Genomic DNA, 144,179 nt, shown 5'->3' on the forward strand with positions numbered 1-144,179 from the left:
CCATAATTTAAGGCAGGTTCAACAAGACTAACCTTTTCTTTAAAGATAATTTTCATTTTTTTTACATTTTCTTTATCCATGGGACAAAAATATATTTTCAATATTTACAAAACGACACAAATAAACTTACAAAACTCAGAATGTTGTACTGCATAAAGAATCTTTTTTCCTGATAGCTTAAAGGGGATTTTCTTTTTCCCGAACTATAGTCAGCAATATCAAAACAGCAAGATTGCAATAATACAGAAAAAAAATCCAAGTCCAAAAATTAGTTGAAAGTAAAAAAAAAAACAAAACTTTTTTTTTTATTTTTTTACATATTTTACATTGAAATTTGATATGATAAAACGAATGCAAAATAGAGAAACCGCTAAAATGCTTCACTGCAACAACAAATCCTTAACTGAGAAACATTCACAAAAAATTATAAGCCACATGTTCATCATGAAAATCTTACATTTTGTTCTTTCTAATGAAAGAATAATACAAAATCACAAAGCACATAAAAGTTTCAAAAAGCATACCCCTGAACGTGAAAGACCATCTTTTATATTTATCATATTTGATTTTTAGATCTAATTTAATGTATGACTATTTTTACAGTAAGAGCTCCATGTACTGATAAAGAGCTCCAAGTCCCCTCAAAGCTGCCCAGCTTTATGATAAACATCTATCTGCAGACACCACTAGGGGGAGCTCCCTGTATACAGAGATACATGATAAGATCCTGTCTGCAGCCACCACTAGGGGGAGCTCCCTGTATACAGAGATACATGATAAGATCCTGTCTGCAGCCAGCACTAGGGGGAGCTCCCTGTATACAGAGATACATGATAAGATTCTGTCTGCAGCCACCACTAGGGGGAGCTCCCTGTATACAGAGATACGTGATAAGATCCTGTCTGCAGCCAGCACTAGGGGGAGCTCCCTGTATACAGAGATACATGATAAGATCCTGTCTGCAGTCACCACTAGGGGGAGCTCCCTATATACAGAGATACATGATAAGATCCTGTCTGCAGTCACCACTAGGGGGAGCTCCCTGTATACAGATACATGATAAGATCCTGTCTGTAGCCACCACTAGGGGGAGCTCCCTGTATACAGAGATACATGATAAGATTCTGTCTGCAGACACCACTAGGGGGAGCTCCCTGTATGCAGAGATACATGATAAGATCCTGTCTGCAGCCACCACTAGGGGGAGCTCCCTGTATACAGAGATACATGATAAGATTCTGTCTGCAGACACTAGGGGGAGCTCCCAGTATACAGAGATACATGATAAGATCCTGTCTGCAGTCACCACTAGGGGGAGCTCCCTGTATAGAGATACATTATAAGATTCTGTCTGCAGCCACTACTAGGGGGAGCTCCCTGTATACAGAGATACATAAGATTCTGTCTGCAGACACCACTAGGGGGAGCTCCCTGTATACAGAGATACATGATAAGATCCTGTCTGCAGACACCACTAGGGGGAGCTCCCTGTATACAGAGATACATGATAAGATCCTGCCTGCAGCCACCACTAGGGGGAGCTCCCTGTATACAGAGATACATGATAAGATCCTGCCTGCAGACACCACTAGGGGGAGCTCCCTGTATACAGAGATACATGATAAGATCCTGTCTGCAGACACCACTAGGGGGAGCTCCCTGTATACAGAGATACATGATAAGATCCTGCCTGCAGCCACCACTAGGGGGAGCTCCCTGTATACAGAGATACATGATAAGATCCTGTCTGCAGTCACCACTAGGGGGAGCTCCCTGTATACAGAGATACATGATAAGATTCTGTCTGCAGACACCACTAGGAGGAGCTCCCTGTATACAGATACATGATAAGATCCTGTCTGCAGCCACCACTAGGGGGAGCTCCCTGTATACAGAGATACATGACAAGATCCTGTCTGCAGCCACCACTAGGGGGAGCTCCCTGTATACAGAGATACATGATGAGATCCTGTCTGCAGCCACTAGGGGGAGCTCCCTGTATACAGAGATACATGATAAGATCCTGTCTGCAGCCACCACTAGGGGGAGCTCCCTGTATACAGAGATACATGATAAGATCCTGTCTGCAGACACCACTAGGGGGAGCTCCCTGTATACAGAGACACAGGATTAGGTTCACAATTTGTGATAAATATTTTTTATCTGATTTTCATTTTTTTAAATTTTATGTTAGAGGTAATGCTCTTTTACGTGCAGCTAAATAATATTTGCATATAATTCGTATTTCGAGAAAACACAAACAAAAGGAAATTAAATTACAGTTCTCCATCTTGGAAATGATAAAAAAATAAATTGTCAAATTATTTTACATATTGTACAAGAAATACGTTCGACTGAAACTCTGAACACCGATGTACGTGTTACATTCACAAGAATAGAACGTGAAGCTTTACGCTTGCGCATTTTTTAATTCGAGATAAATAAATAATAACGTAAAGATAATTTCTTCTCATTGCATCCCATGATTCATTTCAGTATAAGGCATTTTATCAGATGCTAAACTTTAAATGTAAAAAAATTTTTTTTCAAAAAGTTTAAATAAATAAATGTATTGGCCACTGAGCAAAAACGGAAACAATAAGTAATGGTACATCATATGACAAACTACTAGAAGATGATGATGTTATTATCTGCTGTAAGGAGAAATTAGATGACATCTGAAAATTTGTTCTGCCGCTGGACATATTTTCTAACATGGATCCTCATGTGGCAAGTGTCACAACCGTGGCTAAACTTTTGATACGGAAATGGTCCTTGCTAGAGGGAGCTCCCTGTATACAGAGGTACACGATAAGATCCTTTCTGCGGCCACCACTAGGGGGAGCTCCCTGTATACAGAGATACATGATAAGATTCTGTCTGCAGCCACCACTAGGGGGAGCTCCCTGTATACCGAGATACATAAGATCCTGTCTGCAGCCACCACTAGGGTGAGCTCCCTGTATACAGAGATACATGATAAGATTCTGTCTGCAGCCTCCACTAGGGGGAGCTCCTGTAAAGAGATACATGATAAGATCCTGTCTGCAGCCACCACTAGGGGGAGCTCCCTGTATACAGAGATAAATGATAAGATCCTGTCTGCAGTCACTAGGGGGAGCTCCCTGTATACAAACATACATGATAAGATCATGTCTGCAGCCAACACTAGAAGGAGCTCCCTGTATACAGAGATACATAAGATCCTGTCTGCAGCCACCACTAGGGGGAGCTCCCTGCATACAGAGATACATGATAAGATTCTGTCTGCAGCCACCACTAGGGGGAGCTCCCTGTATACAGAGATACATACGATCCTGTCTGCAGCCACCACTAGGGGGAGCTCCTGTATACAGAGATAGATGATAAGATCCTGTCTGTAGCCACCACTAGGGGGAGCTCCCTGTATACAGAGATACATGATAAGATCCTGTCTGCAGTCACTAGGGGGAGCTCCCTGTATACAGAGATACATGATAAGATCCTGTCTGCAGCCACCACTAGGGGGAGCTCCCTGTATACAGAGATGCATGATAAGATCCTGTCTGCAGCCACCACTAGGGGGAGCTCCCTGTATACAGAGATACATGATAAGATCCTGTCTGCAGCCACCACTAGGGGGAGCTCCCTGTATACAGAGATACATAAGATCCTGTCTGCAGCCACCACTAGGGGGAGCTCCTGTATACAGAGATACATGATAATATTCTGTCTGCAGCCTCCACAAGGGGGAGCTTCTGTATACAGAGATACATGATAAGATCCTGTCTGCAGACACCACTAGGGGGAGCTCCCTGTATACAGAGATACATGATAAGATCCTGTCTGCAGTCACTAGGGGGAGCTCCCTGTATACAAAGATACATGATAAGATCCTGTCTGCAGCCACCACTAGGGGGAGCTCCCTGTATACAGAGATACATAAGATCCTGTCTGCAGCCACTAGGAGGAGCTCTCTGTATACAGAGATACATGATAAGATCCTGTCTGCAGCCACCACTAGGGGAAGCTCCTGTATAAAGAGATACATGATAATATTCTGTCTGCAGCCTCCACTAGGGGGAGCTCCTGTAAACAGAGATACATGATAAGATCCTGTCTGCAGCCACCACTAGGGGGAGCTCCCTGTATACAGAGATACATAAGATCCTGTCTGCAGCCACCACTAGGGGGAGCTCCTGTATACAGAGATACATGATAATATTCTGTCTGCAGCCTCCACTAGGGGGAGCTTCTGTATACAGAGATACATGATAAGATCCTGTCTGTAGCCACCACTAGGGGGAGCTCCCTGTGTAGAGATACATGATAAGATCCTGTCTGCAGTCACTAGGGGGAGCTCCCTGTATACAGAGATACATGATAAGATCCTGTCTGCAGCCACCACTAGGGGGAGCTCTTTGTATACAGAGATACATGATAAGATCCTGTCTGCAGCCACCACTAGGGGGAGCTCCCTGTATACACAGATACATGATAAGAACCTGTCTGCAGTCACCACTAGGAGGAGCTCCTGTATACAGAGATACTTGATAAGATCCTGTCTGCAGCCACTAGGAGGAGCTCTCTGTATACAGAGATACATGATAAGATCCTGTCTGCAGCCACTAGGGGGAGCTCCCTGTATAAAGAGATACATGATAAGATTCTGTCTGCAGCCACCACTAGGGGGAGCTCCCTGTATACAGAGATACATGATAAGATCCTGTCTGCAGCCACCACTAGGGGGAGCTCCCTGTATACAGAGATACATTATAATCTGTCTGCAGCCTCCACTAGGGGGGGGGAGCTCCTGTATACAGAGATACTTGATAAGATCCTGTCTGCAGCCACCACTAGGGGGAGCTCCCTGTGTACAGAGATACATGATAAGATCCTGTCTGCAGCCACCACTAGGGGGAGCTCTCTGTAAACAGAGATACATGATAAGATCCTGTCTGCAGCCACCACTAGGGGGAGCTCCCTGTATACACAGATACATGATAAGAACCTGTCTGCAGTCACCACTAGGGGGAGTTCCTGTATACAGAGATACTTGATAAGATCCTGTCTGCAGCCACCACTAGGAGCTCCCTGTATTCAGAGATACATGATAATCTGTCTGCAGCCTCCACTAGGGGGAGCTCCTGTATACAGAGATACATGATAAGATCCTGTCTGCAGCCACTAGGGGGAGCTCTCTGTATAAAGAGATACATGATAAGATTCTGTCTGCAGCCACCACTAGGGGGAGCTCCCTGTATATAGAGATACATGATAAGATCCTGTCTGCAGCCACCACTAGGGGGAGCTCCCTGTATACAGAGATACATGATAAGATCCTGTCTGCAGTCTCCACTAGGGGGAGCTCCTGTATACAGAGATACATGATAAGATCCTGTCTGCAGTCTCCACTAGGGGGAGCTCCTGTATACAGAGATACATGATAAGATCCTGTCTGCAGCCACCACTAGGGGGAGCTCTCTGTATACAGAGATACATGATAAGATCCTGTCTGCAGTCACTAGGGGGAGCTCCCTGTATACAGAGATACATGATAAGATCCTGTCTGCAGCCACCACTAGGGGGAGCTCTCTGTATACAGAGATACATGATAAGATCCTGTCTGCAGCCACCACTAGGGGGAGCTCCCTGTATACACAGATACATGATAAGAACCTGTCTGCAGTCACCACTAGGGGGAGCTTCTGTATACAGAGATACTTGATAAGATCCTGTCTGCACCCACTAGGAGGAGCTCTCTGTATACAGAGATACATGATAAGATTCTGTCTGCAGCCACCACTAGGAGGAGCTCCCTGTATACAGAGATACATGATAATCTGTCTGCAGCCTCCACTAGGGGGAGCTCCTGTATACAAAGATACATGATAAGATCCTGTCTGCAGCCACTAGGGGGAGCTCCCTGTATAAAGAGATACATGATAAGATTCTGTCTGCAGCCACCACTAGGAGGAGCTCCCTGTATACAGAGATACATGATAATCTGTCTGCAGCCTCCACTAGGGGGAGCTCCTGTATACAAAGATACATGATAAGATCCTGTCTGCAGCCACTAGGGGGAGCTCCCTGTATACAGAGATACATGATAAGATCCTGTCTGCAGCCACCACTAGGGGGAGCTCCCTGTATACAGAGATACATGATAAGATTCTGTCTGCAGCCACCACTAGGAGGAGCTCCCTGTATACAGAGATACATGATAATCTGTCTGCAGCCTCCACTAGGGGGAGCTCCTGTATACAAAGATACATGATAAGATCCTGTCTGCAGCCACTAGGGGGAGCTCCCTGTATACAGAGATACATGATAAGATCCTGTCTGCAGCCACCACTAGGGGGAGCTCTCTGTATACAGAGATACATGATAAGATCCTGTCTGCAGCCACCACTAGGGGGAGCTCCCTGTATACAGAGATACTTGATAAGATCCTGTCTGCAGCCACTAGGGGGAGCTCCCTGTATAAAGAGATACATGATAAGATTCTGTCTGCAGCCACCACTAGGGGGAGCTCCCTGTATACAGAGATACATGATAAGATCCTGTCTGCAGCCACCACTAGGGAGAGCTCCCTGTATACAGAGATACATTATAATCTGTCTGCAGCCTCCACTAGGGGGAGCTCCTGTATACAGAGATACATGATAAGATCCTGTCTGCAGCCACCACTAGGGGGAGCTCCCTGTATACAGAGATACATGATAAGATCCTGTCTGCAGTCTCCACTAGGGGGAGCTCCTGTATACAGAGATACATGATAAGATCCTGTCTGCAGTCTCCACTAGGGGGAGCTCCTGTATACAGAGATACATGATAAGATCCTGTCTGCAGCCACCACTAGGGGGAGCTCTCTGTATACAGAAATACATGATAAGATCCTGTCTGCAGCCACCACTAGGGGGAGCTCCCTGTATACAGAGATACATGATAAGATCCTGTCTGCAGCCACCACTAGGGGGAGCTCCTTGTATACAGAGATACATGATAAGATCCTGTCTGCAGTCACCACTAGGGGGAGCTCCCTGTATAGAGATACATGATAAGATCCTCTCTGCAGCCATAACTAGGGGGAGCTCCCTGCATAGAGATACATAAGGTCCTCTCTGCAGCCACCACTAGGGGGAGCTCCCTGTATACAGAGATACTGTACATGATAAGATCCTGTCTGCAGTCTCCACTAGGGGGAGCTCCCTGTATACAGAGATACATGATAAGATCCTGTCTGCAGCCAACACTAGGGGGAGCTCTCTGTATACAGAGATACATGATAAGATCCTGTCTGCAGCTACCACTAGGGGGAGCTCCCTGTATACAGAGGTACATGATAAGATCTTGTCTGCAGTCACTAGGGGGAGCTCCCTGTATACAGATATACATGATAAGATCTTGTCTGCAGTCACTAGGGGGAGCTCCCTGTATACAGAGATACATGATAAGATCCTGTCTGCAGTCACCACTAGGGGGAGCTCCCTGTATACAGAGATACATGATAAGATCCTGTCTGCAGTCACCACCAGGTTGAGCTCCCTGTATACAGAGATACATGATAAGATCCTGCCTGGAGCCACCACTAGGGGGAGCTCCCTGTATACAGAGATACATGATAAGATCCTGTCTGCAGCCACCACTAGGGGGAGCTCCCTGTCTACAGAGATACTCTACATGTCTGCAGCCACCACTAGGGGGAGCTGTGTGCATATTTAAAAGTCTAATAGATAACTGACAGCATTAGTCACACAGGGATTGTGCACCCATAGAATTTTGTAGCTATACATTTTTCCACCTTCTTGCATAATCTCCCATTTATGTAAATGTATAAACTGTGGAGAAAGTAATCTCTTTTGGTGACACCTTTTCTGTATGGATAATATTAAGAAGCACAACCCAAAAGATAGCACAGATTCCCGCAGTTGGTCCATGGGCTCCTACTTTATTATATGCCCTCTGCACCAGAAGCTCCTGGGTCATGATCTATATAACTACAGTTGTGCTCAAAAGTTTACATACCCCAGCAGAAATTTTGCTTTCTTGGCCTTTTTTCAGAGAATATGAATAACACAAAAACATTTTCTCCACTCATGGTTAGTGGTTGGGTGAAGCCATTTGTTGTCAGACTACTGTGTTTTCTCTTTTTAAATGATAATGGCAACCCAAAACATCCAAATGACCCTGATCAAAAGTTCACAGAGGTCAGGAGACTGAGATGGCCACTCCAGAACCTTCACTTTGTTCTGCTGTAGCCAATGACAGGAAGACTTGGCCTTGTGTTTTGGATTGTTGTCATGTTGGAACGTCCAAGAACGTCCCATGCGCAGCTTCCGGGCTGATGATTACAAATTTGCATCCAGTATTTGCTGATAACGTGCTGCATGCATTTTTCCTTCAACTTTTACCAAGTTTCCTGTGCCAAAACATCAGCGATCCACCTCCGTGCTTTACAGTAGGAATGGTGTTCCTTTCATCATAGGGCTTGTTGACTTCACTTCAAATGTAACGTTTATGGTTGTGGCCAAAAAGTTCAATTTTGGTCTCATCACTCCAAATTTCCTTGTTCCAGAAGTTTTGAGGCTTGTCTCTGTGCCGTTTTGCGTATTGTAGGTGAGATATTTGTGGCATTTGTGCAGTAATGGCTTTTTCTGGCGACTCGACCATGCAGCCCATTTTTGTTCAAGTGCCTCCTTATTGTGCATCTTGAAACAGCCACACCGCTAGTTTTCAGAGTCCAGTATTTCAGCTGATGCTATTTGTGGGTTTTTCTTTGCATCCCGAACAATTTTCCTGGCAGTTGTGGACGACATTTTTGTTGGTCTACCTGACCGTGGTTTAGTTTTTACAGAGCCTCTAATTTTCCATTTGTTAATCACAGTCTGAACGCTGCTGACTGACATTATCAATTCCTTGGACATCTTTTTGTATCCCTTTCCTGTTTTATACAGTTCAACTATCTTTTCCCGTAGATCCGTTGACAATTCTTTTGCTTTCCCCATGACTCACAATCCAGAAACGTCAGTGGCTGGATGAAAGATGCAAGAGTCTGTCTGGATCCCAGAAACTCACTCAGCTTTTATGCACACACTGATTACAAGCAAACAGGTCACAGGGGAGGATGTTACCTTTAAACCCATTTGTGTCAACATCTGTGCATGTTATTAGGCCAATATCATCAGGGTATGGGAACTTTTCATCAGGGTCATTTGGATGTTTTGGGTTGTCATTATGATTTAAAAAGAGAAACCACAGTAGTTTGACAATAAATGGCTTCACCCAAACACTGACCATGAGTGGAGAAAAAGTTTTGGTGTTATCATTCATATTCTCTGAAAAAAGTCTAAGAAAGCAAAAATTCTGCCGGGGTATGTAAACTTTTGAGCACAACTGTATCTGCCATACAGAATAGATTTTATATGCACAAAAAGTGACCCACATAGTATAATAATGTAACTTTATAATATTCCTGTGCTCTTATGCGAGAATCTTTGACCCTAGAATTGTACCAGGACCCAGTTCTGACTGCAATTTTCCCTTATTTTTTCTTCTACAAAGCTCCATGTCCTTTATTTCCATTGACACTGCCAAAAGAGTTACACAATTAAATTGGATCTGATTGTGGCCACCACTAGGGGGCGCTCACTGTAAACAGTTCAATGAGAGCTCTATATATTCATATGCAGTGAGCTCCCCCTAGTGGTGACCTAAGGGAGACAAAATTGATAATGGCTGTGTGAAACATTTTATCCAAAAAGTTTAAATAATAAAATGAAAAATATTATATGCAAATGATAAATTCAGTCACATAAACATATAGGAAATGATTGAGGGGAAAAAAAGCAGGAAAAAAATATCTTTATCAATAGAAAAGTTGATGGATTTTTTGCATTTTAAATACTGAGCTCTAATATCATGAATTATATTCAAGGCGCAGTAATGACGATGATGGAACAAAACACAAAAAAATAAGCACAAAAGTCCCATTAACTCATCAGATGCGCACAGCAGTGAAGATGAAGGCTACATATTTTCCAACAGTCTCGATTTTCATAGAACTGATCTTCAAACCAGACCACAAAAGTAAAAGGATTGATAAAACAAAGTATTTCAGGGTCTTTCCAGACCAGAACACACATGAAGTTGATTTTCTACTATCAATAATGACACTTTTTCACCTACATTTTGTATTTTTTCTGCTACTGTTACCTGGGTGTTGTGCTTACTCTGGGGTCGCCATGGTGCTGCCTTTGTCTAATTAATAGTTCAGTGCACGAACATCATGTGACTCTTAAAGATGTGTTCTTATAGGTGGTCACTGGTCAGATGATAGGAGACCAGAAAATGAACAGAGAATCTGTTGTAGTTGCCGTGACAACTCCAGAGCAAGCACAATCCCAACATCCCGCATCAATAACAGAAGCCTCTCGGGGGCACATCCTGTCTCTAAACGCAAACAACACGGGGAATAACGGTGCACAACAAGTTAGCAGTGACATAGGCTTTGTGTGTAGCATCGTCCCCTTAGGGGTTAATAATCCTCCGTGTGATCTCGTCTCACTGTGTCACCCCCTGCAAAATTCTCAAAGTAGAACGTGTAAACCTTTCACGATTAGCTCACAATGTGCAGTGTCCCTGATCCATGTTAATACTTGATTCTTGTGCTGTGATATCGGTTTCCCCTTTACTGGGACGTTGCACTTACACAGTGATCTTACCTGTGTGCAGTATTTCTGTGGACAATGGACAGTGACATCACTGTGTGCATTATCGTTGTTATGAAGCTTCACTATGTGCATTATGCCACTATTGGGACATCGTTGTGGGCTTTATCCCTGTGCATTATTCCGGTAATATGACATCAGTGTGCATATTGTCCCTTTACAGTGACATCACTGTGTGCACTATGCCTGTGCTATACCATCACTGTGTGCATGTGCACTATTCCTTGCTATACCATCACCGTGTGCACTATGCCTGTGCTATGCCATCACTGTGCGCACTGTTCCAGTGCTATGCCATCACTGTGTGCACTATTCCTGTGCTATACATCACTGTGCGCACTATTCCTGTGCTATGCCATCACTTTGTGCACTATTTCTGTGCTATACCATCACTATGTGCACTATGCCTGTGCTATACCATCACTGTGTGCATTAGTCCTGTGCTATGCTATCACTGTGTGCACTACTCCTGTGCTATGCTATCACTGTGTGCAATATTCCTGTGCTATGTCATCACTGTGTGCACTACTCTTGTGCTATGCTATCACTGTGTGCAATATTCCTGTGCTATGTCATCACTGTGTACACTATCCCAGTACTTTGACATCACTGTATTATTTCTGCACTGTGACATCACTTTATGCTCTATCCTAGTGCTGTGATATCACTGTGTACAGTATCCCGACACTGTGACATCACTGTGTGCATCATTTCTGTATTTAGACATCACTGTGCACATTATTCTTGTGCACCAGTGAGACCAAAATAATCCTAACCCCTTTATGTCTACCTGCTGTTGAAGGAGGTCACGGTGAAAGAAGTTTTGTTTGGGGTTCTTCATGATCTCTGAGACGCTGATGGCAGAGGCAGCTTTGCCTTTATAGCATGGGTGGAATGCCTCAGCGAACAGCATGCAAGAGCATGATCCCTTCAGCCGCTCTGATAAACTGCAGAGGTAGCCGGTAACCAAAGCAACTAGCAACAAATTAAAGGATTAAAAACTCTCTCCAGAAAGTAAATTTCAAAATTGCTTGTTTTCTCCATTTCACAAGTTGAGACGACGCTTTAAGTTTTAGTTATTTTTCATTGAGAATTCTAAATAGTTCTCATTCAGTACAAGACACAATGATGAAAAGTGACGAGACGGTGACATCACACTTGAGCTTCTTTATGAGCCACATAGTGATCCTAGGAACCAACGATCGTGCTGCATCAGATATTCAGGATTAGAAATGAAACTTTACACATAGTGACCCTGGGAACCAACGATCGCGCTGCATCAGATATTCAGGGTTAGAAATGAAACTTTACACATAGTGACCCTGGGAACTAACGATCGCGCTGCATCAGATATTCAGGATTAGAAATGAAACTTTACACATAGTGATCCTAGGAACCAACGATCGCGCTGCATCAGATATTAGAAATGAAACTTTACACATAGTGACCCTAGGAAACAACGATCGCGCTGCATCAGATATTAGAAATGAAACTTTACACATAGTGATCCTAGGAACCAACGATCGCGCTGCATCAGATATTCAGGATTAGAAATGAAACTTTACACATTGTGATCCTAGGAACCAACGATCGTGCTGCATCAGATATTCAGGATTAGAAATGAAACTTTACACATAGTGACCCTAGGAAGCAACGATCGCGCTGCATCAGATATTCAGGATTAGAAATGAAACTTTTCACATAGTGACCCTGGGGATAAACTATTGCGCTGCATCAGATATTCAGGATTAGAAATGAAACTTCTCACATAGTGACCCTGGAAATAAACGATCGCACTGCATCAGATATTCAGGATTAGAAATGAAACTTTACACATTGTGATCCTGGGAATCAACGATCACGCTGCATCAGTTATTAGAAATGAAGCTTTACACATTGTGCAAAAAAAAAGAAAAACAGATCACCCTATGGCTTCCCAGCTGAAGAAAAACTACAACTCCCATCATGCTTTAGTTATAGTTTTGCTACAGGTTGGAAACCAATGACATCTTAAAAAAAAAAACTGAAAAAAGGTTCTGAGTCTACCTATTCCGCTGTTGTGTGGCACTAGAGAGTGTGATATAATCACTCCTTACTGATTTCCAGGGGGCACGCTAATGTATATAGTAAGTTAGCAATTTTTAGAGATTTTGAGGTTCCTCATGGGCGGATCTGGGGCGGAGCTTATCCAATAAATTGTTACCATAAATGGAAATAAAAGAAAAAGCACAACTGAGATTCTAAAAAAAACCACAAAAGATTCTACTTGACTAGAGCAATCATTAAATAAAGTCCACAAACTGAATTAATTAATACTTTGGTTTGAAAGACAAAATCCCATGAAATGACATAAAAAAGTGCGCCCTCTTTGTCGTTAAAAGGATGGTACAAGATTAGTAAAACATGGCTGCTCTCTTCCAAAAAAAAAAAAAGCAACAGCACCGACCTTGTAGTATAGGTTATATCTGGTGGTGGTGAGCTGCAGTACAGCATACAACCTGTGGACAAGGGTGGCACTGTTTTGGGATTTTAAGAAAAGCAGCTGTTTACCGTCCCTTTAATTGTATGAGATTGGGAATGAAAGTACTATGATTTCACTTCTGGATTATGGACCCCAAGCAACATGGAGAATTTGTAGGAAGAGTTCTGTGTACAAGAAAACATCGCTAAGACAATGACACTGCAGCATTTCATGTTTTTGGAGGTTTCTTGCTCTTGTATCAAGTGGCGTTGTCTTCTTCATCCAGCAGATAATTTAGCCTGATGACCGTGCTGATAAAGTCACCTAATTCTACGAAATCTGCCGTTATGATGTTGATCCCGCTTTCTCCCGGCTTCTGCGTCCGCACCCAATGCATCATGGAGGGGAGAGCGCTGCGGAGAAACAAAAACAGGAGCGTCAGCCACAGGACTCCATGACACTGATGATGATAGCACAGACTCTTCCTATCAAGCTCACTGATGGAGCCTCAGTTAACTCATTCTGCAGCCAGCAACAAACAGTGCAATCCTGAGGTTATAGGAGGAAAACCGTGCAAAAATGTTAATGAAACTCAATTGCAAGAATCATTTCTAGCCCTAAATACACGCAGTTAAGTAAAAAAAAAAAAAATGTCCTCAAAAAATGACAAATCAGAAATCTTGCAATTTTCACATTTGTTCGCTGGGTCTATTTTAAAGGTGAACTGTGACATTGCTTATCGTGAATTTGTTACCTTTTATTGTAATCCTGCCTGTGATGATAATGAGGCTGCTGAAAAAAAATAATTTTTTTTTGTGATTGGGTTTAGGAAAAAAAAAATTGCTTACACTATTTATTGCACGCTGAAGAGTTAGCTGAGGATCTGTCAGTGAGCTCGTTCTGAGGGTTTGTTGGGCGAGTTAGCGACTCTTCTGTCACATGACTGCACGTATCGGATGATCAGCCGGATCACAAAACGCAGCATTGAGAGTCCAGGCGTCTCGTGCACACGCGGCTTATTTTTTCCTTGCGGGTTTGGAGCAGTTTCACGCCCGCTCCTCGTCGCTGCTTTCAGCGCTTTTGTCTAAAGTTCAGCAATGGTGAGATATTTGCCCCATGTGCTGCCGACAATAAGGGACGATGTACAAATACCCATAAATGCAGCACGGGGGGGATATAAGACCCAAAAAACAGCGCCATCCACTGGTCACATAACAGTACAGCAAACTGTCTACAGTGGGTACAGAAAGTATTCAGACCCCTTTACATTTTTCACTCTTTCTTTCATTGCTGCCATTTGGTAAATTCAAAAAAGTTCATTTTTTTCACATTAATGTACACTCTGCACCCCATCCTGATAGAAAAAAAAACAGAAATGTAGACTTTTTTTTTGCAAATTTATTAAAAAAGAAAAAAACTGAAATATCACATGGTCATAAGTCTTCAGCCCCAATATGTAAGTCCCATGCTGTCCATTTCCTTGTGATCCTCCTTGAGATGGTTCTCCTCCTTCATTGGAGGCCAGCCGTGTGTAACTAACCCCCGGAGCGTTTTTCGGTTTTCCTTGTTCGTTTTTCGCTCCCCTCCTTCCCAGAGCCATAACTTTTTTATTTTTCCGTTAATATGGTCATGTGAGGGCTTATTTTTTGCGGGACGAGTTGTACTTTTAAACGATACCATTGGTTTTACCATGTCGTGTACTAGAAAACGGGAAAAAAAAATTCCAAGTGTGGTGAAATTGCAATAAAAGTGCAGTCCCACACTTGTTTTTTGTTTGGCTTTTTTGCTAGGTTCACTAAATGCTAAAACTGACCTGTAATTATGATTCTCCATGTCATTGCAAGTTCATAGACACCAAACATGTCTAGGTTATTTTTATCTAAGTGGTGAAAAAAAATTCCAAAATGCAATTTTCCGATATGCGCAGCGTCACCATTTTTCGGGATCTTGGGTTGGGTGAGGGCTTATTTTTTTTGCGTGCCGAGCTGACGGTTTTATTGACACTTTCTTTTGATTGCCCGTTATTGCATTTTAATTCAACGTTGCGGTGACCAAAAAAACTTAATTCTGGCATTTTGAATTTTTTTCTCACTACGCTGTTTAGTGATCAGGTTAATCCCTTTTTTTTTATTGATAGATCGGGCGATTCTGAACGCGGCGATACCAAATATGTGTAGGTTTGATTTTTTTGTAATTGTTTTATTTTGAATGGGGAGAAAGAGGAGTGATTTAAACTTTTATAGTTTTTTATTTTTTTTCATATTTTTTAAAACATTTTTTTTTTACTTTTGCCATGCTTCAATAGCCTCCATGGGAGACTAGAAGCAGGCACAACGCGATCGGCTCTGCTACATAGAAGCGAAGCTCAGATCGCCTCTATGTAGGAGAATTACAGCATTGCTATGATCGCCGACCACAGGGTGGCGCTCACAGCAATCTGGCATCAACAACCATACAGGTCTTCAGGAACACCAGAAGTTTTCCTAGACCTGGCCGTCCAGCCAAACTGAGCAATCATGGGAGAAGAGCCTTGGTGAGAGAGGTAAAGAAGAACCCCAAGATCACTGTGGCTGAGCTCCAGAGATGCAGTAGGGAGATGGGAGAAAGTTCCACAAAGTCAACTATCACTGCAGCGCTCCACCAGTCGGGCCTTTATGGCAGAGTGGCCCGACGGAAGCCTCTCCTCAGTGTAACACATATGAAAGCCCGCATAGAGTTTGCTAAAAACACATGAAGGACTCCCAGACTATGAGAAATAAGATTCTCTGGTCTGATGAGATGAAGATAGACCTTTCTGGTAATAATTCTTAGCGGTATGTGTGGAGAAAACCAGGCACTGCTCATCACCTGCCCAATACAATCCCAACAGTGAAACATGGTGGAGGCAGCATCATGCTATCGGGGTGTTTTCAGCAGCAGGGACAGGACGACTGGTTGTCATCGAAGGAAACATGAATGCGGCCAAGAACAGAGATATCCTGGATGAAAACCTCTTCCAGAGTGCTCTGGACCTCAGACTTGGCCGAAGGTTCACCTTCCAACAAGACAATGACCCTAAGCACACAGCTAAAATAACAAAGGAGTGGCTTCAAAACAACTCTGTGACCATTCTTGACTGGCCCAGCCAGAGCCCTGACCTAAACCCAACTGAGGATCTCTGGAGAGACCTGAAAATGGCGTCCACCAACGTTCACCATCCAACCTGACGGAATTGGAGAGGATCTGCAAGGAAGAATGGCCGAGGATCCCCAAATCCAGGTGTGGAAAACTTGTTGCGTTATTCCCAAGAAGACTCATGGCTGTACTAGCTCAAAAGGTGCTTCTACCCAATACTGAGCAAAGTGGAAGGGGAAGACTTATGACCATGGGATATTTCAGTTTTTCTTTTTTAATAAATTTGCAAAAATTTCTACATTTCTGTTTTTTTCAGTCAAGATGGGGTGCAGAGTGTACATTAATGAGAAAAAAATGAACTTTTTTGAATTTACCAAATGGCTGCAATGAAACAAAGTGAAAAATTTAAAGGGGTCTGAATACTTTCCGTACCCACTGTAAATAACAATACTGCACAGTACCACACAATACCGCTATACCGCCATACAGTGCAGCCATCATCATTTACTGCACAGTACCATACAATGCGTGTATACAGCCATACAGTGCAGCCACCATCATATACTGGACAGTACCACACAATGCCTCTATACAGCCATACAGTGCAGCCACCATCATATACTGCGCAGTACCACACAAGGCTTCTATACCGCCATACAGTGCAGCCACCATCACATACTGCACAGTACCACACAATGCCTCTATACCGCCATACAGTGCAGCCACCATCATATACTGCACAGTACCACACAATGCCTCTATACCGCCATACAGTGCAGACACCATCATATACTGCGCAGTACCACACAATGCTTCTATACAGCCATACAGTGCAGACACCATCATATACTGCGCAGTACCAGACAATGCCTCTATACTGCCATACAGTGCAGCCACCATCATATACTGCACAGTACCACACAATGCCTCTATACCGCCATACAGTGCAGACACCATCATATACTGCGCAGTACCAGACAATGCCTCTATACCGCCATACAGTGCAGCCACCATCATATACTGTACAGTACCACACAATGCCTCTATACCGCCATACAGTGCAGCCATCATCATATACTGCACAGTACCACACAATGCTTCTATACCGCCATACAGTGCAGCCACCATCATATACTGCACAGTACCACACAATGCTTCTATACTGCCATACAGTGCAGCCATCATCATATACTGCACAGTACCACACAATGCTTCTATACTGCCATACAGTGCAGCCATCATCATATACTGCACAGTACCACACAATGCTTCTATACCGCCATACAGTGCAGCCATCATCATATACTGCACAGTACCACACAATGCTTCTATACCGCCATACAGTGCAGCCACCATCATATACTGCACAGTACCACACAATGCTTCTATACTGCCATACAGTGCAGCCATCATCATATACTGCACAGTACCACACAATGCTTCTATACCGCCATACAGTGCAGCCACCATCATATACTGCACAGTACCACACAATGCTTCTATACAGCCATACAGTGCAGCTATCATTATATACTGCGCAGTACCACACAATGCTTCTATACCACCATACAGTGCAGCCACCATCATATACTGCACAGTACCACACAATGCCTCTATACCGCCATACAGTGCAGCCACCATCATATACTGCACAGTACCACACAATGCCTCTATACCGACATACAGTGCAGCCACCATCATATACTGCACAGTACCAAACAAAGCTTCTATAACGCCATACAGTGCAGCATCATCATATACTGCACAGTACCACACAATGCTTCTATACCACCATACAGTGCAGCCACCATCATATACTGCACAGTGCCACACAATGCTTCTATACCGCCATACAGTGCAGCCACCATCATATACTGCACAGTACCACACAATGCTTCTATACAGCCATACAGTGCAGCCACCATCATATACTGCACAGTACCACACAATGCCTCTATACCGCCGTACAGTGCAGCCACCACCATATACTGCACAGTACCACACAATGCTTCTATACCGCCATACAGTGCAGCCACCACATACTGCACAGTACCACACAGTGCCTCTATACCGCCATACAGTGCAGCCACCACATACTGCATAGTACCACACAATGCTTCTATACCGCCATACAGTGCAGCCATCATCATATACTGCACAGTACCACACAAGGCTTCTATACCGCCATACAGTGCAGCCACCACCATATACTGCACAGTACCAGACAATGCTTCTATACTGCCATACAGTGCAGCCACCATCATATACTGCACAGTACCAGACAATGCTTCTATACCGCCATACAGTGCAGCCACCATCATATACTGCACAGTACCACACAATGCTTCTATACAGGTATACAGTGCAGCCACCATCATATACTGCACAGTACTACACAATGCTTCTATACTGCCATACAGTGCAGCCACCAAATACTGCATAGTAGCAGACAATGTTTCTATACCGCCATAGAGTGCAGCCACCATCATATACTGCGCAGTACCACTCAATGCCTATATACCACAATACAGTGCAGCCACCATCATATACTACACAGTACCACACAATGCCTCTATACCGCCATACAATGAAGCCACAATCATGTACTGCACAGTACCACACAATGCTTCTATACAGCCATACAGTGCAGTCCACAATCATATACTGCACAGTACCACAGAATGCATCTATACCGCCATACAGTGCAGCCACCATCATATACTGCACAGTGCCAGACAATTCTTCTATACCGCCATACAGTGCAGCCACCATCATATACTGCGCAGTACCACACAATGCTTCTATACCGCTTCTATAAATATATATATATATATATATATATATATATGTCTCATATATACTGTATATATGTTTTTAAGAATATTTGAGCCGATGGATCCATGATATGTCCATTTTGCAAGCCTGCGAGAAAAAATTGCCGTACGGAAGCCATACGGATGCCATATGGATGACACACGGATAAATTTGTGCGTAAAAATCGCATCCTTGCATTGAATACGGAACAGTGTTTTGGGACAATTACTGCATATTACGGCCGTAAAAAACAGACCGTATTTCCATACGCTGAGTGTGACATCGGCCTAAGAGTTATGGCAGTGTAGTTGTGGGTTAGGCTACTTTCACACATCAGGTTTTCAGTGTCAGGCTAAATCCGGCGAATGTTGGAAAAACTGGATCTGGCGCAGATTTTGAAAAACTGATGCGACGGATCCGTTTTTTGATGGATCCGGCTAGCCTATCTAGATGATTGGATAAAAAAAAAATTTGGAGCATGCTCAGTTTAAAAAACCGGATCAGGCTGCCGGATCCGCCTTTTTTTGGATCCGGCACCTTCCGGCTCCCATAGGCTTTCATTGCAGCAAACAGCCGTAAGCGCCGGATCCGGCGCTTCAGGCTTTTTCGGCTTTTTCGCCGGAGACAAAAAATGTTGCAGTAGACTTTTTTTCAGATGCCGGAATCGGAATTTTAGCCGGATCCGGAAAAAAACGGAAGGAACGCTGGGCCATGCGGCGTGATCAGGCGCTAATACAAGTCAATGGGGAAAAAAAACGATTTCGGTTTTTATCTTCTCCGGTTCCGGTTTTTCTCTAAAGAGCCGGATTTATACTGAAACAAAAAGACGGATGTGTGACAGTAGCCTTAGTGTTAAGGGGGCGCTGTAGAGTAGGAGATTAGATTGTGTTGAGAACTGGTTTCAGTCAGAGTAGTGACAGTTGAGAAAGAGGCGGAGCCAGTGTGGTGGCCGGGAGAGGGCCTTTCTGAGGTAATTTTCAGGTAGTGGGAGGAGCTAGAGCAGAGTGAGAGGAATTGTTCTAGAAGAAGTGGTAGTAGTAGTTGTGTGGTGAGTTACAGTTGAAAGAGACAGAAGAAGCACGGAGGGAAGCAGCTCTGGAGATGTTAGATCTTAAAGCACATGAAAAGCGAGGCAGTCTGGAAGGGTCGGTGGCTTGTCTGTGGGTTACCTCCCGTGACATCCGGGATTTACGGTCCGAACAGGCCCAGGATGGGGAAATTGGACAGGGAGCACCTAGTATCATAAAGCTGGAATTCCCAGGGGACTGCGGGTCTGGGAGCCAGGGTGCTAGAAGATAAGCTGAAGGAAAAGACCAGGGAAAGTGCAGGAGGAGAAGTTGTTATGTCTTTTGAAGATTGTTGGATTAAGTCAGTTATGAAGATGCACGAATTGAGTAAAGTTTTATTGAAAATGAATCGGGACTTTGATAACATTTGTGTGTGTCTGCAACGGATTGGAGCCCTGTATGCTGTGAAGGATTCTGACTCACAGGTGGGTGAACTACTTGACACACACAGCACACCACAAAATGGACATGATATTTCTGTAGCGGAGCAACAGGGTGTGATGAGGAAGCAGCAGCAATCCCTCGGTACGGCTATCACCCTGGCCCCCGTTACACCGCCATACACTGCAGCCACCATTATACTGCACAGTACCAGACAATGCTTCTATACCGCCATACAGTGCAGCCACCATGTCACGGGTTCCTTCTCCGGTATCACACAATCAACAGAGCAAGAGAATAGTGAACAATTCCAAGACCTTTATTTAGGCAAAACACGAAAGGTCCATATATACAATCCATCACACAAAGGATAAAATATTCCAGGACACAAATGCATTTCAGTAACAGGGTAAAAGTCCAACAATCCAGCACAGAGGATAACAGTCCATATTCCCTTCTTTTTCTCTGATATGCTCTTCACATCATGGTTCCACATCAGACTGATCTCTGTGTCTCACCTCCCTGATATTTACAAGTCTCCCCCCTCATTCACAGGTCAGGAGGGGGAAGGTCTCAGGGGCTCATTGTTTCAACAAGCTAGGTCAACGTGTCATTAGCATATTAGCAAACAACATTATTCACTGACCCTGTGGAGAGATAACAATACAGAACTGTGGGGAGAATCACACACCATAATATACTGCATAGTACCACACAATGCTTCTATACCGCCATACAGTGCAGCCACCATCATATACTGCACAGTAGCACACAATGCCTCTATACCGCCATACAGTGCAGCCACCACTATATACTGCACAGTACCAGACAATGCTTCTATACCGCCATACAGTGCAGCCACCACCATATACTGCACAGTACCACACAATGCTTCTATACCGCTATACAGTGCAGCCACCATCATATACTATACAGTACCAGATAATGCTTCTATACCGCCATACAATGCAGCCACCATCATACACTGCAGTGCCACATAATGCTTCTATACCGCCATACAGTGTAGCCACCATCATATACTGCACAGTACCAGACAATGCTTCTAAACCGCCATACAGTGCAGCCACCATATACTGCACAGTACCAGACAATGCTTCTATACTGCCATATAGTGCAGCCACCATATACTGCATAGTGAAAAGCGAATAGCTCAGGCCACAGGACCGTCCTGATCTAAATAACAGTAATGGAGGAGAAGCCGTTGATGATTGTTCTTTTCTCACATGTAATGATTTCATCAGAACGATCAGCAGCAGACACGGAAAGTTCTATAACATTTATCTACATCACCTGCAATCATCATTAATAATGGGAAAACGCCCGGTGGCAAATCCACTCACTGATCACATCCATCCCCCAGACACCAACATTAGTGCAGCATGTTATATATTACAGAGGAAGTTAATTATCTACTGAAGATTCTCCGGAGGAAGCAAAGCAATAAATCATTGAATAAACATATATACAGGAGACACCTCCATTGTATGGACAGGAAACAAGGGGCGCATGCTCCCCCTAGTGGTGGCTGCAGACAGGATCTTATCATGTATCTCTGTATACAGGGAGCTCCCTGTTATGACCCCAATGGCAGAGGGTCTCAGAGGTTATTACCAAGTCTGCACACACAAAAAACCAGCTCATAGGGCAGTGGTAACTAGGCTGACGGTATAACTGATCCTAGCACAACAAATAGCAGTAGCCGGGGAACGTACCTACGTTGGTTCTAGACGTCTCGCGCCAGCCGGAGAACTAACTAACCCTAGAAGGGAAACAATAGACCTTTCTTGCCTCCAGAGAAAATACCCCAAAAGTTGGATACAAGCCCCCAACAAATAATAACGGTGAGGTAAGAAGAAAAGACAAACGTAAGAATGAACTAGGTTTTAGCAAAGAGAGGCCCACTGACTAATAGCAGAATATAGGAAGATGACTTATACGGTCAGCAAAAACCCTATCAAAATTTCCACGCTGAATATTCAAGAACCCCCGAACCGTCTAACGGCACGGGGGGAGAATATCAGCCCCCTAGAGCTTCCAGCAATATCAGGAATCACATTTAGTACAAGCTGGCAAAACTAAGAGCAATGCAAATAACCAAAAAATAAGGAAGCAGGACTTAGCTTATTTTGCAAAGAACCAGGACCAGCAGACAGGAGCAAACAGAAAGGAACTGATTACAACGATGCCAGGCACCAGACTGAGAATCCAGGGAGTTTAAATAGCAACACCCCTGGACTAACGAACCAGGTGGGTACCAAGCTGGGGAAAGAAAATCAAAGTGTCATGTCGCTAGTGACCACAAGAGGGAGCCAAAAAGTTCAATTCACAACAGTACCCCCCCTTAAGGAGGGGTCACCGAACCCTCACCAAGACCACCAGGGCGATCAGGATGAGCAGCGTGAAAGGCACGAACCAAATTGGCCGCATGAACATCAGAGGCGACCACCCAGGAATTATCCTCCTGACCATAGCCCTTCCACTTGACCAGATACTGAAGCCTCCGTCTGGAGAGACGAGAATCCAAGATCTTCTCCACTACGTACTCCAACTCGCCCTCAACCAACACCGGAGCAGGAGGCTCAACAGAAGGAACCACTGGCACAACGTACCGCCGCAACAAAGACCTATGGAACACGTTGTGAATGGCAAACGACACCGGAAGATCCAAGCGAAAGGACACTGGATTAAGGATTTCCAAAATCTTATAAGGACCGATGAAGCGAGGCTTAAATTTAGGAGAGGAGACCTTCATAGGAACAAACCGAGAAGACAGCCACACCAAATCCCCAACGCGAAGTCGGGGACCCACACCGCGGCGGCGGTTGGCAAAACGCTGAGCCGTCTCCTGTGACAACTTTAGGTTGTCCACCACATGATTCCAAATCCGCTGCAACCTATCCACCACAGAATCTACCCCAGGACAGTCAGAGGGCTCAACATGTCCCGAGGAAAAACGAGGATGAAAACCAGAGTTGCAGAAAAATGGCGAAACCAAAGTAGCGGAACTAGCCCGATTATTAAGGGCAAACTCAGCCAATGGCAAGAAGGTCACCCAATCATCCTGATCTGCAGAAACAAAACACCTCAAATAAGCCTCTAGAGTCTGATTTGTTCGCTCAGTTTGGCCATTAGTCTGAGGATGAAAGGCAGATGAAAACGACAAATCAATGCCCATCTTAGCACAAAAGGATCGCCAGAACCTGGAAACAAACTGGGATCCTCTGTCAGACACGATATTCTCAGGAATGCCGTGCAAACGAACCACATTCTGAAAGAATAAAGGAACCAGATCGGAAGAGGAAGGCAGCTTAGGCAAGGACACCAAATGGACCATCTTGGAAAAACGATCACATACCACCCAGATGACAGACATGCCCTGAGACACCGGAAGATCTGAAATGAAATCCATGGAAATGTGTGTCCAAGGCCTCTTCGGGACAGGCAAGGGCAAGAGCAACCCGCTGGCACGAGAACAGCAAGGCTTAGCTCGAGCACAAGTCCCACAGGACTGCACAAACGACCGCACAGCCCGTGACAAGGAAGGCCACCAAAAGGACCTAGCCACCAAATCTCTGGTGCCAAAAATCCCCGGATGCCCTGCCAACACCGAGGAATGAACCTCGGAAATGACTCTGCTGGTCCATTTATCAGGAACAAACAGTCTGTCAGGTGGACAAGAGTCAGGTCTACCAGCCTGAAATCTCTGCAACACACGTCGCAAATCCGGAGAAATGGCCGACAAGATAACTCCCTCTTTAAGAATACCAGCTGGCTCTGAGACTCCAGGAGAGTCAGGCACAAAGCTCCTAGAAAGAGCATCAGCCTTCACATTCTTTGAACCCGGTAGGTACGAGACCACAAAGTCAAAACGGGAGAAAAACAATGACCAACGGGCCTGTCTAGGATTCAGGCGTTTAGCAGACTCGAGATACATCAGATTTTTGTGATCAGTCAAGACCACCACACGATGCTTAGCACCCTCGAGCCAATGACGCCACTCCTCAAATGCCCACTTCATGGCCAACAACTCCCGATTGCCAACATCATAGTTCCGCTCAGCAGGCGAAAACTTCCTAGAAAAAAAAGCACATGGTCTCATTATAGAGCAACCAGGGTCTCTCTGCGACAAAACGGCCCCTGCACCGATCTCAGAAGCATCCACTTCAACCTGAAAGGGAAGTGAGACATCAGGCTGACACAAAACAGGCGCCGAAGTAAACCGGCGCTTCAGCTCTTGGAAAGCTTCCACGGCTGCAGGAGCCCAGTTAGCAACATCAGAACCTTTCTTGGTCATATCCGTCAAAGGTTTAACAACGCTAGAAAAGTTAGCGATAAAACGACGGCAGAAGTTAGCAAAACCCAAGAACTTCTGAAGACTCTTAACTGACGTGGGTTGAGTCCAATCATGAATAGCTCGGACCTTGACTGGGTCCATCTTCACCGCAGAAGGGGAGAAAATAAAACCCAAAAAGGGAACCTTCTGCACTCCAAAGAGACACTTTGAGCCCTTGACAAACAAAGCATTCTCACGCAAAACCTGAAACACCATCCTGACCTGCTTTACATGGGAGTCCCAATCATCAGAATAAACCAGAATATCATCCAGATAAACGATCATAAATTTATCCAGGTACTTCCGGAAAATATCATGCATAAAGGACTGAAACACTGAAGGGGCATTAGAGAGCCCAAAAGGCATCACCAAGTACTCAAAATGACCTTCGGGCGTATTAAATGCAGTTTTCCATTCATCTCCCTGCTTAATGCGTACAAGGTTGTACGCACCACGAAGATCTATCTTGGTGAACCACTTGGCACCCTTAATCCGGGCAAACAAGTCCAACAACAGAGGCAAAGGATACTGAAATTTAACAGTGATTTTATTCAGAAGCCGATAGTCTATACAAGGTCTCAAAGATCCGTCCTTCTTGGCCACAAAAAAGAATCCCGCACCAAGAGGGGAAGAGGATGGACGAATATGCCCCTTCTCCAGAGACTCCTTGATATACGAACGCATTGCGGTATGCTGAGGTACAGACAGATTAAATAATCTTCCCTTAGGAAATTTACTACCCGGAATCAAATCTATAGCGCAGTCACAGTCCCTATGAGGAGGAAGAGCACTGGACCTGGACTCGCTGAATACATCCTGATAATCAGACAAATACTCAGGAACTTCCGAAGGAGTAGAGGAAGCAATAGACACCGGCGGGGAATCGCCATGAATTCCCTGACAGCCCCAACTTGACACAGACATTGCCTTCCAATCCAAAACTGGATTATGGGTCTGTAACCATGGTAGACCCAAAACGACCAAATCATGCATTTTATGCAGAACCAGAAAACGAATCACCTCCCGATGTTCAGGAGTCATGCACATGGTTACCTGTGTCCAAAACTGCGGCTTATTTTCCGCCAATGGCGTAGCATCAATACCTCTAAGAGGGATAGGATTTACCAACGGCTCAAGAACAAAACCACAGCGTTAGGCAAATGAAAAATCCATAAGACTCAGGGCAGCACCTGAATCCACAAACGCCATAACAGGGTAGGAAGACAATGAGCAAATTAAAGTCACAGACAAAATAAATTTAGGTTGCAAATTACCAATGGCGACAGGACTAACCACCTTTGTTAAGCGTTTAGAGCATGCTGATATAACATGTGTAGGATCACCACAGTAAAAACACAACCCATTCTGACGTCTATAATTTTTCCGTTCATTTCTAGCCTGAATTCTACCACATTGCATTAAATCAGGTGTTTGTTCAGACAACACCACCAGAGGATTAGCGGCTTTGCGCTCCCGCAAACGCCGGTCATTTTGAATAGCCAGCGCCATGGAATCATTCAGACTTGTAGGAATGGAGAAACCCACCATCACATTCTTAATGGCTTCAGAAAGGCCATTTCTGAAATTTGCGGCCAGTAGGGTTGAGCGAAACGGATCGGTCATTTTCATAAGTCGCCGACTTTTGGCAAAGTCGGCGTCTCATGAAACCCGACCCGATCCCAGCGTGGGGTCGGCCATGCGGTACGCGATCTTGGCGCCAAAGTCGCGTTTTGAATGACGCCTTCCCCGCCATTTTTTCAGCCAATTAATTGTGGGCAGCGTGATGACATAGGTTCCGGCCCGGTTTCTGCGGCGTCATAGAGCCATATTACCGTTTGGGCTGCAGTGATTTCCGGAGTCAAATACAATATAGGAGAGAGAGAGAGAGAGAAAAAAAGAGAGAGAGAGAGAGAGAGAGAGAGAGAGAGAGATATGAATGCACATTGACTTGCATTGGGTTTCGTGTTCCGGGACCGGAACCCGACTTTACAGTAGAATCGGCCGATTTCACACGATCCGACTTTTGAGAAGGTCGGGTTTCACAAAACCCAACTCGATCCTAAAAAAGCAAAAGTCGCTCAACCCTAGCGGCCAGAGCACACTCATTCCACTGAGTAAGCACGGACCATTTCCGAAATTTTTGGCAATACACTTCAGCTTCATCCTGGCCCTGAGAGATAGCCAGCAAAGCTTTTTCTGCCTGAATTTCAAGATTGGGCTCCTCGTAAAGCAACCCGAGTGCCAGAAAAAACGCATCAATATTTGCCAATGCCGGATCTCCTGGCGCTAACGAGAAGGCCCAATCCTGAGGGTCGCCCCGCAAGAAAGAGATAACAATTTTTACTTGCTGAGCTGAGTCTCCAGACGAACGAGGTCTCAGAGATAGAAACAATTTACAATTATTCCTGAAATTCCTAAACTTAAATCGGTCTCCAGAGAACAGTTCAGGAATAGGTATTTTAGGTTCTGACATAGGACTACAAGTAACAAAATCTTGAATGCCCTGCACACGAGCAGCAAGCTGATCCACACTAGTAATCAAAGTCTGGACATTCATGTCTGCAGCAAGCTCAAGCCACTCAGAGATAAAGGGGAGGAAGAAAGAAAAAAAAAACAAAACTCAGAATTTCCTTTCTTATAATCCCACTTCTGCAATGCATTAAGTATTACATTTGGCCTGGCATACTGTTATGACCCCAATGGGAGAGGGTCTCAGAGGTTATTACCAAGTCTGCACACACAAAAAACCAGCTCATAGGGCAGTGGTAACTAGGCTGACCGTATAACTGATCCTAGCACAACAAATAGCAGTAGCCGGGGAACGTACCTACGTTGGTTCTAGACGTCTCGCGCCAGCCGGAGAACTAACTAACCCTAGAAGGGAAACAATAGACCTTTCTTGCCTCCAGAGAAAAGACCCCAAAAGTTGGATACAAGCCCCCAACAAATAATAACGGTGAGGTAAGAAGAAAAGACAAACGTAAGAATGAACTAGGTTTTAGCAAAGAGAGGCCCACTGACTAATAGCAGAATATAGGAAGATGACTTATACGGTCAGCAAAAACCCTATCAAAATTTCCACGCTGAATATTCAAGAACCCCCCGAACCGTCTAACGGCACGGGGGGAGAATATCAGCCCCCTAGAGCTTCCAGCAATATCAGGAATCACATTTAGTACAAGCTGGACAAAACTAAGAGCAATGCAAATAACCAAAAAATAAGGAAGCAGGACTTAGCTTATTTTGCAAAGAACCAGGACCAGCAGACAGGAGCAAACAGAAAGGAACTGATTACAACGATGCCAGGCACCAGACTGAGAATCCAGGGAGTTTAAATAGCAACACCCCTGGACTAACGAACCAGGTGGGTACCAAGCTGGGGAAAGAAAATCAAAGTGTCATGTCGCTAGTGACCACAAGAGGGAGCCAAAAAGTTCAATTCACAACAGCTCCCCCTAGTGGTGACTGCAGACAGGATCTTATCATGTATCTCTGTATATAGGGAGCTCCCCCTAGTGGTGACTGCAGACAGGATCTTATCATGTATCTCTGTATACAGGGAGATCCCCCTAGTGGTGGCTGCAGACAGGATCCTATCATGTAAAGTATCTCTGTACACAGGGAGCTCCCTCTAGTGGTGGCTGCAGACAGGATCTTATCATGTATCTCTGTATACAGGGAGCTCCCCCTAGTGGTGACTGCAGACAGGATCTTATCATGTATCTCTGTATACAGGGAGCTCCCCCTAGTGGCGACTGCAGACAGGATCTTATCATGTATCTCTGTATACAGGGAGCTCCCCTAGTGGCGACTGCAGACAGGATCTTATCATGTATCTCTGTATACAGGGAGCTCCCCTTAGTGGTGACTGCAGACAGGATCTTATCATGTATCTCTGTATAAAGGGAGCTTCCCCTAGTGGTGGCTGCAGACAGAATCTTATCATGTATCTCTGTATACAGGGAGCTCCCCCTAGTGGTGACTGCAGACAGGATCTTATCATGTATCTCTGTATAAAGGGAGCTTCCCCTAGTGGTGGCTGCAGACAGAATCTTATCATGTATCTCTGTATACAGGGAGCTCCCCCTAGTGGTGACTGCAGACAGAATCTTATCATGTATCTCTGTATACAGGGAGCTCCCCCTAGTGGTGGCTGCAGACAGAATCTTATCATGTATCTCTGTATACAGGGAGCTCCCCCTAGTGGTGACTGCAGACAGGATCTTATCATGTATGGCCGGCGTCACACTCAGCGTAGGGAAATACGGTCCATATTTTACGGCCGTAATATGCAGTAATTTTCCCAAAACACTGTTCCGTATTCAATGCGAGGATGCGATTTTTAAGGACAAATGTATCCGTGTGTCATCCGTATGGCATCCGTATGGCTTCCGTACGGTGATTTTTTTTTAGCAGGCTTGCAAAATGGACAAATCATGGATCCATCGGCTAAAATATTCTTAAAAACATATATACAGTCTATATATCTATATATAGATATATAGATATATACACTCACTGGCCACTTTATTAGGTACACCTGTCCAACTTCTTGTTAACACTTAATTTCTAATCAGCCAATCACATGGCGGCAACTCAGTGCATTTAGGCATGTAGACATGGTCAAGACAATCTCCTGCAGTTCAAACCGAGCATCAGTATGGGGAAGAAAGGTGATTTGAGTGCCTTTGAACGTGGCATGGTTGTTGGTGCCAGAAGGGCTGGTCTGAGTATTTCAGAAACTGCTGATCTACTGGGATTTTCACGCACAACCATCTCTAGGGTTTACAGAGAATGGTCCGAAAAAGAAAAAAAATCCAGTGAGCGGCAGTTCTGTGGGCGGAAATGCCTTGTTGATGCCAGAGGTCAGAGGAGAATGGGCAGACTGGTTCGAGCTGATAGAAAGGCAACAGTGACTCAAATCGCCACCCGTTACAACCAAGGTAGGCCTAAGAGCATCTCTGAACGCACAGTGCGTCGAACTTTGAGGCAGATGGGCTACAGCAGCAGAAGACCACACCGGGTACCACTCCTTTCAGCTAAGAACAGGAAACTGAGGCTACAATTTGTACAAGCTCATCGAAATTGGACAGTAGAAGATTGGAAAAACGTTGCTTGGTCTGATGAGTCTCGATTTCTGCTGCGACATTAGGATGGTAGGGTCAGAATTTGGCGTAAACAACATGAAAGCATGGATCCATCCTGCCTTGTATGGAGCATCTTTGGGATGTGCAGCCGACAAATCTGCGGCAACTGTGTGATGCCATCATGTCAATATGGACCAAAATCTCTGAGGAATGCTTCCAGCACCTTGTTGAATCTATGCCACGAAGAATTGAGGCAGTTCTGAAGGCAAAAGGGGGTCCAACCCGTTACTAGCATGGTGTACCTAATAAAGTGGCCGGTGAGTGTAGATATGTCAGCGCAAGATAGCATAAAAGCCGGTAGTTCAATTGCCGGCTTTTGCTATCTCCTTCCCAAACCCGACATGATATGAGACATGGTTTACACACAGTAAACCATCTCATATCCCTTTTTTTTTATTATATATTCCTCTTTACTAATGTAACAAGTGTCTGTGTGTAAAATTTTGAAGCTCTAGCTATTAAATTAAAGGGTTAAATCCCGGAAAAAATTGGCGTGGGCTCCCACGCAATTTTCTCCGACAGAGTGGGAAAGCCAGTGACTGAGGGCAGATATTACTAGCCTAGAGAGGGACCGTGGTTATTGGCCACCCCCCCCCCCCCCCGGCTGAAAACATCTGCCCCCAGCCACCCCAGAAAAGGCACATCTGTAAGATGCGCCTATTCTGGTACTTAGCCTCTCTCTTCCCACTCCGGTGTAGCAGTGGGATATGGGGTAATGAAGGGTTAATGTCACCTTGCTATTGTAAGGTGACATTAACAAACACAGAGAACAAAAAACCGAACTGATGCCCATATAAATATTGAATTTATTAAGACAAAGTGACACTACATAAATTGGTAGGGGGGGAGAAAGAAACCAAAAAAGTATGGCACAAAAGGAGATACAGCAGCATGAGATACACAGTCCCAAAATATAACAGTACTAACCTAATATAAATAAATAAATAAATGCATATCATTAAATAAAGGACTGGTAAATATTAATGTTACTCTGTTTGTAACAGCATAAAGTGCCACAAAAAAAAAATATATATATATGTATATGTAACCAAAGTGCAAAGATAAGTGCAAAAATAAAGTGCACAGGTGCAAAAAATTAATTAAGTAAGCTGCTCGGGTAACTGATTACTACAGGTAACTGCCATCTGGTATATTAGGCACGCGCGTTTCGGCGCTAGCCTTCGTCACCCCCTGACGAAGGCTAGCGCCGAAACGCGCGTCGGGGACTGGCACATTCTGGAGACAGCAGCATCTCAGGTAAAAACCTGCCCTGGGCACTTTTCCTTCGCTTCACTTTCCTTTCCTTCTATTATGATTGTTGCACATGTAAACATTTAATCATTTATGGGCAGTACTTGGAGTAATACTTGGATTAGTGCCTAATATACCAGATGGCAGTTACCTGTAGTAATCAGTTACCCGAGCAGCTTACTTAATTAATTTTTTGCACCTGTGCACTTTATTTTTGCACTTATCTTTGCACTTTGGTTACATATACATACAGGTCCTTCTCAAAAAATTAGCATATAGTGTTAAATTTCATTATTTACCATAATGTAATGATTACAATTAAACTTTCATATATTATAGATTCATTATCCACCAACTGAAATTTGTCAGGTCTTTTATTGTTTTAATACTGATGATTTTGGCCTACAACTCCTGATAACCTAAAAAACCTGTCTCAATAAATTAGCATATTTCAACCGTCCAATCAAATAAAAGTGTTTTTTAATAACAAACAAAAAAAAATCAAATAATAATGTTCAGTTATGCACTCAATACTTGGTCGGGAATCCTTTGGCAGAAATGACTGCTTCAATGCGGCGTGGCATGGAGGCAATCAGCCTGTGACACTGCTGAGATGTTATGGAGGCCCAGGATGCTTCAATAGCGGCCTTAAGCTCATCCAGAGTGTTGGGTCTTGCGTCTCTCAACTTTCTCTTCACAATATCCCACAGATTCTCTATGGGGTCCAGGTCAGGAGAGTTGGCAGGCCAATTGAGCACAGTAATACCATGGTCAGTAAACCATTTACCAGTGGTTTTGGCACTGTGAGCAGGTGCCAGGAAGCATGAAGTGCTCCAAAATCTCCTGATAGCTAGCTGCATTGACCCTGCCCTTGATGAAACACAGTGGACCAACACCAGCAGCTGACATGGCACCCCACACCATCACTGACTGGGTACTTGACACTGGACTTCAGGCATTTTGGCAGTTCCTTCTCCCCAGTCTTCCTCCAGACTCTGGCACCTTGATTTCCGAATGACATGCAAAATTTGCTTTCATCAGAAAAAAGTACTTGGGACCACTTAGCAACAGTCCAGTGATGCTTCTCTGTAGCCCAGGTCAGGCGCTTCTGCCGCTGTTTATGGTTCAAAAGTGGCTTTACCTGGGGAATGCGGCACCTGTAGCCCATTTCCTGCACACACCTGTGCACGGTGGCTCTGGATGTTTCCACACCAGACTCAGTCCACTGCTTCCTCAGGTTCCCCAAGGTCTGGAATCGGTCCTTCTCCACAATCTTCCTCAGGGTCCGGTCACCTCTTCTCGTTGTACAGCGTTTTCTGCCACATTGTTTCCTTCCAACAGACTTACCATTGAGGTGCCTTGATACAGCACTCTGGGAACAGCCTATTTGTTGAGAAATTTCTTTCTGGGTCTTACCCTCTTGCTTGAGGGTGTCAATGATGGCCTTCTTGACATCTGTCAGGTCGCTAGTCTTACCCATGATGGGGGTTTTGAGTAATGAACCAGGCAGGGAGTTTTTAAAAGCCTCAGGTATCTTTTGCATGTGTTTAGAGTTAATTAGTTGATTCAGAAGATTAGGGTAATAGGTCGTTTAGAGAACCTTTTCTTGATATGCTAATTTATTGAGACAGGTTTTTTGGGTTATCAGGAGTTGTAGGCCAAAATCATCAGTATTAAAACAATAAAAGACCTGACAAATTTCAGTTGGTGGATAATGAATCTATAATATATGAAAGTTTAATTGTAATCATTACATTATGGTAAATAATGAAATTTAACACTATATGCTAATTTTTTGAGAAGGACCTGTATATATATATATATACGTATATGTATATATGTAACCTCTCTAACCTTATACCCATTTGCCCAGCCCCCGCTTCCCCAGTCCCACTAACAGGAGCTCTATGGAACGCTCGCTCTGTCTGTAACAAGCTTTCCTACATCCATGATCTTTTTGTTACTACCAAACTTTCCTTCCTCGCCATCACCGAAACCTGGCTCACCCCTTCTGACACAGCCTCTCCTGCTGCACTCTCTTACGGTGGCTTCCACCTTTCTCACACACCCCGCCCCAGCAGCAAGCATGGTGGAGGAGTTGGTTTTCTCCTGTCAGATAACTGCTCCTTCACCCCAATCCCACTGCCACCCTCTGTTACCCTCCCTTCCTTTGAGGTGCACTCTGTGCGCATCTACTCCCCCTCCAACCTCCAACTGGCTGTCATTTACCGCCCCCCAGGGCCTGCCACCATCTTCTTTGACCACTTCACCACCTGGCTACTTCATTTCCTTTCTGCAGACATCCCCACTATCATCATGGGCGATTTCAACATCCCCATTGACACTTCCCTCTCAGCTGCCACTAAACTTCTATCTCTCTCTTCCTCCTTCGGCCTCACTCAATGGTCTTCTGCAGCCACTCACAAAGATGGTCACACACTGGACCTCATCTTCACCCGCCTCTGCTCCCTATCTAACCTCTCTAACTCACCTCTTCCTCTCTCTGACCACAACCTTCTCACATTCTCATCTCTCTCCACTCCATGTCTAGAGTCCCCACCCCACAAACTTTCACACCCTCGCAGAAATCTTAAACATCTTGACCTACATTCATTCTCTGAATCCCTCCTCCCTCTCACAGACATAAGTTCCATACACAATGCGGATGACGCTGCCGCTCTATATAACACCACAATAGCTGTAGCTTTGGAATCTGCTGCCCCACTTACACATACCAAAGCTTGCAAAATCAACAGACAGCCCTGGCACACCAGCCTGACCAAAGAACTGAGGCGAGCTTCCAGGGCTGCTGAGCGCAGATGGAAAAGATCCCACTCCAACGACCACTTAATCGCATTCAAACAGTCCCTCACTACTTTCAAGACCGCACTCGCCACAGCTAAACAAACCTACTTCTCATCTCTCATATCCTCCCTGTCTCACAACCCTAAACAGTTATTCAACACCTTCAATTCTCTCCTCTGTCCCCCAGCACCTACTCCCTCCTCACTTATCTCTGCTGAAGACTTTGCCTCATTCTTCAAGCAGAAGATTGATAACATCAGAGACAGTTTTGGTCAACAAGCCCAGAGCCCTTCCTCCCAACTTCCCTACCCTCCACCTCCAAAACCAACTACTCCACCATTACAGAAGATCAACTCGCCACTCTACTCTCAAGATCGCATCTCACCACCTGTGCACTTGACCCGCTCCCATCCCACCTCATCCCAAACCTCACCACAATCTTCATCCCAACCCTAACCCATCTCTTCAACCTATCACTAACAACTGGTGTTTTCCCCTCAAGCTTTAAACATGCCTCCATCACACCTATCCTCAAAAAGCCCTCTCTTGACCCATCCTCTGTTTCTAGCTATCGCCCTATATCACTTCTCCCCTATGCCTCAAAACTACTGGAACAACACGTCTACCTTGAACTGTCCTCCCATCTCTCTTCTTGCTCCCTCTTTGACCGCTTACAATCTGGCTTCCGGTCACACCATTCCACTGAAACTGCGCTAACTAAGGTCACCAATGACCTCTTAACCGCCAAGAGCAAGCGACACTACTCTGTTCTCCTCCTCCTCGACCTGTCAGCTGCCTTTGACACAGTGGACCATTCCCTATTATTACAGACCCTCTCATCCCTTGGCATCACAGACTTGGCCCTATCCTGGATCTTGTCATACCTAACTGACCGGACATTCAGCGTCTCCCACTCACACACCACCTCCTCACCTCGCCCCCTATCTGTCGGAGTCCCACAAGGTTCAGTCCTTGGGCCCCTGCTCTTCTCCATTTACACTTTTGGCCTGGGACAGCTCATAGAATCTCATGGCTTTCAGTATCACCTCTATGCTGATGACACACAGATCTACATCTCTGGACCAGATATCACCTCCCTACTAACCAGAATCCCTCAATGTCTGTCCACTATTTCATCCTTCTTCTTCGCTAAATTTCTGAAACTTAACATGGACAAAACAGAATTCATCATCTTTCCCCCATCTCACGTGACCCCCCCAACGAACCTATCCATTACAGTAAATGGTTGCCCACTCTCCCCAGCCCCACAAGCTCGCTGCCTCGGGGTTATCCTTGACGCTGATCTCTCCTTCAAACCACATATCCAAGCCCTTTCCACTTCCTGCCGACTTCAACTCAAAAATATTGCACAAATCCGTTCATTCCTCAACCAAGAATCTGCAAAAACCCTAGTCCATGCCCTCATCATCTCTCGCCTTGACTACTGCAACCTCCTGCTCTGTGGCCTCCCCTCAAACACTCTCGCACCCCTCCAATCTATTCTAAACTCTGCTGCCCGACTAATCCACCTGTCCCCCCGCTATTCTCCGGCCTCTCCCCTCTGTCAATCCCTTCACTGGCTCCCCATTGCCCAGAGACTCCAGTACAAAACCCTAACCATGACGTACAAAGCCATCCACAACCTGTCTCCTCCTTACATCTGTGACCTCATCTCCCGGTACTTTCCTACACGCAACCTCCGATCCTCACAAGATCTCCTTCTCTACTCCCCTCTTATCTCCTCTTCCCACAATCGTATACAAGATTTCTCTCGCGTATCACCCCTACTCTGGAACCCTCTACCACAACACATCAGACTCTCGCCCACCATCGAAACCTTCAAAAAGAATCTGAAGACCCACCTCTTCCGACAAGCCTACAACCTGCAGTAACCACCGATCGACCAAACCACTGCATGACCAGCTCTACCCTCACCTACTGTATCCTCACCCATCCCTTGTAGATTGTGAGCCTTCGCGGGCAGGGTCCTCTCTCCTACTGTACCAGTTATGACTTGTATTGTTCAAGATTATTGTACTTGCTTTTATTATGTATACCCCTCCTTACTTGTAAAGCGCCATGGAATAAATGGCGCTATAACAATAAATAATAATAATAATAATAATAATAATATATATATTTTGTGGCACTTTATGCTGTTACAAACAGAGTAACATTAATATTTACCAGTCCTTTATTTAATTATATGCATTTATTTATTTATTTATATTAGGTTAGTACTGTTATATTTTGGGACTGTGTATCTCATGCTGCTGTATCTCCTTTTGTGCCATACTTTTTTGGTTTCTTTCTCCCCCCCTACCAATTTATGTAGTGTCACTTTGTCTTAGTAAATTCAATATTTATATGGGCATCAGTTCGGTTTTTTGTTCTCTGTGTTTGTATATGAATTTTCCGAGTTGTCCGGTATTATGTCCATTGTTTTGGGTATATGTGCACGTACAAATTCATACTAATCATCTATGTACACGTGCGGTTCTGCGTATCCCTTGCCTTGAGTTATTTGTTTAAGGTGACATTAAGCCAGATTAATAATGGAGAGGCGTCAATTATGACACCTATCCATTTTTAATCCAATAGTATGAAATGGTTAATAAAACACACACACACATTATTAAAAAGTATTTTAATGAAATAAAGACACAGGGTGTTTAAATATTTTATTATACTCTCAATCCACCTGAAGACCCTTGTCACCTGAAATAAAGTTAAACAAAACAAACAACAATATTCCATACCTTCCGTCGTTCAGTCTTGTCCCACGCTGTAAATCCATCTGAAGGGGTTAAATCATTTTACACCCAGGAGCTCTGCTAATGCAGTAATGTATATAACACTAAGCTGCAGTACAAGAGCGGCCACTACACAATGTATAAAGCACTGAGCTGCAGTACAAGAGCGGTCACTACACAATGTATATAACACTGAGCTGCAGTACAAGAGCGGTCACTACACAATGTATATAACACTGAGCTGCAGTACAAGAGCGGTCACTACACAATGTATATAGCACTGAGCTGCAGTACAAGAGCGGTTACTACACAATGTATATAGCACTGAGCTGCAGTACAAGAGCGGTCACTACACAATGTATATAACACTGAGCTGTAGTACAAGAGCGGTTACTACACAATGTATATAGCACTGAGCTGCAGTACAAGAGCGGTCACTACACAATGTATATAACACTGAGCTGTAGTACAAGAGCGGTCACTACACAATGTATATAACACTGAGCTGCAGTACAAGAGCGGCCACTACACAATGTATATAGCACTGAGCTGCAGTACAAGAGCGGCCACTGTTATGACCCCAATGGCGAGGGTCTCAGAGAAACAAGTAAGTCTGCGACGTACAAAAATCCAGCTCATAGGGCAGTGGTAACTGGGTTGACCATATATCTACTCCTAACGCCAACACTAGCAGTAGCCGGGGAACATGCCTACGTTGGTCGCTAGATGTCTCGCGCCAGCCGGAGGACTAACTACCCCTAGAAGAGGAAAACAAAGACCTCTCTTGCCTCCAGAGAATAGACCCCAAAAGTAGGATAGTAGCCCCCCACAAATAATAACGGTGAGGTAAGAGGAAATGACAAACACAGAGATGAACTAGATTTTAGCAAAGAGAGGCCCACTTTACTAATAGCAGAATGTAGTAAGATAACTTATATGGTCAACAAAAACCCTATCAAAATCCACGCTGGAGATTCAAGAACCCCCGAACAGTCTAACGGCCCGGGGGGGGGAACACCAGCCACCCTAGAGCTTCCAGCAAGGTCAAGAAACAGATAATATACAAGCTGGACAAAAATGCAAACAAAAACAAATAGCAAAAAGCAAGAAAGCAGACTTAGCTTAATCAAGCAGGAACCAGGATCAGAAGACCAGAGCACTACAGATTAGCTCTGATATCAACGTTGCCAGGCATAGAACTGAAGGTCCAGGGAGCTTATATAGCAACACCCCTGACCTAACGACCCAGGTGAGCATACAAGGGATGAATGACATACCCAGAGTAAAATCACTAGTAGCCACTAGAGGGAGCCAAGAGGTAAATTCACAACAGGTCACTACACAATGTATATAGCACTGAGCTGTAGTACAAGAGCGGTCACTACACAATGTATATAACACTGAGCTGCAGTACAAGAGCGGTCACTACACAATGTATATAGCACTGAGCTGCAGTACAAGAGCGGCCACTACACAATGTATATAACACTGAGCTGCAGTACAAGAGCGGTCACTACACAATGTATATAGCACTGAGCTGCAGTACAAGAGCGGTCACTACACAATGTATATAACACTGAGCTGCAGTACAAGAGCGGTCACTACACAATGTATATAACACTGAGCTGCAGTACAAGAGCGGTCACTACACAATGTATATAACACTGAGCTGCAGTACAAGAGCGGCCACTACACAATGTATATAACACTGAGCTGCAGTACAAGAGCGGTCACTACACAATGTATATAACACTGAGCTGCAGTACAAGAGCGGTCACTACACAATGTATATAACACTGAGCTGCAGTACAAGAGCGGTCACTACACAATGTATATAACACTGAGCTGCAGTACAAGAGCGGCCACTACACAATGTATATAGCACTGAGCTGCAGTACAAGAGCGGTCACTACACAATGTATATAACACTGAGCTGCAGTACAAGAGCGGTCACTACACAATGTATATAACACTGAGCTGCAGTACAAGAGCGGCCACTACACAATGTATATAACACTGAGCTGCAGTACAAGAGCGGTTACTACACAATGTATATAGCACTGAGCTGCAGTACAAGAGCGGTCACTACACAATGTATATAACACTGAGCTGCAGTACAAGAGCGGTCACTACACAATGTATATAGCACTGAGCTGCAGTACAAGAGCGGCCACTACACAATGTATATAGCACTGAGCTGCAGTACAAGAGCGGCCACTACACAATGTATATAGCACTGAGCTGCAGTACAAGAGCGGTCACTACACAATGTATATAACACTGAGCTGCAGTACAAGAGCGGTCACTACACAATGTATATAGCACTGAGCTGCAGTACAAGAGCGGTCACTACACAATGTATATAACACTGAGCTGCAGTACAAGAGCGGCCACTACACAATGTATATAACACTGAGCTGCAGTACAAGAGCGGCCACTACACAATGTATATAGCACTGAGCTGCAGTACAAGAGCGGTCACTACACAATGTATATAGCACTGAGCTGCAGTACAAGAGCGGTCACTACACAATGTATATAACACTGAGCTGCAGTACAAGAGCGGTCACTACACAATGTACATAACACTGAGCTGCAGTACAAGAGCGGTCACTACACAATGTATATAACACTGAGCTGCAGTACAAGAGCGGTCACTACACAATGTATATAACACTGAGCTGCAGTACAAGAGCGGTCACTACACAATGTACATAACACTGAGCTGCAGTACAAGAGCGGCCACTACACAATGTATATAACACTGAGCTGCAGTACAAGAGCGGTCACTACACAATGTATATAGCACTGAGCTGCAGTACAAGAGCGGTCACTACACAATGTACATAACACTGAGCTGCAGTACAAGAGCGGTTACTACACAATGTATATAACACTGAGCCGCAGTACAAGAGCGGTCACTACACAATGTATATAACACTGAGCTGCAGTACAAGAGCGGTCACTACACAATGTACATAACACTGAGCTGCAGTACAAGAGCGGCCACTACACAATGTATATAACACTGAGCTGCAGTACAAGAGCGGTCACTACACAATGTATATAACACTGAGCTGCAGTACAAGAGCGGTCACTACACAATGTATATAACACTGAGCTGCAGTACAAGAGCGGTCACTACACAATGTACATAACACTGAGCTGCAGTACAAGAGCGGTCACTACACAATGTACATAACACTGAGCTGCAGTACAAGAGCGGCCACTACACAATGTACATAACACTGAGCTGCAGTACAAGAGCGGTCACTACACAATGTATATAACACTGAGCTGCAGTACAAGAGCGGTCACTACACAATGTATATAACACTGAGCTGCAGTACAAGAGCGGTCACTACACAATGTACATAACACTGAGCTGCAGTACAAGAGCGGCCACTACACAATGTACATAACACTGAGCTGCAGTACAAGAGCGGTCACTACACAATGTATATAACACTGAGCCGCAGTACAAGAACGGCCACTACACAATGTATATAACACTGAGCTGCTGTACAAGAGCGGTCACTACACAATGTATATAGCACTGAGCTGCAGTACAAGAGCGGTCACTACACAATGTATATAACACTGAGCTGCAGTACAAGAGCGGTCACTACACAATGCATATAGCACTGAGCTGCAGTACAAGAGCGGTCACTACACAATGTACATAACACTGAGCTGCAGTACAAGAGCGGTCACTACACAATGTATATAACACTGAGCCGCAGTACAAGAGCGGTCACTACACAATGTATATAACACTGAGCTGCAGTACAAGAGCGGTCACTACACAATGTACATAACACTGAGCTGCAGTACAAGAGCGGCCACTACACAATGTATATAACACTGAGCTGCAGTACAAGAGCGGTCACTACACAATGTATATAACACTGAGCTGCAGTACAAGAGCGGCCACTACACAATGTATATAACACTGAGCCGCAGTACAAGAACGGCCACTACACAATGTATATAGCACTGAGCTGCAGTACAAGAGCGGCCACTACACAATGTATATAGCACTGAGCCGCAGTACAAGAACGGCCACTACACAATGTATATAGCACTGAGCTGCAGTACAGGAGCGGCCACTACACAATGTATATAACACTGAGCCGCAGTACAAGAGCGGCCACTACACAATGTATATAACACTGAGCCGCAGTACAAGAACGGCCACTACACAATGTATATAGCACTGAGCTGCAGTACAAGAGCGGTCACTACACAATGTATATAACACTGAGCTGCAGTACAAGAACGGCCACTACACAATGTATATAGCACTGAGCTGCAGTACAAGAGCGGCCACTACACAATGTATATAACACTGAGCTGCAGTACAAGAGCGGCCACTACACAATGTATATAACACTGAGCTGCAGTACAAGAGCGGTCACTACACAATGTATATAGCACTGAGCTGCAGTACAAGAGCGGCCACTACACAATGTATATAACACTGAGCTGCAGTACAAGAGCGGCCACTACACAATGTATATAGCACTGAGCTGCAGTACAAGAGCGGTCACTACACAATGTATATAACACTGAGCTGCAGTACAAGAACGGTCACTACACAATGTATATAACACTGAGCTGCAGTACAAGAGCGGTCACTACACAATGTATATAACACTGAGCTGCTGTACAAGAGCGGCCACTACACAATGTATATAGCACTGAGCTTCAGTACAAGAGCGGTCACTACACAATGTACATAACACTGAGCTGCAGTACAAGAGCGGTCACTACACAATGTATAAAACACTGAGCTGCAGTACAAGAGCGGCCACTACACAATGTATATAACACTGAGCTGCAGTACAAGAGCGGCCACTACACAATGTATATAGCACTGAGCTGCAGTACAAGAGCGGTCACTACACAATGTATATAACACTGAGCTGCAGTACAAGAGCGGTCACTACACAATGTACATAACACTGAGCTGCAGTACAAGAGCGGTCACTACACAATGTATATAGCACTGAGCTGCAGTACAAGAGCGGTCACTACACAATGTATATAACACTGAGCTGCAGTACAAGAGCGGTCACTACACAATGTATATAACACTGAGCTGCAGTACAAGAGCGGTCACTACACAATGTACATAACACTGAGCTGCAGTACAAGAGCGGCCACTACACAATGTATATAACACTGAGCTGCAGTACAAGAGCGGCCACTACACAATGTATATAACACTGAGCTGCAGTACAAGAGCGGTCACTACACAATGTATATAACACTGAGCTGCAGTACAAGAGCGGTCACTACACAATGTATATAGCACTGAGCTGCAGTACAAGAGCGGCCACTACACAATGTATATAACACTGAGCTGCAGTACAAGAGCGGTCACTACACAATGTATATAGCACTGAGCTGCAGTACAAGAGCGGTCACTACACAATGTATATAACACTGAGCTGCAGTACAAGAGCGGTCACTACACAATGTATATAACACTGAGCTGCAGTACAAGAGCGGCCACTACACAATGTATATAACACTGAGCTGCTGTACAAGAGCGGTCACTACACAATGTATATAGCACTGAGCTGCAGTACAAGAGCGGTCACTACACAATGTATATAACACTGAGCTGCAGTACAAGAGCGGCCACTACACAATGTATATAACACTGAGCTGCAGTACAAGAGCGGCCACTACACAATGTATATAACACTGAGCTGCTGTACAAGAGCGGCCACTACACAATGTATATAACACTGAGCTGCAGTACAAGAGCGGTCACTACACAATGTATATAGCACTGAGCTGCAGTACAAGAGCGGTCACTACACAATGTATATAACACTGAGCTGCAGTACAAGAGCGGTTACTACACAATGTATATAACACTGAGCTGCAGTATAAGAGCGGTCACTACACAATGTATATAACACTGAGCTGCAGTATAAGAGCGGTCACTACACAATGTATATAACACTGAGCTGCAGTACAAGAGCGGCCACTACACAATGTATATAACACTGAGCTGCTGTACAAGAACGGCCACTACACAATGTATATAACACTGAGCTGCAGTACAAGAGCGGTCACTACACAATGTATATAACACTGAGCTGCAGTACAAGAGCGGTCACTACACAATGTATATAGCACTGAGCTGCAGTACAAGAGCGGTCACTACACAATGTATATAACACTGAGCTGCAGTACAAGAGCGGCCACTACACAATGTATATAGCACTGAGCTGCTGTACAAGAGCGGTCACTACACAATGTATATAGCACTGAGCTGCAGTACAAGAGCGGTCACTACACAATGTATATAACACTGAGCTGCAGTACAAGAGCGGCCACTACACAATGTATATAACACTGAGCCGCAGTACAAGAACGGCCACTACACAATGTATATAGCACTGAGCTGCAGTACAAGAGCGGCCACTACACAATGTATATAGCACTGAGCCGCAGTACAAGAACGGCCACTACACAATGTATATAGCACTGAGCTGCAGTACAGGAGCGGCCACTACACAATGTATATAACACTGAGCTGCTGTACAAGAGCGGTCACTACACAATGTATATAGCACTGAGCTGCAGTACAAGAGCGGTCACTACACAATGTATATAACACTGAGCTGCAGTACAAGAGCGGCCACTACACAATGTATATAGCACTGAGCTGCAGTACAAGAGCGGCCACTACACAATGTATATAGCACTGAGCTGCAGTACAAGAGCGGTCACTACACAATGTATATAGCACTGAGCTGCAGTACAAGAGCGGCCACTACACAATGTATATAGCACTGAGCTGCAGTACAAGAGCGGCCACTACACAATGTATATAGCACTGAGCTGCAGTACAAGAGCGGCCACTACACAATGTATATAACACTGAGCTGCAGTACAAGAGCGGTTACTACACAATGTATATAGCACTGAGCTGCAGTACAAGAGCGGTCACTACACAATGTATATAGCACTGAGCTGCAGTACAAGAGCGGCCACTACACAATGTATATAACACTGAGCTGCAGTACAAGAGCGGTCACTACACAATGTATATAACACTGAGCTGCAGTACAAGAGCGGTCACTACACAATGTATATAGCACTGAGCTGCAGTACAAGAGCGGCCACTACACAATGTATATAACACTGAGCTGCTGTACAAGAGCGGTCACTACACAATGTATATAGCACTGAGCTGCAGTACAAGAGCGGCCACTACACAATGTATATAACACTGAGCTGCAGTACAAGAACGGCCACTACACAATGTATATAACACTGAGCTGCAGTACAAGAGCGGTCACTACACAATGTATATAACACTGAGCCGCAGTACAAGAACGGCCACTACACAATGTATATAGCACTGAGCTGCAGTACAAGAGCGGTCACTACACAATGTATATAGCACCATGTACGAAGTTGCGCTATATTTTCTCGCACTGAACACTCCCAGCCGCTGTGAGAGCTGCAAACAGCTGGTGTGTGGTGCTGTTGGCTGTCGAACCCCCATCGTTCTCATATTTATCACCCATCATAAGGATTATTCATCAATATCACAGTCCTGAACAAGCCTATTAAAGTGGATAAAAATGAGAAAAAAAACAACAAGAAATCAAGCACAAAACAATATGGCAAGGAGGCAGTTCCACGGATATCCCCATCTGGGGATTGTAGGGTATGCCATAAACTAGTGACTGTCAGGGTCTGACAGTCAATTCTCCAGGAATCCAGGAAAAACTGCACTACCAGATAACAGGAGCCAATACTGCTGTGCAGGAATCTCGCAATCACAGTACTAAGCAGAGCCGCCACTTTACTCTGTAGAGATTGGGTAGGGGGTCCCAGTTACTGCAGAATATGAAAGTGGGTGGTGTTGCTACAGTTGATGGGAGTGGGATATGCTGTTGCAGGAAGTAATGGGGGGAATGCTGCTGCAGTGAGTGGAAGTGGAGGTGCTGCCGCACTAAGTGAAAGCAGGGGGTGTTGGTGCAGGAAGTGTAAGGTAATACAGCAGTAAGTGGAAGTAGGGGTGCTAATGTAGTAAATGACAGTGGGGATGTTGTGGCAGTCAGCGGAAGTGGGATGCACTGCTGCATAAGTGGAAGTGGCTTGTGCTGCTGCAGTATGTTGAAGAGGGGTGTGCTCCTGCAGTATGAGGAAATGGGGTGTGCTGCTTCAGTAAGTGGCAGGGGGTGTGCTGCTGCAGTAAGTGGAAGTGGCGTGTACTCCTGCCGTATGAATAAGTGGGGTATGCTGCTGCAGTATGCGGAAGTGGGGTGTGCTGCTGCAGTATGTGACAGGGGTTGTTCTGCTGCGGTAAGTGGAAGTGGGGTGTACTCCTGCACTATGAGTAAGTGGGGTGTGCTGCTGCAGTATGTGGCAAGGGGTGTGCTGCTGCTACAGTAAGTGGAAGTGGAGGTGCTGCTGAAGATTGTGGCAGGGGGTGTGCTGCTGCAGTAAGTGGAGGTGCTGCTGCATTAAGTGGAAGTGGGGTGTACTCCTGCAGTAAGTGGAAGTGGGGTGTACTCCTGCAGTATGTGGAAGTGGAGTTGCTGCTGCAGTATGTGGAAGTGGAGGTGCTGCTGCAGTATGTGGCAAGGGGTGTGCTGCTGCAGAAAGTGGAAGTGAAGATGCTGCTGCAGTAACTGGAAGTGGAGGTGCTGCTGCAGTAAGTGGAGGTGCTCCTGCAGTATGTGGAAGCGGAGGTCCTGCTGCAGTAAGTGGAGGTGCTGCAGTAAGTGTAAGTGAAGTGTGCTCCTGCACTATGTGCAAGTGGGAGACGCTACTGCTGCCCTATGTGGAAGGGGTAGGTTCTCCTGCAGTTAGTAGCAGTGGGGGTGTGCTGCTGCAGAATATAGGAGTCGGGACCTTGTGCTGTTGGAGGAGAAATCTGTGCTTCTAAAAGGGAAGAGGGCAGTGCATGGGAATCATATATGTGGCTGCCCAAGACCAGGTCCATCACTGGACCCTTGAAGAGAACAATGGAGGAGCATATTAATGCGCTAGGGTCCTGATTCCTCCCTGGTTATGGATGGGCGCAGATTCACCCTCACTTTGCTCTTTGTCCTATTGTCTCATGATGGCGTCTTCTCCATACACTGCAGAATCTGGGAGGTGAACAAAAATCTAAAAATAAAATCTTCCAATGATGAAAGATAATTGCCACCACTGAATGTCAGAAAAGCCATAAAGCTGTTGTGCTGAGCGATCCCGAGCGATCCTGTTACTGCTCCATTTATAATGATCTATAATGTATAATTATTACAGGACTGCGCTGCGCCATTACTGACTAATGCAGGGTCCTAGAAAACTGCAGAAAAGGAAGAAAATAAATCCTGGGACTGGAACAATCACATTCCTAAAAGGAACAGATCACATTTACAGTAATGAGGGTATGGAGCACTGCAAGAGCGCTAATGCTGGTCATACGGCGGTCACCAGGTCTTCAGGTGCGCACCGCTACTCTGTCTCCTGGCTTCCTGCTTGGCCACGAAGGGTGCGCTCCTAATGATTGACAGTTTGGACCAGCGGCATGGCTCAGCCGCTGCCCCTAAGGTGGCTTCCTCTCTGCAGGATCTTTTCCCAGGAGAACAGCGAACTCTGTTGGACATCAGCGGAGGCCGGTAACCTAGGCGATGAGCTATGGAATTAAAAATTCATCCATTCTTGAAAAGACAGAGGAATTTTAATAAAAAACTAAATTGCTAAGTTGCTTGTTTTTATCATTACTTTGCAATTTTAACTACATCTAATATAAAGCATAAGCCTTTAACGCTGGAGGAAAGTTAGAGAACAAAACCAATGGAACTAGGCGGAAGCTGGGGTAAATTCATCAAAATGGTGCACATGAAATAATACCTTTGGCGTCACTTCTTCCTTAGCCTCTTCCTTTTTTTACTGACTTTGCACCGATCGTAAAAATTGTGCAGAAAGTTTATCGGGCTCCTCTAAGCCGCCTCTACTTTTCTCCAGCCGGTATTAGGGTCAGTATTGCTCTCGCTGGAGTAAAATTTATTAGGAAGTCAAATAAATTTTGGGCAAATTTTGACACATTTTCGATGGTAAATTCCTCCATCAGCGTAAAATGAAAAAAAAAAGCTAAGCATGCGCCAAATGAATTGTTAAGCATGCGCCATATTTCATGCACCAGGAGCAAGTGTGGACACGTTGTGCCGTCGTTACCGGATGCACAATGTCCTCCTCTATCTGCTCTAAGTGCATTTTTACAATTTGTGCCTTTTTTCAGGTAATGTACGTTGTGTTTTGTAAGAAAAGTCTTTCCCCGGAAGACGTTGTAGCCGCCGGGGCGCAGCGCCCACATGCAGAGCTACCGAATCACAGCGCTGTTTTCTTAATGACTTCTTCTCTTCTACACATAAGTCACCCAAGCATGTAAACCGCGCACCGCACGTATAAGAGGCCTCTTACCGACCCTGCAAAAATTAAACCGTCATCTGGGCGCCCTGCGCTTTCTTTTTAAATTAACTCTGCGAAGACAGGTCAGTATGTGAGAACCTCCGGGTGATGCGCGGCCAGTCAGGACAATGACAGAGGTAATCAGACAGCGGTAATTGTGCGAACGTGTAACACATACATAATGGCTGCGGAGAGTCCGTAACACGAGCCTGAACATGATTGCTCATCAATCACATCATTCATCTTCCCCCAATCAGACATTCACAATTCATCTACTAAGGCCGGTTTCACACGTCAGTGATTCCGGTACGTGAGGTGACAGTTTCCTCACGTACCGGAGACACTGACACACGTAGACCCATAAAAATCAATGCATCTGTGCAGATGTCATTGATTTTTTGCGGACCGTGTCTCCGTGTGCCAAACACGGAGACATGTCAGTGTTCGTGGGAGCGCACGTTTTACACGGACCCAATAGAGTCAATGGGTCCGCGTAAAACACGGACCTCACACGGACATTCTCCGTCTGGGGTCCGTGTGCGTGCCGGAGACAGCGCTACAGTAAGCGCTGTCCCCCCCACATGGTGCTGAAGCCAGTATTCATATCTTCCCTGTAGCAGCGTTTGCTATAGAGAAAATATGAAGAATAGTGTTAAAAATAAAGATCCATGTGTCCGCCGCCCCCCCACCCCCTGTGCGCCCCCCCGCTGGTCAGAAAATACTTACCCGCTCCCTCGCTCCTTCCTGGTCTGGCCGCGCCTCCTACTGTATGCGGTCACGTGGGGCCGATCATTTACAATCATGAATAGTCGGCTCCGCCCCTATGTGAGGTGGAGCCACATATTCATGACTGTAAATGATCGGGCCCACGTGACCGCATGCAGGAGAAGCCGCGGCCAGACCAGGAAGCAGCGAGGGAGGCGGGTAAGTATTTTCTGACCAGCGGGGGGGCGCACAGGGGGTGGGGGGGCGGCGGACACCTAAATCTTTATTTTTAACACTATTCTTCATATTTTCTCTGCAGCAAACGCTACTGCAGAGAGGATATGAATCGCAGCTTCAGCACCATGCAGAGTGGGTACCACACGCTCCGTGTGGTACCCACTCGCCATACGGGCGGCACACGTGTCCCGCTCGTATGGCCTCCGTGAGTTCCCAGGCACACGGACACGGATAACTCCGGTATCGATTTATTCCGGTACCGGAATTATCTGGACGTGTGGGACAGCCCTAAGGGAGGGCAAAGTTTCACGACTTTGATGAATTTATATTGTGTTCGTCTGATCCCTTCAGTGTCTGGAGGAATGAAGCGGATGGGGTTAATCCAAATAGGGGAACAAAATGTCACTTTTTTCTTTTTGGAAAATAGTTTGAGCTTTGTAGGGGCTTAACCTGGAATAAAAATCCAATTTATTTTATCAGCGGAGAAGTGAGAGAGCACGTCCGATGCCGTCCAGGGACGAATCATGTCTGCTTAGTAGCGCAGCGGATTCGCAGCTCGGGCACGACTTGTACCGGACAATTATGTCTTGGTTTTCAGCATTTCTCTTCCAGGAAGTGTCAGAATCTCAGTCCATGTTCAGATGTATGAAAACCCTGTGTTTTTTTTATGCCATTTTTTTCTGCACCAAAATACATATAGCAATCTACATTTTATTGCATTTTTACAGCAATTTTTTGCCGCATTTTCCCTTTTTTTTTAATGTATTTTTTTCTGAAGACATTTTTCAAACCTGGGATTAAAAACGCAATTGTGATTTTTTTTTCCAATATATAAAAAAGCTATATCCAGGCTCACTGTTTTCGAGAAGGTGGTCGGCAGGGAGAAACTGCCCACAAAGCAATGGGCAAGAGGTTTTAGCTCCGGAACCACAGAAAGTGTACTACGACCTGGCTCCTGACGGATGCCATGGAGTACGGCAAGCTGAAGGTGGACATTATGGCACGTCTGGGTGTAACCCCAGCAGTCCAGGCACAATGAGTCCTCTGGCACCACCAAAAGGACAAGCATCCCTTGTTCCAGATGGTTGACCTGTTACACCTGGTCCAAAGATGGCTGCAGCTTGAGACCTGCTCTCTAACACGTGATGGAAAGAATGGTAGTAGACCGATTTATCTTCCCTCTACCAAAATCCTTCCAAAGCTGAGTTGCCCAAGGAGATCCCTAGAATGCAGAATCTATATTGTAATTTTAAACATTACAAAATGGGAATTGGGCCAAAGCAAAAGTTTGGGCACCTTTGGAAATTTGTGTGTTCAGATAACTTTGACCAAGGTCTCAGACCTTAATTAGTCGGTTATGACTTGTTCACCATCATCTTTAGGAAAGGCCAGGGGATGAGAATTTAACAGCTTTATAAAAACCCAGCCTCCTCTAACCTTGTGCCAATAAACAGCAGCCATGGGTTCTTCTAAGCAGCTGCCCAGCACTCTGAGAATGAAAATGGTGGAGGCCTACAAAGCAGGAGAAGGCTATAAGATAGAAATGCGTTTCCAAGTTTCCCTTTCCTCGGTTTGAAATTTAATTAAGAAATGGCAGTTACTAGGAACCGTAGAGGTCAAGATAAGGTCTGGAAGTTCAAGTAAAATTTCAGTGGGAGCTGCTCGTAGGATAGCTATAGAGGCAAATCAGAACCCCCGCTTGACTGCAAAAGACCTTAAGAAAGTTTTAGCAGACTCTGGAATTGTGGTATATTGTTCTATTGTTCAGAGACACTTGCACAAATATGGCCTTCATGGAAGCGTCATCAAAAGAAAACCTCTGCTGCGTCCTCATCAGAAAATTTAGCATCAGAAGTATGCAAAAGAACATCTAAACAAACCTGATGCATTTGGAAAACAAGTCCTGGCCACAATGATCAAAGGTACAGTATGTGTGGAGAAATAAAGGGCACAGAATTTCAGGAAAAGAACATCTCAGCCACTATTAAGCACAGGGATGGATTAATCATGCCTTGGGGTTGAATTGCAGCCAATGGCACGGCAACATTTCACAGGTAGAAGAAATAATGAATTCAATGAAATTTAGACAAATTCTTGATGCAAACATAACATCATCTGTAAAAAGCTGAAGTTGAAAAGAGGAAGAGTATGGCTTCTACAAATGGAGAATGGAGAATCACAATTGACAATAGACGACCTCAAAAGGCGCAAGCTGAAGGTTTTACAATGGACCTCACAGTCCCCTGATCTTGAAAATCTGCGGCTAGACCTCAAAATAGGAGAGAGTGCAAGATGGCCCAGGAATCTCACAGAACTAGAGGAATTCTCCAAGGAAGAATGGAGGAAAATCCCTCAAACAAGAATTTAAAGATTCTTGTCTGGCTACAGAAAGCTTTTACAAGCTGTGATACTTTCAAAAGGGGAGTGCCACTAGGTACTAACCATGCAGGGTGCCCACATTTTTGTATTGTCCCATATTCCTCTTTGTAATTTAAAAAATGTAAAAGATGAATATATATATATTTTTGGCCTAAAATACAAAGGAAATGTGTCATCTGTAACTTTAGGCCTTTTAGAGATCATTTCATCTTCAACTTGCTTAACTGTTCACAATAACAGTAATTATGTATCAATCATTATCCGCTGGTATCAGAACCATTGGACAGTTTCGTAGGCCGATGATACTCCTACTTTGCCTACTCTGCCCGCACTGTTGTTCCTCATCCTGGCGAGGAGCCTCAAGAATGCCAAGTGCCTGTGAACGGTGTCCAAATGACAGGAATTCTGGAGTCAGGGAGTTTGAGGATCCCTTGTAAGGGCCACACTTCTACATGTCCTGGTCCTTGGGAAGGAGTCGGGGATAAAGTGTATCCATGAAGACGTTAATAACTATCCCATGGTCCAGGTCAACATACGCACAGACTGTGGTTTCATGTCCCACCAAGTAGGACTGGTCCAAACGTTATTGCATGCTATTGTTAGTGGACATGACTTTCCGTTATACTGGGACTTATGGGCTAAACCTGTAGCATTTAGTAGTCCAGCATGCAGCCAGGAGTCGGCTATGGTAAGAAGGTCACATGATGTGAATTTCCATTCACTGTACCAGCTAGAAAAAAGGATGGGGAAGCAACCCCTAGAGCTAAGGGCCCTGACTTTAGAGGAGTCCCAGAACAACATTGGGACTGCCCAGCTCAGGGACGTAACAGTAAAAGGTACGCTGAAAAATATAAGTGTGGTGAACGAGGTTCCCCAGGAGCCAGGAGTCGATAATCGTTTTCCGCAATTGGCCAGGCATAATGATTTGTGATGAGGGAGCAAAGTGAGGGCCAGGTAAAAGAGTGCCTCCTCAAAGCCTAATAGGAAAAATCCAGGGGATATACTAGGTATGCTCAATTGAGACAATTTAAGTCTTGGGATCGGGTACTTGTGTTATTTCCCACAGAGAAGAGCAAGATCTTTACCCCATGGCAAGGGCCCTGTAGGGTGGTGGAAAAGGTGGGAGAGGTCAACTATATGATACACTGACCAGGGAAAAGGAATGCCTTCCCGCCGATATATTATGACAACTTACTAAAACCCTGGAAGGAGAGGAACCTGCTAGAAACTCCTTGCTGGTTGGCCCAGTTAGAAGCCAACATTGCGGGTGTCAAAATAGCAGGAAATTTGTCACCTTTCCAAACACAACATTGCCAGAAATAGGTACCCAAAAACAGGAGCATTTCAGGAGCTTAAACTAGCCCTTGTAGGCAATGTGGGTTTGAAGACGGTAACCAGCCCTGGTTTTAGGCAGAGGGGGAGGATATGTAGGAAAGCTAGGTAGGACAGGGTTAAAATGTAACTCGAGGTCCTGATTAAGGACACTTGGCTAGCTCTGACTATGGCCAGGCTTTGTGTTTATTTTGTGTTTGTTCAGCTAGGGCTCGGTATCTACACGTGGCAGGTCTGTAGCAGGAGTATCTGCAGTAAATGATGGTGGTGATCCCGCGTCGGCTCCATGGTGTTGTGCTGAGAGTTTTCGGGTGTCACGGTGCTGTTGCAGGGACAGCTCGGCTGCAGCTATCACGTCTGTTGTCAGCAAATTTCTGCTCATGAATTATGGAATTCTGAGGAATGAAAAAAAAAATCCCTGTTTCCATGACCACCACAAAGGCTGAGAATACATTCTTCTGCTGCCATGGTGGCGAGAACAGAGCGGCCGAGTCCTGCTCTCGCCATAATGCAGCTTTATTTCTCTCCTTCATTTGTGTTTAGTCATTAACGCTCCGGGAATTTTGCTTTTATTTTCACCTTTTTCCCTTGGTGGCCATCACAGAAAATAGACAATTGCCGTTGTACAAACAAATTAAAACCCGCACGGTGAGAAGTTCACGTTTCTGCCAAATATCATATTAGCAAAACCGTCCTCAGACTACAAGAAAGAAAAATACCAATTATCATATGTAGCGGTCACTGGCGGATCTGCCAGACCGGGCCCGCGGACACATGGATGAGAATGTGTCCATGGGGTGAGACAGTGGCCTCAAGGCTCCGCAACGGCCCAAATCTCGGGAAGTAATAATGTCTGGATGGAACTTTCTGCAACATAAGCCTCATGGACAGACGTGGAACGATGGCCGCCGCAGGGTTGTGACCACGACCGGGCCTGTGGCAGACGGGGCTCAGAGGAGCAGGGAGCTAGCCAGGGTAAGGAAGAAGACAAAGCCATTCGACGTGGGAGCGGGGACAGATTTTTTTTTTTAATTAGTAGTGGAGCATTACTCCTAGATTAGGGGAACATAGGGGGCAATATTACTGTATGGGGGCCACATAGGGGGAAAATATTACAATATGGAGCCATACAGGGGTCAATATTACTATATGGGGGTAACATGGGAAAAATGTTACTATATGGAGGCCACATAGACATAGGGGTCAATATTACTATATGGGAGCCATATAGGGGCAATATTACTGTATGAGGGCCACATAATAGGAAAATGTTACTATAGGGGTCAATATTACTATATGGGGCAACACAGGGGAAAAATGTTACTATATGGGGCAACATATGGGTAAATATTACTATATGGGGCCACATAGGGGCAATATTATTGTAGGAGGGCCACATAGTAGAAAAATGTTACTATATGGGGCCATATAGGGGTCAATATTACTATATGCGGGCCACATAGGGGCAATATTACTGTATGAGGGCAACACAGGGGAAAAATGTTACTATATGGGGGCCACATATAGTGGAACTCTCTACCCCAACACATCAGACTTTCGCCTACCACAGAAACCTTCAAAAAGAACCTGAAGACTCACCTCTTCCGACAAGCCTACAGCCTGCAGTGATCCTCAACCTACTGAACCGCCCGCACAACCAGCTCTACCCCTCTCCTAGTGTATCCTCACCCATCCCCTGCAGACTGTGAGCCCTCGCGGGCAGGGTCCTCCCTCCTTATGTACCTGTGTACCTTGATTTTTTGCTCACGTTTAATGTACTTGTCTATATTTGCCCCCTATAAACATGTAAAGCGCCATGGTATAAATGGCGCTATATAAATGTATAATAATAATAATATATGGGGGCCACATAGGGGAAAAATGTCGCTATATGGAGGCCATATAGGGGTCAATATTACTATATGAGAGTCACATAGGGGGAAAATGTTACTATATGGGGCCATATAGGGATCAATATTACTATATGCGGGCCACATAGGGGAAAAATGTTACTATATGGGGGCCACCTAGGAGGACATTATTAATTAATGGTGGCCACATAGGAGGGCATTATTACTATGTGGGGTCACATAGGAGGACATTATTAATTAATGGTGGACACATAGGAGGACATTATTAATTAATGGTGGCCACATAGGAGGGCATTATTACTATGCGGGGTCACATAGGAGAACATTATTAATTACGATAATGGTGGCCACATAGGAGGACATTATTAATTAATGGTGGACACATAGGAGGGCATTATTTCTATGTGGGGTCACATAGGAGGACATAATTAATGGTGGTCACATATGAGGGCATTATTACTATGTGGGGTCACATAGGAGGGCATTATTACTATGTGGGGTCACATAGGAGGACATTATTACTATGTGGGGTCACATAGGAGGGCATTATTACTATGTGGGGTCACATAGGAGGACATTATTACTATGTGGGGTCACATAGGAGGACATTATTACTATGTGGGGCCACATAGGGGGATATTATTAATTAATGGTGGACACATAGGAGGGCATTATTACTATGTGGGGTCACATAGAAGGACATTATTAATTAACTAGATGGTGGCCCGATTCTAACGCATCGGGTATTCTAGAATATGTATGTCCACGTAGTATATTGCCCAGCCACGTAGTATATTTCGTCGTGGCAATGGTCGTGGGCGTTTTGCCACGACCAATCAGCGACTTGGATTTCCATGACAGACAGAGGCCACGACCAATGAATATCCGTGACAGACAGACAGACAGACAGAAGGACAGACGGAAGTGACCCTTAGACAATTATATAGTAGATGGTGGCCACATGGGAGGATATTATCACTATGGGAGGTCACATAAGGAAAGATTATTAATTTATGGAAGCCAAATAGAGGAACATTGTTATTGTATGGTGGCCATAAGGGGGAATATCACTACAACATCGAGGACAGAAAGAGAGATATCACACTTGTATAGGGGCATAATAGGTGAACTCTAAGGGTGCCACGTTGGGGGAATTCTACTGTATTTAGGCCTAATGAGAACATACATATTACAATTGTATGGGGAGGCACAATTGTATGGGGAGGCACAGGGAAGTATCAATATTGTATTGGATTTTATTTTTAAGGATATTGTGGGACAAAAGCGAGAAACTGTTACATGTAGAAGCGGGGAAAAGTGGAAACGGTGCGGTATAGAAGACCATCCATGTATGTTTGTGAGTTACATTTTGCAGAGATCAGAGATAGAAGAAGTCGTAGCGGTCAGTGCAGGATGGAGAAGAAAAGAGAAAATGACTTCAATGGGAGACGTCACCGGTGAGTATGTGGAGTTATCTGTACTGTATATACTGATACCTTCCTCTATACAGTCATTCTATAGAGGTGATAATAGGATTAGTACAGTGGGTTTTTTTAATAATTAATGTGGTAGTATTATTCAGTCACTATGTGGTGGTAATATGTGGTCGGGTCATGGTGTGGCGGCATTATTTGTTTCTTGTACGTGGTATTATTAGAATATTGGTCTTGGTATACATTGTTCAGCTGTTTTTAGACAGCAATGAATGCTATAGAGCTATTTAAGAGTCATATGTCCCCAGGACGTCTATATACTTTAATATAATATAATATACAGGTAATATACTTTACCCCGTGCATGCTGGAATACTCAAACAAATTGTCATCAGGGAGCAGAGGCTGTGGTCACTGCTGCAGCCCCCTCCCCAAAACAATGCATCATCAGTGACCTCCATTCCAGCAGCTGGGCTAGTCGCTGCTCTACTGAGCATATGTCGGTTGCCAATTTCAACAAATGCTCAGTATGAGCTCCCTCGTAACTGTGCGATGTTCTTTATAATGCACAGTGACAGTGCACTCCCTCACCAGCTCTAATAAGAAGAGACAAGCTGGCAAGACATGTACTGTCAGTAAGGCCGGAGTCACACTACAGCGAGATACGGCTGAGTCTCACAGGTTAAAAACAAGCTCTGGCACCGGCACTCTGGAGCGGAGCGTGCGGCTCATGTATTGCTGTGCGGCCGCACGCTCCGCTCTGGAGTGCCGGTGCCGGTTTTAACCTGCGATACTCGGCCGTATCTCGCTGTGTGTGATCCCGGCCTAAGACTAATACCAGGTGAGCAAAGAAAACTCCACAAAAGTGACGTTGGCAGTTCTTTTCTCTGCTCTTACTGCTTGTCTGGTTCTCTTCATACAAAGCAGTGCAATCTATTGCCTGCTCATCACTTGTCAACATGGTCGGCAAAGGAGGGCACTGTCACTGTGCATTGAAAATATCACACAGTGACAAGGGAGCTTGTACTCAGCATAGGGAAAGTTTTCAGCGCCCAGAGCAAGGCAAGTCATTTGAACCCCGTAATGTATGGATCATTATCACTTCAATTTACTTCCACCAGTCCAGTATTGAAACCTTAAAGGGGTGGTCCGAAATTAAAACTAATCATTGAGTGCAGGAAATGTTGCTCCTTAACCTCCGTTCACTACACACAGGCATTACAAGGTTCCGTGCATGCAAATGTTCTCTCCAATAGAAAAGGTGGCAAGAGCAGTTCATTTATGCCGAATACATTATCTAAGAAAATTATACGGATCTCGACAGAAAAAAAAAACCTCATCATGGAGCCTGATTATGGTTCTGCACAAAATAGATTCACTCTCCGCCTATGCAGGGCGGTCAGCAGCCAACTCCCTGGATGATCTAGGGACAAGCGATCACCATTCTTCCGATAGGACTAGAGTTGACCCACTGAAATATTTGGTAGGGTGGATGGAGAGGAAACATATATGACAAAGTTAACCTGTGCAGATTTCAGATCTTCTCATAATAAAACATAGTGTATGAAACATTTTTAAAGGTAAATTCCGCAAAATACAATAGATTTTCTCCAGCCGGAAAACTGTCTCCAGTGCCATCTAGAGGTGACTACCATGTCACCCATAACTCCACCTCTGAGGAGCCTTCAAGGCAGATTCTTATTGGCTGAGAATGCGTGGAAGAGGGAGTTTCAGTCGTTCTGGAGGAGAGCTATTTTACACATGTTCAAGGAAGGATTGCATCAAAGTCTCCATAATTTTCATTTTATCCTTATTTTTTGCAAGGAAAAATCCTGTTTTTTTGCAAATAAGAAATAATAAAAGTAACATTGACAATGACTCATGATTTCATTGGGTGTTTGGACGATAGAAGTGATGGTAAAAGGTCTCTCTTACCGTTCTGTGATGGTCTCTCGCAGTCCGCTGGTTACTCCTTTGACCACAGTACTTGCCTTTGGCGTTAATACGACTTGAGATATAAAGAAGGAGCCTTTCTTTCTGCGTTCGGTAATCGATGACTGTAGGAATTGAATTAATTTTTCTGTGTCTGTCGTGTTGGCCCAAGGTGCTGGCATCATCTGCCCGGGCCAGAGGAAAGGAACCTCGAGGGCTACGGGGCTGTGGTAGAAAACTAGGATCTGGTAATTCCTTTCCCAAAGATACTGAAGACTTATTTCCTGGGCAAATATAGCCGGACAAGTCTTGTTCCCAAATATATCCTTGAGCATTTGCACAAGCATTTCGTGATGGGACTTTTGCATGCCATAAAAATGGTTAAAGTCTAAAAATACCACCTCCTTCTTGTGACTGGACAAAAAGGAATTGATCTCTTGCAGTCCTTCATTGACTTTGGCACTAAATAATCCATGAGCAAAATACAACTCGTTATCGGGGTCTCTGGGTTTGGTCGAAATCCGAAGATCGAAATACCTTACCCCGGCCTCCATCTGGCTCGTGAAGTTCATGGTTTGTGTAGCCAACCATTTTCTCATCAATTTTTTGGCAACTGTACCAAAGACGGAGACAAAGTTCTGGACAGTTTCCGGCTGTTCTGGTCCAACTGGAGATGATTCATCGATGTAGAAGCTGAAGGAGTCGTGTGATCCTACAAGACAAGGAAATATTAAATCAGCATGAATAATTGGTCGATAATGGAAGCCAAGACTCTATGACGGGTCTGTTTTCTGAAGCACCCAAGTGGAGGTTCATGAGCCCTAATGAATTTAATTGGGTTTGTTGGCTGATATGGATGGAAAAAAAATGTGCTGCAGATGAAAATGCTGGAAACTATAAGTGTGATTCCTAATTCTAGGATCTTTTGTCACCATCTCTGGATATTCCACAACTATTTGAAGTGGTTGTCCCACGAACAACGTCCATTTTAACTAATAGATCTTGAAATAATAACAAGTTCCACAATTGGATGTGTTACAAAAAACTGTTCCCCACTGAAATAATCTTATACATGTGTTCTACCGTCTTAATTGTTGTGTGTGGCCATGCAGGAAAATAGTTGGCACAGACCACAGCTCCTGGCCAGGGAAGGAAGCACAAGTCACTTATGATAAGTGAGTATACAGATGTCACAGCAAGAGCTCGCAGTTGCTAATTTCTAAGGTAACATTTATCTGCCTGTTTCATCACAGGAGTGATCACTTCTACAGGGATTCACAGCTTTTACTATCTGAAGTAACACATTTCCCTGCCTGTTTTATCACAGGAATATCGCAGCATCACAGCTTTTTCTATCTGAAGTAACACATTTCCCTGCCTGTTTTATCACAGGAATATTGCAGCATCACAGCTTTTTCTATCTGAAGTAACACATTTCCCTGCCTGTTTTATCACAGGAATATCGCAGCATCACAGCTTTTACTATCTGAAGTAACACATTTCCCTGCCTGTTTTATCACAGGAATATCGCAGCATTACAGCTTTTTCTATTTGAAGTAACACATTTCCCTGCATGTTTCATCACAGGAGCAAATTCTTCTGCCGCCTCTCCAATCCTCTACGCTCAACATAAATCAAGTCAGTAATATTGGACTTCCAGTGGCCGCTGAGCTCGTATGTCACTGATTTGATTTACAATTAGTTCAGAGGACTGGAGATGCAGCAGGAGCACTTGCTCCTGTGATAAAACAGGCAGGGAAATGTGTTACCTGTTAAAAGAAGCTATGAGCCCCTGCTGTGACAGTTTTATTAATCATTACCTTAATCTTATGTGCTTTAGCAGCAGCTGCCTAACACTAGTTGCTAAAGTGCTAACGTCTTTTTCCATGCCAGTGATTGGTGACAAGTACCTTCCCTTCCCAAGTGCAGAATATCACTTTACTGTTACATCTCATTTGTTACTTCTCTGCCCAAATCTTCAGCTTCTGCAGATACATTTGTAAGAATAATGATACAAAACCGTCTCAGTTCTATGCACAAAGTTGCACTTTTCTTTAGTGCTGTTATTATAGAACTTTTCTTTTGTTTGTTACGTTTCATTGTTAGTCCGGATTTGGCTTGGAGTTGCATCGCATCACTTATCTTCCCTGTGACTAATGATGTGTCAGTGCACAGAGAACAGCAGCATATCCCAGCGCAGTAATCAGCGGCGGCGGTGACAATGACATCCCCACCTCCACCTGCGGCAGCAAATTCAGATGTAGAAGAGGAGCTGAAGAATGGGGCGACCTGCTGGGGCGACATTTACTCAGCGCTTGTAAATATCTCCATGCATTACACTGTGTAATGTGTGACTGTCAGATGTAGCCTTTGTTGCTTTGTCTCCACATCTTCTCCATTATACCTTCCTCGCCCAATTATTCCTTGTGAGAACAGCTTACGGCAACATGTTACTTTCATTGAAATTCAATGCAAAAAATTTTAAGGATTTGTCCATTTTTACCCGAATGCCATAAAAAGGAATATTAACAAACTTTAAAAAAACTGATATTTTATGTCTACACTATGCAGACCCAAGTGACGTCATGGTCGTAGAGTAGAAAAAAAAAGGATGTAGTCTGTTTCTAAAGGCTTTTCTTGAAGACCAACAGATGGTAGAGCCTTTTGGAGGGTCATGAAAAAAAAAGTGGGACCACCTTAGACTCCTGGATCCTATAAAAACCATCCAAAACCTCACGGAAATCAGAGGTTGTCAGAAGGTTTCTTGTTCGTTGGGAGAAAGGGACTGTGGCCATGGAAAAAGATAGATCGGCATAGGAGCTGCATACCCAAAATGGAAAAAGTGTTCTCCAATTTAATTCAATTGGTTGTGAAAGGGGACAGGGATTGTAGAGCGTTATCAATGGATTTAACGGCATATTTAGAGATATGCTGACGAGACTCCACATTGGGTGGAGTTTCTGGTTGATTTGATGCCATTTTATATATTTCTATACTTTATTAAATGTTATCATTATTGTTTCTATATGTAGTGAAGCTCGGAGCCTCCTGTACAGTGATGGTAATCCGGGCCGGCACTGGCCGCCAGAGAGCCCGTCATTTAGAGGGTAAAGAAAACCCGACCCCGGCTGACTCCAAGCCATCCTGTGCTCCCGGCATCACACTTCTAAATGATATCAGCAAAATCCTGCTTATTACTGTCTATTCCTGTCTCACTCCGCAGCTACTGACAGATCTCTGACATAGCAAGAAGACGATTGTTCTCATCCTCAGAAAGTGCGACTAGGAGAGAGTAAGCCAAGAAGAAACAGAAATAGCACCGAGGTCTGCAAGCGCCATTAAGCCGAGCACGAGAGCGCAGAACTACAAGGGGAGGAAAGAGCTTACTAGTCAGGTAATAGAGGCTGGAGGAAAGGGATTAGTGACACTGGGGGGATGAGAGAAAGGGCAGGGAAGAAGGTGCGGAGAAAGGAAAGGAAGGGGGGAAAGAAGGGAAATGATGGAAGGAGGAGAGAAAGGATGGAGGGAGAAGAGAAAGGAAGAGAAATGATGGAGGTAGAGGAGAAAGGAAGGAGGGAGAAGAGAAGAGGAGAAAGGAAGGGAGATGATAGAAGGAAAAGAGAAAGGAAGGGGAAGGATGGAAGGAGGAGAGAAAGGATGGAGGGAGAAGAGAAGGGGAGAAAGGATGGGAAGTGATGGAAAGAGGAGAGAAAGGATGGAGGGAGAAGAGAAGAGAAGGGAAGAATGGATGGGAAATGATGGAAGGAGAAGAGAAAGGATGGAGGGAGAAGAGAAGGGGAGAAAGGAAGGGAAATGATGGAAAGAAGAGAGAAAGGATGGAGGGAGAAGAGAAAGGAAGGGAAATGATGGAAAGAGGAGAGAAAGGATGGAGGGAGAAGGGAGAAAGGAAAGGGAGATGATAGAAGAAAAAGAGAAAGGAAGGGGAAGGATGGAAGGAGAAGAGGAAGGAAGGGAAATGATAGAGGTAGAAGAGAAAGGAAGGAGGGACAAGAGAAGAGAAGAGGAGAAAGGAAGGGAGATGATAGAAGGAAAAGAGAAAGGAAGGGGAAGGATGGAAGGAGAAGAGAAAGGAAGGGGGGACAAGAAAAGAGAAGAGGAGAAAGGAAGGGAAATGATGGAAGGAGGAGAGAAAGGATGGAGGGAGAAGAGAAGGGGAGAAAGGAAGGGAAATGATGGAAGGAGGAGAGAATGGATGAAGAGAGAAGAGAAAGGAAGGGAAATGATGGAAGGAGGAAAGAAAGGATGGAGGGAGAAGAGAAGGGGAGAAAGGAAGGAAAATGATAGAAAGAGGTGAGAAAGGATGGAGGGAGAAGAGAAGGGGAGAAAGAAAGGGAAATGATGGAAGGAGGAGAGAAAGGATGGAGGGAGAAGAGAAGGGGAGAAAGGAAAGGGAGATGATACAAAAAAAGAGAAAGGAAGGGGAAGGATGGACGGAGAAGAGAAAGGAAGGGAAATGATGGAGGGAGAAGAGAAAAAAAGGAGAGAGAAGAGGAGAAAAAAAGGGAAATGATGGAAGGAGAAAAGAAAGGATGAAAAAGGATGGGGGGAGAAGAGATGTGGAGAAATGGAGGGAAATGATGAAAGGAGAAGAGAAAGGAAGGGAAATGATGGAAGGAGGAGAGAAAGGAAGAACAAGAATGGAGGGAGAAGAGAAGGGGAGAAAGGAAGGGAAATGATGGCAGGAGAAGAAAAAGAAAGGGAAAGGGTGGAGGGAGAAAAGACTAGAAGAGAAGGGGAGAAAGGAAGAAAAAGGAAAGAGGGAGAAGAGAAGAGAAAGGAAGGGGAGAAAGGAAACGATAGAGGGAGAAGAGAAAAGAAGGGGAGAAAGGAAAGGATGGAGGAAGGGAGAAGAATAAAGAAAATAAAGGGAGAATGGAAGGGAAATCATGCCGGGAAAAGAGAAAAGACGAGGAGAAAGGAAAGGAATGGAAATGATGTAGGGAGGGAAAAGAAAAAGAAGGGGGTAAGGAAGGAGAAAAATGGAGGGAGAAGAGAAATGAATGGAGAGAAAGGAAGGAAGGGAAAGGATGGAGGGAAAAGAGAAGAGAAAAGAAGGAGGAGAAAGGAAAGGATGGAGGGAGCAAAGATGAGAAAAAAGGGGAGAAAGGTAATTAAAGGAAAGGTAGGAGGGAGGGAGAAGGGGAAGGAATGGAAAAATGGAGGAAAGAAAAAAAAGGTGAAGAAAGTAAGGGAAAGGAAAGAGGGAAAAGAGAAAAGAAGGAGGAAAAAGAAAGTAAATCATGGAGGGAAAAGAGAAAAGAAGGAGAAGAAGGGAAAGGATAGAGGGAGAAGAGATATGAAGGGATGAAAGGAAAGTAGGGAACGGAAGGAAGAATAGAAATTAAAGTGCAGAATGGAATGGAGAGGATAAATTGAGAAGAAAAAAGCAGATTGAGCATCAAAAGGAAAGGATGGAAAAAAAGAAATGAAGAGGGAAAAAGAAAGTGAAATGATGGAGGAAGAAAAGAAGGGGAAGCATCAAAAGGAGGTGAAAGGATTGATGGAGAACAGAAAAGTAGGGGGAGTTGTGATGAACACGCGTCTCGACGCCCCGCCTGACGTCACTACGTCAGTGGTCTGCCCACTTTCACCAACATGATATTCCAAATGCCTTGGGACACACAAGGTCATCTTGGTACAGTTTTACACAGACATCCACTGTCCATACGAGCCCAGGGAGAAACGGGGAGTGAGAGGATGTGGCCCACACAGTCAGTGACGTGGTGCCACACTCGCTCGCAACCCTGACAGGCCGAGAGTCATCTTTCACTAGCACCAGTGAACCAGAGTGCTGCCAGCCCATAGGACTGCTACCAGTTCCTCGTTAGATATAATGTCGGTCCATTATCGGGATTTTAACGGGACAGAAACCAGCCCCTGCAGCATGGAAAGTTAAGCTGAGAATCGAACGTATGGATTTGTGGATCGAGATAAAAGAGCATCCCAAGGTTAAATTATATATTTAATCACCTTATGGTCACACTAAACAATACACTATATATACACATGATGGTTATACATATACAATCATCAGATATGCAAATACAAACAGTGGTAGTACACAATGTATAAGCAGATGGATCTTGTCAATTACCGGTTTGATATTAGACCATGTGTGTGCTGGGCCGCACGGGGGCATGAGCTGCCAGCTGGTTCCTCCACAGCACGTTACTTGACATAGCCACCACTTTCGAAGTGAACCGCAAACATAACATAGAGAGAGACCACAAGGCCTTACACTATTCTTTATCCCCTTTGGGTCACTCCCCTCCTGCTCTCTGGGCTGAACCTATATCCTCTCCCCTTGCTTCTAGCAGCTAAAAACTACAAAACCTAAGATGGGTCATAACTCCTTAATAGACAGTCGTAGGGAGGTGGTTTTGGTGCCTTTGGATCAGGTCAGGCCCCTGCTACACGATGATACCAAACAGGTTTGCTACCTGGCTCCTATTAGCATTCTACGTTTCCCCACACTCTGTGGTGCTAGAACGTATCGAGACCCTGGAAGAAGTCGGGCCTGTTCCATAAATTTCAAAAATGTAACCGATGTGTGGCTAGAACCCAGGGTAAGTCCATATTCTCCTTACGAAATCCAAGCTGTCTGAACAAAGCAGTTTTGACCAACTGTGGGTCTTCTGATACTAACTAGTTGGTGTTGGTGAGAATTCCTTCCTTGAAGGCGAGAAGCTGTGCCCCCTGCTGATCCAGGTGTCCTGTTACAGCTGCACATTTTCTGGAGGATTGTAATCGGTCAATATATCCCCCCATTTTTCATAGGAGCATAAAAGGGAACCCGTCAGCAGGATTGTGCTGAGTAACCTAAAAACAGTGTCAGGTTGGTGTCATTATACTGATTACAATCATGCCTGGTAATAAAATCTGTCTTGTGGTTGTAGTTTAATTTTTATTTGTAGCTTTCAGTTCATGAGATTCTAGTGCTCCAGGGGGGCTTGTGGGCGGAGCTGTCGGTGGGGCTTTATGTGGTTCTTTGCTTACTTATTCATCTGTATGGCTTATGATTAGTTACTGACCCTTCAGTCACCCTCCCCCTATTTTACATACTGAATATTAGATAGTTTAAAAAAAAATTCACATTCATCAGGCAGGCAGCATCACCTGCGCTGTAGCAAGATACGGGGGATAATATGCACATTTTTGTTTTATTTAGACCTATAGTTTTAAGATTTTTTTTTCCAAACAAGATGGCGCCTGCGCAGTAGCATTTATTGTGTTCTGATAGATGCTACTGCACAGGCACCGCCGCTGGCACTATTTTGGCAGAGAAGAAAAAAATTAGGCTAAATCAAGATGGCACGGGCAGCGCCTACAGGTGCAGCTGCTGGCACCATTTTGTTTGAAAAAAAAAAATCTTAAACAAAGCTATATGCCTAAATAAAACAAAAATATGCATCTTATCCCCCGTCTCTTGCTACAGCGCAGATGCCGTAAAAAATTATAATTTTTTTAAACCATAAAATGGTCATTATGTAAAATAGGGGGCAGGTCAGTGAGGGATCAGTGACCTGTCAGAAGCCAGAAAACCCCGCCCACAGCCCCGCCCCGGAGCACGAGCATATTATTAACTGAAAATAAAGATTAAACAACAAACACAAGATGGATTTCATCATCAGGTATCAATGCAATAAGCATAACGGCGCCCACCTACCTGTCTGTAGTTACTGTGCAAAATCCTGCTGTCAGGGGCACTTTAAAAGTAAAAGAAAAGATGGAGAAAAGAAGAAAAAGAAGGGAAAATTAAAAGGAAGGGAAAGGATGGAGGGAGGGAGAAGATAAAAAACTAAGGGGGAGCAAGAACAGGGGGAGAGGAGAGGAAACAGGATCACCAACAGGAAGGGAAATTTAGAAAGTAAATGGAAAGGAGCAGGGAAGCAAAGTTAAGGAGGAGGAGAAGCCATATGTAAGAAAGGAAAGGATGGAGAAGGGAAAGAAAGTGGAAATCAAGGCTCAATTAAGGGAAAGGGAGAGGAAGAAAAGGGATATAGGGGAAATAATGAGAAAGGAAATAGGAAGTGGCACAAAATAAATTAAAGGAAGGGCAGCAAAATTAAGAGAAAGCAAGAGTAGATCAAACAAGGGGAAAACAAGGAAGGGTGAGGGGAAAGGATAGGAAAGAGGTGGAATGAAGAGAAAGGAAGGGGGTAGCAAAAGAAAAAGATCAAAGGAGAAATGGAACAGGAAAATAAAAGGGCCATGAAGCATAGAGAACATAAAGGTGGGGGAGAAGCAAGGGAAAGAAGAAGAAAGGGAAAGAAGTAAAAAGAGAAAAGGAAGAAGAAGTGGGAAGGGTAAGGATAGTAACAAAAGGCATAAGAAAGGGGTGGAAAAGCAAAAACAAGAGGAAATGGAAAGGAAATTGAAGGGAAAAGAAGTGAGGAGACAGGACGGGGGAAGGACAAGAGGAGGGAAGAGGACCAAGAAGAAGTGAAGTAAGAAGTGATTAGTTGATGCAGGAAGGAGAGAAGAAGAGTGGAGGAAAGTGTGAGAATAATGAGGCACAGGTAAATAAGGAAGAGGAGGAGAAACTGCATGAAATTTATTTCAGCAGCCCCTTTCCTAGCACCGCTGCCATTTTGTTTTAGTGAATGCAAAATTAACAGCAGTCAGACCTATTTAAAGGCAACACCCCTTTAAATAATTAACAATAAATACGTTTCATTACAGACTATGGTAAGGAGAAGGAGCTGCTTAGAAGCAAGGACCAAGGACGCGCAGTAATTACCTTACTTTTCTAGCTGGACAGATCTGATCTGCCACTGGAGTGCGGTGAGCTGATGGAGTTATTGGCCTCTGTGCAGTTATATTAATGAGTAACAGGATCCTGGGACACAGCAGAGTGCGGTCTGGATGACGGCCATCTACAATCCCCAGCGACTGATTCCTCACCAAAATCAATGTCTCACTGACACTGTTCAGGATATTCAGGTCCTGGTGTGGTGGTATGGGGTCCGGGTGCTCAGACTACAGATGGTAGATGAGGACGTGTGCATTCACCATCACGTTTCCTTCTAGTCCCCTCACAACCCTATTCAAGGCCATGTTCACCTTGGCAAATAATATCTCTATTGCTCTAATAAAATTAAAAAATGAAGCAATTTTACAAATAATTTTCCTAGAATAAAATCTACCATTGTGTCTATAGCCTGTCTGCAGTCATGTGTGTCTCCACGGTAACAGACTACAAGCTACACCTGTGTAGTCTGATCCTGCAGTCATATGTGTCTCCATGGTAGCAGACTACAAGCCACACCTGTGTAAGAGGGTGGTGCTGTTATGGACAGTAACACGCTGCCACTTTAAGAGACAGCACCCCCTTGTCTGGTGTGATGGAATGTTCTGCTTCCCCCTGCTTTAGACTGTGAAGATGAACTGCGCTAGAATTAGGGGAGGAGTTGAGCCTGAACTGTGTGTGTGAGCTGAAGCTGCTACTGAGAGAACTTCGTGCTGTTTGCTACAAGAAAGGTCCCACAGCCTGGGACAGAGTGTACTTGTGAAATTTTCAAGACTTTTCCGGGTACAGCAAAGGTGGCTGTTCTGTGCTAGTTTGTGAAGCCACGAAGATACTGAGAAAGGGACTTACAGTTTCCAGGAGCATCCCTAGGATCCAGAAGCAAGGAGAAGACCATGCTTCACAGAGCTGACAGAAAGCCGTGCGCACCACCATTTTAGACTGCTGGGGACCCCCCTGGGACTGGACCTAAGTCCCCAACATCACCATGAGTCTGTTCCTGTTTGGTGCACCTGTTAGGGCCTAGTGTAGGCTTCAGTAGTCAGTACACGGAGCCGTGTGGCCTGCTTAGTAAAGGCCAGGGAGGTTATATGTAGAGTAGCATCGTTATTTGTTTATTGTTTAAATTTGCTTGTGAGACATATTTTGAGTCTGTAATAGTTGGAGCACCGTGCTATTTTACGGACAAGATAAAGTTTATAACTCTTGTAAAGTGTCTCTTGCCATTGCATACCCCGGTTTGCATCTTCCTCACCCACTTCATTCCTTGCCTCCCAATAAATCTACCCTTTGTTGTTTGCACCTCACCTTGTGTACAGTAGTCTTCCTGCACCGTGGTGGTCCCCCGGCCATCGCTTCAAGTGGCGCTGCGAGCAGGGTACTGTCACCAAGATGGAGGCAGCAGACAGCAATGGCGGGAATGCTAATGTTAATGGAGATGCTGTGGGCATTGGTGGAACCCCTGCAAGGACACTCCGTATGGGCACCATATTTACTGTGCTACCAAAGTTTGACGGCAAGAATATGCCACTGTTCGACTGGGTGTCCCGGCTGCAAAGCACCCTGAAGATTTATAACATCAGCCCAGACCTTGAAGTGGACATTGCGTTAACTGCCCTAGAGGGAGAAGCCCGTAGAAACATCTGCCTACAACCAGAACTCACTCGCAGTACCCTGAAGGAGCTAGTGAAATTTTTTTCTAGGCTGCAGCGGGAAGAAGAAGGAATTTCTCAGTATGCAACAGCACTGCAAGAAGTGTTAGCAGAGGTGCAGAGAAAGGAGGTGGATGGATTTGGCGGCATGGGCTCTAAAGACCGGATACTCCGGGAGCAATTTATTCTGGGACTGCACAGCACATCCTTGAGGCGAGCACTGTCAGAACGGGTCCGGGCAGATCCGGCTCTTACGTTTCGTCAAATCCTGGTGGAAACAGTGGCCCGAAGTAAAGAAGAGAGCTATGCGTCTGGGAAGATGCATGTCCAGGGCGCCAATATCAGAGGGGACCCAAACCATCAGGAGGTGCTGGTCCAGGTGGTGCAAGACTTGCAGCAGTCCCTTGTCAACGTGCAAGAGAAACTGACCCAGGTGGAGTGAAGAGTGGGGGAACTACAACAGTCTGACCCACCGTACTCATGCAACCATTTTTCAGCCAGACCGATAAGGGATCAGTGGGAGCAAGGTCCCTCCCGTCAGGCATCTGAGGCACGAGGACAGGCTCGAAGTACCCCCCGGCAAGGAGGAGGCATCCAATGCTGGGAATGTGGAGGACGGGGGCACCTTTTCAGAGATTGTCGGAACTATACTCAAGGCCAGCGGAAGCCGCCGTTAAACTACCAACCCCCCACAGTAGTGCGGCATTCTGCGGGGGAGGCGAGGAGAGAGGCCGCTCCATATCCTAACGAACACTTGATTGCTGGGAGCCCCATCCTATGTGCTGAATTCGAAGGAGTTCTAGTGGATTGCCTGATAGATACTGGGTCACAAGTGACAACGATGCCAGAAGCGTACTTCAAGCAGCATTTCCAGGACCTGGCCAAGCAAGAAAAAGAGACATTGATCCGCTTGTTTGCTGCCAACCAACAACCGATCGCAGTCACAGGGGTCGTGTGGATGAATATTCGAATCTGTAGGCAAGAAGTTGGGAGAAAAGGGATCCTGCTAGTCCCTGAGCCTATCAAGGAAGATGTGCCTGTAGTACTGGGAATGAATATCCTACGTGAACTCGATCAGATTATGTTTACCAAACGGTGACCTGGATTTTGGAGGAAGGCTACTACACATAAGCCTACTCAAGAAGCCCTTCAACGACTGATCCACATCTGTGGGACGCAGAAGAGTGTGCCATCTTATCAGACGGTAAGGGTCATCAGGGCTCCTGGTAAAGAACCTGTAATCCTACCTCCCGAGCGAGAAACTATAGTATACCTTCCAGTGGGGACTCACCGCAACCTTGATGAGTTGGAAGTGGTTGTTCAGCCTGTGGTAGGCGGAGGAGTGGACCAAGAAGTCATGATAGCTCGTACGATAGCTGTGGTCCAGGGAGGACATGTCCCCATAAGAGCTTTGAATGTGGGCCCCGGGGAGGTCACCTTGCCACGACGGACAGATCTGGCCCTGGTGTACCTACATAAGGGTGAAGTGGTGAGTCAGAAGGAGATGTCTTTATCACCGAAAGAAGGCGTGGGGTGGACCCTAGCAGTTGCTGCGGGGGATGAAGAGACGCCATCCCCAGAGTGGAGTGGATGGGTCATCCTTGATCAAATGGAAGTGGATGTGAAGGCTCTGGGCCCTGAGCATGTGCAAGCAATAGAAACTATGCTGTGGGAAAATCAGGTCGCATTCGCCTGTCACGCTGAAGATTTCGGCTGTACTGAAGCCATCACGCATGAGATACCGACTGGGGAAGCTCGTCCAATTCGAGAACGATACCGGCAGATCCCGCCCAAGATGTATCAAGAGGTGAAAACATTACTGAGGCAGATGCTGGATTCAGGAGTGGTGCAGAGTAGTCAGAGCCCTTGGGCAGCCCCGGTGGTGCTCGTCAAGAAAAAGGATGGGACCATCCGGTTCTGTGTAGATTACAGGAAACTCAATGCCTGCACTGTTCGAGACTCGTATCCGTTGCCCCGCATCGAGGAATCCTTGACAGCGTTGGGGAAAGCCAAGTACTTCTCCACCCTGGACCTAGCAAGCGGATACTGGCAAGTAGCCGTGGCAGACAAAGACAGAGAGAAAACCGCCTTCATCCTCCCTATGGGGCTGTTCGAGTTTAACCGGATGCCCATCGGGCTCTCCAATGCTCCAGGCACCTTTCAACGGCTGATGGAAAAGTGTTTGGGAGACTTAAATTTTGAGGCTACCCTGATCTATCTGGATGACATCATTGTGTTTTCAGCCTCATTCGAAGAACACCTTGCCCGGCTTGGACAGGTACTCGGAAGACTGCGGGCCCATAACCTGAAGGTGAAGTCAAAGAAGTGCCACCTCTTCAAGAGAGAGATCGAGTACCTAGGCCACATAGTGTCACAAGATGGAGTTCTACCCTCGCCAGAAAAAGTGGCTGCTATCCAGAAGTGGCCAGTCCCTCGAACAGTGAGAGTACTCCAGGCCTTCCTGGGACTCGCTGGGTACTACCGCCGGTTTGTTAAAGACTTTGCGAAGGTGGCAGGTCCTCTCAATGAGTTGCTGAGGGGGACCGCTGGAGTGCCGAAGACCCAGCGCATCCCCTGGGCACAGGGACAAGATGAGGCCTTCCAGGCTATAAAGAATGCCCTTACCTCGGCCCCGATTTTGGCCTACGCAGACTTCGATCAACCGTTCCTGTTGTACACAGATGGTAGCCTTCATGGACTCGGTGCAGTACTTTCGCAGATACAGGATGGACATGAGAGTCATCGGGTATGCCAGCAGGTCCCTGCCAGACAGCGAAAGAAACCCTCACAATTACTGCTCCTTCCGGTTAGAGCTCCTGGCCCTGGTGTGGGCCATGACAGAAAAGTTTGCAGGCTTCCTGACAGGTACCAAGATTCAAGTTCGAACAGACAATAATCCCCTGGCCCACCTTGAGAATGCTAAATTGGGGGCCTTAGAACAACAGTGGGTGGCTCGCCTAGCCAAGTTCGACTTTACCATCCGTTATCGCTCTGCTACCGAAAACGCAAATGCTGATGGTCTGTCAAGAGTGACTGTGGAGACTCCAGTGGGGGATCTTGATAAGCAACTCGAAGAGGAGGAAACCCCAGACTTTCATAAGTTTAAGCCCCCAGTGGTTGCGGCCCAGTCAAGAAGGGAGGCCTGCGCATTACCCCGGTCCCTGGGGAGAACCAATGAGGAATGGGGACACGTTCAGGATGAAGACGAAAGGCTGAGACAGATGAAATGGTGGGTAACGCAAAAGCGGAAGCCTGGCAAACAAGAAAGAGATGATCTGGACTCTGAAATGAGGAGTGTGTTGCACCAGTGGGATAGACTGGAAGTGCGAGAGTCAGTGCTATATCGTAAGAGGCAACAGCCAAAAGATATGGAAGTAAGGTGGCAAGTGGTCATCCCAGGAAGAATGGCTCAAGAAGTAACTAAAGAAGCCCACGAATTTGGAGCGCACTTCGGCCCCACAAAGACCTACCAATGGTTACAGCGGTATGTGTATTGCCCTCGGTTGGAGCTTGTGGTGGAAGAGGTTTGCCGGCAATGTCAAGTATGTGACCTAATAAAGAGTACTGAACAGAGGGCACCCATCCAGACCATACAAACTAAGGAACCGCTAGAAGTCTTGATGATCGACTATCTCCTCGTGGGACACTCGGCCCGGAGGCTGCAATACTGTTTGGTGATGACCGATCATTTCTCTAAGTTCGCAGTAGTCACTCCGACTAGAGATCAGACTGCGGAATCGGCGGCGCGAGCCATCTGTCAAGACTTCATCCGGGTGTATGGGTGCCCAAAGCGCATCCACTCCGACCAAGGCGCATGTTTCCAAGGCAAGGTGATGGAAGAATTGTATTGCATGTATGGCATCGAGCGATCCCCGACCACCCCTTACCACCCTCAAGGCAACGGAGCTTGTGAACGCTTCAACAGAACTTTACTTCAAATGCTGAGAACGTTGGAGGAGGATAAGAAGGCGTGTTGGCCAGACTATCTGCCAGAATTGGTCTGGACCTACAACAATCGGGTCCACTCCACCACGGGTTATACCCCCTATCTACTGTTGTTTGGAAGAGCTGGACGAGAGATCATTGAGCTGAATTTGGAACAGCCAGAGGAGCTGATGGAGCGAACTGTCACCTCATGGGTGAAAGAGCATCGGCAACGATTGCAAACGATACGGCGGTTGGCGGGTCAGCAGCTGCAAGAAAAAGAACATACGGGCCGCAAACCGACTCAAGAGTTACCGCTCCAACCTGGAGACCGAGTATTAGTCTGTTGTGAATTCCGCTCTTGGGCTCCCTCCGGTGGTTTTAAGTGGAACGGCTGCTCCTTGGATTTAGCAGTCAGCAGCTGCTTCCACTGATCGTCTATTCTGGCTCGGCTATTTAAGCCTGGCTCTATCCTTCAGCCAGTGCCAGTTGTCAATGGTTCCTGGTTGGATTCACATCTCTGCTTGGATTTCCCTGATGTTCTGACCAGTTCAGCAAAGATAAGTCCTTGCTTTGTTCTTTTGCAGTCCACATTTTGTGGACTTTATCGTTCAGCACTTTCTATGTTTTTTCTAGTCCAGCTTGTCAGTATGGATTTATTCAGTTAAGCTGGAAGCTCTGGGAAGCGGATTTACCCTCCACACCTTTAGTCAGGTGTGGAGATTTTTGTAAACTCTGTGGTGGATTTTTCTAGTTTTTTAATACTGACCGCACAGTATTCTGTCCTATTCTATCTAGCTAGCTAGAGTGGCCTCCTTTGCTTCATCCTGGTTTCATTCTGGGTATGTCATTTCCCTCTCCACTCACAGTCAATATTTGTGGGGGGCTGCCTATCCTTTGGGGATTTTCTCTGAGGCAAGATAGCTTTCCTGTTTCTATCTTTAGGGGTAGTTAGTCCTCCGGCTGTGACGAGGTGTCTAGGGAGTGACAGGAACATCCCACGGCTACTTCTAGTGTTGTGTTAAGCTCAGGAACTGCGGTCAGTACAGGTACCACCTCCTTCATAACATTAGTCAGAGAGAAACGCCCTAAGGGAAAACTAAGTGAGAGATGGGAAGTACAGCCGTACAAGGTTATAGAGCGAGTGTATGCTAACGGCCCTGTCTACAAGGTACAGATTGAGAATGGGGCATCCGCCCCTAGAGTACTTCACAGAAATATGCTGCGGCCTTGCCGGTCTGAGGTCTGTTCTACGCCATTGTCGCCTGAAGGTGCCACTCCACTTCCTGAATCTGTCATGCCTGATGGTGAAATCGGTGATGAGTGGTGGACTGTCCCTGACACAGTAGGGGGTCCTCAGCCGCACAGAGACGGTAATCCCATGGATGTACCAGTACTGCCATGCGAGGACGAGACCAGACAAGAGCTCACAATGTCTCCTGCAACAAGTGTTCCTCTGGAAGATAGTCAAGACTTGCCTGACAGCCAAGAGCTTCGGAGATCCCAGAGGTCTAATGCAGGGGTTCCACCAGTCCGATATGTAGAACAGTGTGCTCTGTCTGTTTTTACACCTTTGTTGCCTCCTCTATAGGTGCTGTTTCCGCATTGCACGTTCCTTCATTACGCTTCAACCTTGATTCTGTGATGGCCGAGGACGACCATCATTAAGAAGGGAGGCATGTAAGAGGGTGGTTGTTGTGAATTCTGCTCTTGGGCTCCATCCGGTGGTTATAAGTGGTAGCGCTGCTGTCTCTGGATCACAGCATTCATCAGGTGTGTCCACTTTTTGCAATTCTGACTGGGCTATTTAGTCTTGCTTGACCCTTTAGTCAGTGCCAGTTGTCCATTGTTCCTGGAGGATTCACATCCCTGCCTGGTCTCTCCTGCTTTGCTGTTCATTTCAACAAAGATAAGTTCTGGCCTTCATTTTTGCAGTCCACATGCTGTGGGCCTTATTATTCAGTTCTTTTCCATGTTTTTGTCTTGTCCAGCTTGGTCTGTATAAAGATTTGTTTAGCCAAGCTGGTATCTCTGGAGATGCAGATATACCCTCCATATCTTTAGTTAGATGTGGAGATTTTGTATTTTCTGTGGTGGATATTTTCTAGTGTTTTAATACTGACCGCATAGTACTATGTCCTATCCTTTCTATTTAGCTAGAAGTGGCCTCCTTTGCTAAATTCTGATTTCAGTCTGTGTATGTTTTTTCCCTCTCCTCTCACAGTCAATATTTGTGGGGGGCTGTCTATCCTTTGGGGATTTTCTCTGAGGCAAGATAGTTTTCCCTTTTCTATCTCTAGGGGTAATTAGTCCTCTGGCTGTGTCGAGATGTCTAGGGAGTGATAGGTACATTCCACGGCTACTTCTAGTTGCGGTGTTAAGTTCAGGGTCTGCGGTCAGTACAGCTACCACCTTCTCCAGAGTATGTCTAATGCTGCTCCTAGGCCACCAGATCATAACAGGTGGTGCTGTTATGGACAGTAACATGCTGCCACTTTAAGAGACAGCACCAATTGTCTGGTGTGATGGAATGTTCTGCTTCCCCCTGCTATAGACTGTGAAGATGAACTGCGCTAGAATTAGGGGAGGAGTTGAGCCTGAACTGTGTGTGTGAGCTGAAGCTGCTACTGAAAGAACTTTGTGCTGTTTGCTACAAGAAAGGTCCCACAGCCTGGGACGGAGTGTACTTGTGAAATTTGCAAGACTTTTCCGGGTACAGCAAAGGTGGCTGTTCTGTGCTAGTTTGTGAAGCCACGAAGATACTGAGAAAGGGACTTACGGTTTCCAGGAGCATCCCTAGGATCCAGAAGCAAGGAGAAGACCACGCTTCACAGAGCTGACACACCACCATATTAGACTGCTGGAGGCCCCCCTGGGACTGGACCTGAGTCCCCAACATCACCGTGAGTCTGTTCCTGTTTGGTGCACCTGTTAGGGCCTAGTGTAGGCTTCAGTAGTCAGTACACGGGAGCCGTGTGGCCTGCTTAGTAAAGGCCAGGGAGGTTATATGTAGAGTAGCATCGTTATTTGTTTATTGTTTAAATTTGCTTGTGAGACATATTTTGAGTCTGTAATTGGAGCACCGTACTATTTTACGGACAAGATAAAGTTTATAACTCTTGTAAAGTGTCTCTTGCCATTGCATACCCCTGTTTGCATCTTCCTCACCCACTTCATTCCTTGCCTCCCAATAAATCTACCCTTTGTTGTTTGCACCTCATCTTGTGTACAGTAGTCTTCCTGCACCGTGGTGGTCCCCCGGCCATGGCTTCACCTGCGTGGTCTGATCATGCAGTCATTCTCTTGTCCATCTGTTCCCTTCTTTTCACATACATTTCTCAGATGATCACGAAGTTGGATAAAGATGGAGGGGAGAATGGCTGGAAGTTCAGACTACACTATGCTGGTTTGTAGTCTGTTACCATGGAGATGCATAGGCGCTGTGGACTTTTTTTTAATGGACACTATTGAAAAAATTGTTATATTTTTTAATTATCAGAACAAACATGATCTGACAGTGCGTTGTACAAAATGTCAAACTCTGCTCTGAAAATTCTGCAAATGGTAGAAAATGTAAATGAGGGTCCGTCCCCGGGTGAACTGGATGGAGATGTGTCTTTTGTCTCATGCGTCTTCCTCCTGAGTCTTGTATTATCTAATGTGTCACTGTCATTGTACGTGGATCGTCCTCCCCGCTGCTGTATACGAGACGTACGTCAGACCTGTCAATGTTACTGTCCATCTAATGAAATAAAACATCGGCTGTAATCTAATTACCCCGAACCTCCTGCCCGTCGTACACATAATGATCTGCTCTCTACAGCTCCCGAGGGACACGGAAACACCGGCAACTTTCCATTAGAAAACCGTAGAGACCTAATTGTACAGTAAATGAAGCTGTAAGAGACCCCTGACCCATCCAAGAACGGAGATTGCGAGACTGGCCCCTCTAGCCGATATCAGGGTATGACCTCAGAAATGGATGAAGGGGCAAAAATCCACCTCCAAAATCTAGTAGAAATCCTTCCCAGAAGAGCGAGATCCGCTATATCTGCGGAGGAGCGACTCCATATTAATGTCCATAGATGTAGACTGGAATGTGGAGGGGGCACATACTTTTCTGCATTTACTTTACATGCACATATGTTCTCGTCATTGTTTCATACATCCCTTTTTTCTTATGTGACTTGGCAGCAGCTACCTGACATTGATTGCTCCAGTTTCCTCTAACATTATGCAAACTTATAAACTTTTCTAAATTCACCCGTGACGCTATATATAATGTATTTTTCTCCGTGTTTTGTCACTGTTCGGCATCATCTGCAAAAATAAAGATTTTAATAATCTACAATCTAATTAATAAAGATATTACATAGAGCAGTTGGGATTTTATCAGGTCGTCAGAGGCCGGCGTTTATTATGGGTTCTCTGGAGATAAAAGCGATGGATTCCCATTATTATGCACACTCTGCAACGCTTCGATTTTTCTAGCCGCCTACTTTAGGGTGGATTCATTGGAAAAATGCTGCTGCGGGTTTTTGATGTCGTTTTTGCATCCAAAACCAGAAGTGGATCTAACGGGATGGAGAAATAAATGTCCATTCTTTATACGAGTGAGAAAAACTGCAGTCATTTATTTTCCAAAAAAAACCCCTCAGACCTAATCCTCACCATTGTATCAGTCTGTGATAGGTCCCTGCTAGGTCTATTCCATATATGGTCTTCAGTGTGTCCACCTCACATTCCAAGGATTCCGAGGCGTAGTTCCAGGAGCTAGACGCCATCTTGCCACACCACATATATTACTAGCTTATGTAAGGTTAATAACTGATTTAATTAGCCATTCTCTCCTTCACAGTGTCTCAGCACATCCGATACTCTTATTTTGGAACCTTGTCACAAATCTGGAAAAGTCTCTTTCTTTATTGCTGACAACAATGTAAGATTGTCCTCCTATTACAGGAATCCTTCGGGATTGAGGCCATCAATATATGACTGGTGAGGGTCCAACCGCTCGCTAGGACCTTATCCATTATGAAGGGGCTGCAAAAACCCATATGTGACAAGTAAATGGACTCAATGTATATTGGCAAACTTGAAAATAAGGATAAGGTTGGGGGATCACTTACTAATTGATAAGAGTTTGATTACAGGATCCCCCCCAGCAATTCTGAAAGGACGTCTAAATACTGCGTGGGCGGCCATGTCCTGCTCCACCGCTGCTCCTATAAATGTCTGTGGGACACTTTCTATGGATGGGTGCAACTTTTGATACTGGAAATAAGCATTCAAGAGGTGCTAAATTTGATGCTTCTCATCCGAGAAAGTCAAAGACTTTTGGTGATTCCAAAATGGGCAAAGCTGGGGTGGAAAGTGGGACCGTATGGTGCGTAGTGACACAGAGGACACGCCTGATTCATTAAGAGGAGCACGGCTCAGATTCCAACGCACCCCCTTGGGATTAAAGACTTTAGCTTGGTGTACTCCACCTTCTGTACATGCCTACGTGCTTCAATCCCTGCCGACTTTCACTTCATCCTCCATGCTGCTCCCCAGGCTCCTGTGTGTGCCATCCTGTCAGCTGCAGCAACACCCGGGGTCCCTGGACCCACCTGGACCTAGGGTTTGTTTGGTGAGCCTCATACATTGCTGCTATCATGTAACCATTCCCTTGTTCTGATTGGCTATATAAAACACTTTATTTTCATTGACTTACAAATACTTAAAGTTAAGCCCGCTGCTGCTTATTGTTGCACTAGAATTTAGCCACGCCCATGAGGAGCTGTTTATCTCTGGATTTTCCCTCCTTCCAGACCCTGTTGTAATAAGTGGTATATAACAGCAATGTCTACCTCCCAAGTGTCCTAGTTTTTGCAAAATTGATCGATGAAGCAGCAGGGCTTATGAGATCTGCCCCAACGTGGGTATTTTCTGGTTATTTCCTTACACTCTGCCCCTTTTCCCTATGTACAAGGCTCATCAATTAACGTCTTATGACTTAATTTATGTCCTTGCTTTTCGAGCTTTAAGCTTAATATTCTTGCTGCCAAATATTTAGCAGAAATACAAAGACTTGGGAAGTCGCTTCTTCAAATGTCAAAAGTTGAAGAATAATAATGTGGAAAATCCAGCTGGTTCCCGAATACTTTCAGCTAGAAGTAGCGCTCAATCATAGTTACTAGAAGCCTATAATAAGTGGCATACATGTCGCCCACCCACACACTCCGCGAAACTCTAAATACTGTATTTAAACCCAAATATTCTGAAAAGGGGAGAAACGGAGTCACAAGTGGAAAAAACTTACCATAAACAGGAAAAATAATGATGAAAACAGCTCAAAGCTCCGAGCCTATATTTACTGTTCAGCCCCAAAACATCATCTTGGTGCGGCTCTAAGGGTCTGCGTAGGTGTAAAGAGCTGTGGGAACCAGAACCCTAAGTCACAATTTGGATTGATGTCGTCCAGTTAGGGAAAATATAACATTCAGCTGTGAATATTTCCCCCCTATAACATCCCGGGTCCTGAGTCCGGGCAGCACCAATTCCAACCCCCGTGCTGAACACAGGCAGGAGTCTGACCAGAGCTGTGTGTAATGGGGCTGGTTCACTGCTCAATTCAAAAGGTAGGTCAGCCAGTTTCTCAATCAAGGCAGAGAAGGGGGCTGGCTTTGTTATGAATATTAGATCGCTTGGGGTCCGCCACCCTGAACCACCCACAGAATAGCTTAAATCTGCTCTGGCAGTGACCAGATGGCAGCAGTGCCCAGGGCAGCTCCAAACATTGCCGAATACGGCTGCTGCCCAATATTTTCTTATTCTGTGACTTGTAGGGTTTAACAAAAAGATGCATAGGATCCTGGTCTGGTGGTAACGTCGTTAGTCCATAGTCACTGTATCAGAGTCCTGCGAGCCTCCGCCATCCTACAGCATTCCATGCGCCTCATCTGTCCAGGGTATGCCAGGCTCCGTTTCCTTCCACTGGGTCTGCTGCCCTTTGCTGTGCTCCACGTTGAGTTTTGCAGGTTGCTCGGAGTGAACCAATGACATAATCTGCCCATTTAGACACACCTGTGTTTTGCTCCACCATCTGTGCTTTTTGTGTTTGCTGGGTTCTCCTTCATGTGACCTGCTGCTCCTGAGATTCCTGAGCGCTCCACATGTGCCTTCCTTTTTTCTAGGGTCCGTGTGCCCACCTGGACCCAAAGCTTTAAGGATCCACCTCACCTGGTCAGCCCTATCATTCCGAGTAGTGTCCCTGGTGCAACATCATGACCGTTATAATGACATTTCACCGGACCCCAAGAGGAGCCGGAGAAGACGGTACTAGGAGATTTTCTGGATTTTTGTCTTGCAGACACAGACTGTCGACATTTTCCGTTACACCAAGATCATGAAAATCTTTGTGTTCTCCTTTTGGGGCTTTTTCAAGGATAGGGAACCCATAGAGAAAACATTTACAGACAGGTGCATGGATTTTTATAGTTTTATGAACTTCTCTTTATCCTTTAAAGTTTCACGATTCAACCTTCGCGTTATCACTACTGCCGAAGTCACTGAAAAGGCAAGCTGCTTGCCCACTAGTGACAAAAAAAAACTTCCCACCCAAGGCGGGTGCTCAGAAAGGAAGCCACCTGAGCAATTTTTGCATATTTTTTAAAAGGCTTTGTCCACCACTGAGAACATTTTTGCCAAGTTGGAAAGTCCAAACTGTCGTCACGTGACCGCGAGTATGAGATTCGGGCACTTGGAGGACATATGCAGACTAGAGTCTCTGCCTCTTCGAGACTAGTCGGCATGTGACCGCATGATCACAAACGCTGGACTCGCCAAGCCGAGTCAAATCCTAATGGTGTGTCAGCACTAGGAATAGGAGAGCTGCACAAATTGCCAAATATGTCCTCCAAGAAATCAGCTGCAGTAAGTGGAGATCACAAGCTCATGTTTTACATTTTGGTGTCCATAGATTATTATTTTCTCCGGCAAAAATATGGAGCAATGTTTTTTTCTTTTCATCACACCAATTTACTACCAAAAAGATTTCCAAAAAAAAGTTTGGATTATTCCAAAATAAAAGCTAAAAAAAAAAAAAAAATGTGAAAAATTTTGTTATTTGAAATTTTGACCAAAAATTGGTCTTACTATGAAGGAGAAAGCGTCATCTGGTGTCAGATCCATCTAGAGAAATATCAAGGATTTGAAAAAGAGGGATTTGCAATTTGCTTGGAGACCCTAATAAAAAAATGTCGACAAGTGTCCATGATATTTATATATTTGGCGGCTTCCACCTGGTTACAGTTGCTGATAACATTTGGCTCCATGTCTCCATCATGGGGGTATCCGGTGGACAAGCCTTGCCGAGACTACTGTGCGAGAGGAGGATGGGGGCTTGGGGAGTACAATTGTTTTTGAGCACCAGGGTTTTCCGACATTTTCCCGCCCCCTTCATATATTGCTGCTGACCCAATATTGGCGCTAACAAAGAGTAACGTCCGGAGAAGCCGCCTCCTATCTTTTTTTTAAGAAATCCTTATATCCCTCCTCAGTCATTAGTTTAATGGACCGTATGTTGAAAATAAGTAATTTTTATGAGGAAGGTTGGGTGGCGGTTGTGTCTTATTATCAGCGGGTCTCTCTTCCATCCTAACCAGACTAAAAAAATCCAGCGCTTATCACACATCACGCAGAGTTAATATAAGCCGTGGATGGAAAATGTCAAGTTACTTCTTCTTTTCTTGCCAAGATTTATCATTTCTGCTGAGAAATAGGATTACTAAAAGGCTGGAAATAACCCTAATTAGGACTAGGCAGGGGACATATGAAATCCCAGCTGCCCTTTTGTGCAAAATATTAGGATTTGTGCATTTTTAATTTAATTTTTTTTTTTTTATTTATTATTTGTTTGGGTCACTTTTAGGTACTTAGATGCTGGAATCACTTCACACTGCGTCTGAGAAATAATATATCACATAGGCAGTGACCAGTGGGATGACCCATCTAAAATTGTGTGTTCCATTGTCTTTTTGGGAGACAACTGTACTCTGTCTCCTACTGAAAACTCTACTGACATTTTCCTGTAGCTGTTCTTCCATCCAGCAGCCTTTCAGGGCTTGGTGTCAGGGATTTGACAAAAGAGCACTTGAGGGAGCAGCATGTGGCGAAACAAAACTTCTTTTTTTTTTTTTTTGAGTTCATTCTGCTCCTAAAATAGCTCATGATAAGTTTCCATCTTTACCCCTCTCCTGTTGTCAGTTTTGCAGGGTCAAGACTGCTAACAAACTCCCTCGAAGGCATGGTGCTTGGTTTGGTTCCTTTTTTTGGCGTGACTGCAGCAGGAACCTCTCCCCTCTGTCTGCAGTAGGAAACAAAGAAAAGTAAGATCTGCTCTATGTTTAATATTTTGCACCTCAGTTGTTCTCTAGTTCCCGAACGTTATCATTTAACTCTACGACGAAAAGCAGAGAATTTGGAGATCCGTGTGTGAATAAATTAAAAGTTGTGAAATTTAACTATGGGCTCCCCCTAATTGCTCCTTTCATAATTAAAGTTAATTGGACAGACTAAACATCTGCCAGGCTCAGGGTAAAAAGGAATAATCTTCAGTCGTCTGCAAAGGAATGTGTTGATGACCATCTCAACCCAACATAATGCCTAGGTTTCGCTACTCGAGATGCATCTGGAGTAAAGTAAATCACAAAGAAAAGAAAATCAGAGTCTCCCTCACCTCATTGTAGGTACTGTCTTATACAAGAAAAGCTCTAGGTGCAATATTCATGGAGCAGCAGCAAATGAGGTGGAAAAAAGCTAACAGTCTGTCACGACTGAGGAGAGTAAATACAGGAGCCTTTTTCCATGTTATCACCCACTTACCAATCATAGCTTGTTACGGTCATCTCCCCTATACAGCAACCGGTGAGCTCAAAACTAATGCCAGAACTTTGTTCATGTTATCACCCCACTTACCAATCATAGTCTGTTACTGTCACCTTCCTCTAGAGAGTGCAAAGGTGATACAGGAACCTTTCTCCATGCTATCACCCTCGCCCCAATCACAGCCTGTTATTGTTAACTCCCCTGTACTTTTTTATTGTGAGATCAAAGGTGATTCAGTAATCTTTCTTCATGGTATCACCCTCTTAACAATCGCAGCCCGTTACTGTCATCTCTTCCTTGTACATCCCCCAGTTACTAAAGGAAGGGGGGTACAGGAACCTTTCTTCATGTTATCATCCCTCTTACCAAGCAGAACCTGTTACTGTCATCTGCCCCCTTATGACCTTCAGTGACATCAGGAAGGATACAGGAACCTTACTTCATGTCATCACCCTCACATAAATCACTGCTTGTTACTGTCATCTCTAGTGCACAAGCCTCCACTGAGCTCAACAGGATACAGGTACCTACTGTATCTTCATGCTACCACCCTCTTACCAATTACAGGTTGTTATTGCTGCCTCTCCCATATTTCCAACAATGAGCTCACTGGTGATGAAATAACCTTTATACATGGCATCACCCACTTACCAATCATACCCTATCACTGCAATCTCTACTGTACAGCCTCCAGTGACCTCAAGATGGTACATGAGCCTTTCTTCATGTTCTCACCCTCTTACCAATCACAGCCTGCTATTATTATCTCCACTGTACTTACTCCAATGAGATTAAAGGTAATACAGAAAAGTTTCTCTATATATCATCCTCCAGTTACTGCATGGTAGGAGGAACCTTTCTTCTTGTTATCACCCCTCTCACCAAGCACAGCCTGCTACTGTCATCTTCCTCTATATGACCTTCAGTGACATCAGGAAGGAGATACAGACATTTTTGGCATGTTATCAACCTTGCACCAAATCAGCCTGCTACTGTCATCTCTCCTGTACAGCGTCAGTGAGCTGAAAGGCACAGGAGCCTTTTATCCTGTTATCACCATATTACCAATCACAGGCTGTTATTGTTATCTCCCTGTACTTTCTCCACTGAGCTCAAAGATGAAATAGGAACCTTTCTCCATATTATCATCCACTTACCAATAACATCCTGTTATTGTCATTTTCTGCTTGTACATCCCTCAGTTACTGCAGGCGGGGAAAGAATACTGGAACCTTTCTTCAGGTTATCGCTCCTTTTACCAACCACAGCCTGTTATTGTCATCTTCTCCCATATAGCCCACAGTGACATCTAGAAAGAGATACAGGAACCTTTCCTCATGCTATCACCAGTGTACCAATTGCAGCCTGTTACTGTCATCTCTCCTGTACAGCCTCCAGTGACCTCACCAATAACAGACTATTATCTCCCCTGTACTTCCTCCAATGAGCTAAAAGGTGATACAGGAACCTTTCTCCATGTTATCAACCGTCTACCATCCACAGCCTATTACTGCCATCTCTTTTGTACAGCCTCTAGTTAGCCCAAGAAGTTTCAGGAGCCTTTCTTCATGTTATCAACCTTATACCAATCACAGGCTGTTATTGTTATCTCTCCTATACTTCCTCTAATCAGCTCAAAGGTGACACAGGAACCTTTCTCCATATCATCCCCCCGTAACTGTAGAATGGCAGGAAGAAAGGAGCCTCCAGTGAACACAAGAAGGTACCTATCTTCATGTTACCACCCTCTTACCAATCATGGGCTGTTATTATCTCCCCCGTACTTTCTCCAATGAGTTCAAGAAGGTACAAGAGCCTTTCTTTCTTTCAAAGGTGATACAGGAACTTTTCTTCATGTTATCACCCTTTTTACCAATACAGTGCTAAATATGCCCCTGTATAAAACAGCATAAGTATGAGTCAATAAAGACACTTAAAAAATTAGGGAAAGACATAATGTCCTTGAAATATGACTTAGGATAAAAGCCAAATCAGAATCTCAATTTGCAGACACGGTGTTTCGGGCTATTGCCCCTCATCAGTGCAAAGTATGAGACCTTATTGGGCTAGAGGAAAGGCTAAGACTGGGGTCTAAGGAGTAATTTTTCTCTTGTGGATAGTGAGATACCAGCCCTGGCATGACAATGTAAGGTATGGCGCCCCAGGGTCCTGGTCGTCACAGTGGCATTGCTTTCCTCCCGGGGAGAGTGATGCTACGTTCGGAGGCAAGGAAGGATAACTGCATCCAGGTACCACAAGCATGCAACACATTCATACTCCAAGCCACCAGGGGGAGCTTTTGATCCTATTTACTAGGTGACTCCCCATATATATATAACGGGTAGTCTGTAGGGAAAGTTAGTCGGTGCCGGACGCAGTCAGTTCCTGACACAGTTAGTTCCAGACATCCGTCTGAGGACAGAGGGTTCACTGAGCTGTGCATGCCCTAAGAGCTGCAGCTCCCAGAAGGAGACATTTCAGAAAGCAGAATACATTGCAGTGAGCGTGAAGGAAAGCAAAGCACAGGAGAGGATACCAGAAGGGGACCAGCCCCGAGCAGGCTGCCTCCTTCTGAGGTGTAGATAACCGGTAGCCGGAACACCGAGGTAGTAAGGACCTCTGCGTCTTACTTCAGAGACCGGCAGGACAGCTAATTGCAAGTTACCTGTAAGCACCCACACCCAGGAGGCACGGTGACACCCCACAGAGCCGGGTTATCTAAGAGACCCTATAAACAGGCTCAAGTCACCAGTCATACGGGTTTTGTCCTATCCTATCCGGGGGACAGAGAGAGAGAACATCTGTGAGGACCTTATTTGAAGCTTATGCAGTAAGGGACTACACCACTGCAGCGCAAGGGAAGGCTATTGATTTCCACCTGGACAAGGGGACTCTGGATTTGCCTCCAAATCGGCCGGACTCTGCCTGCCCTGTGATCTGGTGCTCTGGACTGTGGACGCTGAAGACTTCAGTAAACGAGGTAAAGAGACTGCAAACCTGTGTCCTCGTTCTTCACTGCGCCTCTCACCATCTTCCATCTACACACCGGGAAGCCCTGGGGACATACTTCACCTGTGGGAAGGTATACCATCTAGCTGCCATAACATCACCCCAGCGGACTCCGTAAAGCAGCGTAGGTCACCCTGACCGAATACCACAGGTGGCGTCACGAACATAAACTTTATCCTTTTGAAGACCTTCCCCTTTTATACGGACGGGCCAGGGCCATGGACCGGGTCACAGCCACCGTGACATCCCCCTGTGAACCGCAGGACCCGGTACCGAGTACCCCACGGCCCTGGCCAGGCGACCCAAAGGAGGCTTATTTGCCATGCAATGCTCCTCTGGAAAGTTAAATATGCATGTTGCCTCTTCAGAGAGGAAGAGAACTCTATAGCGCCACCTGTTGGAAGCAGCGATCCTACAAGTCACTATCAACCCTTTAAAGAGACGTCAAATACGACTTAGGATAAAAGCCAAATCATAATTTCAATTTGCCGACACGTTGCTTCGGGGTTTTGCCCCTCATCAGTGCAAAGTAAGAGATCTGATTTAGCTAGATCTAGTCCTCTTCCTATTTGAAGAGGCACTTTGCATCATTAAAGTGAAAACTTCTTGGTGACATTTTCACAATAAGCCAAGTACTTCTTTAGGTATGGACACTTTTTTTATAGTGCGGAAAAAATATGAAAATTGGCGATAGGCGATAAGGACCAACATCGGGGCTTCTTAACTAGCAGATAAAATTCAGCGTTTTCTTAAATACCGCTTTACCAATCATTTGTAAACCCTATTTGAAGTCTGACTGTTGCTATGGCAACCCGAAACTTATAATATATTTGCATTCTTTCCCGGGATCTCTGTGTGTGTTGAGTAGCAAAATACTGCACTATAACAAAAAGCCTCTCGCCTTGATCCTTTGTTCTTGGTAGGAAATGCATAATTCTGAATATGAGAGGAGGAGTGGATTTAACTCCCATCGTCCCTTCTCTCCACCGCAGCTTTATAGAGACATGAAAAAGAATTAACGGCAATGACAGCTTCAGATGGCGGAGGCTTTAGCTGCGCGCGGTAATAAATATAGATTACAATGCGTCCAACATATGAACACAAATGGATAACTGTAGAGTAAAGACGCGGGAACGACCGTGCTCCATCAAGTCCGGAGCTGTAATTTTATATTCTCCGCTCCAAAAAAATAAAATAATGGAAATTGTAAAAGTAACACACGAACGAAGAAATAAAAAAAGTCACAAATTCCCCCCAAATGATGCAAATGTACATAAAATCACTCCAACAGACTACATTTACACCAAAGTTTTGCTACTTTTTAAAAAGAAAACATCAGGAAATCATAAACCCTGCACATAATGGTGATAAAAAAATAAGTCAAACTCTTAAAATAAACTTAAAAAAAGCTGAAAAATAAAGGAAGAATAAAATGTAAATCAAAAACAGGCAAAAAACAGCTAAACAACTAAAAAAGCCACAAATGTAATAATGAATTTTACCCATTGTTTTAATTGTAACAGTATAGGAAAATCCTAATAATTACCTACTATTAAAAAGAGTTGTCATGAAGCCAAGGTGGGTGTCAAAGTCTACAGAGGCACATGGGGGAAAAACATTACTTTGCAAACATAAGTTCTTTAGAATCATGGACGTGTTGAAATAATGCTGCCATATAGTGATCAAATGAAAGAAACAGCCACCAAATGATCCCTCTATAATACTTCCATTTTGTGCCAAAATAGGTCCATACAGCAGCTAACTTATATCGTTAAAACAGAGTTTAAACGTACTGCCATATTGTGCCAAAATTTTAGGGCTATACAGTATTGGAGTGACAGCCTTCATAAAACACTCCAAATTACAGCCAAATAACAGGATACAAAATTTGTAGCCTACATGAAATACTAATAGTAACATATCGTGCCCAAAAATAGGGCAATACAGTACAAAACTGACAGCCTCCATCCGTTACCCCAAGAAATGTTACCATATCATGTCTAAATAATAGGACCATACAGTTCCACAATTGATAGCCTTCATACTATACTAACACTGACATACCATGACCCAAATAATAGGGCCCTGCGGTACCTAATTCATAGTCTTCAATATTAAAAAAATACTGACATCATATCCAGTTAATAGGGTTATATAACACTTAGGGTACGTTCACACAGGACTTTTTTGCTGCTTTTTTTTGCTGCTTTTTTTTATGCTAATTTTCAGCTGCTTTTTACAGTACCAGTAAAGCCTATGAGATTTCAGAAATCTCATGCACACACGTTGGTTTTTTGTTTGATCAGTTTTTTCTGCTTTGCTGCTTTTTTTGGACATAGGGCATGTCACTTCTTTCAGCGTTTTTGCAGCGTTTTTGCAGCGTTTTTTCACCCATTGACTTGAATGGGTGATGAAAAAAACGCTGCAAAAACGCTGAAAAAACGCATGTAGCATTATTTGCTGCTTTTTTTGTGCAGAAAATCATGGCCAGCAGGAAGGGATCTCACAGCCAAGAGCTTAGGGGTGTGGTTAGTGAGGTGTGAAGAGCCATTGTGAGCCATTGTGAGGTGTGAAGAGCCATTGTGAGGTGTCCTGATTGTGATCTATTGTGAGGGAGTTCCTGGTAGTGAGGTGTGAAGAGCCATTGTGAGCCATTGTGAGGTGTGAAGAGCCATTGTGAGGTGTCCTGATTGTGATCTATTGTGAGGGAGTTCCTGGTAGTGAGGTGTGAAGAGCCATTGTGAGCCATTGTCAGGTGTGAAGAGCCATTGTGAGGTGTCCTGATTGTGATCTATTGTGAGGGAGTTCCTGGTAGTGAGGTGTGAAGAGCCATTGTGAGCCATTGTGAGGTGTGAAGAGCCATTGTGAGGTGTCCTGATTGTGATCTATTGTGAGGGAGTTCCTGGTAGTAAGGTGTAAAGAGCCATTATGAGGTGTCCTAGCAGCTGAAAATTGGCATAAAAAAAAGCAGCAAAAATCTGCAGCAAAAATCTGCAGCAAAAAAGTCCTGTGTGAACATACCCAAAAAACGCACCAAAAACGCACCAAAAAAACGCACCTAAATTAGCATAAAAAAAAGCAGCAAAAAAAAGCAGCAAAAAAGTCCTGTGTGAACGTACCCTTAATTGATTATCTTCATACAATAATAATAAATACCACCACATAGTGCCCAAATAAAAAAGCAATATATTATCTAATTTGTAGTCTTCATAAAACACTCACAAAAACTGCCATATCATGCTCAAATAATAGGGAAATATACTACCTAATTGACAGTTTTTATACAATACTAATAAATACCACCACATAGTGCCCAAATAAAAAGCAATATACTATCTAATATGTAGCCGTTGTACAATTCTCATAAATACAGCCATGTTGTACTCAAATAAAAGGACTATGCAGTACTTCATTGTTAGGCTTTATAAAATACTCATTAATGCTCCCATATCCTGCCCCGAACGAAAGGGATATATAATACCCAGTTAATTGTCTTCATAGAATAATCATAAGTACTGCCACATCGTCACCAAATAATAGGCATATGTAGAAGTCAGGAACATTATAGACTTTCAATTCAGAGGAGATGCGATCTCTGGACCGATAGCAAATCCCTCCCCAAATGTGCCACTGTGACCGATATCTAGTGGAAAAATTTAGATCTGCAATTTCCTCTCCTCCTTTAGATGGAAGAAAATGGTAATAAACTGTATGACAAAGACAAGATCCATCCAACTGTGCAACGTATCGGAGACGGCCTCTGGCGGTATAATTTATACATACAAATGAGTGAATTGTGTGTCTATTATAAAGGCAAATATATGAGTGACGCTGGGTGACCACAAATATCTTCAGCCATTAAAAAAATCCATCCATAGAAGTTTGGCAAATATAAGAAATGGAGAAGGGAGAGGAGGGAGATGCAGCTGCAGCAGGTTCTCTTTCTCAGTGGTTGCTGTGAGAGGGATGGGAGAGGAGGGGTATGCAGCTGCAGCAGGTTCTCTTTCTCAGTCGTTGCTGTGAGAGGGATGGGAGAGGAGGGGGATGCAGCTGCGGCAGGTTCTCTTCCTCAGGCTGCTGTGAGAGGGATGGGAAAGGAGGGGGAGACAGCTGCAGCAGGTTCTCTTCCTTAGTGGCTGCTGTGAGAGGGATCGGAGAGGAGGGGGATGCGGCTGCAGGAGGTTCTCTTCCTCAGTGGTTGCTGTGAGAGGGATGGGAGAGGAGGGGGATGCAGCTGCAGGAGGTTCTCTTCCTCAGTGGCTGCTGTGAGAGTGATGGGAGAGGAGGCGGAGGCAACTGCAGCAGGTTCTCTTCCTCAGTGGCTGCTGTGAGAGGGATCGGAGAGGAGGGGGATACGGCTGCAGCAGGCTCTCTTTCTCAGTGGCTGCTGTGAGAGGGATCGGAGAGGAGGGAGATGGAGCTGCTGCAGGTTCTCTTCCTCTGTGGTTGCTGTGAGAGGGATGGGAGAGGAGGGGGATGCAGCTGCAGCAGGTTCTCTTCCTCAGTGGCTGCTGTGAGAGGGATGGGAGAGGAGGGGGATGCAGCTGCAGGAGGTTCTCTTCTTCAGTGGCTGCTGTGAGAGGGATGGGAGAGGAGGGGGAGGCAACTGCAGCAGGTTCTCTTCCTCAGTGGCTGCTGTGAGAGGGATCGGAGAGGAGGGGGATGCGGCTGCAGCAGGTTCTCTTCCTCAGTGGCTGCTGTGAGAGGGATCGGAGAGGAGAGAGATGGAGCTGCAGCAGGTTTTCTTCCTCAGTGACTGCTGTTAGAGGGATGGGAGAGGAGGGGGATGGAGCTGCAGCAGGTTATCGTTCTCGGTGGCTGCGGTGAGAGGAGGGGGATGCAGCTGCAGCAGGTTCTCTTCCTCGGTGGCTGCTGTGAGAGGAGGGGGATGCAGCTGCAGCAGGTTCTCTCCCTTGGTGGCTGCTGTGAGAGGGATGAGAGAGGAGGGGGATGCAGCCGCAGCAGGTTCTCTTCCTCGGTGGATGCTGTGAGAGGGATGGGAGAGGAGGGGGATGTAGCTGCAGCAGGTTCTCTTCCTCGGTGGCTGCTGTGAGAGGGATGGGAGAGGAGGGGGATGGAGCTGCAGCAGGTTCTCTTCATCGGTGGCTGCTGTGAGAGGGATGGGAGAGGAGGGGGATGCAGCCGCAGCAGGTTCTCTTCCTTGGTGGCTGCTGTGAGAGGGAAGGAAGTTTGTTACACTGTATCAATCCGGAGTCCTGGCTTTTTAGCTCACAGAGCATTGTCTACACTGGATACAATTGCATCCACACCTCAGCAGAGATCCATGTGCAGGATTACTGCCTCTCTAGATGGTGCTCAGTTGTGAGCTCAGTGTGGTCACTGTGGTCTCTGGGCGGCGCTGCCCCTCATGTGCTGCCCCCTGGTAGTTACTCGTGGTCAGTATGACACAGCAGTGACTACTCGGCAGTATCAGGATGTCTGTAGGCAGGAGAGGGATTCCTGCCCAGACTGTGTCACTGTCATTTCCTTTTAGAAGCTTTGTCCTTAAAGGCAATGAGCCACTTAGATAATTTACTGTTTAGAGCCAGATACAGAATCCTAATTTAGTGCATTACTAGATTTTTATTCTATTCTCTGTACATGATTATGGGGCAGCCATCTTTCCTGAGCTGCTGTTTCCAGCATTCATAGTTTCCTTTAGAGCAGTAGGCTGGCGACAGGGTTGTGGGCATGCTCTGTGGCCCGGGCAGGGAATTGAGATGAACCTATTGACTATATGACAGTGTTGTGGGCAGTTGTGTGACCGCTCTTGGGATGGGTTGGAGGTAAGCTGTGTCCACCACCTATTAGCTTCTATGGGAGAATGTTGTGGGCATGCTCTGTGATTTGTGCAGGAAAGAGTAAGAAGGTGTCCATCACCTATCAACGTTTATGGGAGAGTGTTATAGCCATGCCCTGTGACCATTGGGAGAGGTTGGCTGTATACATCGGCTATTGGCTTCTATAGGACAGTATTGTGGGCATGCTCTGTAACCAGTGTGAGGGCTAGGCTGTGTACGACCTATTATCTTCTACAGGAGATTGTTGTGGACATGCTCTGTGACCAGTGAGAGAAGTAAGCTGTGCATATCCCCCAGTGATTTCTACAAGAGTGTTGTGGGCATGCTCTGTGACAAGTGGGAGATATACACTGTGTACATCTCCTATTGACTTCTATAAGAAAGTGTTGTGGGCATGCTCTGCAACCAGTGGAAGAGGTAGGCTGCGTATATCACCCAGTGACTTCTATAGGAATGTTGTGGGCATACTCTGTGACCATTGGGAGGTAGGCCGCGTATATCCCCTAGTGACTTCTAGAGGAGTGTTGTGGGCATGCTCTGTGACCACTGGGAGAGGTAGGCTATGTATATCACCCAGTGACTTCTATAGGAGTGCTGTGGGCATGCTCTACAACCAGTGAGAGAGGTAGGCTGCGTGTATCACCCAGTGACTTCTATAGGAGTGCTGTGGGCATGCTCTGCAACCAGTGGGGGAGGTAGGCTGCTTACATCACCCAGTGACTTCTATAGGAGTGTTGTGGGCATGCTCTGTGACCATTGGGAGAAGTAGGCTATGTATATCACCCAGTGACTTCTATAGGAGTGCTGTGGGCATGCTCTGCAACCAGTGAGAGATGTAGGCTGCGTATATCACCCAGTGACTTTTATAGAAGTGCTGTGGGCATGCTCAGCAACCAGTGGGAGAGGTAGGCTGCTTACATCACCCAGTGACTTCTATAGGAGTGTTGTGGGCATGCTCTGTGACCATTGGGAGAGGTAGGCTATGTATATCACCCAGTGACTTCTATAGGAGTGCTGTGGGCATGCTCTGCAACCAGTGGGAGAGGTAGGCTGCATATATCACCCAGTGACTTCTATAGGAGTGCTGTGGGCATGCTCTGCAACCAGTGGGAGAGGTAGGCTGCGTATATCACCCAGTGACTTCTATAGGAGTGTTGTGGGCATGCTCTGTGACCATTGGGAGAGGTAGGCTGCGTATATCACCCAGTGACTTCTATAGGAGTGCTGTGGGCATGCTCTGTGACCATTGGGAGAGGTAGGCTGCGTATATAATCCAGTGACTTCTATAGGAGTGTTGTGGGCATGCTCTGTGACCATTGGGAGGTAGGCTGCATATCTCACCCAGTGACTTCTACAGGAGTGTTGTGGGCATGCTCTGTGACCATTGGGAGGTAGGCTGCATATCTCACCCAGTGACTTCTACAGGAGTGTTGTGGGCATGCTCTGCGATCATTGGGAGAGGTAGGCTGCGTATCTCACCCAGTGACTTCTATAGGAGTGTTGTGGGCATGCTCTGCGATCATTGGGAGAGGTAGGCTGTGCCTATCACCCAGTGACTTCTATAGGAGTGTTGTGGGCATGCTCTGCGACCATTGGGAGAGGTAGGCTGCGTATATCACCCAGTGACTTCTATAGGAGTGTTGTGGGCATGCTCTGCGACCATTGGGAGAGGTAGGCTGCTTACATCACCCAGTGACTTCTATAGGAGTGCTGTGGGCATGCTCTGCGACCATTGGGAGAGGTAGGCTGCATATATCACCCAGTGACTTCTATAGGAGTGCTGTGGGCATGCTCTGCGACCATTGGGAGAGGTAGACTGCATATATCACCCAGTGACTTCTATAGGAGTGCTGTGGGCATGCTCTGCGACCATTGGGAGAGGTAGGCTGCGTATATCACCCAGTGACTTCTATAGGAGTGCTGTGGGCATGCTCTGCGACCATTGGGAGAGGTAGGCTGCGTATATCACCCAATGACTTCTATAGGAGTGTTGTGGGCATGCTCTGCGACCATTGGGAGAGGTAGGCTGCTTACATCACCCAGTGACTTCTATAGGAGTGCTGTGGGCATGCTCTGCGACCATTGGGAGAGGTAGGCTGCTTACATCACCCAGTGACTTCTATAGGAGTGCTGTGGGCATGCTCTGCGACCATTGGGAGAGGTAGGCTGCATATATCACCCAGTGACTTCTATAGGAGTGCTGTGGGCATGCTCTGTGACCATTGGGAGAGGTAGACTGCATATATCACCCAGTGACTTCTATAGGAGTGCTGTGGGCATGCTCTGCGACCATTGGGAGAGGTAGGCTGCGTATATCACCCAGTGACTTCTATAGGAGTGCTGTGGGCATGCTCTGCGACCATTGGGAGAGGTAGGCTGCGTATATCACCCAGTGACTTCTATAGGAGTGTTGTGGGCATGCTCTGCGACCATTGGGAGAGGTAGGCTGCGTATATCACCCAGTGACTTCTATAGGAGTGTTGTGGGCATGCTCTGCGACCATTGGGAGAGGTAGGCTGCTTACATCACCCAGTGACTTCTATAGGAGTGCTGTGGGCATGCTCTGCGACCATTGGGAGAGGTAGGCTGCATATATCACCCAGTGACTTCTATAGGAGTGCTGTGGGCATGCTCTGCGACCATTGGGAGAGGTAGACTGCATATATCACCCAGTGACTTCTATAGGAGTGCTGTGGGCATGCTCTGCGACCATTGGGAGAGGTAGGCTGCGTATATCACCCAGTGACTTCTATAGGAGTGCTGTGGGCATGCTCTGCGACCATTGGGAGAGGTAGGCTGCGTATATCACCCAGTGACTTCTATAGGAGTGTTGTGGGCATGCTCTGCGAGCATTGGGAGAGGTAGGCTGCGTATATCACCCAATGACTTCTATAGGAGTGTTGTGGGCATGCTCTGCGACCATTGGGAGAGGTAAGCTGCGTATATCACCCAGTGACTTCTATAGGAGTGTTGTGGGCATGCTCTGCGACCATTGGGAGAGGTAGGCTGCGTATATCACCCAATGACTTCTATAGGAGTGTTGTGGGCATGCTCTGCGAGCATTGGGAGAGGTAGGCTGCGTATATCACCCAGTGACTTCTATAGGAGTGCTGTGGGCATGCTCTGTGACATTGTATTTATTCCAATAAAGTGTCGGCAGGTTTTTCCCTTCCACATCTCGTCTTCGGTGCTTTTTTTCTCCGAGGATCAGATCCTATAGCCGTGCTAACCTAGTAGAAGCTGTGATACAAGTCCGTGGTCCCCACACGGTTAATATTAATATTATATTCTCACTTTTTAATTGAAATTCTCTCTTTTTTTTCACAAATGGATAAGAAAAGCTCATTAGGTGGTGAATGGAAGCGTTTCTGTCTGGCAGGATCCTTATAAGCCAATCCATTAAACATTACCGTTATCAATTCCGAAATTAGCAAGAAATACAGGCAGGAAGCCAATTTTCAATTTCCATTTGTAAGAAGAATCCTGCGTGATATTAATTGAAAGAGATACATATTGTGCCTCATTCATTCCTTTCATCCAATGGCTGCGCAACAATGTAACAGCGCAGCAAAGAGAAGCAAAACATGCGCGGATCCGACATCCATCACTGGCGAGGCCTCGGATAAAAGCCCCCGCTGCTCCTAATGGGGGGCGGGGGGATATTTAGGGAGCAGGGACTTATAGCAATTCATTAGATTGCAGATTTACATCTGTTCCTTGAGACAACTGTATAGACTGCAGTATTCACCAATAATACCGGATTCCAGTTTTTGAGGATGCGCCATAAATGTCCCAGATGGTGAAATCCCCCCGTCCGTCGTCTCACCTTCCTTACATTGTGGCCTCAATTCATCAAACATTTTTTGCCCGAATTCCGTCACAAAATGTTCGTACGACTCAAAGTTGTGCAAAACCTTTGCAACTTTATTAGTTTGCACACCGGACACAGACGTCTGCGCCAACTCTCCGAAAAGCAGGAAGATCTGATCCCCAAAACGTGTTCTCCCTCTTCTGGCTTCATTCTCACGACCATGTGTTTGAATGATGGAGAAAAAAAAAAAAACTCGCTCACTATGGCCGGCAGATGATTTTTTTAAATACAAGGACTGATTGAAAAAAAAAAAAACTCGCAGAAAGCTCCAGTCTGTCCACCGTCTCACATGAGACTCGTCTGCTGCAGAGTATGATGGGCGCGAAAACAGCGGAAATCAGATTCCAAACAGATCAACCGGATCACATCTGATTTATATGGATATAAAGAGATTATTAACCTATTCACCGCTGATGTATAAAAACAGATGTCATACGGACACCATTATGTATCTAATTACGGATGCCACTATGGACGACATTACAGACACCATTACAGATGAAACTATGGATGCCAATATGGACACCATTACAGATGACATTACGGACGCCATTATGGACCTCATTATGGATGCCATTACGAACGCCATTAGGGATGCCACTATGGACGCCATTAGACGCCATTACAGACACCATTATGGACGCCATTACAGATGACATTACGGACGACATTACAGATGCGATTACGGACGCCATTACGGATGACATTATGGATGACATTACGGATGACATTACGGACGCCATTACGGACGCCATTACAGACACCATTACGGACGCCATTAGACGCCATTACAGATGACATTACGGACGACATTACAGATGCGATTACGGACGCCATTACGGATGACATTATGGATGACATTACGGATGACATTACGGACGCCATTACGGACGCCATTACAGACACCATTACGGACGCCATTAGACGCCATTACAGATGACATTACGGACGACATTACAGATGCGATTACGGATGACATTACGGATGACATTACGGATGACATTACGGATGACATTACGGATGACATTACGGACGCCATTACAGACACCATTACGGACACCATTATGGATGCCATTACAGATGACATTACGGACGACATTACAGATGCGATTACGGACGCCATTATGGACACCATTACGGGCGCCATTACAGATGACATTACGGATGACATTATGGATGACATTACGGATGACATTACGGACATTACGGATGACATTATGGATGACATTACGGATGACATTACGGACATTATGGATGACATTACGGATGACATTATGGATGACATTACGGATGACATTACGGATGACATTACGGACGCCATTACAGACACCATTACGGACGCCATTAGACGCCATTACAGATGACATTACGGACGCCATTACGGACACCATTACGGATGACATTACGGATGACATTACGGATGACATTACGGATGCCATTACAGACACCATTACGGACACCATTATGGATGCCATTACAGATGACATTACGGACGACATTACAGATGCGATTACGGACGCCATTATGGACACCATTACGGGCGCCATTACAGATGACATTACGGATGACATTACGGACATTATGGATGACATTACGGATGACATTACGGATGACATTACAGACGCCATTACGGATGACATTACGGACACCATTACGGATGACATTATGGATGATATTACGGACGCCATTATAGACGCCATCATATATGACATTACGGATGACATTAAGGACGACATTACAGACGCCATTACGGATGACATTACGGATGACATTACGGGCGCCATTACAGACGCCATTACGGATGACATTACAGACGCCATTATAGACGCCATTACGGATGACATTACAGACGCCATTATAGACGCCATTATAGACGCCATTACGGATGACATTACAGATGACATTACGGATGACATTACAGACGCCATTACAGACGCCATTATAGACGCCATTACGGATGACATTACGGATGACATTAAGGACGACATTACAGACGCCATTACGGATGACATTACGGATGACATTAAGGACGACATTACAGACGCCATTACGGATGACATTACGGACGACATTATGGATGACATTACGGACGCCATTACGGATGACATTACAGATGACATTACGGATGACATTACAGACGCCATTACAGACGCCATTATAGACGCCATTACGGATGACATTACGGATGAAAAATCATCTTTTTTCTGGATGAAAATCGAACCATTCTTCATCCGCTCGTATGAACTTGTCCCGTCCGTGGGCGGAAGTCATTTTACGCCGTCTCCACAATTTTTACGCCGCCTCCACGATCTCACCTTGGTGTCCAAACTGTTCTAATAAATTCCCAGACAACCTATTTCACATGTTTCTGGACACATTTCTCCATTTTTCTCAATTTATTTATTTTGTTTCCTCGATTAAAAAAAAAAATGTAGAAGTAACATAGCGGAGCGGTGCAGCTGTCAGCGACACATGGAATAATAGGTTTCCATTTATTTCATGTAAGACGGAGCCAGGAACAAATCTGCATCTTATTCTGCGCTAAAAACATTACGACAAATAAGTAACTCGGCAGCTGCACCTTCCAGCTGTTAGCGGTAATTTCAGGGCTGTGCGCTTATCAGGCTTATTACCATATATTTAATAAACAGCAATTATCCTTCCCTGAATACGAGAATGAAATACAAGGAGCATGTTCTGTTCCCCGGCGGGCTGCACGATACTTCCCTTATTATATACAACAGGCGCCAAGGAAATGTCAAAAGCATCAAAATAATAATAATATGACACAGAACAAAACATGATCGAATCGCGGACACAACTGTACTTCTTGCTCCATTTTCAGACTGATTTTTCATTTATTTTGCACATGGTGGCGTCTTTCTACGCAGCACAGATGCTGTGGATACGATGCAGACGGCGTGCGACACCCTGGAGGTGTGAAATAAAATCCGTAATGTTCCGCTGTAGCCTTCCGTCACCCCCTCCCGGCTGTAGCATCAGCGTCGTGCCGGTTCTTGCTGTCCCTGGCAATGTCCTATAGTTCCATAGCTCGTGCCAGGACATCCGCACACAATAATACCCTCTGTCAGTATCGGTCCGCGCCACTGCCGCTTGTGCGGTAGGAATTTGTCTTATAAGGGGTTGTCGGGATTAAAAAAAAAAAAAAAAACATTGCTACATACCGTTAATATTAAAAAAAAAAAAACAGGGGGGTCCCTCCTTCAAGATTTCTCTGGAGGACCCGACATGTCCATGGACTACATTGATTTTAATGGTAAAATTGTAATGCATCATTTCTCCTGCGGAGGCACTGTAGGGAAACTAAACACTTTCACTTGCCGCCAGTGGACTCTTCTAATAAAACTGAGCAGAGAATCTCTTTAAATGTGAGTTAAAGGGGGATTCCGGCCCCCAAAAATATGAATCGTGTGATAATTGATACATTGCTCTAAGTCTAAATGGACAATCGGCGTACATCTACGTACCATATGGGTGGGAATAAAGGACCCGAGACCACACGTTTGACTAAATCTAGGGGCCCCAATAGTATAATATTAACTGTAAAAAAATTACAAATCCCCTTTAAAGTGCGTCTCTCCATAATAAATAGAAGCTGACGTGCGCATGACCGCTCCTTGTTAGGACTGCTGTTCGTGCTCCAGAGCTGCTCTTCCTTCTTGATGAAGGAGGTCACCAAAGCCCTGACCCCTGCGCCTTCTTCCATAGTCACTTTCTTACTTTCCGCATACCCTGATTAGCCCACACGATGGACCACGTGCCCCCTGCAAACTCCTTCATGGGCTGCAATGGAGGCGAAGACACCGATACAATCATGGAGCAATTATAGGATTTCCTATGAGACTAAAATCCCAGTAACAGCGACATAATAAAACCTATTAAAGGAGTAAATCCGCCCTCTCCGCCATTTATAATGCATGTGTTAAAACATACATTAAAAAGCCATTACTTGCCGATCAATAGTCGCTGGCTAGTTATCTGTGCAGACACCGGCACATAGTCTGGACGTGCTCTCTGCTAGCCTTCGCTTCGCCCCGGGCCCGGTGAAAGGTCACAGCCGGGGACGTTCACCTCCAGGTGAAAGATTCTCATCTAATTAATTCTGCAGCCATAAATGATCCATCTCAGGATGACTTTTTGCGGTGTCCTCTGCATCCCAAGCTCCATTTTTTACGTTATGTGCCATTTTTACACCCGTCTCCCACCTGGCGGAGTCGATGCCCCGTGCGAAACCCCTATTGATTCACATCTATCCTTCAGGCTGTTGCTTGACCTGATCTCCTTGTCTCCTGTTTGCTTTGTGCCGAACATGAAGCTGCAGGAAACTTCAATTTATTGGAGACTTGAGGAGAATATTAATGATTTTTTTTGGGGGGGGGTCCAGAAGAGGATGCAGGGGCCCCCTACCTGCATGCCATGGGTCACACATGCGTTTCATTTCTTCTATAGGATGTAACTAGTTTTGCAAAACAATATTGTATCAACAAACACACTGCAACAGAATATCACCCAATGTCACCATGAAAGAGGAATCCTACAGCAAACCCTTCCCTTCCCGACAATTCATCAAGCGCCCAAGTGGTGCAAAGACCTTGACTTGAGGACAGAGCAGCCTTAAAGGGACCCTTATCTTAAAGTCACATTGTCTGGGCGCACAATGCAGAACTGATTGCAGCTTGTGTCCTTCAATAAGTGAGAAGACATCCAAAAAAATGTCATTGCCCATGATCACTACCACATACAGAGAATATATATATATATATATATATATATATATATATATATATATATATATATATATATATATATATATATATATATGTGCACATCCACTTGTCCCTTATCTATAGGTGCTGTACAATGGATGCCAGAGCTGGAACATGCACAGAAAATGCCATATACCTGCCTCTCCCTCCGTGCACATGGATGGGGAGCGGTGCAGGAGCTGCAGGCTGTAAAGTTGTGGGCAGGGGGAGCTGCACCTACCTGGGATGGCTAAACTTGTGAGTGGCACCCTGTGGATCCTCTCTGGCAGATTTGCCATCCATTCGGCAAACTGCAGGTCGCTCTTCCCTTGAGATGAAGCCATGGTGCTGCTGAGTGCTGCCTGCCTGCTGCCTGTGTGCTGCCTGCCTGCTGCCTGTGCCTGTGTCTTCTGCTCTGGAGAGTGCGCACACAGGCACACCACACCCACACAGCCCCAGACAGAGCCCCGCAGCCCCTGCTCAGTGTGGCCCCTCTGTGTGCTGCAGGCTGACAAGGGTTAATGAAGCCCTGGAGAGGACCAGGTGCAGCGGTGGGAGAGATGATGGGAGTTGTGAGACCAGGACATTCTACATATCACTGTACTGGGGGATTACATTGTTCTGGACACATGATACATGGTAAAGACTTTCTAAACTGACTTTCTCACTATACCCCCTTATGTCATATGGGAGGGTTCTTTAAAGATAAAGCCCTTGGACTTAGGGCTGGTGGAGACCATGAGATCTCCGGTCTTAGTGCGATCCAACAAAACATCACATCGCATTCGGACCAATGTGATTCCAGGGCACGTGTCCGATTTTTTTTCCTCGGACCGAGTCTATGCTAGGAAAACATCGCAGCATGCACAACTTGCCTCCAATATTTGATTCACACATGGCCATGCAAGTCAACGGGTCCATGGAACACATCATCACACGCGGCCATGCAAGTCAACTAACGGGTACGTGGAAGACATCACACTCGGCCATGCAAGTCAACGGGTCCATGGAACACATCATCACACGCGGCCATGCAAGTAAACGAACGGGTCCGTGGAAGACATCATCACACTCAGCCATGCAAGTCAACATGTCCGTGGGAGACATCATCACACGCGGCCATGCAGTCAAGGGGTCCATGGAAAACATCATCACACTCAGCCATGCAAGTCAATGGGTCTGTGGAAAACATCATCACACTTGGCCTTGCAAGTTCAACGGGTCCGTGGAAGACATCATTTCACTCAGCCATGCAAGTCAACGGGCCGTGGAAGACATCATCACACTCAGCCATGCAAGTCAACAGGTCTGTGGAATACATCATCACACTTGGCCATGCCAGTCAACGGGTCCGTGGAAGGCATCATCACACTCGGCGATGCAAGTCAACAGGTCCGTAGAAAACATCATCACACTCGGCCATGCAAGTCAACGGGTCCATGGAAGACATCATCACACTTGGCCATGCAAGTCAACGGGTCTGTGGAAGACATCATCACACTCGGCCATGCAAGTCAACGAGTTTGTAGGAGACATCATCACACTCGGCCATGCAAGTCAATGGGTTCAGAGGAGACATCATCACACTCAGCCATGCAAGTCAACTGGTCCGTGGAAAACATCACACTATGCCATGCAAGTCAGTGGGTCCATGGAAAACATCATCACACTCGGCCATGCAAGTCAATGGGTCCGTGGAAAACATCTGACTGCACTCGGATGACATCGGATGATTTCCGCGGACTGAATAGAAAACGTAGTCATTTTTGCCATCTTCTCCTCATCCAAGATAATTGGATCACACTCTGGTTAGGCTGTAATTAGCATAATCGATCCGATTCTCTCAGATTGGAGACTATAAGGTGAAGGTGAAGGTCCCAGAGAAAAGTGGAGTCCTGCAACTACTTCTGTACTTAGGGCTAAGTTCACGTCTGTCTATCCATCTAGATAAACAAAATACAATTAAAGGGAGCGTGTCAGCCCAAACCCTGTGTTACTCTGTAGGGGATACCGCCCCTGATAATAATTTCACCTTTAGTGATCTGATCACTCCCTCTGTTCTGTAGAAACTGTTGTTTAATTAAATATGCCAATTTAGGTGCACGGTGGACCCTGGGCATGGCCAAGAGGCTCGGTGCACTGTTCCACCCACAATTTTCGCATGTTCTCTGCCTCCATCTCTGTGGACTGACAGCAGTGGTTTGTCTGGAGTGAGCACTGCCTGCAGAGGAAGATCAGGCGAGTGCTGCCAATCACCTGTGAGGGAGGTGGGGCCATTCAAAACCAAGGGGCGTAAGATTGCACTGAGGCTCTTGGCCCCACCCAGGATGCACCACGCACCCCAATTAGCATATCTGACTAAACATCAGCTTCTGCAGAAAGGAGGCAGCGATCAGATCACTACAAGTGATTCATCCATCCATCTGTCCATCCATCCATCCACCCATCCACCTGTGCATCCACCCATCCGTCTGTCCGTCCATCCATCTGTCCGTCCATCCATTCATTCATCTGTCCATCTATCCATTTATCCATCCATCCATTTATCCATCCATCCATCTATCTGTTTATCCATCCATTCATCTGTCCATCTATCCGTTTATCCATCCATCTGTCCATCCATACGACCATCCATCATCTGTCCATCCATCCATTCATCCGTCCATCCATCCATCCATCCATCTGTACATCCATCGGTCCATCCATCCGTTCATCCGTCCGTCCATCCATCCATCTGTCCATCCATCTGTCAATCCATCCACTCATCTGTCCGTCCATCCATCCATCCGTCCATCCATCTATTCATGCATCCGTCCATCCATCCATCTGTACATCCATCTATCCATTCATCCGTCCGTCCATCCATCCATCTATCACTGCTCCCTTTAGGACTTCATGAAGTTATTTTCAATGTCAGCGTCAGACCAAGGTGAAGCGTCAGTAACGAGCGCTGACACCCAGCAGTAGATTTCTGCTCGTCTGCCTCGTATGCCGCCATCATTAATAGCAGGCTCTTCTCCATGCATCGCCCATTAGTAACCTGCCGGGTCCCATGTATCGTTGTGTCTTATTTTCCGTGCACAGTGCTGACACTTGCGGTCATGTCATCGGCCCAATGTTATGCTGTGGGGAGATAACAATGGCAGCATTCTGCGGTGCATCTAATACTCGGATAACGCGCCCATACAAGTCAATCCGTGGACACAGAGACAATGGAGAAGTGAAGTTCTCAGTTTGCTCCGCACCTGTGCTGCTATTCTGTCATCTGAGAGAATCGGATCACACTCAGACGACGCTCGGATCAATCTGTGACAGGGCCGGGGCCGAGTGACATTAGCATAATCACCCCGATTGTCTCACATGAGAGGACATCCGCCAGTGTGACCCCGGCCTTAACCCAATGATGGGTGACACCACATTCATCATCTGCTGATAACAACTTCAAAGTTGATGTATTTCAACCTGAAAAAATGACAAAATGATCTCGTGGGGTGCTCTCGGTATACGGCGGTTCTTGTGGAATGTTCTCTTTATACAGCAGCTCTTGTGGGGTGTTCCCGGTATACGGCAGGTCTTGTGGGGTGTTCCCGGTATATGACGGTCTTGTGGGGTGTTCCCGGTATATGGCAGGTCTTGTGGGGTGTTCCCGGTATACGGCAGGTCTTGTGGGGTGTTCCCAGTATACGGCGGGTCTTGTGGGGTGTTCCCAGTATATGGCAGGTCTTGTGGGGTGTTCCCGGTATACGGCGGGTCTTGTGGGGTGTCCCCAGTATATGGCAGGTCTTGTGGGGTGTTCCCGGTATACGGCAGGTCTTGTGGGGTGTTCCCAGTATATGGCAAGTCTTGTGGGGTGTTCCCAGTATACGGCAGGTCTTGTGGGGTGTTCCCAGTATATGGCAAGTCTTGTGGGGTGTTCCCGGTATACGGCAGGTCTTGTGGGGTGTTCTGTTGTGAACTCTGTTTCCGGGCTCCCTCCTGTGGTCATGAGTGGTACTGTGTGAGTTCTCTCTTTGGGCTCCTCCTGGTGGCTCTTTTTGTTATTTTGCAGGTTTCTGGCAGGATCAGCTGTCTCGTCATCTGCTAGTTAGGTTTCCTATTTAATCCACCTGGTCCTTCATTCCTTGCCTGTTGCCGTTGTATTCAGTGCTATTCTGATTGCTCCTGTCTACATCCATTATCAGTCTCTCCAATAGAAGCTAAGTTCTGTTTGCTTATTTTTGCTCATCTGTGTTCAAGATGTTTCCTAGTATATGATGAGTTTTTGTCCAGCTTGCTAATATGTGATTTCCCTGCTTGCTGGTGCTCTGGGGTGCTGAGTTGCTCCCCCCACATCGTTAGTTGGTGTGGGGGTTCTCGCATTCTCTGCGTGGATATTTTTGCATAGGGTTTTTTACTTACCGCACAGATCCCTTGCTATTTTCTGCTATCTAGCGTTAGCGGGCCTTATTTGCTTAACCTGTTTCATCTCTGCGTTTGTCTTTTCCTCTTAACTCACCGTTATTATTTGTCGGGGGCTTCTATATCTCTGGGGGATTTCTCTGAGGCAAGTGAGGTCTTTACTTTCTCTTTAGGGGTAGTCAGCTTCTCAGGCCGTGAAGAGACGTCTAGGATTTCAGGAAACGTTCCACGGCTGCCTATAGTGTGTACGGTTAGGATCAGGTTTGCGGTTAGTCCAGTTACCACATCCCCAGAGCTCGTCCTATTATTTTCTACTTAGCTGGTTAGATTTGTGATCCTAAGCCACTAGGATCATAACAGTGCAACAGGCCTAAAGTGTTAAATGCATCGCAAAAGTGGGATAAGAGAAATCCTGAGTTCAATTTTTTTTTCTGCTCTGCAGTCTGTCCTGCTTCTCTCCTCCCCTTAATCTCTGGGTGGCTTTGAGTACTGCTGCAGACATGGATATTCAGAGTCTGACTTCTAGTGTGGATCATCTTGCTGCAAGGGTACAAAGCATTCAGGATTTTGTTGTTCACAGTCCTATGTCTGAGCCAAAAGTACCTATTCCTGAGTTTTTTTCTGGAGATAGATCTAGGTTTCTGAATTTTAAGAATAATTGTAAATTATTTCTTTCTTTGAGACCTCGTTCCTCTGGTGATTCCGCTCAGCAAGTTAGAATTGTTATCTCTCTGTTACGCGGCGACCCTCAAGATTGGGCCTTCTCCCTGGCGCCAGGAGATCCTGCATTGCTGAATGTGGATGCGTTTTTTCTGGCGCTTGGATTGCTTTATGAGGAACCTAATCTGGAGAACCAGGCAGAAAAGGCCTTGCTGGCTCTCTCTCAGGGTCAGAATGAAGCTGAGGTGTATTGTCAAAAATTTCGGAAATGGTCGGTGCTTACTCAATGGAATGAGTGTGCCCTGTGTTGTGAATTTACCTTTTGGCTCCCTCTAGTGGCTACTAGTGATTTTACTCTGGGTATGTCTATCATCCCTGGTATGCTCACCTGGGTCGTTAGGTCAGGGGTGTTGCTATATTAGCTCCCTGGACCTTCAGTTCAATGCCTGGCAACGTTGATATCAGAGCTAATCTGTAGTGCTCTTGTCTACTGATCCTGGTTCCTGCTTGATTAAGCTAAGTCTGCTTTCTTGCTTTTTGCTATTTGTTTTTGTTTGCATTTTTGTCCAGCTTGTACATAATCTGTATCCTATCCTTGCTGGAAGCTCTAGGGAGGCTGGAGTTCTCCCCCCGGGCCGTTAGACGGTTCGGGGGTTCTTGAATCTCCAGTGTGGATTTTTTAGGGTTTTTGTTGACCATATAAGTTATCTTACTACATTCTGCTATTAGTAAGTGGGCCTCTCTTTGCTAAACCTAGTTCATCTCTGTGTTTGTCATTTCCTCTTACCTCACCGTTATTATTTGTGGGGGGCTTGTATCCTGCTTTTGGGGTCTATTCTCTGGAGGCAAGAGAGGTCTTTGTTTTCCTCTTCTAGGGGTAGTTAGACCTCCGGCTGGCGCGAGACATCTAGCGACCAACGTAGGCATGTTCCCCGGCTACTTCTAGTGTTGGCGTTAGGAGTAGATATATGGCCAACCCAGTTACCACTGCCCTATGAGCTGGATTTTTGTACTTCGCAGACTTGCTGATATCTCTGAGACCCTCGCCATTGTGGTCATAACAGTTTGCCAGGCCAGTATTAAATGTTAAATGCATTGCAGAAGCGGGATTATAAGAAAGAAAGTTCTGAGTTTTTTTTTCTCTCTCTCATTTTTTTTTTTTTTCTTTTCCCCTTTACCTCTGAGTGGCTTGTGTTTGCTGCAGACATGAATGTCCAGACCTTGATTACAAGTGTGGACCAGCTTGCTGCTCGTGTGCAGGGCATACAAGATTATGTTATCAGAAATCCTATGTCAGAACCTAAGATACCGATTCCTGAACCGTTTTCCGGAGACCGATTTAAATTTAGAAATTTCAGGAATAATTGTAAATTGTTTTTGTCCCTGAGACCCTGTTCATCTGGAGACTCCGCTCAGCAAGTAAAAATTGTGATTTCTTTTTTACGGGGCGACCCTCAGGATTGGGCCTTCTCGCTGGCGCCAGGAGATCCGGCATTGGCTGACATTGATGCGTTTTTTCTGGCGCTCGGTTTGCTTTATGAGGAACCCAATCTTGAGATTCAGGCAGAAAAAGCCTTGCTGGCTATGTCTCAGGGCCAGGACGAGGCTGAAGTGTATTGCCAAAAATTTCGGAAATGGTCCGTGCTGACCCATTGGAACGAGTGTGCATTGGCTGCAAATTTTAGGAATGGCCTTTCTGAAGCCATTAAGAATGTGATGGTGGGTTTTCCCATTCCCACAGGTCTGAATGATTCTATGGCCCTGGCTATTCAAATCGACCGGCGGTTGCGGGAGCGCAAAACCGCAAATTCCCTCATGGTGTTGTCTGAACAGGCACCTGATTTAATGCAATGTGATAGAATCTTGACTAGAAATGAGCGGAAAATTCATAGACGCCAGAATGGCTTGTGTTACTACTGTGGTGATTCTACACATGTTATCTCAGCATGCTCTAAACGTCTTACTAGGGTTGTTAGTCCGGTCGCCATTGGTAATTTGCAACCTAAATTTATTCTGTCTGTAACTTTGATTTGCTCACTGTCATCGTATCCTGTCATGGCGTTTGTGGACTCAGGTGCGGCCCTGAGCCTTATGGATCTGTCATTTGCCAAGCGCTGCGGATTTGTTCTTGAGCCATTGGAAAATCCTATCCCTCTTAGGGGTATTGATTCTACGCCATTGGCAAAAAATAAACCGCAGTTTTGGACACAGGTTACCATGTGCATGACTCCCGAACATCGGGAGGTAATACGTTTTCTTGTTCTGCATAAAATGCATGATTTGGTTGTTTTGGGTTTGCCATGGTTACAGACCCATAATCCAGTCTTGGACTGGAAGGCTATGTCAGTGTCTAGTTGGGGCTGCCATGGAATTCATGGAGATTCCCTGCCCTTGTCTATTGCTTCTTCTACGCCTTCGGAAGTTCCGGCGTATTTGTCTGATTATCAGGATGTCTTCAGCGAGTCTAAGTCCAGTGCACTGCCTCCTCATAGGGAATGTGACTGTGCAATAGATTTGATTCCTGGCAGTAAGTTTCCTAAGGGGAGACTGTTTAATCTGTCGGTACCTGAACATACCGCGATGCGTTCATATATCAAGGAGTCTCTTGAGAAGGGGCATATCCGTCCTTCTTCTTCCCCTCTTGGTGCGGGATTCTTTTTTGTGGCCAAAAAGGACGGATCTTTGAGGCCTTGTATTGACTATCGGCTTTTAAATAAGATCACTGTCAAATTTCAGTATCCTTTGCCGCTGTTGTCAGACTTGTTTGCCCGGATTAAAGGTGCCAAGTGGTTCACCAAGATAGACCTTCGTGGTGCGTACAACCTTGTGCGCATTAGGCAGGGCGATGAATGGAAAACCGCATTCAATACGCCCGAAGGTCATTTTGAGTACTTGGTGATGCCATTTGGGCTCTCTAATGCACCTTCAGTTTTTCAGTCCTTCATGCATGACATTTTCCGGAAGTATCTGGATAGATTTTTGATTGTTTATCTGGATGATATTCTGGTTTTTTCTGATGATTGGGACTCGCATGTGGAGCAGGTCAGGATGGTTTTTGAGATTCTGCGTGAAAATTCTTTGTTTGTAAAAGGCTCAAAGTGTCTCTTTGGTGTACAGAAGGTTCCCTTTTTGGGATTCATTTTTTCCCCTTCTGCTGTGGAGATGGATCCAGTCAAGGTCCGAGCTATTCATGATTGGACTCAACCCTCGTCAGTTAAGAGTCTTCAGAAGTTCTTGGGTTTTGCTAACTTCTACCGTCGTTTTATCGCAAATTTCTCTAGCGTTGTTAAACCGCTGACGGATATGACCAAGAAAGGCTCTGATGTAGCTAACTGGGCTCCTGCTGCCGTGGAGGCTTTCCAGGAGTTGAAACGCCGGTTTACTTCGGCGCCTGTTTTGTGCCAGCCTGACGTCTCACTTCCCTTTCAGGTTGAGGTGGATGCTTCGGAGATTGGGGCAGGGGCCGTTTTTTCGCAGAGAGGCCCTGGTTGCTCTACTATGAGACCTTGTGCCTTTTTCTCTAGGAAGTTTTCGCCGGCAGAGCGAAATTATGATGTGGGCAATCGGGAGTTGTTGGCCATGAAGTGGGCATTTGAGGAGTGGCGTCATTGGCTCGAGGGTGCTAAGCATCGTGTGGTGGTCTTGACTGATCACAAGAATTTGATGTATCTCGAGTCTGCTAAGCGCCTGAATCCTAGACAGGCCCGCTGGTCATTGTTTTTCTCCCGTTTTGACTTTGTGGTCTCGTATTTACCAGGTTCTAAGAATGTGAAGGCCGATGCTCTGTCTAGGAGCTTTGTGCCTGATGCTCCTGGAGTCGCTGAACCTGAGGGTATTCTTAAGGAAGGAGTTATCTTGTCAGCTATTTCTCCAGATCTGCGACGTGTGTTGCAGAGATTTCAGGCTGGTAGGCCTGACTCTTGTCCACCTGACAGATTGTTTGTGCCTGCTAAATGGACCAGCAGAGTCATTTCCGAGGTTCATTCCTCAGTGTTGGCAGGGCACCCGGGAATTTTTGGCACCAGAGATCTGGTGGCCAGGTCCTTTTGGTGGCCTTCCTTGTCAAGGGATGTGCGGTCATTTGTGCAGTCCTGTGGTACTTGTGCTCGAGCTAAGCCTTGCTGTTCTCGTGCCAGCGGGTTGCTCTTGCCCTTGCCTGTCCCGAAGAGACCTTGGACACACATCTCTATGGATTTCATTTCGGATCTTCCGGTGTCTAAGGGCATGTCTGTCATCTGGGTGATATGTGATCGTTTCTCCAAGATGGTCCATCTGGCTCCTTTGCCTAAGCTGCCTTCCTCTTCTGATCTGGTTCCTGTGTTCTTACAGAACGTGGTTCGTTTGCACGGCATTCCTGAGAATATTGTGTCGGACAGAGGATCCCAGTTTGTTTCCAGGTTCTGGCGATCCTTTTGTGGTCGGATGGGCATTGATTTGTCGTTTTCGTCCGCTTTTCATCCACAGACTAACGGACAAACGGAAAGAACTAATCAGACTCTGGAGGCGTATTTGAGGTGTTTTGTCTCTTCTGATCAGGATGATTGGGTGACCTTCTTGCCGTTGGCTGAATTTGCCCTTAATAATCGGGCTAGTTCTGCCACCTTGGTTTCGCCATTTTTCTGCAACTCCGGTTTCCATCCTCGTTTTTCCTCGGGACATGTGGAGCCTTCTGACTGTCCTGGAGTGGATTCTGTGGTGGATAGGTTGCAGCGGATCTGGAATCATGTGGTGGACAACTTGAAGTTGTCACAGGAGAAGGCTCAGCGTTTTGCCAACCGCCGCCGCGGTGTGGGTCCCCGACTTCGTGTTGGGGATTTGGTATGGCTGTCTTCTCGATTTGTTCCTATGAAGGTCTCCTCTCCCAAATTTAAGCCTCGATTCATTGGTCCTTACAAGATATTGGAGATCCTTAATCCTGTATCCTTTCGCCTGGATCTTCCGGTGTCGTTTGCCATTCACAACGTATTTCATAGGTCCTTGTTGCGGCGGTACGTTGTGCCTGTGGTTCCTTCTGCTGAGCCTCCTGCTCCGGTGTTGGTTGAGGGCGAGTTGGAGTACGTGGTGGAGAAGATCTTAGATTCTCGTCTCTCCAGGCGGAGGCTTCAGTACCTGGTCAAGTGGAAGGGCTATGGTCAGGAAGATAATTCCTGGGTGGTCGCCTCTGATGTGCATGCGGCCGATTTAGTTCGTGCCTTTCACGCCGCTCATCCTGATCGCCCTGGTGGTCTTGGTGAGGGTTCGGTGACCCCTCACTAAGGGGGGGGGGTACTGTTGTGAATTTACCTTTTGGCTCCCTCTAGTGGCTACTAGTGATTTTACTCTGGGTATGTCTATCATCCCTGGTATGCTCACCTGGGTCGTTAGGTCAGGGGTGTTGCTATATTAGCTCCCTGGACCTTCAGTTCAATGCCTGGCAACGTTGATATCAGAGCTAATCTGTAGTGCTCTTGTCTACTGATCCTGGTTCCTGCTTGATTAAGCTAAGTCTGCTTTCTTGCTTTTTGGTATTTGTTTTTGTTTGCATTTTTGTCCAGCTTGTACATAATCTGTATCCTATCCTTGCTGGAAGCTCTAGGGAGGCTGGAGTTCTCCCCCCGGGCCGTTAGACGGTTCGGGGGTTCTTGAATCTCCAGTGTGGATTTTTTAGGGTTTTTGTTGACCATATAAGTTATCTTACTAAATTCTGCTATTAGTAAGTGGGCCTCTCTTTGCTAAACCTAGTTCATCTCTGTGTTTGTCATTTCCTCTTACCTCACCGTTATTATTTGTGGGGGGCTTGTATCCTGCTTTTGGGGTCTATTCTCTGGAGGCAAGAGAGGTCCTTGTTTTCCTCTTCTAGGGGTAGTTAGACCTCCGGCTGGCGCGAGACATCTAGCGACCAACGTAGGCATGTTCCCCGGCTACTTCTAGTGTTGGCGTTAGGAGTAGATATATGGTCAACCCAGTTACCACTGCCCTATGAGCTGGATTTTTGTACTTCGCAGACTTGCTGATATCTCTGAGACCCTCGCCATTGGGGTCATAACAGCCCTGGCTGCAAATTTCAGAGAAGGTCTTTCTGAAGCCATTAAGAATGTTATGGTGGGGTTCCCCACGCCTGCGAGTCTGAATGAGTCAATGGCTTTGTCCATTCAGATTGATCGGCGTTTGCGGGAGCGCAAACCTGCGCACCATCTGGCGGTGTTTTCTGAACAGAAACCTGAGTCTATGCAATGTGATAGGATTCTGACCAGAATGGAACGGCAAAATCATAGACGTCAGAATGGGTTGTGCTTTTACTGTGGTGATTCAGCTCATGTTATCTCAGCATGCTCTAAGCGCACAAAAAACTTTGCTAGATCTGTCACCATTGGTACTGTACAGCCTAAATTCATTTTGTCTGTTACTTTGATTTGCTCTCTGTCATCCTACTCAGTTATGGCTTTTGTAGATTCAGGTGCCGCCCTGAATCTGATGGATTTGTCATTTGCCAAGCGCTGTGGTTTTATCCTTGAGCCATTACAGTTCCCTATTCCATTGAAGGGAATTGATGCTACACCATTGGCCAAGAATAAACCTCAATACTGGACTCAAGTGACCATGTGTATGACTCCTGCACATCAGGAGGTGATTCGCTTTCTTGTGTTATATAATTTGCATGACGTTGTCGTGTTGGGTCTGCCATGGTTGCAGGCTCATAATCCAGTCCTGGATTGGAAAGCTATGTCTGTGTTGAGTTGGGGTTGCCAGGGAATTCATGGCGATACTCCTTTGGTGTCAATTGCTTCTTCCACTCCTTCTGAAGTCCCTGAGTTCCTTTTGTCGGACTACCAGGATGTATTTGATGAGCCCAAATCCAGTGCCCTACCTCCTCATAGGGATTGTGATTGTGCTATAAATTTGATTCCTGGTAGTAAGTTCCCTAAGGGACGACTGTTTAATTTGTCTGTACCAGAGCATGCCGCTATGTGGAGCTATGTAAAGGAGTCTTTGGAGAAGGGACATATTCGCCCCTCCTCGTCCCCTCTTGGTGCGGGATTCTTTTTTGTGGCCAAGAAGGATGGTTCTTTGAGACCCTGTATAGATTATCGCCTTCTAAATAAAATCACGGTCAAATTCCAGTATCCCTTGCCATTGTTGTCTGATCTGTTTGCTCGGATTAGGGGGTCTAGTTGGTTCACCAAGATAGATCTTCGCGGTGCGTATAATCTTGTGTGTATAAAACAGGGCGATGAATGGAAAACAGCATTTAATACGCCCGAAGGCCATTTTGAGTACTTGGTGATGCCTTTTGGACTTTCTAATGCCCCTTCTGTGTTTCAGTCCTTCATGCACGATATCTTCCGAGAATATCTGGATAAATTTATGATTGTGTATCTGGATGATATTTTGGTCTTTTCAGATGATTGGGAATCCCATGTGAAGCAGGTCAGGATGGTATTTCAGGTCCTGCGTGCCAATGCCTTGTTTGTGAAGGGTTCCAAATGTCTCTTCGGAGTCCAGAAAGTTTCCTTTTTGGGCTTTATTTTTTCTCCTTCTTCTATTGAGATGGACCCAGTCAAGGTCCAGGCTATTCATGATTGGACTCAACCTACATCGGTTAAGAGTCTTCAGAAGTTCTTGGGTTTTGCTAATTTTTACCGTCGCTTCATTGCTAATTTTTCTGGCGTGGTTAAACCTTTGACGGATTTGACCAAGAAGGGTTCTGATGTGACTAACTGGTCTCCTGCGGCCGTTGAGGCCTTTCAGGAGCTGAAGCGCTGGTTTTCTTCGGCTCCAGTTTTATGTCAGCCAGATGTCTCTCTTCCCTTCCAGATCGAGGTTGATGCTTCTGAAATTGGAGCAGGGGCTGTTTTGTCACAGAGAAGCTCTGATTGCTCTGTGATGAAGCCATGTGCCTTCTTTTCAAGAAAATTTTCGCCGGCTGAACGAAATTATGATGTTGGTAATCGGGAGTTGTTGGCAATGAAGTGGGCATTTGAGGAGTGGCGACACTGGCTAGAGGGAGCTAAGCATCGTGTGGTGGTCTTGACTGATCATAAAAATTTGATTTATCTTGAGTCGGCCAAGCGGTTGAATCCTAGACAGGCTCGTTGGTCGTTGTTTTTCTCACGTTTCGATTTCGTGGTCTCGTACCTTCCTGGTTCAAAGAACGTGAAGGCTGATGCTCTTTCTAGGAGTTTTGTGCCTGACTCCCCTGGAGTTTCTGAGCCGGTTGGTATCCTCAAAGAGGGGGTAATTTTGTCTGCCATTTCCCCAGATTTGCGACGGGTGTTACAGGAATTTCAGGCGGATAGACCTGACCGTTGTCCATCAGAGAGACTGTTTGTCCCTGATAGATGGACCAGCAGAGTTATTTCCGAGGTCCATTCTTCAGTGTTGGCGGGTCATCCTGGGATTTTTGGTACCAGAGATTTGGTGGCTAGATCCTTCTGGTGGCCTTCCTTGTCGCGGGATGTGCGTTCCTTTGTGCAGTCCTGTGGGATTTGTGCTCGGGCTAAGCCTTGCTGTTCTCGTGCCAGTGGTTTGCTTTTGCCTTTGCCGGTTCCTAAGAGGCCTTGGACGCATATTTCCACGGATTTTATTTCGGATCTTCCGGTCTCTCAGAGAATGTCTGTCATCTGGGTGGTTTGTGATCGTTTTTCTAAAATGGTCCATTTGGTGCCCTTGCCTAAGTTGCCTTCTTCCTCCGATTTGGTTCCGTTATTTTTTCAGAATGTGGTTCGTCTGCACGGCATCCCTGAAAACATTGTGTCTGACAGAGGATCCCAGTTTGTGTCCAGATTTTGGCGGTCCTTTTGTGCTAAGATGGGCATTGATTTGTCTTTTTCGTCGGCCTTCCATCCTCAGACGAATGGCCAAACCGAGCGAACTAACCAGACCTTGGAAACTTATTTGAGATGTTTTGTTTCTGCTGACCAGGATGATTGGGTGACTTTTTTGCCATTGGCCGAGTTTGCCCTTAATAATCGGGCTAGTTCGGCTACTTTGGTTTCGCCTTTTTTTTGTAATTCTGGTTTTCATCCTCGTTTTTCCTCGGGTCAGGTTGAGTCTTCGGACTGTCCTGGGGTGGATTCTGTGGTGGATAGGTTGCAGCAGATTTGGAACCATGTGGTGGACAATTTGATGTTGTCACAAGAGAAGGCTCCACGCTTTGCTAACCGTCGTCGCTGTGTGGGTCCCCGACTTCGTGTGGGGGATTTGGTGTGGTTGTCTTCTCGTTATGTTCCTATGAAGGTTTCTTCTCCTAAGTTTAAACCTCGTTTTATCGGTCCTTATAAAATTTTGGAAATCCTCAACCCCGTGTGTTATTTCGCTTGGACCTCCCGGCATCGTTTACCATCCATAATGTGTTCCATAGGTCTTTGTTGCGGAGGTATGTGGTGCCTGTGGTTCCTTCTGTTGAGCCTCCTGCTCCGGTGCTGGTTGAGGGAGAATTGATATACATGGTGGAGAAGATCTTGGATTCTCGTATTTCAAGACGGAGGCTTCAGTATTTGGTTAAGTGGAAGGGCTATGGTCAGGAGGATAATTCCTGGGTTGTCGCCTCTGATGTTCATGCGGCCGATTTGGTTCGTGCCTTCCATATGGCTCACCCTGATCGCCCTGGGGGTTCTGGTGAGGGTTCGGTGACCCCTCCTCAAGGGGGGGTACTGTTGTGAACTCTGTTTCCGGGCTCCCTCCTGTGGTCATGAGTGGTACTGTGTGAGTTCTCTCTTTGGGCTCCTCCTGGTGGCTCTTTTTGTTATTTTGCAGGTTTCTGGCAGGATCAGCTGTCTCGTCATCTGCTAGTTAGGTTTCCTATTTAATCCACCTGGTCCTTCATTCCTTGCCTGTTGCCGTTGTATTCAGTGCTATTCTGATTGCTCCTGTCTACATCCATTATCAGTCTCTCCAATAGAAGCTAAGTTCTGTTTGCTTATTTTTGCTCATCTGTGTTCAAGATGTTTCCTAGTATATGATGAGTTTTTGTCCAGCTTGCTAATATGTGATTTCCCTGCTTGCTGGTGCTCTGGGGTGCTGAGTTGCTCCCCCCACATCGTTAGTTGGTGTGGGGGTTCTCGCATTCTCTGTGTGGATATTTTTGCATAGGGTTTTTTACTTACCGCACAGATCCCTTGCTATTTTCTGCTATCTAGCGTTAGCGGGCCTCATTTACTTAACCTGTTTCATCTCTGCGTTTGTCTTTTCCTCTTAACTCACCGTTATTATTTGTCGGGGGCTTCTATATCTCTGGGGGATTTCTCTGAGGCAAGTGAGGTCTTTACTTTCTCTTTAGGGGTAGTCAGCTTCTCAGGCCGTGAAGAGACGTCTAGGATTTCAGGAAACGTTCCACGGCTGCCTATAGTGTGTACGGTTAGGATCAGGTTTGCGGTTAGTCCAGTTACCACATCCCCAGAGCTCGTCCTATTATTTTCTACTTAGCTGGTTAGATTTGTGATCCTAAGCCACTAGGATCATAACAGTGTTCCCAGTGTATGGCAGGTCTTGTGGGGTGTTCCCGGTATATGGCAGGTCTTGTGGGGTGTTCCCGATATATGGCAGGTCTTGTGGTGTGTTCCCAGTATACGGCAGGTCTTGTGGGGTGTTCCCGGTATATGGCGGTCTTGTGGGGTGTGCCCAGTACACAGCAAGTCTTATGAGGCTTGTCTCTGCGCTGTTTTGGGTATTGTAGGCAAGATACTTTGTGGCATTTGTGCAGTAATGGCTTTCTTCTGGCGACTCGACCATGCAGCCCATTTTTCTTCAAGTTCCTCCTTATTGTGCATCTTGAAACAGCCACACCGCTAGTTTTCAGAGAGTCCAGCATTTCAGCTGATGTTATTTGTGGGTTTTTCTTTGCATCCCGAACAATTTTCCTGGCAGTTGTGGACGACATTTTTGTTCTTCTACCTGACTGTGGATTTGTTTTTACAGAGCCCCTGATTTTCCATTTGTTAATCACAGTCTGAACGCTGCTGACTGGCATTATCAATTCCTTGGATTTCTATTTGTATCCTTTTCCTGTTTTATTCAGTTCAACTACCTTTTCCTGTAGATCCGTTGACAATTCTTTTCCTTTCCCTATGACTCACAATCCAGAAATGTCAGTGGCTGGATGAAAGATGCAAGAGTCTGTCTGGATTCCAGAAACTCACTCAGCTTTTATGCACACACACTGATTACAAGCAAACAGGTCACAGGTGAGGATGTTACCTTTAGTGGCCATTCACACCCATTAGTGTCAACTTCTGTGCATGTTATCAGGCCAAAATCACCAGGGGATGTGAACTTTTGATCAGGGTCATTTGGATGTTTTGGGTTGTCATTATGATTTTAAAAGAGAAAACATAGTAGTTTGACAATAAATGGCTTCACCCAACCACTGACCATGAATGGAGGAAAAGTTTTGGTGTTATCATTCATATTCTCTGAAAAAAGGCCAAGAATGCAAAAATTCTGCCGGGGTATGTAAACTTTTGAGCACAACTGTACAATAGTTCCATGGATGAACCCAGGTGTGAGATCTCGCAGAACATCCCATCTTGCTGTGTGTGGGGCTGTAGTCATGTAACTTTCGTTTATCAGGACATCTTCGGCCTTTTGTCTCTGCACCTATTGCCGCTCCAGAAGCGATGATGCTTTGTATCCTGTGGTTTCTGCGCTGTGTATTGTCTGCAGTCGGTAATATATGACGCTGCCTGGGGGGAAATGACATCTATTTTTATACTGGATATTGTTCTCTCTATCGGCTGAGATAAGCCGAGTATAATACAGTCCCGGGCACAATGATCAGACTGCACCTCCACATATGGATTAGATGGCGCGGCCAGGCTGCTCATTGTTTACCATCTGAAAGAAGCCGATAGGGAGAAAGCAAGTCCATTACCCTGCCAGTAATCACTAGGCTCCATAATAGTGTCAGCCCCAAAGAGCGGGAGCTGTCCGGTGCTGAAAGCTGCAGGCGATCACAGACACGGGTGGACGGCTGCGCTGACATGGCCACCGACTGCCCCGATCCCTGAGAACCGATCACAACGATCAATCAATGCAGGGGAGAACTAGAAGAGCTGACCATTCAGGAGCATAGGAAAGCGGGGTGACAACACCTGCGGCATCCATAAAGGTGCTCATAGGGGGTGCCAAACTGTTTCGGGAAATAAAATAATTCTTATATTTTCATTACAAACTTTTGACATCCGCTTGGAAGTGAATACTGAAAAGTGTGTGCTAGCTAAAGAGAACCTGACCGAAGGATTTACCCCTTATTTTCGTTATGAAACCCGAGGTCACAGCTGTAACCACACATTTGTGTGATTTACGGAGGGAAAAGGAGATGAACAAACGCCGCAGAGATGATTAAAATAATCTTTCCATGTATCTCTGTATACAGGGAGCTCCCCCTAGTGGTGGCTGCAGACAGGATCTTATCATGTATCTCTGTATACAGGGAGCTCCCCCTAGTGGTGGCTGCAGACAGGATCTTATCATGTATCTCTGTATACAGGGAGCTCCCCCTAGTGGTGGCTGCAGACAGGATCTTATCATGTATCTCTGTATACAGGGAGCTCCCCCTAGTGGTGGCTGCAGACAGGATCTTATCATTATTCTCTGTATACAGGGAGCTCCCCCTAGTGGTGGCTGCAGACAGAATCTTATATCTCTGTGTACAGGGAGCTCCCCCTAGTGGTGGCTGCAGACAGGATCTTATCATGTATCTCTATACAGGGAGCTCCCCCTAGTGGTGACTGCAGACAGGATCTTATCATGTATCTCTGTATACAGGGAGCCCCCCCTAGTGGTGACTGCAGACACGATCTTATCATGTATCTCTGTATACAGGGAGCTCCCCCTAGTGGTGGCTGCAGACAGGATCTTATCATGTATCTCTGTATACAGGGAGCTCCCCCTAGTGGTGACTGCAGACAGGATCTTATCATATATCTCTGTATACAGGGAGCTCCCCCTAGTGGTGACTGCAGACAGAATCTTATCATGTATCTCTGTATACAGGGAGCTCCCCCTAGTGGTGGCTGCAGACAGGATCTTATCATGTATCTCTGTATACAGGGAGCTCCCCCTAGTGGTGACTGCAGACAGGATCTTATCATATATCTCTGTATACAGGGAGCTCCCCCTAGTGGTGACTGCAGACAGGATCTTATCATATATCTCTGTATACAGGGAGCTCCCCCTAGTGGTGACTGCAGACAGAATCTTATCATGTATCTCTGTATACAGGGAGCTCCCCCTAGTGGTGGCTGCAGACAGGATCTTATCATGTATCTCTGTATACAGGGAGCTCCCCCTAGTGGTGGCTGCAGACAGGATCTTATCATGTATCTCTGTATACAGGGAGCTCCCCCTATTGGTGGCTGCAGACAGGATCTTATCATGTATCTCTGTATACTGGGAGCTCCCCCTAGTGGTGACTGCAGACAGGATCTTATCATGTATCTCTGTATACAGGGAGCTCCCCCTAGTGGTGGCTGCAGGCACAATATTATCATGTATCTCTGTATACAGGGAGCTCCCCCTAGTGGTGGCTGCAGACAGAATCTTATCATGTATCTCTGTATACAGGGAGCTCCCCCTAGTGGTGGCTGCAGACAGGATCTTATCATGTATCTCTGTATACAGGGAGCTCCCCCTAGTGGTGGCTGCAGACAGGATCTTATCATGTATCTCTGTATACAGGGAGCTCCCCCTATTGGTGGCTGCAGACAGGATCTTATCATGTATCTCTGTATACTGGGAGCTCCCCCTAGTGGTGACTGCAGACAGGATCTTATCATGTATCTCTGTAGACAGGGAGCTCCCCCTAGTGGTGGCTGCAGGCACAATATTATCACGTATCTCTGTATACAGGGAGCTCCCCCTAGTGGTGGCTGCAGACAGAATCTTATCATGTATCTCTGTATACAGGGAGCTCCCCCTGGTGGTGACTGCAGACAGGATCTTATCATGTATCGCTATATGTAGGGATCTTCAGCTATGAATAAATATTAAGAAAGTAGTTATAATGTAATTTTGGAAACAAATGTTGTAGTCACATTTTTGCAGTACATAGGATCCCATTTGCATAGTATTATTTAAGGGTCTTCTGTGGTTCTTATAGAAACATAACATAATTATTTGTCTCAGATCTTCCTACATTTTTTAATGTTTCCTTTTTACGTCTCCTTCATTCGATACAGTTTCCTGCTGATATCTGCCCCCATATGGGCTGGTTATAATGTTAATGTCAATCTACAAAAAATAACACTTATCAGAATACGCAAATAATCCTAGCGGGAAAAGACAGCGGCTCTCGCAGATAAGGAATATTCTGGTGGCTGCAGCCATCTGGAATCATCATCTGTTGTAATCACCGCCTCACATGCTGCAAATACAGATTGATTTTAGAAGTCTGATGGGAAGACATGCTGATAAAGCAATGACTGGGGGGACGCTGGGGGCGCGGGACACAAATGTATTGACTGTGCATATATGTCACACTGTGCTGCTGATGGATACAGCCGCTCGGCCCGTCCTTAATAAAAGCTTCCTTAGCGGCAGCTCTTTGATCACCGTCCGAGCCACGAGACAAGACATTCGTGCAGTCGGAAGAAGAAGAACAATCTTTACAATGAAGATTGAAATATTAGACTCTTTTTATTGAGGGAAATTACACAATATCACAGGTTTGTCAGTGACGTAAGTATGTGAACCTATTGGATTAGCCGATAAATTGAAGGTAAAATTAAGAATCTGGTGTTTTCACTCAATGGGATGACAATCGGGTGGGAGTGGGCGACCTGTTTTATTTAGAGAACAGGGATCTATCAAAGTCTGATCCTCACAACACATGTTTGTAGACGTGAATCATATCATGGCACAAACAGAAGAGAGATTTGAGGATCTGATTAAAAAAAGTTGTTGATGCTCATCAGGCTGGAAAGGGTTACAAAACCATCTCTAAAAAGCTTTCACTCCACCAATCAACAGTCAGACAGATTGTGTACAAATGGAGGAAATTAAAAACCATTATTACCTTCTCTAAGTGTGGTTTGCCAACAAAGAACATCCAAGAACAAGGTTCAAAGTAGTCTGCAAGGTCACAGAGGAACCCAAGGTAATCTCTAAGCAACTAAAGGCCTCTATTGCATTAGCTAATGAATAGTGTGCATCACAGGATTGCAAGGAGAAGCCACTGCTCTCTAAGAAGAACATTGGTGCCCAACTGCAGTTTTATAAAATCTGAACAAGCCAAAAGGCTGCTGGAGCAATATTTTATTGTCAGCTGACACCAAAATAGAGCTTTCAGGTTCAGTGTGTTTGGAGAAAGAAAAACACTGCATTACAGCATGAAAACCTCCTACCACATGGTGATGGTAGTATTGTAGAGGACATTCGAGACCATTATTACCCTTCTCATGGGTATAAACCAACAAAGATCATATAGGCGTATAGTAGTCCGCATTTTCACAATGAAACCCAAGGTAACCGCTAAGCAACTAAAGGTCTCTTTCACATCAGCTAACGTTAATTTTCCCGAATCCACAATTAGGAGAATTACTGGAAACATTTAGATACAGTTATTGCTGTACAAATCTATGACCTGGGATTGCTCAAATTTCCCTTAAATTTCAGGAAAAGTTTTGCAATTTCTCTATACACTTTCTGTTCCTGTTTGTTACGATTTCCAAGATCTCTGCTTGCTGTCACAAATCTGTTTTTTTTTTTTAAATCCAGTTTCTAATCAATGACAGGAAGCAGATCCACACGGATTGTTGCAGCGTCGTCTGATCCTGGAGTTTTCTGCAAGTCTATCTCATCAAAATGATGGGACTGGGCTGCAATTCACAATGGAGGGGCTGAAAGTCAGACCCTTACTGATCCCTGAGTGGACGCAGCCCTCTAAAGACATCTGTGTATAAACAGCATTTGGGCACATTGACTGCCATTACTATTTTTATATAAAGCGGAATAATTGTCTTTACCAAGGAGATGGAAGGTCATAACATCCCTGGTGATTTAGGGACGTGAAGGAAAAAAAATGACATCATCCATGGTGTTCTATGGCAGTAAAGGGGTTAAAAATTAACCTCACAGGTCCAGGGCAGTGAAAGATTTAATGATAACATCCCTGGTGGTCTAGGGACGTAAAGGAAAAAAAAGACATAATCCATGGTGTTCTCTGATGGTAAAGGGCTTAAAAGTAACCTTACAAGTGCTGGGGAACTGAAATATTTCAGGATAACATCCCTGGTGGTCTAGGGCACTAAAGGAGTAAATGATAACATCCATGATGGTGTGGGATCATGGAGGAGAAAACGTTATTCCATTGTGATTGTCGTAAGTGAAGAAGGTATAAGTAACATCCCTGGAGGTCTAGGGATGCCAAAGGGTTTGCGGTCAAAACCCTGGTGGTCTAGGGTCTTGATGATTATATCTCTATTTGTCTAGGCAGTGCCGAAGTTAATAGTAACATCCCATCAGAGGATTTTTGGTATGACCCCTAATGTTCTTTGGCAGTGAAAGGGTTTTTATTAGTAACATCCCTGGTGGGATAGGGCAGAAAAAAGTTAATGATAAAATTCCTGGTGATTTTAGGAAATGAAGAGTTTAATAAAAACTTTTTGGGTGGGCAAGGGAATTAAATGGGATAAAAGTAACGCAAGTGAAAACTCTTTTGGTCATATCCCTGGTGGTCTAGGGGAAGGAAGCTTTGATAAAACAGGCTGACTAGGATCGACGCTCTCCATCATGTCGCTGCTGGTAGAATATTAATATACAACTATCCATAGGAAATATTGTTGCCCGGCCGTTCCTCCATTACCGAGTCGGGCGTCTGCGCGATGTTCATCACACGCGGCGGAGAACGTACAGCTCTTGTAAGGTGTAACTATTAATCAGCGCAATTGTTTTTTTTATGCGGCGGCAGAACACGAGCCCTTAAATGCCAGGACCATAGATTTTCCTCCAAGGACGATGCTCCTGAGAATATAATTCAGCGCTGACGCTCAGGACGACCCTAGAAATTTACTGTATTGTTAAATATGTGACATCGGCGCTGATGGAGCTCTCTAACCAACAATCCATTCATCCAAGTGACCTTCCACACAAAATGAAAAAAAGATTCTGAAAATATAAATCAGTGATCGACGTCTCCTCTTCTCTTTGGTTCTTCCTTAGAAAACTTGGAATCCTGGACTGATACAAAGCTCCAGATCACCTGCAAGGATAAAAAGGTGGATTTATTAAACTGATTGGAGGGCCCCTGTGTTGGGAGGTCCTGGGAGTAGGACTAGATCCCTGAAGAGCACATGGGGAGGCCGTGGACCTGGAGGCCTGTTTGTTGGACGTCCCAGATGGGGATGGACGTCCTGAATAGCGCACAGAGAGGATGCATGTGTGCAGAGTCCATGATGGCACTGCGTTTGGGGATGCTACAGCCCGTCTGAGGATCTGGACTGTCAGGTGGCCTGGTGAGCAAGGCATTGCCCGGGACGGTGATCCCAGTTCGGCAGCTTCCCCCCTGAGAGAGAGAGTACTGACAGCAGTCAGTGTATGGAGCAGGAGCTCCTGGAAGGTAACCCAGCGGATGGGGTGCTGTGCGGTCACCCACGGTAACTTGTCAGATAAGGATCAGCATGTTTAGAGACCGTGACCCAATGTCATGTGCGCTATAAGACTAGGGACATTGATGAACTGTTCCCATGGTAACTGGACGAAGTGAGAGGTCCAGCATGTTTAGTCTCCGTGAGATAAAGCCGAATATGAAGTGTCTAAAGATAAAGCTGCAACTTAATGTCACCGGTTGGTGCCTATTGTGTTCTATGAAGTGTATATGATGAACTGTGCAAAATCAGGTTTATGATGTATAATAAACCGTATGGACTGTTTAAGTAGAAAAACCGTGCCTAAGTGCTTGAATCCCGTGCCAAGCGAGTGTTCCCCAATACACTTAGTAAGTGCAATCTTACACTACTCACTACTGCTGCTACTACTACTACTGTAGTTCTGAATTCATAGCTACACTTCTCGCAACTGTTGTATTATGTCCTCTAAGCTGATGTTGCTTATAGTAAGTGTATTATCTCACTCCAGAGTTGGATTCACACCTACACTGCTCGCTACTGCTGTATAATGTCTTCCAAGCTGATGTTGCTTCTAGTAAATGTTTGATCTCATCCAAGATCTGGATCGATAGTAACACTACTCACTACTACTACTACTGTAGTTCTGAATTCATAGCTATACTTCTCACAACTGTTGTATTATGTCCTCTAAGCTGATGTTGCTTATAGTAAGTGTATTATCTCAACCCAGAGCTGGATTCACACCTACACTGCTCACTACTACTGTATAATGTTTTCTAAGCTGATGCTGTTTCTAGTAAATGTTTTATCTCCCCTCACTCACGAATTCACAGCCACAAAGCTCATTATTGCTGTATAATGCTTTCCATGCTGTTGTTGCATCTAGTCAGCGTTTTATCCCATTCAAGAGTGTCAGAGATCCCACCGGATATGTCAGGGATCCCACCAATCTGTCACGTTCACGGGGAAAATACCTTTATCATCCCCACCACTCACACCAATTTGTCACAAACCAGGGTTGTTTGGTTGCCCCTGGTTCCTTCTGAAGGGGATTTATCTATATCGCACTTCCCAGTTCCGGTTTGGAACTTGCAGCTCTCTGGCGCCCCTTTACCCTCAGGTCTGTCAGGGTACTGCACCTAGGGTAATTAGTCACCAGAAAGGCTGCCTGCTATGTACTGGCTATTGGGCACATTGCAGCGAGGGCGGGAACAATAATTATCAACACTGCCTCACTACAAAGATTCCCAACCGCACAGTACAAATCTGCTGCCACCAGCTCCGATTTTCCAAGTATTAATGGGTCCTGAACCAACCCAAATCAGTAGCGTAATTCACTTCAGGGGATGCGACAGTTCGTTATAGAACAAGGAGAGACAAGCTAGTAAATTGTATATTTTACTCCAAAAAAAGGTAGGCAGTGTTTACAAAGTATAAATATTGGTATACACCTAAGTGTATAAAGGTACGCGCTGGACTATTAGCAAGAAGAAATAAAAACTATACAAAATAGTTCAAAGAGTGGCATTTGGTAACAGTCTGAATTAGTGCCAATAGGGTGACCGGATAAATGCCGGTACCTCCTCAATTTGTTACACACATATAAACAAAGGGTAAAAAATCATAGGTGTGTTCCTACCTCCAGATCGTGAGGCAAAGGGACACAGCGATGGACCCTGAAGAAGGAGACAGGCGTCTCAGAAACGCGTTGGTTGTCTATGTCCTAGCTGCACACCGTACTCACTCCCCGGGGGATTTCGGTCACGTGACTCATTACGTCACACAGGTCCTGCGCACCGCCCGCACTCACCGCTGAGTATACACGCGGCGTCGGCTCTGCAGGATCTCATCTTTACTAGAAGGTTAGTCAGCGGTGGCTTGCTACCGGCCGGGGCAGCCACCTGTTCACTATATCCTTTTCACCCGCAAGGATTTGGAAACTCTAGGAAAAACAGGAGCATCGCTGTGTCCCTTTGCCTCACGATCTGGAGGTAGGAACACACCTATGATTTTTTACCCTTTGTTTATATGTGTGTAACAAATTGAGGAGGTACCGGCATTTATCCGGTCACCCTATTGGCACTAATTCAGACTGTTACCAAATGCCACTCTTTGAACTATTTTGTATAGTTTTTATTTCTTCTTGCTAATAGTCCAGCGCGTACCTTTATACACTTAGGTGTATACCAATATTTATATTTATTATTTTTTTACAAGCCATTTGTGGAGGCTTGTTGGTACTGCTGCAGGAATCTATATTGGCAGTGACACTTTGCGCCACCACTTTTAATCATTTATAGTGTTTACAAAGTATAAAAAGATATTATAAAGAAGACAAATCATGTGTACAATACAATTACAAATAAAATTGAAAAGAACACTTACAGGTCATTATATTATTGCATCATCATGGCTGGCCGTGTGCTGGGGGGAAGGGCGAGCATATATCCAGATGCATAGCACCACTCTGTATAGCAGCTGAACCCCAGACAAAAGACACTGAAGACTGCTTGCTTCACACAGTTATTCCTAGCCTAAAACCAAAGCCCTCCCCCTGTGGTGACCTCACTGAGAGGCTGAAACCTCCCCTTTACTTAGCATTATGAAAACCATTTTTATGCCTAGCTCGCTGTATGAGTCTTGTATATGAAAGACACAATGATCAGAATGTGCACCACGTCTGGGCGATTCTTTTAAGTGTAAACACAGAGTAATTACATGATCCGCTTACGAAGAAATCCACTCTTTGCACTTGTTGCGTTTAGCTGCTAGCAGTTTCAGTGAGTGATAGATCTCTCGATGGGCATCCGGAACATATAATTCTTATATCCCTAGCCCGGATCAGTGCCCCTATATATTCCTTTAATAGAACAAAGGGATGCATGCAGTTTGGAAGTGGCTATACCAGTTTTGGCTGGTATTGGTTGGGAGGGGGGAATGGGTAGTGTAGGGAGACTGGTATTTGCAGCGTAAAGCTATAAAACTTCATCAGTGATTCTAGTGAGGGTTTTGAATTCCACACATAGGCAGCAGGCAGAGTGAGAAAAGGGGGGGGTTCGGAATGGCCAACAGCGTTTCTGTGCTCAGCTTTAAGGGACGTAACAGAACTCAGTGTGCGTGATCATATACAGTCAAATACCTCATGTTCCTGACAAAGAGCTGTATTCACGGTAACTCTGCTCTCTACTACTGTATAATGTTCTTCAAGGTGATGTTGCTTCAAGCAAGAATTTCATCTCAGACCTGAGATGGATTGCCAGCTACACTGCTCTGTACTGCTGTATAATGTCATTTTTGCTACTAAATATATGCTACATACAGACAGAAGAGCAGGAATCTCTCTTGTCTGTGTGTTTTGAGCATAAGAGACATCATAGCAGCTAATATGCACCTACTAGCTCAGAGACAACTGAAAACTTTGTTAAAATCGAATATTTCTAAGTCAGTGTAATTTTTTTAACTTGTGGGGATGTTGCCTGTGCGGTGTACGGCACCGCTATGAAGCAGATTATCTAAATTGAAAAGCATTTGTGGTAAAAGTTTAAATCCTGAGTTATATCGGCTCCTCGCGCTCCCCCCGGACTCAGATAATCCATCATTTGAAACACATAAATCTGTATTTTTAATTGAAAAACAAATTGTAACGAGTCGCCTCATCCCGTGTGGAGCGAAGGAGAGTGAGAAATGAGACCATGCGAAGGAAGAACGCCCAAACTATAATATACCGGGTATTACAGCACAGAATGAACCCGCTCCGGAGGGACGGGAAAGCATCTTCAACAGCTGCCGCAGAAATCTGTCATCTCCGATCCGATGAAGACATAATTCTTGTCTGATCCTCAGACGATGCGAAGGGCGACGCTAATATCAGTATTGTACAGGCCACATCCTCTGCTCAAGGTCATCAGTACATTCAATAACATCCCAAAAGGGGTTAAAAAAATTGCATCTTCATTTACAATGCATCTGTAATTTTGGAACTTTATGAAAAAAAGTCTGTTATTTTGCTGCTGCACAGTGTCAGTCACTCCTTTATCGAGCTGAGAAGAGCATGATCCCATCGCCTCTCGTCTTCCCTTTTCTCAATGTCAGAGATAGTAAAAGTGGGGTTTACATGCTTTACAACAGAACGCAATGGAACGGATTTTAAACAGATCTGCAGTGAAGATGAGAGAAAGCATGTACAGTCTCAGGGAGGGCAGAGGAAATAGGTGACAGAGAAGGAGGAAAGAACATGAAGAAGATACTAGCAGGATAGAAGCTGTACTTTTTCATAAGGTAAAAAAGACAGCAGAACCTTGGATACACACCAACTTCACATCCGGCCTGTAATCCCAGGAGAGACACATAGACCTCATAACCTGCATATATTACTTGGTCAAACACACAGACCTCACATCCAGCCTATATTACTGGGAAAGGTGCACAGACCTCACATCCAGTCTGTGACGACCCAGCATTTGATCTTAATTATCCAGACATCTATTTTCAGTAGTCCAGGAGACATATGCCATCATGTTTATGTTGTGTTTTGAATGTATGTGTTTTTCTTTGGTTTGTCAAGAAATACAGATTATTGTATTGCTCGTATGAGCCTGGATATTAATGTTTGATACTTGTAGAGAAACACAGACCTCACATCCAGCCTATATTACTTATAGAGGTATGCAGAGATCTTATCCAGCCCATATTACTGGGAGAGACACGCAGACCTCACATCCAGCCTATATTACTGGGGGAGACACACAGACCTCACATCCAGCCTATATTACTGGGAAAGACACAGACCTCACATCCAGCCTATATTACTGGGAGAGACACACAGACCTCACATCCAGCCTATATTACTGGGAGAGACACACAGACCTCACATCCAACCTATATTACTGGGAAAGACACACAGACCTCACATCCAGCCTATATTACTGGGAGAGAGACACACAGACCTCACATCCAGCCTATATTACTGGGAGAGACACACGGACCTCACATCCAGCCTATATTACTGGGAGAGACACACAGACCTCACATCCAGTCTATATTACTGGGAAAGACACACAGACCTCACATCCAGCCTATATTACTGGGAGAGACACACAGACCTCACATCCAGCCTATATTACTGGGAGAGACACATAGACCTCACATCCAGCCTATATTACTGGGAAAGACACACAGACCTCACATCCAGCCTATATTACTGGGAGAGACACACAGACCTCACATCCAGCCTATATTACTGGGAGAGACACATAGACCTCACATCCAGCCTATATTACTGGGAAAGACACACAGACCTCACATCCAGCCTATATTACTGGGAGAGACACACAGACCTCACATCCAGCCTACATTACTGGGAAAGACACACAGACCTCACATCCAGTCTATATTACTGGGAAAGACACACAGACCTCACATCCAGCCTATATTACTGGGAGAGACACACATACCTCACATCCAGCCTATATTACTGGGAGAGACACACAGACCTCACATCCAGCCTATATTACTGGGAAAGACACACAGACCTCACATCCAGCCTATATTACTGGGAGAGACACACAGACCTCACATCCAGCCTATATTACTGGGAAAGACACACAGACCTCACATCCAGCCTATATTACTGGGAGAGACACACAGACCTCATATCCAGCCTATATTACTTATAGAGGTATGCAGAGATCTTATCCAGTCTATATTACAGGGAAAAACACACAGACCCCACATCCAGCCTATATTACTGTTAGAGACACACAGGCCTCACATCCATCCTATATTACTGGGAGAGACACACAGACCTCACATCCAGCCTTTATTACTGGGAGAGACACACAACTCACATCCGGCCGATATTACTGGGAGACACACGGACCTCACATCCAGTCTATATTACTGGGAGACACACAGACCTCACATCCAGCCTATATTACTGGGAGACACACAGAGCTCACAACCAGCCTATATTACTAGGAGACACGCAGAGCTCACATCCAGCCTGTATTAGGAGAGACTCACAGATCTCACATCCTGCCTATATTACTGGGAGACACAGAGCTCACATCCAGCCTATATTACTGGGAGACACACACAGACCTCACATCCAGCCTTTATTACTGGGAGAGACACACAACTCACATCCGTCCGATATTACTGGGAGACACACAGACCTCACATCCAGCCTATATTACTGGGAGACACACACAGACCTCACATCCAGCCTTTATTACTGGGAGAGACACACAACTGACATCCGGCCGATATTACTGGGAGACACACAGACATCACATCCAGCCTAGTAGTATTATTACAGATTGTTCACATTAGATGTAATCTGCTGTGGATCCTACCACCTTCATTTATGTGCTGCTCTAGACCTGATGTTTTCCTCTTCACCTGCCCGACTGGTCCTGTGGCTACTGGTGTTTCGCGCCTCGCTCCAAGAGGAGTCCATGCAGATCCACTTCTAGCCTGCTGTGTGAATACTCTGGGTCTGTGCATCAAACCTGACATGCAGCTTTTTGAATCTAATTTGTGAATTTTACTGTTTGCTCCAAATACTCTTCAAGACCTGCTGATTTACCCATTATTTGCTGTAAGGTTCTTATAAGCTGTTAACATTATGCTGCATTTATTTTTGTGAACTCCTGTGATTTTTACAAACCCTCAGACCTGCTGTTTTACCTATCGTTTGCAGTAAGCATCACAAAATATTATTACAAATTGTTCACATTAAAGGGACTCTGTCACCTGAATTTGGCGGGCCCTGTTTACGGTCCGATGGGCGGTGTTTTCTGTTCTTTCATTCACCCCTTCCTTTCCCGCTGGCCGCAATATTGTCTTGAATTTGATTAGGTTTCCTCACAAGTACACGCGTGCGCAATGCAATCTTGCCTTGCGCACGCGCAGTATGCTTTGCCCAACTGCGGGCAAAGCCAAAAAGCATTAGTGCGCATGCGCCGGCGCACTATGTCCCGGAACACAGCGAAATACTTCCGGGACATTCTCTATACTTAGTGGTTTTACCATGAGGAAGCATATAGCTTAATGGTTGTACAATCAGAAGGCATAGAGCTTGATGGTTGTACTATGAGTAGGTCTAGAGCTTGATGGTTGTACTATGAGGAGTTACAGAGCTTGGTGGTTGCCCAATCAGGAGGCTTAGAACTTCATGGCAGTAGTGTGAAGAGATGCAGAACTTGATGATTGAACAATCAAGAGGCAAAGAGCTTGATGGTTGTACTACAAGAAGGTACAGAGCTTGGTGGTTGCACAATCAGGAGGCAACAAGCTTAACTGTTGTTCTACAAGGAGGCACAGAGCTTGGTGGTTGTACAATTAAGAGGCATAGGGCTTCACGGTTGTAATATGAGTAGATCCTGATCTTGATGGTTGAATTATGAGGAGGTGCAGAGCTTGGTATTTGACCAATCAGGAAGCTTGGAGCTTAATGGAAATATTTAGTGATGAGCGAGTATACTCGTTGCTCGGGTTTTCCAGAGCACGCTCAGGTGACCTCCGAGTATTTATGACTGCTCGGAGATTTCGTTTTCATCGCAGCAGCTGAATGATTTACAGCTACTAGCCAGGCTTACATGTGGGGATTCCCTAGCAACCAGGCAACCCCCACATGTACTTATGCTGGCTAGTAGCTGTAAATCATTCAGCTGCCGCGATGAAAACTAAATCTCCGAGCAGTCATAAATACTCGGAGGTCACCCGAGCGTGCTCAGGAAAACCTGAGCAACGAGTATACTCACTCATCACTAGTAATATTATGAAGAGGAGCAGAGCTTGGTGGTTGCACAGTCAGGAGGCAAAGAGCCTGATGGTTGTTCTATGAGGAGGTACAGAGCTTGATGGTTATATTATGAAGAGGTACAGAGCTTGGTGGTTGTATTATGAGGAGGTACAGAGCTTGGTGGTTGTATTATGAGGAGGTACAGAGCTTCATGGTTGTATTATGAGGAGGTACAGAGCTTGGTGGTTGTATTATGAGGAGGTACAGAGCTTGGTGGTTGTATTATGAGGAGGTACAGAGCTTCATGGTTGTATTATGAGGAGGTACAGAGCTTGGTGGTTGTATTATGAGGAGGTACAGAGCTTGGTGGTTGTATTATGAGGAGGTACAGAGCTTGGTGATTGACCAATCAGGAGGCATAGAGCTTGATGGTTGTATTATGAAGAGGATCAGACCTTGATGGTAGCACAATCAGGAGGCATAGAGCTTGGTGGTTGTATTATGAGAATGTACAGACCTTGGTGGTAGCACAATCAGGAGGCATAGGGCTTCACGGTTGTGCAGAGCTGTACAGAGCTTAGTGATTGTTCTACTAGGAAGCACGCAGCTTAATTTACAAATTTGCACAAAAACAAAGTTTCTCCATAATATGATAAATGTAATAGTGGAGCGTAGAATTTTGAATGGTGTATAATACATCAGCTGAGAGGTGATACATGGGAATGTGTGACACATCCTGCAAATTCGACCAAACTTATTATGCAACAATTGCTGTTTTGACAACATTGGCAGTTTCCCCTTGTTTGGTTTAGTTCATCCTCACTCATTTTAGGATTGCATTGCTAAATCTGCTTCACTGGGGGGACTTCCACATATTCATTTGCAAAACAAGTCATTTGATCCCTAAATGGGTAAATAGCTTTCAGAGGAATAGAACAGTATGACTGCTTTCTTTTACAAATAGCGCCACGCCGGACCACAGGTTGTGTCTGGCATTGCAGATCTGCTCTACTCACTTTTAATTAACCTGCAATATCAGACACAACCTTCAGGTGTGCAGCTAATTTTGTAAGGAAGCTGCCATCGTTTTCTAATCCTTTACAAAATGTTCAGCTTGTCAGTTTTGGAGGTGTAATAGGGAGACCTTCCAGGGTCGGGTTATCTGTGTAGATCTTTGAATTACTCCGAGTGTATTTTTTAATTTTGCCAATGCACATAAGTCATCTGGAATAAGGCGAGAGGTGCAGTACAATCAGGCAGTCCTGCACATTTAGTACTTGCCATTTGAGCAAATGACCAAAGGACACAAAATGCCAGCGCCGTGCGATCAGCAGATCTGCAGAATACCGAGGCTCCGAGCCAGGGCCGTATTTAGAGTTTCTGCTGCCCTAGGCACTTTTCGTGCTGCCTCCCCCATTGGCGAGTATGACTAATGCAGACTCTATCGACAGTGACTTAGGCTACTTTCACATCAGCGATTTTTGACATTTGCGGCAGATCCGGCAGTTTTTCCGCATCCGTAACGGATCACTTATGGCAACACTGTGTTCGGCCTCATTCATTCCCTATGGGACTTGCGGCACTTGCGGTTTTGCTGCGATCCGGCAAATGCGGTACTTGCAGCAACAGGAAAAAAAAATTATGCTAGCAGTGTTTTTTTTTTGTCTCGCCTCAAGTGCCGCACATGTCCACAAGTCCCATAGGGAATGAATGAGGCCGAACGCAGAGTTGCCGGCCCGTAAGTGATATGTTACGCGACAGATGCGGAAAAACTGCAGTGTCTGCCGCGAACGGAGAAAATCGCTGATGTGAAAGTAGCCTTAGCAAACCTTTCCATTAGTTGTCATGTGAGAATCTGGTGGATCTCATACACAATACATGGTCAGTTGATTCTGCCACGGTTGCACGGTTTGGCTGACAGATTTTTAAGGGCAACCTGTCAGTCGATTCATACTACCAAAACCACGGGCAGCATCAGTCAGACTGCAAACAGGGACGTTTATCTCTGCAATGCTCGGACGTTTCAGAGAGAATAGTGTGAAGAGCTGGATGGGTAATTTAGTGAGAGGACGGACTAATCTGTTGCTATCGTCTGTGGGCTTCTCACTCCATGTCTCTAGATCAGGGGTGGGCAATTTATTTCCCCGAGGGGCCAGATGAAAGACCATGACTGTTGTGGAGCATGAAATAGCATGAAAATAATTCTACTCAATATTAATTAGTATTAATTGTATCACTTAATATTGAGAATTAAGTATGCTGACACCCGCTATATATCTTTAAACCCCCCACAGCCCCTTATATACAGCATGAGCCCCACACAGCCTCCCCATATACAGCATGAGACCCACATAACCTCCCCATATACAGCATGAGACCAGCCTCTCATCTCCTCAGCAGCCTCCCCTCTCCAGCCTCTCATCCCCTCTCCTCAGCAGCCTCCCCTCTCCAGCCTCTCATCTCCTCTCCTTAGCAGCCTCCCAACACCAGCCTCTCATCTCCTCTCCTTTCCAGCCTCTCATCTCCTCTCCTTTCCAGCCTCTCATCTCCTCTCCTTTCCAGCCTCTCATCTCCTCTCCTTTCCAGCCTCTCATCTCCTCTCCTCAGAAGCCTCCCCACACCAGCCTCTCATCTCCTCTCCTTTCCAGCCTCTCATCTCCTCAGCAGCCTCCCCCACCAGCCTCTCATCTCTCCTTACCAGCCTCTCATCTCCTCCCCTTACCAGCCTCCCCTCTCCTCACTCACATCAGCAGACTCCCGTCTCCTCTCTCACCTCACTCCTCTCTGCAGCTTCCTGAGTCCTCACACACTGCCCACCTCCTCTCCCTGCTCACCGCCGACTTCAGTATCGTCTCCCACAAACATGTCCGTCCTGCTTCTCTACAAAAAAGCAAAATGTCTTCCAGCTTGAAACGTGTAAATCACCACAATCTGTGTCTCCCCTGTATGTGCATGCTGAGAATTATAGTGCCACAGCAGCTGAGACAGGACAGAAGGGCTCTTACCTGCAGACAGCAGCCATGGACCTTAGCAGGGTCCCCCCTCTGACAGGCAACATCTGAGGGGGCAGACAAGCACAGAGGTGAGACCCCCAATATCCCCAGACCCCCCTGATGCTCCCTGTACAAACCCCCCAGTCACCTTCTCACCACATGGGGGACAGTACTGGCAGAGCACAAGAAGTGCAGCACTGAAACACTTCCCCCGCAGATGACACAGAAAGGTTCCTTGTTACCGAGGAGACAGGAAATCCTCGGGCTGACAGCAGTTAACTCCTTACTGTCTGTGCCGTCACCTGCGGAGTATTCCTGAAGGCTCTCACACCTCCAGTCTGCTCCAGTGCTCCTACATAAGAGCGCGCAGCGTGTCACATGACCCGCGTCAGGACCGTGATACACTTGGGCCTGCTGCTTAAAGGTACAGCACCCATTTCTGCCCCATACAGTAGTCAGGGCTGTAATGCCCTGATGGCGGCCCTGCGCCCGAGACCCCCCGCAGCAGCCAAGACTGAGGTGGGTGGGTGGGGCCAGGGGTGAACCTAGCCTCTATGCTGCCTGAGGCGAACTGCAAAATGGCGCCCCCCCCCATAGTAAAATCAGTATAAATAAATCTGGTTTACTCTTTACTTACATTCAATTTACATTACATTTACTCTTTACATGCATTCAGTAGTTTGAAGTCACATAGAGTGCAGAAATATGTCTACAGCCCTGAACACCCCTTTAATTGCTACGTACTGTAGATCTGTATCCAGATGTACGATAAATAATAATGATTGCAGGGGCCTTCACCATTTGACCCCCACTAATCACAGGCTGCAGTGGTCGTACAATTATGTACAGCAAATGACTGTGAGGTCAGTGATTGGCTGCAGCGGTCATGTAAATAATGCACAGGTCGACATCACTTTTGGTACCAGAGGGGAACACCGACACGAATGAGAATCACTAAATAATGTAATAGGGGGTTTTCAATTTTATTTTTTAAGACCATCCCTTACTCTTTTGAAAATTTGGCAAAATAAGAGAAAATTAAAGCCCACAACTGTCAGGTGACTGGCACAGGCCCCCCTTCAGAGAAGCGTCTAAGGCTATGTGCACACATTGCGGATCCGCCGCTGTGGGTCCGCAGCGGTTTCCCATGCGTTTACAGTACAATGTAAACCTATGGAAAACGGAATCCGCAGTGCACATGCTGCGGAAAAATCGTGCGGAAACGCTGCGGTTTACATTCCGCAGCGTGTCAATTCTTTGTGCGGTTTCTGCAGCGGTTTACACCTGCTCCATAATGGGAATCTTCAGGTGTAAAACCGCAGGTAAAATTCGCACAAAATCCGCAAAAAAAAAAAAAACACAGTAAACCCGTGGTAAAACGCAGTGCCTTTTACCTGCGGATTTCTGAAATCCTCTGCGGAAAAATCCGCAGCCCTCAAAAATACATGTGCACATAGCCTCACAGTCACCTGACCGCTGCAGTTAATCACAGGTTTTATCTGTTCTGTGACATCCAGATGGTGCAGTCATCACTTCCAGAACCGCTGTCCACCACCAGAGAGGTCTGTGGCTGAATTCCCGGGGGTGACAGGAGAGCAATATCTCTCTGTGTAGGATTTTAAATAAACTAGTATGTATATACTGTATATTTCCCCATCTCAGACAACCCCTTTAATGCCAGGCAGGATACAATACAAACATAACACATCCTCTTCTATTTACCTTCATGGTCGCACAGTCTCCTGCTGCCTGCAGCTCCTGTGCTTACCTGGTGTACACCAAAGAGGGCACACAGCAGGCAGCCAGGGGGGACTGGTACCATTGTCATATTAAGGAAGCAATTTATGACGTTGGATTTACCCTGCTGGCATCACTGCTATATTCTAGTGACAGTGACAAGCGCATAATACCAGGGGCATAGGAGAATAGATGGGGGCACGAGAGAACAGAGGGGGGGGCACGAGAGAACAGAGGGGGGGCACGAGAGAACAGAGAGGTGGGGACGAGAGAATAGATGGGGGCACGAGAGAATTACAGCGACGGTTGCGCACTCTAATTGTGAATATAGGGGAACCTCAGAATATGACCTCGCTGTTATTGAAAATAAATCTATATACAAAAACGAACACTGATTTTACTGCCATATTGTGACAATATGCAACTCTGATGGTCGCAATACTCTGAGTGCCCCTATAACAATACAATAATGCTGAAGTGCCCACTTTACATTTAATAATGTCCCCTAAGTCCCTCATGTACTGCTCCATTATACACAGTATGGTGAGCTCAAAGCTTCCATATACACTGTATAAGGCCCCCACAGCTCCCCTATACACAGTATGATGGGCCCACAGCTCCTCTATACACAGTATGATGGGCCCACAGCTCCCTTATACACAGTATGAGCCCGCAGCTCCCTTATACACAGTATGAGCCCGCAGCTCCCTTATACACAGTATGAGCCCGCAGCTCCCTTATACACAGTATGAGCCCGCAGCTCCCTTATCACAGTATGATGAGCCCACAGCTCCCTTACCACAGTATGATGGGCCCGCAGCTTCCTTATACACAGTATGATGGGCCCGCAGCTCCCTTATACACAGTATGAGCCCACAGCTCCCTTATCACAGTATGATGGGCCCGCAGCTTCCTTATACACAGTATGATGGGCCCGCAGCTCCCTTATACACAGTATGAGCCCACAGCTCCTGTATACACAGTATGATGGGCCCGCAGCTCCCTTATCACAGTATGATGAGCTCACAGCTCCCTTATTACAGTATGATGAGCTCACAGCTCCCTTACCACAGTATGATGGGCCCGCAGCTTCCTTATACACAGTATGATGGGCCCGCAGCTCCCTTATACACAGTATGATGGGCCCGCAGCTCCCTGTCATGATTTGGCAGTCTGCAGTCACATAAAGTGACTGCAGACATTTATTCCAAACCTTTATCAACTTTATAGTATTAAATTGCTTATTATTAAATTATTAAAGCACCACTCTAGCAGGGTTTTTTTCCACCGCTGAACTGGTGCTTTAAGCGCAGGTCCCCATTCCCAGTCATTTACTCATCCTCCGGTGTATTCACTATTTTGTGGCACGCTCAAACTTGTGAGTGCAGCTTCTGACTGGCCAGAAGTGAGAAGCTATGTCACAAGCGCTCAATGTAAGACTATGAGGCTATGTGCACACGTTGCGGATTCGTATGCGCATTTTTCCCGCACAGTTTTTGCAAAATCCACAGGTAAAATGTGCTGCGTTTTACATGCGTATTTACCGCGGATTTCCTGCTTTTTTGTGAGGATTTTGCCTGCGTTTTTACACCTGCGGATTCCTATACAGGAGCAGGTGTAAAATGCTGCGGAATCCGCACAAAGAATTGACATGCTGCAGAAAATACAAAGCAGTGTTTCCGTGTGGTATTTTCAACACCATGGGCACGGCGGATTTGGTTTTCCATAGGTTTACATGGTACTGTACACCGCATGGAAAACTGCTACGAATCCGCAGCCAAATCCGCACCGTGTGCACATAGCCCGAGAGTGAGGAACAGGCCAGAACGAGGCTACCACAGACTTACATTGATTAGTGACCTCTGCGCCGCTTCATGAAACACTGGAGCCTCGGACAGGTCACAAACTGCAGGAGACGGAGCTGAGGGGAGACAAAAACAGATGAAAACGCCAGAAGGTGAGGATCAGACAGGGAGCAGGGGACGGGGATTGTCAGCACCGCTCCAGCAATGAAATAAATAATAATGGTGGAGTGGTGCTGTAAATGTGATGCAGCTCTTGGTTACTGTATGCGGCTCCTTATACTAATACTCATAAAGACCCAGGTGGTCCGTATCAAAAGCCCCCTACCATCCCCCCATCTCCAGCCTCCCCACACAGCAAATATTACATGATGGAGCACATATAATCTCATAACAAAACATTATAATATTCAGCCCCAATACCCCCATCATCTCACATCCACCCCTCGGTGCCCTGTCCCACTTCACCCACCTTCAGCGCCCACAACACCCCCATAGTCTCACATTCACCCCCCAGTGCCCTGTCTCCCTCCCCCACAATACCCCCATGGTCTCACATCCACCCCCTCATTACCCTGTCCCCCCTCACCCACTTTCAGCTCCCACAATACCTCAATGGTCTCACATTCACATCACAGTGACATACCTGAATTTAATAAGCCTAAAATGTTCCATCCCCAGCACTTACTGATAAAGTTTGCAGACAGGACCAGGAAGTGTCTTCACTGTCTTGGTGAAATGCAACATGTGGGCACTAGGACCCAGCGTGCCTGAGCCAATCCCAGCGTGCACAGAGGGAAGAACTGCAGCGCCAGCCAGGGAAAAGCTTCGTGATCAGGTCAGAAGGGGCGAAACCATTCACTGCAGGGGGGAGACTGCAGCCGCCACTGTGCTAATCAGCCTGCAGAGTCTCCGTCAGATGGGAGCAGAGCAGACATCATACTGCTCTGCTCCTATGCTGTGTTCTGTATGTCACAGAAGTGGCCCTGGCTCCCGGTGGGCCCCTTCATGTGACAGGGCCCGGGCGATGCAGGCAAGCAGCCACAGTCCCCGCCCACAGGCTGTGCTTAGTTCGTTCAAGTAGCTCGTCTCCCTGGCTGCCTGGGCATGCTTATGGCTACTGCTAGTACCCGGCACATCTGATCTGACTGCAGGGGGCGGCGCTGTTGCTGCCGCCCCCTGTTTTGAGGGACTGGATGCCGCTAGAGGTGAAGTGCTCAACTCACCTCATTATAGCGGCGCCCCTGGGTGGGGCGACCCCGGACTTTCAAAAAAAAAAAAAAAAAAAAAAATTTTTTTTTTTCTTAAACTTGCTCAGGTGCCGCCCCCTGCATTGTCCCCGCCCTAGGCACGTGCCCTCGAGTGCCTAGTGGCAAATACGGCCCTGCTCCGAGCCATTGCATTGCTGCAGAGGGGACAGCGGGGGACGGTGGTTATGACTACAGGAGCTGTATGCTGCTTTATACAGACTGAGCTCCGCATTCACACTATCAGTATAATGAAAGACTAATATCCAGTGATTATCATGGGCAACGTCATATCTTGCCTCTATGTCTCAGGGGTAGCCAAGCCTTACTTGCAGTAGCAGAGAAGTCCTAAAGACTCCATCACCATAAAAATGGAGGCATATCGCTAGGAGATGCTCTAGTGCCTGAGATATGTCGCTATAGATTTAACTGGTTACACGTCAAAATTGAAGCACTGATCTGTGCTATCGCAAGAAAAAAAGCAGCCTCTAAATTTGACATTTGTATTACTAGGAGGCACAGAGCCTGATGGTTGTACTGTTCTACTAGGAGGCACAGAGCCTGATGGTTGTACTGTTCTACTAGGAGGCACAGAGCCTGATGGTTGTACTGTTCTACTAGGAGGCACAGAGCCTGATGGTTGTACTGTACTACTAGGAGGCACAGAGCCTGATGGTTGTACTGTTCTACTAGGAGGCACAGAGCCTGATGGTTGTACTGTTCTACTAGGAGGCACAGAGCCTGATAGTTGTACTCTTCTACTAGGAGGCACAGAGCCTGATGGTTGTACTGTTCTACTAGGAGGCACAGAGCCTGATGGTTGTACTGTTCTACTAGGAGGCACAGAGCCTGATGGTTGTACTGTACTACTAGGAGGCACAGAGCCTGATGGTTGTACTGTTCTACTAGGAGGCACAGAGCCTGATGGTTGTACTGTACTACTATGAGGCACAGAGCCTGATGGTTGTACTGTACTACTAGGAGGCACAGAGCCTGATGGTTGTACTACTAGGAGGCACAGATCTTGATGGTTGTACTGTACTACTAGGAGGCACAGAGCCTGATGGTTGTACTGTACTACTAGGAGGCACAGAGCCTGATGGTTGTACTGTACTACTAGGAGGCACAGAGCCTGATGGTTGTACTGTACTACTAGGAGGCACAGAGCCTGATGGTTGTACTGTACTACTAGGAGGCACAGAGCCTGATGGTTGTACTGTACTACTAGGAGGCACAGAGCCTGATGGTTGTACTGTACTACTAGGAGGCACAGAGCCTGATGGTTGTACTGTACTACTAGGAGGCACAGAGCCTGATGGTTGTACTGTACTACTAGGAGGCACAGAGCCTGATGGTTGTACTGTTCTACTAGGAGGCACAGAGCCTGATGGTTGTACTACTAGGAGACATAGAGCTTGATGGTTGTACTGTACTACTAGGATGCACAGAGCCTGATGGTTGTACTGTACTACTAGGAGGCACAGAGCCTGATGGTTGTACTGCACTACTAGGAGGCACAGAGCCTGATGGTTGTACTGTTCTACTAGGAGGCACAGAGCCTGATGGTTGTACTGTACTGCTAGGAGGCACAGAGCTTGATGGTTGTACTGTACTACTAGGAGGCACAGAGCCTGATGGTTGTACTATACTACTAGGAGGCACAGAGCCTGATGGTTGTACTGTTCTACTAGGAGGCACAGAGCCTGATGGTTGTACTGTTCTACTAGGAGGCACAGAGCCTGATAGTTGTACTCTTCTACTAGGAGGCACAGAGCCTGATGGTTGTACTGTTCTACTAGGAGGCACAGAGCCTGATGGTTGTACTGTTCTACTAGGAGGCACAGAGCCTGATGGTTGTACTGTACTACTAGGAGGCACAGAGCCTGATGGTTGTACTGTTCTACTAGGAGGCACAGAGCCTGATGGTTGTACTGTACTACTATGAGGCACAGAGCCTGATGGTTGTACTGTACTACTAGGAGGCACAGAGCCTGATGGTTGTACTACTAGGAGGCACAGATCTTGATGGTTGTACTGTACTACTAGGAGGCACAGAGCCTGATGGTTGTACTGTACTACTAGGAGGCACAGAGCCTGATGGTTGTACTGTACTACTAGGAGGCACAGAGCCTGATGGTTGTACTGTACTACTAGGAGGCACAGAGCCTGATGGTTGTACTGTACTACTAGGAGGCACAGAGCCTGATGGTTGTACTGTACTACTAGGAGGCACAGAGCCTGATGGTTGTACTGTACTACTAGGAGGCACAGAGCCTGATGGTTGTACTGTACTACTAGGAGGCACAGAGCCTGATGGTTGTACTGTACTACTAGGAGGCACAGAGCCTGATGGTTGTACTGTTCTACTAGGAGGCACAGAGCCTGATGGTTGTACTACTAGGAGACATAGAGCTTGATGGTTGTACTGTACTACTAGGATGCACAGAGCCTGATGGTTGTACTGTACTACTAGGAGGCACAGAGCCTGATGGTTGTACTGCACTACTAGGAGGCACAGAGCCTGATGGTTGTACTGTTCTACTAGGAGGCACAGAGCCTGATGGTTGTACTGTACTGCTAGGAGGCACAGAGCTTGATGGTTGTACTGTACTACTAGGAGGCACAGAGCCTGATGGTTGTACTGTTCTACTAGGAGGCACAGAGCCTGAAGGTTGTACTGTTCTACTAGGAGGCACAGAGCCTGATGGTTGTACTGTACTACTAGGAGGCACAGAGCCTGATGGTTGTACTGTTCTACTAGGAGGCACAGAGCCTGATGGTTGTACTGTTCTACTAGGAGGCACAGAGCCTGATGGTTGTACTGTTCTACTAGGAGGCACAGAGCCTGATGGTTGTACTGTTCTACTAGGAGGCACAGAGCCTGATGGTTGTACTCTTCTACTAGGAGGCACAGAGCCTGATGGTTGAACTGTTCTACTAGGAGGCACAGAGCCTGATAGTTGTACTGTACTACTAGGAGGCACAGAGCCTGATGGTTGTACTGTTCTACTAGGAGGCGCAGAGCCTGATGGTTGTACTGTACTACTAAGAGGCACAGAGCCTGATGGTTGTACTGTACTACTAGGAGTCACAGAGCCTGAAGGTTGTACTACTAGGAGGCACAGAGCTTGATCGTTGTACTGTACTACTAGGAGGCACAGAGCCTGATGGTTGTACTGTACTACAGGGAGGCACAGAGCCTGATGGATGTACTGCACTACTAGGAGGCACAGAGCTTGATGGTTGTACTGTACTACTAGGAGGCACAGAGTCTGAAGGTTGTACTGTTCTACTAGGAGGCACAGAGCCTGATGGTTGTACTGTACTAATAGGAGGCACAGAGCCTGATGGTTGTACTGTTCTACTAGGAGGCACAGAGCCTGATGGTTGTACTGTTCTACTAGGAGGCACAGAGCCTGATGGTTGTACTGTTCTACTAGGAGGCACAGAGCCTGATGGTTGTACTGTTCTACTAGGAGGTACAGAGCCTGATGGTTGTACTGTTCTACTAGGAGGCACAGAGCCTGATGGTTGTACTGTTCTAATAGGAGGCACAGAGCCTAATGGTTGTACTGTTCTATTAGGAGGCACAGAGCCTGATGGTTGTACTGTACTACTAGGAGGCACAGAGCCTGATGGTTGTACTGTTCTACTAGGAGGCACAGAGCCTGATGGTTGTACTGTACTACTAGGAGGCACAGAGCCTGATGGTTGTACTGTACTACTAGGAGGCACAGAGCCTGATGGTTGTACTACTAGGAGGCACAGAGCTTGATGGTTGTACTGTACTAGTAGGAGGCACAGAGCCTGATGGTTGCACTGTACTACTAGGAGGCACAGAGCCTGATGGTTGTACTGTTCTACTAGGAGGCACAGAGCCTGATGGTTGTACTGTACTACTAAGAGGCACAGAGCCTGATGGTTGTACTGTACTACTAGGAGTCACAGAGCCTGATGGTTGTACTACTAGGATGCACAGAGCCTGATGGTTGTACTGTACTACTAGGAGGCACAGAGCCTGATGGTTGTACTGCACTACTAGGAGGCACAGAGCTTGATGGTTGTACTGCACTACTAGGAGGCACAGAGCCTGATGGTTGTACTGTACTACTAGGAGGCACAGAGCCTGATGGTTGTACTGTTCTACTAGGAGGCACAGAGCCTGATGGTTGTACTGTTCTACTAGGATGCACAGAGCCTGATGGTTGTACTGTTCTACTAGGAGGCACAGCGCCTGATGGTTGTACTGTACTACTAGGAGGCACAGAGCCTGATGGTTGTACTGCACTACTAGGAGGCACAGATCCTGATGGTTGTACTGCACTACTAGGAGGCACAGAGCCTGATGGTTGTACTGCCCTACTAGAAGGCACAGAGCCTGATGTGTTGTGATCCGCTTTTTGGCTCCCCTGGTGGTGGCTGGTGGTACTGGAGACTTGTGTGTGCTTTTCTGCCTCAGCTCACCTGCTTCCATCAGTTTTGGGAGTTCCCTATTTAGCCTTGCTCTCCAGTCACTTCCTTGCCGGTCATCATTGTAACCTGAGTCTTTCAGTTGCATGTTCCTGCTACTAGTCTGCGGATCAGCTAAGTGGACTCTTGTCCTTATTGTTTTGTTTTTCTTGTCCAGTTTACAGTTTTGTCATTTCCTGTTACTGGAAGCTCTTGTGGACTGAAATTGCCACTCCTGTGTCATGAGTTGACACAGGAGTCTTAAAGTAATTTCAGGATGGGTTTTTGAAAGGGTTTTTCAGCTGACCGTGAAGTCCTCTTTTGTATCCTTCCTCTATCTAGTAAGTGGACCTCGCTTTGCTAAATCTACCTTCATACTGTGTATGTCTTTTCCTCTGTACTCACCGTCAATATACGTGGAGGCTACTATCATCTTTGGGGATTTCTCTAGAGGTAAGCCAGGTCTGTTCCTTCCTCTTCCAGGCGTAGTTAGTTCTCCGGCTGGCGCATGGCATCTAGGCAGCCGTAGGAATGCTTCCTGGCTACTGTTAGTTGTGTGGTAGATTTAGGTCACGGTCAGCTTGAGTTTCCATCACCCGAGAGCTAGTCTGTTATTTTTGTGTTTCTGATGTTCCCATGGCATTGGGGAATCATGACAGTATGACCGGCCAACAAAGTGTTAATTGTTTGGGCTGAAGCTGGAGAAAAAGAAGTGTTGAAGGAAAATTTTATTTTTTTTTTCTTTCCCTCAGAGTTTTGCTGCCTAGCCCTTAATTGCTGTCTAGCTGCTTCTTACCTCCTCTTAACCCTTGAATGGCTCTGACCTTAGCTGTTTAACATGGATGTCCAGAGTTTGGCTGCAGGTTTAAATAATCTTGCTACGAAGGTTCAGAATTTACAAGATTATGTTATACGTACTCCTATTTCTGAACCTAAGATTCCTACACCAGAGGTATTTTCCGGAGATAGATCTCGGTTTCTGAATTTCAAATGTAATTGTAAATTATTCCTTTCTCTCAGACCTCACTCCTCTGGAGATCCTGTTCAGCAGGTTAAGATTGTGTTTCTTTGCTGCGAGGTGACCCTCAAAATTGGGCATTTTCATTGACACCAGGGGATCCTGCGTTGCTCAATGTGGATGCGTTTTTTCTGGCTTTAGGGTTGCTGTATGAGGAACCTAATTTGGAGATTCAAGCTGAAAAAGCTATAATAGCCCTGTCTCAAGGGCAAGATGAAGCTGAGATATACTGCCAAAAATTTCGTAAATGGTCTGTGCTTACTCAGTGGAATGAGTGTGCCCTAGCGGCAAATTTCAGAGAGGGCCTTTCTGATGCCGTTAAGGATGTCATGGTGGGGTTTCCTACGCCCACAGGTCTGAATGAGTCCATGACAATGGCGATTCAGATTGATCGGCGTTTGCGGGAGCGCAAACCCGTGCACCATTTGGCGGTATCTTCTGAAGGGACGCCAGAGAAAATGCAATGTGACAGAATTCTGTCAAGAAGCGAGCGGCAGAATTATAGGCGCAAAAATGGCTTGTGCTTCTACTGTGGTGATTCCGCGCATGTTATATCAGCATGCTCTAAACGTACTAGGAAGGTTGACAAGTCTGTTTCTATTGGCACTTTACAGTCTAAATTTCTTCTGTCTGTAACTCTGATTTGTTCATTATCAGTTATTACCGTGGATGCCTATGTGGACTCTGGCGCCGCTCTGAGTCTCATGGATTGGTCCTTCGCCAGGCGCTGTGGGTTTGATTTGGAGCCTCTGGAAGTCCCTATACCTCTGAAGGGTATTGATTCTACACCTCTGGCTTGTCATAGACCACAGTTCTGGACGCAAGTGACTATGCGTATGACTCCAGACCATCAGGAGATGATTCGCTTCCTCGTGTTGTATAATTTACATGATGTTTTAGTGCTTGGATTACCATGGTTACAATCTCATAACCCAGTACTGGACTGGAAAACTATGTCTGTGTTAAGCTGGGGATGTCGGGGGGCTCATGGGGACATACCTTTGGTTCCTATCTCGTCATCTATTCCCTCTGAGATTCCTGCATTTTTGTCGGATTTTGGGGATATTTTTGAAGAGCCTAAAATTGGTTCTCTCCCTCCCCACAGAGAGTGTGATTGCGCCATAGATCTGATTCCAGGCAGTAAATTTCCAAAGGGTCGTTTGTTTAACCTATCTATACCTGAGCATGCTGCCATGCGAGAATATGTTAAGGAGTCCCTGGAAAAGGGACATATTCGTCCTTCTTCATCACCTTTAGGAGCTGGGTTTTTCTTTGTCTCTAAAAAGGATGGCTCGCTGAGGCCTTGTATTGATTATCGACTCCTGAATAAAATTACTGTCAAATATCAGTATCCGTTGCCGCTGCTTACTGATTTGTTTGCTCGCATAAGGGGGGCTAAGTGGTTCTCCAAGATTGATCTCCGTGGGGCGTATAATTTGGTGCGAATTAAGCAAGGGGATGAGTGGAAAACCGCATTTAATACGCCTGAGGGCCACTTTGAGTATTTAGTAATGCCTTTCGGCCTTTCTAATGCACCTTCAGTTTTTCAGTCCTTTATGCATGATATTTTCCGTGAATATCTGGATAAATTTATGATTGTGTATTTGGACGATATTTTGATTTTTTCTGAGGACTGGGAGTCTCATGTTCAGCAGGTCAGGAGGGTTTTTCAGGTCTTGCGGGAGAATTCTCTGTGTGTAAAGGGTTCTAAGTGTGTTTTTGGGGTTCAAAAGATTTCCTTTTTGG

General features: G+C 45.7%; 1 protein-coding gene and 1 long non-coding RNA gene across 3 annotated transcripts; both read right to left on the reverse strand.

The window, feature by feature from the left end:
* Nucleotides 1–320: 320 nt before the first annotated feature.
* Nucleotides 321–7,511, reverse strand: LOC143803541 (uncharacterized). Of its 2 annotated transcripts, none has more exons than XR_013220952.1 (3): nucleotides 4,609–5,336; nucleotides 1,362–2,946; nucleotides 321–1,308 (listed from the first exon to the last, which is right to left on the reverse strand). It is a non-coding gene; the product is annotated as an uncharacterized LOC143803541 (long non-coding RNA). The 2 variants fall into 2 exon arrangements; XR_013220951.1 differs by lacking the exons at nucleotides 321–1,308; nucleotides 4,609–5,336 and adding exons at nucleotides 4,223–4,500; nucleotides 6,783–7,511 and having other exon boundaries at nucleotides 2,188–2,946.
* A 4,148-nt stretch (nucleotides 7,512–11,659) lies between these two features.
* Nucleotides 11,660–99,332, reverse strand: PLCXD3 (phosphatidylinositol specific phospholipase C X domain containing 3). The gene is made up of 3 exons (XM_077281413.1): nucleotides 99,084–99,332; nucleotides 57,186–57,894; nucleotides 11,660–13,583 (listed from the first exon to the last, which is right to left on the reverse strand). Exons 1-3 carry the CDS (start codon nucleotides 99,184–99,186, stop codon nucleotides 13,430–13,432), a joined length of 966 nt encoding a protein of 321 aa, XP_077137528.1. The 5' UTR covers nucleotides 99,187–99,332; the 3' UTR covers nucleotides 11,660–13,429.
* Between the last annotated feature and the right edge of the window lie 44,847 nt (nucleotides 99,333–144,179).

This window comes from Ranitomeya variabilis, chromosome 1 (assembly GCF_051348905.1).
Source record: "Ranitomeya variabilis isolate aRanVar5 chromosome 1, aRanVar5.hap1, whole genome shotgun sequence".
Lineage (NCBI taxonomy): Eukaryota > Metazoa > Chordata > Amphibia > Anura > Dendrobatidae > Ranitomeya > Ranitomeya variabilis.

Excerpts from the sequence above, each read along its gene's own strand:
- PLCXD3 (XM_077281413.1), bottom strand. The coding sequence starts at position 99,186 with ATGGCTTCATCTCAAGGGAAGAGCGACCTGCAGTTTGCCGAATGGATG. Across the intron at positions 57,895-99,083 it reads CACAAGTTTAGCCATCCCAG|GATCACACGACTCCTTCAGC; the intron begins GTAGGTGCAGCT and ends CTTGTCTTGTAG. Across the intron at positions 13,584-57,185 it reads CGAGAGACCATCACAGAACG|CGCTCTCCCCTCCATGATGC; the intron begins GTAAGAGAGACC and ends GTTTCTCCGCAG.